Source organism: Natator depressus, chromosome 9 (assembly GCF_965152275.1).
Source record: "Natator depressus isolate rNatDep1 chromosome 9, rNatDep2.hap1, whole genome shotgun sequence".
NCBI classification, from domain to species: Eukaryota; Metazoa; Chordata; order Testudines; family Cheloniidae; genus Natator; species Natator depressus.
This window is the reverse complement of record NC_134242.1, coordinates 39650688-39794866: the sequence shown is the minus strand read 5'-3', so window position 1 is coordinate 39794866 and position 144179 is coordinate 39650688. Positions and strand designations below refer to the sequence as shown.

The 144179-nt window shown below is 41.3% G+C and overlaps 3 long non-coding RNA genes across 3 annotated transcripts; all 3 read right to left on the bottom strand.

The window, feature by feature from the left end:
- Positions 1-30378: 30378 nt before the first annotated feature.
- LOC141993435 (uncharacterized) lies at positions 30379-86318 on the bottom strand. Its single transcript, XR_012640861.1, has 3 exons — positions 86185-86318; positions 71595-71682; positions 30379-30439 (listed from the first exon to the last, which is right to left on the bottom strand). It is a non-coding gene; the product is annotated as an uncharacterized LOC141993435 (long non-coding RNA).
- A 13321-nt stretch (positions 86319-99639) lies between these two features.
- LOC141993434 (uncharacterized) lies at positions 99640-116423 on the bottom strand. Its single transcript, XR_012640860.1, has 3 exons — positions 116389-116423; positions 102116-102173; positions 99640-99697 (listed from the first exon to the last, which is right to left on the bottom strand). It is a non-coding gene; the product is annotated as an uncharacterized LOC141993434 (long non-coding RNA).
- Positions 116424-116428: 5 nt separating this feature from the next.
- LOC141993436 (uncharacterized) lies at positions 116429-141718 on the bottom strand. The gene is made up of 3 exons (XR_012640862.1): positions 141594-141718; positions 141033-141069; positions 116429-116592 (listed from the first exon to the last, which is right to left on the bottom strand). It is a non-coding gene; the product is annotated as an uncharacterized LOC141993436 (long non-coding RNA).
- Positions 141719-144179: the final 2461 nt, after the last annotated feature.

Genomic DNA, 144179 nt, shown 5'->3' with positions numbered 1-144179 from the left:
ACCATTTGTATTTTCCCTAAGTGAGGAATCCCAGGACTTGAAGGGGAAAAGGAGTAGAGTAGAGACAAGGTGTGGGTGAGGTGATATCTTTTATTGGACAATTTCTGTTGGTGAAAGAAGCTTTTCTTGTGGACCTGAAGAGCTGTGTGTAAGCTCGAAAGCTTGTCTTTCACAAGAAGAAGTTGCTCCAACAGATATTACTTCACCCACACCTCGTCTCTTCAATATCCTGGACCAATATGGCTACAACAACTCTGCAAGTGACATTTATACCCAAGGGTAGGCTGAAATCTTAATTCCTCCTATTTCAGCTGCTCTGTATTTATCCCTAGGCTTCGCATCTAATCTGTCATCTATCCATCTCATATTCATCAGCATAACCTCCAAGTGATTTACAGATGCTCAGTTTCTCATGTTCCATCCCACCCTTAGTGCAGTGCTACTCAAAAAAGATCACTTGCCATTGAACTTGAGCAGTAGATCTCTTCTCCCTGCTCTAAGACAGAGATACTGAGGTTGCAGGAATAAATCTTTCTGGCTCTGCTCACCATGAGCAATACTTCCTTCTCTAGCTGGTTTCTTACTATGCTGCACAGGGGTCTTTAGGAGCACAATGAGAGGGAAGGAAGAAGAGGGGACAGATAGTTATTGCTCAGGCACCATGAGAGCAGCCAATTAACGATTAGAAAGCACAACTGCAAGGGAAATAAAACCTCAGTGTCACCCTGTCCTAACCCTGTTTCTGAGCCAGAGAGTGAGATCAATGATGGCTTGTTTCATTGCCCATCCTCTCCTGTGGCTGCTCATTTCAGTATGCCTCACTTCTCTACTCCAGGAAGGCTTGGGGGCGGGTCTGATAGAGGTCAGGCCCAGGCCTGAGGAAGGCTAGTGCTACAAGTCTCCACTACTTGTAGCAGGACACTTTTAAAAAGCCAGGGGACAGGGAAACAAAGACAGTGGCTGTTGTGGGGAGGAGTAAGGAAGGTTTGCAAGAGGGTGAATCACTGCCTCACCAGGCAAGGGAATGGTCCACTAGTTGAGGTGTTAACTTGGGATACTGGGTTAAATTCCCTGCTCCAGCACATACTTAGGCCCAGATCCACAAAGGATACCTTTGTGGATCTGGGCCTTAGTCTGACTTGCTTCTATAACCCATCTGTAAAATGGGGATAATAGCACTTCTTTCCATTTATTCTTACAACACCCCTGTAAGGTAAGGAACAGGAGTGACAAACAGGGGAGTTCCAGAGGGTGCAGCTGCACATCCTACACTTGGAGGTAGAGGTACTGATATGATTAAACATTTTCATCAATGATCTGGAACTAAATATAAATTCCCTGCTGTTAAAGTTTGCATATGACAAAGATTGACAGAATGGTAAATGATGAGGAGGACAGGGCAGCGTAGGAGTAAAAGGGGTATTTCAAGTGGTTGAGCACCAAGCAATTTCATCCCCCAAATTACTAAAATTCATAGTCTAAGTAAAAAAGAAATGGTAGGGCCCAAATCTTAATAATTGTCTCACTGTCAATTCAGGGACATGACTCCCACTATTTTGGTTACATAGGTTCCCCCCCCCCCCGCCCATTTCTTAAGGAACACTATGATTATAAACAAGCAAAATAACCACAATTATTAACTATGACTATTTTATTAGCAAAGAAAGGAAGAGAAATTAAAAAAACAAAAACAGAATAGAACACAAATACTAAACAATGGTTACTTTAGTTTTTGTTCTGTATGCTACTGTGGAGAGCTTTTAACAAAGATTACACTTTGAGAGTAGGCCTGCCTCTGTTGGGGGTGGGGGGGGGGATGTTCTATAATCTTATTCTTAGAAATTTCCTCTTGTTTCATAGGACTTAGTTAAATTCGTTACTTAAAAGAAGCCATTCAAGGAGTTGTCAATAAATGAATCAATGAACATTAAGAATTCTAAATCTGAAATTAAATCCAACTATTTATCTTTATAGATCCAAGTCTCTTGTTCCAGAATACATGGTCTAAACTATTTCGTGTTTAATAGAAGAAGCCTTTAGTATTTTAAGTTACAATAGTATATCACTATCCCATAAAAATCATTACAAGAAAAAAATAAATCTAATTTATTTTCTTGGACCAACTTCTCTTGGTGGAAAAACCAAGCTTTATGTAGACAAGTTTGATGGAAGAGACAACTTGTCTGTTGGTCCAATAAAAGGTATTACCTCACCCACCTTGTCTCTCTTATCCTGGGACCCACAGTACACACATGTTATTTCTTGGCAGTGTTATTTCTTGCTTTAAGAAACTTCCATTTCACCAATCCATGTTGAAGTTGTGCTGATGCAGTCATCTGATTTGGAAGGTCACTGCTTCTTGAAGCTTCTATGTGGCTATGTGCTTAGAGGTCTTGCTGAGACAGAGGGTGTTGCATGGATTTGAGAGTGGCGCTGAGTTCAGAGTGTTTTTATAACCCTCTGTCATGGCATCCACTCACCAATTGTCACAGAATGCTGTACTCAGTGCTGGATGGCACCTCCTTCTGGCAGTTTTGGGGGATTAGTTTTGCAAGGTCTACAGCCCTTCCCGCAGTTGCACACCATCTCTACCTCTCTCGTTTGCTCCATGAGCTGCTGCCCAAGCCACTATATGTGTTTCTCCACTCTGGGGTACTAAAGTCTTTTGGGGCAACTGTCCCAGGCAGTCCACTCTCCTCTGCCTGATCTATGTCACTTCTCCAGTAGCTGGAAGGGGAACCTGCCTCCCCTCTACTCTAGGTTCCAGCTCAGGAGCCCTCTCATCAGCAGCCAAGATCTTCCCAATCCCATACCTTGCTGCTTTCCCCATAAGCCTTTCTTACCTTTCTGGCTCTCCTCTGTCGCTTGGTTTTCTAGCCCCAACTCCCTCCTCCCAGGGAGGAACTGCAGGCTGCCTATTGCTATAGCCCCAAACACACCTTCTTTCTCCTAAGGGAGAACTGCAGACTACTTCTGTGCTCAGCTCCTGGGCTTTATACAGGCCAGTCCTGTTCCTGCCCAGCTGAGTTTCATTTAGTCAATCCCAGCTCCCTGGCTCCTCCTGCAGGTGCAGCCTTGAGAATTAAATGGCCCACCTGGCCACCTTAACCCATTCATGACTTGTGCAGGGTGAACACTCCATCATATCCTCAATTTCCTCTAATTGCATAGAATGAAGGGGGAAAATTGCACCTTTTTCAGGTGTTTGTCTTGATTCAAATTTTAAGATCCTTTCACTGGCTTAATGTCTTTCTGGGTTGGCCTTAGTAATATTTTCAGCTCATGAATATTTAGTCTGTGAATGCATATGCAGCAGGGTTGTAATTTTCCCTTTAACTTAATTGGTATATTGGGTTTGTCACAGGAAATTCTCAGAACATTTTAAAGTGTTAAATTTTTAATTCTCTCTTTTATGTAGCCCATTTTCTGAGAGATTCCTTCACTTACATCAGTGTTTAATAGGAGTTCAAATTCTGTTTCAAGTAAGTTCAAACACTCCTACTTTCTATATAAAAGGGGTTTTGTTCTCAAAATAATCTTTTTAAAACTTAATTTTAAAGAGGGTCTTTAAATGCAAATAGCTGGGCACAGTGGCATTTTCTCTTCTTCCTAAGAGTCTTTGGAAAGATGGCTCTGGTTTTTTGAGTTTGGTAAGGAAGCCGCATAGGCATTATCAGATAACTAATTAATTCCTCATTATAAAATATCCTATGTTATGATTGCTTTTTGTGTTAGTAATCAGTCTAACAAAGTCATTGGAGTCCATGCGGGTACATGAAGCTACTTACCATTTACATAGCAATGATATTAGGAAGTTACTACATTAGAAGCTTTGCATTTAGATAAGATTTTTGAAATATATATTTCAAAAGACTCTGATGCCATATTCAAACATTTAAGGCTTGCACCATCAAGCAGAAACATGAGTTAGACAGAAGTAACCCACATCTCCCATAAATTATTTTCCAGCCATCAATGTTTTTCTTAAAGATGACTCTATGCTGCTTGCAAAAGAAATTACTTTCAGTAAGAAAATTTAGCACCTTTGGAGTAGGTTTAAATTAGAGGCTTTCTTGCAACAGGCAGAGATGGGTGGTAAAAGAAAGCTTACTTTTGTAATTTAGTTTTATGGCTTCTGATAAGGATGCCTACATTCCTCTTTGCTCCTAAAAGAGAACAACCTTGCATTTTTTTTAAATTCAGGATTTTCTAAACCATAATATTTTACAAAGTTTGTTTTTCAAGGTAAGATAATATCTACACGAACTGGTATCTTATACAAGATATACCTTTTGGGGTTTGGTTACCTTTGGTGTCCAGGGGTTTAAGACCTGTCATTTGCAGTGTATTTACAACTTGCAGCTAGAGATTTCTTATTAAATACTGTATACATAGCACAAAGCACCAATGCTTTTATACAGTTTTAAAACATAGCATAAAAGAAAATACTATAGAGTACACACTAAATAGAAGTTATGAAAACTGCATTTTTAAACCTATATATCACAGGGCACAACACTCACCGCTGGGCTGGTGCCTCCTCCTTGTCACTGGGGATGAGCTCGAGGCTAGTGTACCCCATCTGTGGTTTGGGTCACTCTGGCTCGGCATCCACTCTCACAGCCTCAAGAACTGCAACGTCTTCTTCATGGCTCAGCCCTCCAGCCATGTCATCATGTGTGTTTTCCCCTTCCGGGGATCAATATCCCAGTTCAATAATCATGCCCCTTCACCAGGCCCACCCACTACTCCAGGTCCTGAACAAGAGACCCTGTCAATGGCTCTTCTTGCAACTCTACTCTTCCATGCTGCTCTTCTTGCAACTGCTCACTACTTTTCCCTGGGCCTTTTCCCCATTGCCCCTGTACCGACTTCACCCTTAGCTCAGGGCCTTCAAGCATGGTGCTGGTGGCCCAGTGTTCACTCCCTGAGCCCCAGACAACTCCTGACCCTGCTCTGCCTTGCAGCTCCTCTTATCTGAGCCTGCCAGACCTGGATTGGTTGCTTTCTGCAACTCTCCCCCGGATTGGCTGAGCCTCACACAGCCTCTCCAGGCAGCTTGGAGGACTTATCTCCACTTCTCCCTGCTGAGGTTAACCCTTTCATCACCTGTGGGGACAGATACCCCATCACACTATACAACACATCTGTGTTTTATGACTAAGGGTGTCATCTTCTTTTACACTTTGGGAGCCTGTCACTAGTTGACAGAAAGCAGAAGCCTCCTGGAATTTCTTTAAATAAGCCTGATATTTAATTTAATAAAACGAGTAACCAAAAACAGAAGTATGTGATATTCTCCAAGTATCATGGGTATAAACATAATTGTAGTTATCGCTTAAAGATTCATATAAGTTTGCAATGACCTAAAATAAGACTAAAATAATACTAATTTAATTAAAAACTATTTTCCATCAATACTGTGGTTTCTCCCCTGCAGCTGTTATATAGAGCCTACTCAAACAAAATGTGCTTTAATAGTAATCCAAAGATATACATCTAGGAATAAGGAATGCAGGCCATACCTACAGCATGGGGGACTGTATCCTGGAAAAAAGTGACTCTGAAATAGACTTAGGGGTCATAGTGGACAAGCAACTCAACATGCACTCCTAATGCAATTATGTAGCATAATATATAAGGCAATAAGAAAATCACAGGCCATGATTTTGTTGCCGAAACTACAACTTCCAATGCTCATCTCAATTTCCAGCATGCACCTCAGCTTCCAAGGCTCATTGCAACATTTTCTCCAATACCTGATGGAGGGGTGGCTGGGCCAAATTTCAGAGAGTGGCCTGGCAACCTGGGGCAAATGCTGGAGGTGGCAGGGAGATGGACAGGGCTGGGCTCCCCTGGAGGCTTGCCCCGCTAGCTGTCTTGGCTCTGGGTCGAGTGCCACCACTTACACTCAGCACTGCTAGTGTTGACCTTGCACTTCATCCAGGTGCAGTTTAGCCTGTGCCAGGTGAGTGCCAGGCCTGCCGAACAGAAGCAACTCCTGCACAACCTCGAGGACTTCACCTTCCACAGCTACCAGTGAGTGGAGCTGGGTGAGGGCTGGGCTTGTGCCTCCCAGAGGGCATGGGGCTGAGACAGAGGAGCCCTGGTGGTGCCAGCCCTCCACACAGAGTCTCCAGGAGTTTCTGAGCTGGGATTGGCTCTAAGGTGCAGGGGCTTGGGCCCCACACCCCACTTGGGGATTGGTGGAATGGGAGGGTATTCAGCCCCCATTGCTGGGAAAAACCCTGCTGCCACCTTGACATCTAGTCAGTTGAAAAGTTTAGGTTCTACAGCTCCCAACACACCCATCCACACCTCCACCCCCATGCCTCTGCCCTGAGGGCAGAATATGGTACCTGAACTGACCGCACCAAAACTGCAATTTTAACAACTGTGGCTGCAACTTTTGAACCAACTATCACAACTTTCTTACATCCCAACCAATGCTGTCCTGGGTTGTATGAACAGGGGAATAGCAAGTAGGAGCACAGAAGTGATTTTACCTCTGTAGAGGGCACTGGAATCATAGAATCTCAGGGTTGGAAGGGACCTCAGGAGGTCATCTAGTCCAAGCCCCTGCTCAAAGCAGGACTAATCCCCAACTAAATCATCCCAGCCTGGGCTTTGTCAAACCTGACCTTAAAAACTTCTAAGGAAGGAGATTCTACCACCTCCCTAGGTAATCTATTCCAGTGCTTCATCACCCTCCTCGTGAAATAGTTTTTCCTAATATTCAAATTAATGCGCCATACAGTTCTGATATCCATATTTTAAAAAAGGAAGTTGAAAAAACTGAAGAGGGTTCAGAAAAGAGCCACAAAAATGGTTTGAGGGCTGGAGAAAATGCCTGAGTAGTTGATTACCTAAATTGTATTATGCTGAGGAATCTAGATGTTTTCTCTACCTAGTATGTAGCAGTTATGATCAAATCCTATAGATTTTGTGGCCTGGTGATGGAAACACTTAGCAGTGCAGGTTTCCAGTGTGGGAATGATGAAAGGTGCTTATTAAAATGGGTCATCAGTACTGTACATTATTTGTTTCCCTGACATATTGTACCTACACAGCATTTTCAAGATATCAAGTAGATTATCTGATTTATGCCACAGTGTGATTCTAATGTCATAGATCAAACTCCTGCTGAGAGGCTCTGAATAGTGTCCATTTTATGAATGTGTGATATATTACACATCCTTTGGATCCATTTCTAAATCATTGTGGTCTTGGCACTTTTATGTGGAGGGTTGAATAGTTTGCTTGCACAATGCTAGGTTACTAGCTAACGGGCACAGAGACTTAACTCACTAGCCATTCTTCTCTGCAGACCCAAATGACTTTAATTATCTTCTTCTCGTTTCCAGTGCACTGTGGGTAACATCACAGAACTATTTTAGTTTAGACTTTGGAAGTCTTTGTTTAAGTGAAGTTCTGGATTGGGATATTATTTACACAGCATTAGTACAGACAATATAGTAAAGGCCACATTTTCAAAGGTATGTAGATAGTCTTCTAGAGCAGTGGTTCCCAAACTTGTTCCACCTCTTGTGCAGGGAAAGCCCCTGGTGGGCTGGGCCGGTTTGTTTACCTGTCACATCCGCAGGTTCAGCCGATTGCGGCTCCCAGTGGCCGCGGTTCGCTGCTCCAGGCCAATGGGAGCTGCTGGAAGTGGTGGCCAGTATGTCCTTTGGCCCGTGCTGCTTCCTGCAGCCCCCATTGGCCTGGAGCGGTGAACCGCGGCCACTGGGAGCTGCAATTGGCTGAACCTGCGGACGTGGCAGGTAAACAAACTGGCCTGGCCTGGCAGGGGCTTTCCCTGTTGTCAGGGTTCCTCCCCCACTCTGAACTCTAGGGTACAGATGTGGGGACCTGCATGAAAACCTCCTAAGCTTACTTTTACCAGCTTAGGTTAAAACTTCCCCAAGGTACAAATTAATTTTACCCTTTGCCCTTGGAATTTCCACTGCCACCACAAAACTTTAACTGGGTTTACTGGGAAACGTAGTGTGGACACGTCTTTCCCCACAAAATCCTCCCAACCCTTGCACCCCACTTCCTGGGGAAGGTTTGGTAAAAATCCTCACCAATTTGCATAGGTGACCACAGACCCAAACCCTTGGATCTTAGAACAATGAAAAAACATTCAGTTTTCTTACAAGAAGACTTTTAATAGAAGTAAAGAAATCACCTCTGTAAAATCAGGATGGTAGATACCTTACAGAGTAATTAGATTCAAAACATAGAGAATCCCTCTAGGCAAAACCTTAAATTACAAAAAAGGTACACAGACAGGAATAGTCATTCTATTCAGCACAGTTCTTTTCTCAGCCATTTAAAGAAATCATAATCTAACACATACCTAGCTAGATTACTTACTAAAAGGTCTAAGACTCCATTCCTGTTCTGTCCCCGGCAACAACAGCATACAGACAGACACAGACCCTTTGTTTCTCTCCCTCCTCCCAGCTTTTGAAAGTATCTTGTCTCCTCATTGGTCATTTTGGTCAGGTGCCAGTGAGGTTACCTTTAGCTTCTTAACCCTTTACAGGTGAGAGGATTTTTCCTCTGGCCAGGAGGGATTTTAAAGGGGTTTACCCTTCCCTTTATATTTATGACACCTGCAGAAGCTGTGGAACAAGTTTGGGAACCACTGTTCTAGAGGGATCTAAAAGTGCCTAGAAACTAAACTCCCACTGAAATCAACTCAAAATGTTTATTTTCCAGTTACATTGTTCAGTCTGGGTTGTCAAAAAGCCCTCCCTCCCAAAAAAGTTTTGTTAAAAGTGGATATTTCCTATGGAAGTTTCTAGTTTTACAAAACAAAAACAAACAAACAAACAAAAAAGCTAATTTTCTGGGCAGGGGGAGCACACAACCTTGAGTAGTGCAAATGTATGATCCCCTATCCAGCACATTTCAATAGTACAAACTCAAGATAACAATAGCATGGATGACAGCAGCAAGGTCTGCCTCCAAAAGACAAGGTCACACTGTCTGTCAGATGCAGATGAGCATCCAGGAGCAGTCTAAGAACTAATAAAATCCTAATCTCAGAACATGCGTATTAAATGTCAGATTGACCATTTCAATCAGGAGTGAAGATTTAATATTAATAATTGATTCTAATAATTCAGATACTAGTGTGAGAATGGCACCTGGCACTGTGATTAACGTGCTTCTTTAAATTTGTCCACAAGGTTCACAATTTAGAAGTACACCTGGATCTCATCTTTTCGCTTAGTTTCAAGTTTGACAGAGGATGTGATTGACAGCGTAGGAGATAGAAGCATCTGGCCCCCAGTGACCATTTAGTAAAGGACCCAATCCTGTGATGTGAAGTCCAGAAGCATCCAGAATCGGCCTACATTTCTAATTAGCACTAAAATGGGGGGCTAGGGGAAACAATGCAGTGGAGCTAGGGAGATACTAAACTTCCACAGAGCCAATTTTAGTATTAAATGGGAAATTCTGAGTTGAGCCTGAAAATGACAAATGTAAAGACATAAAGAGGCCATAGAAAATGTTAAAAGATTCATTTTGTGTCGAGGATTATGTGAGACACTTAAAATAAAAAGCAATAGTGGAAAATAAAGGGTGTAGAAAAAGTTAGGAAGGTAAAGAAAGAGGCATATATGAGATATAAAGGATTTGCCTCCCCAAGAAGGAGCACACAGATGTACAATTATTTTCAGTTAAGAAAAACAGCCTTTAAATAAATCAAAGGTGGAAAATGGAAGGAATATTGCACAAGATAAACTAAGAAAAATGTCAAGCTCTAAGGAAGAAGAGGTCAATAATGGAGCCTCTTAAAGATAGTACATATATTTTTTTCTTCTTTTCTATATTTTATTGAGAGAGATAGACGGCAAAAAATTGTCTATTTCAGTTTTCACAATGGGGTATTACAAAGGACAAAAGAGATCACACATACCAAATACGAGGACCCTTAAAGTCCCTATTGTTTTTTTTTGTTTTTTCTTAGAATTTAAGATTTTCATCTCTAGAGATTTCCTGTTATTGTGAATATTTGAAGTATGGTCAGAGGTGAAAGTAAGCCAGTACGCCCCAGTGTGGCGTACCAGCAAGAGCCCGAGTGCCGTACTGGGGCAGATCGGCTTCCCCAGGCGGCAATTTAAAGGGCCTGGGGCTCCCAGCAGCGGCTGGAGCCCTGGGCCCTTTAAATTGCCGCCAGAGCCCTGCTGCCAGAGCCCTGGGGAAGTGGCGGCGGGGCTTGAGCGGCGATTTAAAGGGCCCGGGGCTCCTGCCGCAGCTACTGACCCGGGCCCTTTAAATAGCTGCCAGAGCGGCAGCAGGGCTCTGGGGATGATTTAAAGGGCCCTGGGCTCCGGCCGCCGTTACCACCCCGGGCCCTTTAAATAGCTGCCAGACCCCCCGCCGCCGCAGACCCTTTAAATCGCTGCCCGAGCCCCCAGGGGTCACAGCGGCGATTTAAAGGGCCCGGGGCTCCGCCGCAGTTACGGTGGCTGGGAGCCCCTGGCCCTTTAAATTGCCACCGGAGCCCCCGGCTGCCACTGCTACCCCAGGGGTAGATTTAAAGGGCCCGGGGCTCCCACTGTCACTACCCTCCGGAGCCCTTTAAGTCGCCACCCGAGCCCTGCTGCTGGAGCTCTGGGGTAGTGGCAGCGGGGCTCCGGCTGTGAAAAGGCCCCACCTCTTCCAGTTGAGGCCCCTCCCCCTCTTAACGACTCTGGAGTACCGGTAAGTCCTTTAAATTACTTTCACCCCTGAGTATGGTAGTGACTCCACCACAGCTAAAGGTGGGGCAGAATTTGTCTGGGCTTATCCAAAGAAGGGTAGCTCTGCTTTGTGGTTGGGCGGGGGGAGAGGCGGAAGGTCAGAAACTGCTGCAAAAGGTGCTTTGCAACAATGACCCCTCCCCCCTGCAGGAATGTACATAAAGGTACAAAACCTGGATGGGGCAAGTCTCTATGTCCATGCAGCGAGGAAGCCAGCACCCACCCTCCCTCCCCTAGCGGAGGTTAATGGCAGGCTGGGTTAGGACCTGCTGTGGGCATTACGCTAGTTGCCCCTTTTAAAGGGGGGGCTGGGAAGGAATTTTTCCCGCACCACCAGAATTGGCTTCGGCGGAGTGTGGGTTTTTTGGCCTTCCTCACAGCAGGTGTGAGGATGGACCTTTTCTGGTTAATAGAAAAGGTGGTAGGCCATATGTCGCAACTTATTTTGTAATATTGGGCGGATGTTCAGTGCAGGTATTCCTTAGGGAGGGCAGCCAGTGACCAGATAAATGGCCTGGTAAAGGATTTAAAAGGAGGTCCTGGATTAAGGAACAGAACAGGGGAGGAGGTTCGGGGACTCCTATGATTGATATGGCAGGGAGCCAACCCCTTCCATTCTCATAGACCTCCTTAACCCTCTTACGAGGCTGCTGGATGGTAAGGTCCAAGCCATGGCTCGACTAGGGGACCTGGATGGAAACAAAGGGGGGCTGGTGAAAGCCCCAGAAAACTGACTTGAATAAGCATGGATTAAACAAAGCGGGGCTGGTGAAAGCCCCAGAAAATTGATTTGAATAAGCATGGATTTGCCTGCACTGTTCACTTTATCTGCTGGGTAGTCCCAGACATCTATATAATAAAGTTGTGGCCTGATTAAAACCCATAACACGTCTCCTGTCCTTACGGTATACCCAGACAAGAGCCTTCCGGTTTTACTAGACTGTCTTTTTATGAGGTGGCCATGTAATCTGTGATAGTCTAGTTCTAGAAACTGGCAGAATGTATTATTTTTAAAAGACTTTATATTCTTTAAGAGCCATGCAAGTGTATAAATACTTATTTCACTTCCTCGGTTTTATAAAGTGTAACCTATTGAAAATGTCTCCACTTATGTGAACACAAGATAACAGACACACATTTTTTGCTCCTTTTATCAAAGTGAAAAGATACGATGATGTTCATCAAAAGCAAGCAATTCCCACTCAGGAAAATGTATGAGAAAGGAGGTGGGCCTCTCAGTTCTGGGCAGGAGTTTTGGGCTATGTTAGACCAGCAAAGAAAGTGAATTCCAGCATCCAAGGTCTTCCACTGAGGACTCTAAGCGTCCAGGTATATAAATTTAGATACTATTAGCTCAGCTGCTCTGTTCTATTCAGGTTCTTTGCAACACCGATTTCCATGGTATTCGACAATACCTAGGGAGGGTAGGAGTCACTGATATAAGTGACACAAAGAAAGGCCAGATTCTGGGCTTCATCTAAGCTGCGTTCAGGAACATGACTGGAGCCTACATACTTTTAGAAAGAGGTGTGTTGTAGGTGCAGATGAGGCATAACCAGATCTTACGAGTTCATGGTGATGATAGATGGGGATGAGATAGACATTCTAGAGATTATAGAGATTCAGCGATCAGCCTGCTAAATCAGGGTAGGCTGTGACCTGGGACTTCTAAATTGTGAAATGCAAGAGGGTGTGAATTCATGTAGCATGCATGCTACATTTTCCATGAGTGTGGTCTTTGAACGGTAGAGACACTGATACAGTGTTCTCTTTTGGAGTGGAGATTTTCCCTTTGTAGTGCCAGGCTATTTTACCAGTACTTTTTCCTTCCTCTCGGGGCTCAGCCTGAACTGTCTGGTACTCCCCTGGGCACTCCCTACTATAACTAACAGTTGTGTATGATTGTTTAACTCAGATCAGTCTGTGTAGGCATTTAGCCACTCATCAGTACAATGTCTGAGTGCCATAGGATTACAGTGTGCTTACTCACATGAAGTGTTTTACCTACCCTTCACAGGACAACTATGGCAAGCCTGCCAAGTGCTCTTATTTTCACTACTGGGTGCAAGATCTATAATATCCTGCATTTATCTCCACTTTCTCAGCAAACTGCCTGTGGAGTGGATGAATAATTTAATCATGCCTGTTTGATTCCATACATATTTAGCTTGTTCCACTCTGAACAAGATTTTTCTCAGAGGGCGAAAAAAAAAAAAAAGAGTCTGGCTCTTCTGAACATCATCCTCCTCCCAAATTTTAATTTCACAGACAATTAATTATAGTGGTGACATTTTTATGGTTACCTTGGAATATTAATATTGATCTCTATCTATAGATAATCATTCATAACATTTCTCCCTCTATGTGAATAATTAATTATTTACATTAGTGCTGGGGGTAGTGGATATTTTCTCCCTAAGGGTCAGTAGAATAACTGTTTCAGACTTATAATGCATTAATGTAAATTAACGTTAGCAACAGCTTTTGTCTTCAGTGATACAGGATGTTTAATTTGGTTATTGTAATATGAATGGTGTCCATCATTAAGGATCTTTTCTATTCAATATTATAGTTATAGATAATGTGTGAAAATTAGGATGGTCTGGTAGCTGGATAGTGTGGTCTGGTGACCTCTTGTCTCAGGAGGCTGTGCTCTGTACCAACTCTGCAAATGGGTTCATTGGTGCTCAGATATTATAGTTATGAGCACAATATAAATCTCTAAATCAATAAGCAGGGTATTCAGCCATTCCATGCCTTGTCTTACCCATCTGTAGAATGGCAATAATTTTACTTATCACCACTGTAAATTGAGAAATAAAAATACATAATATAATAATATTAATAATAATTAAAATAAAAAATGACTGAAGGGAAGATTATTACCATTTATTTATTGCATTGTTTGACACTGTACATTTAAGTCTTGATTGTGATTTTTATTGTAACTAGATATCCTCTGATGTCACTAGTCTGTTTATTGATCATTCAGCAATTTTTTGAAATTGTACTGGCAGCAATGGAATTAATCATTACATTTTGGCTGACCTGGAAGATTGCTCTTGGGGCCAAGTGATCGCATCATGCCGGCTGCTGTCTTGCTTGAGAAATAAACTGATTTTTTAAAATTTGAATACCCTGTAACAGTATTCTATTTTCTTTATTCTAGCAACTTAAGTTTGTTTGCTTAGACTGTTCTTTCCTAGAAAAAAATCCAGAAAATATTATTTTTACTGAAAATTGCCAATACTTTGCAATAACAGCACACACAAAATACAACCTGTATAGCATACAATATGTATGGCAAAAGAAATTCAGCAGTCTTCTGTAATAAGCAAAATGCTGCCTCCTTTCATTAAATTAGATATTAAAGACAAAAAAAGCCTGAGTTACTGAAATTATTGAAGATGTTCTACAGGAGAAAGTCTTTGGAAATCTCGGTATAACTAAGTAAAAATAATACAGGCCCAAAGGTCAAGAAAGGAAAGAATCTGTCCTACAGATTCCTGGTCCAAAGCCATTTAAAGTCAATGGGAGTCTATCCATGGACTTTAATGTGCTGTGAATCATGCCCTGAGTGAGTCTGGCTGATTATATTGTCAGATGGATAGAAATCACAAAGCAGTGAATTTAGGACTACTCATGACTCCCAAGCTGCTACCAGAGAAAATGGAGGTGGAGACACTATACCTGCAACACCACCACAAATTTTATTGATAAAACACTTTAAGAATCTGGCACAGTTTAAGACTCTAAAAAAGTTATTAAAAAGTTATTAAAGTTATTAATTCCAGTATGATTTTATGAACTTTGAATTATACTGGAATGGTTGTCTTTCACTATATCATTATACCATACCTCTTGTGTTCATGGGAGGGAAACTGGCATCTGGGGTGTCTGCCCAGACAGTTGTTAGGGCCATCAACGACTGAACAATGTCAGACAATGAGCTGACTAATGCCCAGGGGAAGTTGTTCTTCCAAGGAGACTGATAACCAAGCAATGGATCGTCTGATGAAGGACTTCAAGTCAATGAGGTAGTCACCTGACAACAGTGACTGCAACATTATATTAAAAGGACTTACCTCTGCAAGATGAGGTGTGGGGAACTGATGAGGCTGAACTGGAGGAGCAGAGGAATCCTAGACTGCCGATAAAGAGACTGACCACATCCCAAAGACCTCCTGCAGTGATAAGGAAACCAAGGCAGGGATTTGTGTGGAGATTTTGTTGTTTTTCCATAGATCTGTATATCTTTTCTGCTATCTTGCTGATCTTAAACACAAAAAAGAGGTTTACAAGAAGTGGAAGATTGGACAAATGACCAGGGATGAGTATAAAAATATTGCTCGGGCATGTAGGAATGAAATCAGGAAGGCTAAATCACACCTGGAGTTGCAGCTAGCGAGAGATGTTAAGAGTAACAAGAAGGGTTTCTTCAGGTATGTTGGCAACAAGAAGAAAGCCAAGAAAAGTGTGGGCCCCTTACTGAATGAGGGAGGCAACCTAGTGACAGAGGATGTGAAAAAGCTAATGTACTCAATGCTTTTTTTGCCTCTGTCTTCACGAACAAGTTCAGCTCCCAGACTACTGCACTGAGCAGCACAGCATGGGGAGGAGGTGACCAGCCCTCTGTGAAGAAAGAAGTGGTTCGGGACTATTTAGAAAAGCTGGATGAGCACAAGTCCATGGGGCTGGATGCGTTGCATCCGAGAGTGTTAAAGGAGTTGGCAGATGTGATTGCAGAGCCATTGGCCATTATCTTTGAAAACTCATGGCGATCGGGGGAAGTCCAGAAGACTGGAAAAAGGCTAATGTAGTGCCAATCTTTAAAAAAGGGAAGAAGGAGGATCCTGGGAACTACAGGCCAGTCAGCCTCACCTCAGACCCCGGAAAAATGATGGAGCATGTCCTCAAGGAATCAATTCTGAAGCACTTAGACGAGAGGAAAGTGATCAGGAACAGTCAGCATGGATTCACCAAGGGACAGTCATGCCTCACTAATCTAATTGCCTTCTATGATGAGATAACTGGTTCTGTGGATGAAGGGAAAGCAGTGGACGTGTTGTTCCTTGACTTTAGCAAAGCTTTTGACACGGTCTCCCACAGTATTCTTGCCAGTAAGTTAAAGAAGTATGGGCTGGATGGATGCACTACAAGGTGGGTAGAAAGTTGGCTAGATTGTCGGGCTCACCAGGTAGTGATCAATGGCTCCATGTCTAGTTGGCAGCCGGTATCTAGCGGAGTGCCCCAAGGGTCGGTCCTCGGGCCGGTTTTGTTCAATATCTTCATTAATGATCTGGAGGATGGTGTGGATTGCACCCTCAGCAAATTTGCGGATGACACTAAACTGGGAGGAGTGGTAGATATGCTGGAGGGTAGGGATAGGATACAGAGGGCCCTAGACAAATTGGAGGATTGGGCCAAAAGAAATCTGATGAGGTTCAGCAAGGACAAGTGCAGAGTCCTGAACTTAGGACGGAAGAATCCAATGCACCGCTACAGACTAGGGACCGAATGGCTAGGCAGCAGTTCTGCAGAGAAGGACCTACGGGTGACAGTGGACGAGAAGCTGGATATGAGTCAACAGTGTGCCCTTGTTGCCAAGAAGGCTAACGACATTTTGGGGTGTATAGGTAGGGGCATTGCCAGCAGATCGAGGGACGTGATCGTTCCCCTCTATTCGACGTTGGTGAGGCCTCATCTGGAGTACTGTGTCCAGTTTTGGGCCCCACACTACAAGAAGGATGTGGAAAAACTGGAAAGAGTCCAGCGGAGGGCAACAAAAATGCATTAGGGGACTGGAACACATGACTTATGAGGAGAGGCTGAGGGAACTGGGATTGTTTAGTTTGTGAAAGAGAAGAATGAGGGGGGATTTGATAGCTTCTTTTAACTACCTGAAAGGTGGATCCAAAAAGGATGGATCTAGACTATTCTCAGTGATAGCAGATGACAGGACAAGGAGTAATGGTCTCAAGTTGCAGTGGGGGAGATTTAGATTGGATATTAGGAAAAACTTTTTCACTAGGAGGGTGGTGAAACACTGGAATGCATTACCTAGGGAGGTGGTGGAATCCCCTTCCTTAGAAGTTTTTAAGGTCAGGCTTGAGAAAGCCCTGGCTGGGATGATTTAGTTGGGGATTGGTCCTGCTCTGGGCAGGGGGTTGGACTAGATGACCTCCAGAGGTCCCTTCCAACTCTGATATTCTATGATTCTATGATTCTATATAAGAGCAAAGTGAAGGAGTATTTGTGGCACCTTAGAGACTAACAAATTTATTTGAGCATAAGCTTTCATGAGCTACAGCTCATTTCATCGGATGCTGTAACTCACGAAAGCTTATGCTCAAATAAATTTGTTAGTCTCTAAGGTTCCACAAGTACTCCTTTTCTTTTTCCAGATACAGACTAACAAGACTGCTACTCTGAAACCTGTCATAAGAGCAAAGTGTGTGCGTGTTTAGAAATTCTTTTGCAGAGTCTGTGTGCAAATATGTGACAATAAAAGCATCTGTGTACTTGCTTTTATTGTCACATATTCTCCAAAGACAGAAGCAGTATATCAGGGGGTCCACAGCTTCGATGGAGCTCTGAGAGCATGCAATAGCTACCTGGGGAGGCTTGAAAGAGCTGACACTAATATCAGGGCCTAGGCAATTGGACCACAGCATCCTAAATGCCAAGATGGGTGTCAGGCATGGGGTTTGCACCTGGAGTGTAGTGGCATGTGTATGTATACATATGTATAGTGGTATTGGGGATAGTGCCTTTGAGGGCTGAGCTTCTAGACTGAGTCTGGGCAGGGTACTTTGAAACTCCTGTTATTTGCATATTATGGAATGAAACTCCAAATAAAACAGTGGTAAGCACTGAGTGATCACTGAACACCACATGAACCTAGAGGCCCAGAGTCAGAGTGATAGTGCTGAAAATCTGACCAGCCCCAGAAAGACCACAGCACATGGGACCCAAGATGTCAGTCCATTTCAGCATCCTGTTGAGTGTCCACTATGGATGTAACAGGCAAAAGGTCCACAAAAACACAACTCAAAATATAAAGAATCAAATGTGTGAAAAAGACAATACCCCACATCAACCTAGAATCCAGAACTTCCATTTCTTCATTAATTCCCTTCACAAAACACATACAACAATTCCGAGGCAAAAGTACATAGGAGTATCATCCAAGTGATGTTGTAAGGTACTCAAGAAACACGAGGCTGTGTTTCATCTAGGGTTAGATGAACTAGTTTACCTACAGTAAGACCATTTGCCAAAAACTCAATTCAGACCTGAACCCAAGCCTTTTCTGAGGTCAAAGAAGTTCATCTATGCTATTTTGTTTAAGTCACATCCTGGATTTGGAAGAGACTGAAAGCAGATTTACTAAAATATTCCTAAGAAGGCTGTTCTGGTGGTAGTTCTACCCTCACCAAAGGCAGAAAATGTTGTGACAAAATTTAAACTTGGAAGATATCCACTCTAAATTGCTAAGACACAGGAAGTTTGGTTAAGTATGATAACCTTCCAATGCCCTTTCAAAACTTTGGAAGCTTTTGTAAGTCTCTGAACTTTGATGTTCACTCACAGCTAAATTCAAACCCTGAAAATGTATGGCCCCAAAAGTTTCCCTCTCTTCACTAGGGTGTATAAATATTAACATTAGAAGCTCTAAGGAAACATTTCCAAATGATCTTTCAGCTTTTAAAAAAAATCATAGTACAGACAGCCAAAGTCGTGCAAGAAATAACAGTGTTTCTGTGAACATCTTGATCTTCAGTTTTCATAGTTGGAAGAGACATATTTGAGACAAACCTCAAAGGAAAACAAAAGGCTCTGCAATCCCAAAAAAACCACCACAGTCATGTTGAAATAATTCAGTTTGGTATGAGTTTATCAGAGGTCAAGAAATATTTTTCAGATGCTTTTGTAAAACACAGTCTTTTGATGTGTCTGATTTTGATGCCCATAAAAGGTATCAGACTGAAAACCCAGAACAAAGAAATCTTCTGTTTGTCCAAAGAAGAGATACAGTTTCCTCAAATTGCACTGCCAGTGCACCATGTTTATCCTGCATACTCATGCAAATCCTTAGTAATTCATACCCGGGTTTTCAATTTACAGCTGAGGCTAGATTTTTGAAGACCACTCAGCTCCCATTTAGGCACCAAATAAGGGGCCAGATTTTAAAAAGATGTGAACATGTTGGGTGCTCACATCTTTAAATTCTGACCAGAAATGTCACAACATGACCTACTGGATGCTGAGTTCTTTTGAGAATCCGGCTCCTAGCGAAGATAACTTTGCCCCCGCCAGCCCAGTGCTGGGTGCACTCCTGTATTTGTGACCTCAAACTCTCTTACAAATCCTAACATTTCATACACTTTCAACAAAATCACTACATTTTTTTTACAGTATGGTTTTCAGCTTTCTGCCTTTCTTGCAATAAATAAACTTACTTGGAGGCTGTGAAAGTATTCAAGAACAATACACCATATATTCAAATATTTCTGACTAGGTGGTTGCAAGTTTAACAATGTTTTGCATTTCTTTTGGTTTTATACCCATAGCGTGCATTGAACTGTAAACTAGTTAATCCTCTTGAATCTGAACATTAAACAAGCAATCAAATACCATCATTATACATGGATTTTACCACACTATTTTGAAAGGTCTCTAAATAATAAACTGACTGTTTGGTTTTGAGCATGTTAGGAATATCATTATGCAGAGACTTATTTTTCTATTTCTAATGCGTACATAGAAGCATGTGGATGCTCTCTTGCTAGTACCAAGAACAATCACATCCAAAGACCTGCCGCGGCCTCCAACCTTCATTTCCAGCTATCATCCAAAGCAGAGCCATTCCATCCCCATGGTTCCAACTTCCAGTGCCTGGAATAAGATGTAGTTCTTAAAGGTGTCAGGATCCTAAAAAGTTAATGACACAACCCTAATAAAAATATTTTGGAGAAAATAAGACCTTAACACACCAAGCAAGTGTGCTCACTCATTTTTTTTTAAAAAGTGCACCAAATAGTGAAGTGCATACAATCAGCTCTTTGCCAAGCTGCTTCTGCGCTGGTTCACACTGAGCAACTCTCTGCCTGTGCATCTTCTTTGTCCTGTATCATCGCCTGTGCAGCAACATCCATCTTCTCTCTTTTGAACTTCTTTAGGGTCTGGATCAATAGGGAGAAGGAAAGGAAGCTGGGAGGGAAAGGGATCTGACCTGCGCTGGGCCAAGCCATAGACAGGGCCAATGGAAAACACAAAGTCACCCCATGGCCATGAAGGAGATAAAGAAAAAGATCAAATGCAGTCTGGGGCTGTACTGACTTTCCTGCATAGGCCTCTCCCCCACCTTTCAATGAAGATCTGAAGGGAAGCTGTAGCCTGTAGAGGTTCTGGTAGCCACTCCACTGGAGCAGTTCTCCTTCTATGTTCAGAAGAGCTTCTCAATCCCAAATCACTGAACCAGCCAACAGACTCTTTTCTCACAACCCCCTGATCTGATTCCCATATGAAATTATTTTTATTATATTTATAGGAGGAAAGGGGAAAATGTCCCATATTATTCCCTGTTGTATCTTTTTGTCCTTCTCAGACATTAGTCCAGTGGCTGTTTACATTTTACAGTCTGAACACATTGCTGTCATTTAATGATAACTAAACATTCATAAACATTTCATATGGTGCTGGGCTCCTTCGGTAGCCATACTTCAGAGTTGCTATGTATTCTGATGTAAGTACATCTCCCTTACTAATTTGGGAAACTTTTATTGGCAAAACACTCCGCTACTTCAAGTTCTCTTGGGTTTGCATTAGCATTTCAGCTCAGAATATATATGTTTAGTGCAACTATTTTGTGCTTTTCCCTCTGTGATTTTATTTAAGAGATCTATTTTTAATTATACCAAGAAACTCCAGGGTGAGATTATACAGTGAGATCTCATCATTCTCTGTAGAGTCTTGTAACTTAATCAAATTCAAATCAATACAATGAGAAGTTTGATAAGGAAATTAAAATGCCACACATCTCTTCTTGACTCTCTCTTTCAAATAATTCCTGCTTCTCTGGCTTATCTGAAAGAGATTTATACAAATCTCACTACTAGTGGGAATTATAGTAGCTACTGTATGTCCACCACAACTTTATAATAATAAATGTATTACTTACATAGCAGTGTGCATGTTTTGAAGTGCTCAACAAATACTGCGCTAAATTTTGTTCTCCTTTGCAAAGGTTCAACTGCAAACATTATCTGATCAGGCCTCACCCTGCCATTATGATATAGGTATCCAGTGTAACCAATTGTATCCTTATTTTGCAGAAGCTGAGACAGAAGTTAAGAAATTTGTCCAAAGTCACAGAGGAAGCCAGTGTCAGATTTAAGATTAGGAATTAAGAGTTCTTTCCTGTCAGTCATGTGCTTATTCATACCTTTCTCAAAAGAAAAACCATGGGGAATTATATAGAGAAAGGTTGGCACTCTAATGTATCTGTACAACATCTAGGTGAAACATCCATAGGTGATTCACAGGTTGCCAGGCTCCAAAGATTTTTTAGTGGCCCTGAAAATTTATTGTAAAATAAATGAAGATAAACTTTTCTTTTGTGGAGCTCTCATGTTGACTTCCCTTGTCTAAACTAATTACATTAGTGTTTTGTTTTAAAGTATCTTTGCTTTTATTAAGAGAATTTCCATGAATTGTAGTGACACTTATTACTGCGATAAGAGATTTTCTGTAGTTGTATTTAGTCACCAGCCTGTTCCATCACTTCATGATTTTGTTTTTTTTCTTTTTTCACGCCAGCAGAGTACTTATACAACAAGCCACTATGGATCACAAACAAATTACTTACTTTCAAAGCCATGGGGAACCAAAACATACCAGTGGGTAGTCAGGTAAATCTGCCTGCTCCACAAACACAAAAAGTTATTGGTTGCGAGTTTAATACCTATGTTATTAACCCAGTGTACCCTTCCCAGGTTGGTGCCATGTTTTTATCGTTGTTATTCAACACCATTCTGGAAATACAGGCACTTGAACCTGGGTCTCCGATATCCCACAGGAGTGCCCTAACAACCAGACTATAGACTCAGTTTCTCTGTTGGGCCCAATGAATATTATTTATACAAAGTAGAACAGCTCCTGCAATGCCAGCTCATTCTAAGGCCCCTAGGCCTCAACTGAACAATGCATAATTGGAAACCAGTTTGGCTCACCTGTGTTAGCACAGTTAAAATAAATGTTAAGTTTATAAGAATGTGTTTAGTGTTTAGACATTAGGAAATGCTTGTAGGATGCTTTATGTAGTAATCTCACTTATAACATCTGTACCCCATGTTACAAGGTTATACTGAGAGTTTGCATGGTAAACCTCTGTAACTGTGTAACTCACCAAACAGGAAAGAAGCATTAACTAACGTAAAATGCTGGCTTCCTACAGAAGGAATTAGGTCCTGACCATAAGAAGGACTATGGAAACCAAATGAGCCATTGTGGAACATGAGAGGACAAAAGACTTTGTTGATTGCTCCTCCGCCCCACCTATGAAGAAAAGACATGCATAGGGACTTGACCCATAAGATTGAACTCTGGGGGAAGGGAATAAAAATCCTTGACAGGAAGAAACTGCATCTCCAAGCTGCTTGGATGTTGAGAGGGCAAGATGTCTAAGCATAAGCAAGGGATCCCCAGCTGCTTAGTCTGGGTTCGCCCTAAAGGAAATAAAGAGCTTGCATATTACAGCAGCTTCTATCACCTTTTGGAATCTAAGAGCGGTAACTCATTTGTTTGTGTATGTTTGTCTGCCTTAAACTTATAAATAACTCTTGTTTCCTTTTCTTAGTTAATAAATCTTTAAATAATCTATTATAGGACTGGCGCTAAGCATTGTTTTTGGTATGAGATCAAAGGTGCAATTGTCCTGGGGTAAGTGACTGGCCCTTTGGGACTGGGAGTAACCTGTATATTGTTGTGATTTTGGTGTAAGGGACCATCTATCACATAGGCAAGCTGACCTAAGTAGCAAGATAAACTAGTGTACCCAACGGGACTGTCTGTGACGCCATGTTAAGGGTTTTCTAGTGTTTGAGGAGTTCACACTTGGTGCTTGGTTGGTGAAATCTTAGTATGGAACTCACAACCTGTTTGGGGTTTGTGCCCTGGTTTGTAACAGTCTACCCTGAGGTTGGTATTCATGCTTTTGAGCCACTCCAGATAGCCTGACAGCTCCAACAGGAGAGAGAGAGAAAAACAGCGAGAGCGAGAGAGCACAACTCTATAGTGTAGCAGTTAGGGCACTCCCAAATGAGCATCTAACTAAGGATATGTCTGCACTGCATTGTAAACCCAGGTCTGTGGGACCCACATTTGTGGATTTGATATTTCTAAGCCTGCCCTTGAACATCCACATTGCATTGTAAACCCAGGTTTATGTTTGCTGGACCCGGGTCTCACAGCCATTCTAACACATTCACACTGCACCATGCAGACCTTCTGACTCGGGACTGCGGCATGAGCTGCATCCACACTGCAAGATAACAGGGCTTAGACCTGAGTCACAGCAGGTTCTGACCCACCTCCCAGCAAGGTCCTAGGGCCTGAGTGCTTGCTGACCCAAGTCAGACTGGTGTGTATATAGAGGGAAGGGGAGCTCGGGCTCAAACCTGAGTCAGAACTCAGGCTTAGTGTGAAGTGTAGACATACCCTAACAGGCTACTAGATATTTTGTGATCTCTCTCTCTCTCTCTCTCTCTCTCTCTCTCTTTTTGCAAAAAATTTCAAAGCACCTTGATTTCGTTCTGCCTCAGACTAAAACCAAATTTTGAAACAGTTTTGTAATATTTTGTTTGCTTGCTTTAACTGTAACCTGTAGGCAGCAACTACACTCTAATAATGAGCTGTCGAGTGATACACTAAAGAAGAGCAGATTTTACTAAAGAGATAATCAGCCATTAAGAAAAAACAAAACCAAACAAACCCTCCACACCAACCAACCACATCCCAGCCAACAATGAAGCATATCTTCAAGATCTAAGACAAACATTAAGGAAAATAAATCTTACAACATTATCTGTAATAACACCATCTGAGGAATCCCAAGAATATTACAGCTCTCTTCTTATATGGAAAAAAAAAAGGAATCAAGGTTTTTACTAACAGACTTAGATTCATAGATTCATAGATATTTAGGTTGGAAGGGACCATTATGATCATCTAGTCTGACCTCCTGCACAGCGCAGGCCACAGAATTTCACCCACCACTCCTGCAAAAAACCTCACACCTGTATCTGTGCTATTGAAGTCCTCAAATCATAGTTTAAAGACTTCAAGGAGCAGAGAATCCTCCAGCAAGTGACCCGTGCCCCATGCTACAGAGGAAGGCGAAAAACCTCCAGGGCCTCTTCCAATCTGCCCTGGAGGAAAATTCCTTCCCAACCCCAAATATGGCGATCAGCTAAACCCTGAGCATATGGGCAAGATTCATCAGCCAGATACTACAGAAAATTCTTTCCTGGGTAACTCAGATCCCTCCCCATCTAATATCCCATCACAGGCCATTGGGCCTATTTACCATGAATATTTAATTACCAAAACCATGTTATCCCATCATACCATCTCCTCCATAAACTTATCGAGTTTAATCTTAAAGCCAGATAGGCCTTTTGCCCCCATTGCTTCCCTTGGAAGGCTATTCCAAAACTTCACTCCTCTGATGGTTAGAAACCTTCATCTAATTTCTAGTCTAAATTTCCTGGTGGCCAGTTTATATCCATTTGTTCTTGTGTCCACATTGGTACTGAGCTTAAATAATTCCTCTCCCTCTCCGGTATTTATCCCTCTGATATATTTATAGAGAGCAATCATATCTCCCCTCAACCTTCTTTTAGTTAGGTTAAACAAGCCAAGCTCCTTGAGTCTCCTTTCATAAGACAAGTTTTCCATTCCTCGGATCATCCTAGTAGCCCTTCTCTGTACCTGTTCCAGCCTGAATCCATCCTTCTTAAACATGGGAGACCAGAACTGCACACAGCATTCCAGGTGAGGTCTCACCAGTGCCTTGTATAACAGTACTAAAACCTCCTTATCCCTACTGGAAATACTTCTCCTGATGCATCCCAAGACCGCATTAGCTTTTTTCACGGACATATCACATTGGGGGCTCAAAGTTATCCTATGATCAACCAATACTCCAAGGTCCTTTTCCTCCTCCGTTACTTCTAATTGATGCGTCCCTAGCTTATAACTAAATTTCTTGTTATTAATCCCTAAATGCATGACCTTACACTTCTCACTATTAAATTTCATCCTATTACTATTACTCCAGTTTACAAGGTCATCCAGATCCTCCTGTAGGATATCCCTGTCCTTCTCTAAATTGGCTATACCTCCCAGCTTTGTATCATCTGCAAACTTTATTAGCACACTCCCACTTTTTGAGCCAAGGTCAGTAATAAAAAGATTAAATAAGATTGGTCCCAAAACCGATCCTTGAGGAACTCCACTGGTAACCTCCCTCCAGCCTGACAGTTCACCTTTCAGTAGGACCCGTTGTAGTCTCCCCTTTAACCAATTCCTTATCCCCCTTTCAATTTTCCTATTGATCCCCATCTTATCCAATTTAACTAATAATTCCCCATGTGGCACAGTATCAAATGCCTTATTGAAATCTAGGTAAATTAGATCCACTGCGTTTCCTTTGTCTAAAAAATCTGTTACTTTCTCAAAGAAGGAGATCAGGTTGGTTTGGCACGATCTACCTTTTGTAAAACCATGTTGTATTTTGTCCCATTTACCATTGACCTCAATGTCCTTAACTACCTTCTCCTTCAAAATTTTTTCCAAGACCTTGCATACTACAGATGTCAAACTAACAGGCCTATAATTACCCGGATCACTTTTTTTCCCTTTCTTAAAAATAGGAACTATGTTATCAATTCTCCAATCATACGGTACAACCCCTGAGTTTACAGATTCATTAAAAATTCTTGCTAATGGGCTTGCAATTTCATGTGCCAATTCCTTTAATACTCTTGGATGAAGATTATCTGGGCCCCCCGATTTAGTCCCATTAAACTGTTTGAGTTTCGCTTCTACCTCAAATATGGTAATGTCTACCTCCATAGCCTCATTCCCATTTGTCATGCTACCATTATCCCTAAGATCCTCTTTAGTCTTATTAAAGACTGAGGCAAAGTATTTGTTTAGATATTGGGCCATGCCTAGATTATCCTTGACCTCCACTCCATCCTCAGTGTTTAGCGGTCCCACTTCTTCTTTCTTTGTTTTCTTCTTATTTATATGGCTATAGAACCTTTTACTATTGGTTTTAATTCCCTTTGCAAGGTCCAACTCTACTTGACTTTCAGCCTGTCTCACTTTATCCCTACATGTTCTGACCTCAATAAGGTAGCTTTCCTTGCTGATCCCTCCCTTCTTCCACTCCCTGTATGCTTTCTGCTTTTTCTTAATCTCCTCTCTGAGATGCTTGCTCATCCAGCTTGGTCTACAACTCCTGCCTATGAATTTTTTCCTCTTTCTTGGGATGCAGGCTTCCGATATTAGCTTGAAATTAGCTCTAAAGCAAGGGTTCACAAAACTTTCATAGCTTGAACACCACTTTACTAGAAAGATTGTCTTGTGGACCAACTGCAATCTCCATTTGTGATTGCAAGTACTTCTCTCCTCTACCCACCATGATTGCATAGCATTCTTGTAGCAACTACACAACTGTTTACCTGGGAAAGTAAAGGTTGGCTTTTAACATTTTTTTTAGCTTTAATACAATTTGATAGCTGTAAACAAGGAAGAGGGCCAGCAACATTTGACCAGCTGGATTTCCAAACTGTTCCAATATTAACTTCATCGTCAATTTTCATAAAATCAATCTGTCCACTGGCTTTACAATAAATTCAGACTGGGTAACATAGGGATTAGTAATGTCTTTTGATCCCTCAGCATATTATGGCAACAAAAATGTTGGTGTAGTTAAAGACCTGGATCTCCAAAGTCTAGGTTATTCAGACGCTAACAAGAAAAAAGGATCCCAATCTATTCTGAACTCCCCTACCTGATGAGGGGTTTGTCTTGTTTTGACACCATCTCTAATTACAATTTGTATTTTTGGTTGCAACAAGTTGTTATTTCTGTGAAAAATGACATTTCTGCCAGCTTCCATAAAGGAAAAATATCAGACAGTGAAGCTATTATTTTACAACAGTGTCATCATTAGTCTCCCTCATATCGGTCGCCCCATTTTTTTTTCACTACATTTGACTCGGGTTATTCTCTAACGTCAAAAGCCAGAGTTTAGCAAAGTTACTTTATTCACAATCATCACCTCTTATTTAAATGGAACTACACTAGCTCCTCCTCTTCCTGAGAATACCGATGGCTTTTTCTGTCCCGGGGCTGTTCCATTTCTGAGGGCCCTAAGCTGTTAACTGGGAATCATTTTAAGATTTGTGGCCTCAAATTCTGATCACACTTTCACATAAAATGCCTCTTCCTTGGCAGCTAATCTCAGAATGCTGAAGGTTTGGCAACAAAAGTGAGAATCGGTGGGTTGTAATTTTGAGATAACTGAAAAGACTAACAAGATCTCAAATCTGTCCACTTCTTGGATGTGGGTGCAGAATTAGTAGATTTGGTCACAGAGGAATTATTTTGTTTGATATCAACTGAGCTTACTGCAGTATTAAAAAGAATTCTGTGTAACACCAGCTCAGAGTTAGAAATACACAAGGCAGATATTACAGCAACACTCAGCTTCAATGATTTGTAAAGAAGAAAAGTAAATCAATGCACAGAGCACAAGGAATGAATGACAGAAAAAAATCACTTATTTTATAGATTAAATATTCTACTGATGAGTCTGTTTTAAGAAAATGTAGATTTGGTTTAAGGCAGGCAATTTATGGTATAATATCTCCTGATGGGGAACAGCTCTGTCAATTTCCCAGAGAAATACTGTTGAAAAAGTGATCACTAGTGAGAAAACAGAAGAAAAAATAAAAGAATGGAATTAAAAAGAAACAAGACAAGTATGATGTTTTATTAAATGATGGGAAATCAGCCGGCACTGCCATTTCCTCATGTTTCTGTTTCAGGAGCCAGTTGGGATTAAATATGTTCATTACCATTTTTATTTTTGCTGCAGCAAGTAGCCATTTTTGAGAAAAGTGAAATTACTGTCGGGTTCCATAGATCAAAGACAGCTTCTTTGTCATCTGTCTTTTTAAAAAGTGGCTCTTTCAGATCTGTCTCCTTGTTTCATTAGACTTGACACACATTCTTCACTAAAGTCAGAGGCTAAAATGCTTTCAGAATTTAGAAAAACCTCCTTTTCTGTCCTCCCTCCCCCACAAATGCCTCTTCCTCCCTGCCTCAGACTTCTGAAGGCTCTATGGAGATGCCTTCTTTCCATTCAGGCCCTTACTAGAAATGAACTGGAGCTAAGCTTCTGAATAATGCTGCTTTCAGGGGCTCAGATACCAATCGCTCATCTATAAACTCAAGTAAAATACATTTTGGCCCTTGTGTTATATAGCATCAGGGTTTTGGCAACAAACATAGTCTACTCTGCATTTCAACGTATTATGTATCTTACATAACATCTTTCATGCAGAACACCACATTGCTCTTCACAGAAGCAACCAACACGATTATAAACAGCTTTCAAAATCTGGCTTCAAACCGCCAAAGCCTAGAGGTTAAACACAGCTTTTAAAATATACTTTTAAAAAGTGATAATCCCCATATCCCTAGTGGGAAAGTACAAGATTTTACCCATGCAATGTATTTGGCACATAATTCGTGGCAAGCTAGGGTATAAATCTTCCGCACACTAACCAGCCGCGTATTAAGTGTCTGTGTGGACTCTGCTGCCACACAAGTTCTGTAGTGTGCTTTGATCTACTTATGTCTACATTGCAGCTAGAAGCAAGTCTCCCAGCCTGGCTAGACAGATTTGTGCTAGCTGGCCTCAATAGCTGTGTGGATATTGCAGCTCAGGCAGCCGCTCAGGCCTATAAATGCACCCAGCCCTGGGTCTGAGCTTAGGTGGCTAGCTCAAGTCTCTGCCAGAGCCACAACGTCCCCAGTGCTATTTTTAGTATGCTAGCTCAAACCCAGCTTACAGTAGTCTGGTTACCCAGGCTGGGACGTACTGTAAAAGTTCCCTAATGAACTGGTATCTATTCCTGTTTCAAAGCAGCATAGATCATAGTACACACAGTGCACAGCAGGCTACTGTGAGGTAGATTTACCCCACGCCCAACACACACCCACACCCAGCTTGCTGAGAACTAAATATTTATATAGACAAGTTTGTACAGAGATTTATTGCCTATCTGCAAGAGCCATGACATAAACTTTGAAAATTTGGGTACGTGACACAACATATTTGGGGCTGATTCACATTTACACCATTCTAGCAGTGCAAAGGACTTTAAAGTGGGCATAAATTACAATTATACCCATTTTAAGGGCTGTTTACACTGTCAGAGTGGTGCAAAGGAGGCTTAGTGTAAAGGTAAGCCCACTGTGTACATAGTTAGTTCTGGAACCATACAAAGACAGGTTATTAGATCTAATTATTAGCCTTCTTGAGTTACAATGTACATTCCCCTTATGCCCTAACATGTGTGTCTATGCTTTACAGAGCATTAGAATTTGCAACTTTTCAGGGGATTGTTAGGTTACTTTGCCATTTCCTACACCTGCATCTGGAGGATATGGTCTGTGCTCAATGCTGTGGCTAATCTTAACCCAGTATAGGCAGTATTCCAACCCACTTTGGCTCCTATATACATTCCATGTATAAGTCTTCCATGCACAGTACACCCGGTTTTCATTTCCATAGATCAATTTAGAATCAATGTCTAATCTGATTAAATGTATTGCCTTCCATTTCAGGAAGGTAGGAAACAGTGCAGTGTAAGTCTAAAACCATTCCACTGTAGGAAATGCATCATTTTGAGGATCTTTGAGCCACTTTCCTTTACCCATTCCAGCAGAGGTTGCAGCTGTTTGAGTTCATTGTACAGATGATTATTAGGGTGTAGGAAAAGTGGGTGGTTGCTTTTGAATGAATTTATCTCCCTGGCGGAGCAGAGGTTATGGTGTGTGCATTAGAGACTGACTGTTCAGTCTACTGTGGCACTCTGAAATTCTGCTTCCCATTTTGCCTTTCTGTGCTGAGTCTTGCACCTCCACCATGTCCCCAGGTGCTATTCAAACCTGCAGAGAGAATGGAAATTTTTCATTTTGATCTACCTCCTTGTAATTCATTTTCATACGTGGACATAGGTTGCTGCATGTCAGTCCACTCTGTTACAGAGGAGAACGGGTGACAGATATAAAAAATTGAATGGCATCTTCCTGGTCAAGTAATTCAAAGATTTCAAGTTTGAAATCTGAGTCAATCAAGATACATTTACCCTCCACCCCCATTATCAATTAACTATGGTGTCATGGAAGAATCAAGGGACAAAGTCTGGAGTGTTGGACTTACTGCTTAAGTGGGTGGAGCGGGAATCCAGCACAGGTCATTTTTTCTGCCAGCATTTGTGGGAGAGATAATCAGAGCTTTTGTTCTTCAGCCTTTTGATACGATCTGTTCTTAACATTTTACTGTCTGACATATCCTTGTAATAGCAGTGAGCAGCCTACACCAAAACAAAAGAAAGACAACTTCAGAAGTCTTCCCTGGCATGGGATGTAAGAGGCAGTCCAACAATGAAACAATACAGAATGTTTCCTTCCCATTTCCCATTCCTTCTATCTGAGCTCAATAAGAGTCTAGAAGGGCCCTAGAAAAGGCCTTCCCTGAGCACAACAATGCCCTTCAATGAGAAAGAGGAGGAGTCAGAGTAGACAGACAGGGAAGACTCTGTGGGATCAAATATCCAACAGAAGACTCCAGCAGGGGACACTAAGCAGACCACACCACATACACAGCCTCAGAATGTCTATATAAAATAGTCTTCCCTCTGTCGGATTTAGGCAACGTTTTTTAAAGTCCAGCAAGAGCCCAACATTCCCACATCTAGGCTCTCCTATCTGTCAGGCTTCTGCTGCTGCTTCTTGTTGTGCTTTATGGCTAAGCAGACTCATCTGCTGGTCTATGACTGCGAAGCACTGCACACCACAAATTAATTCTTGAATTAAAGTCTTTCACCTTTCCAAGTATTTTTAAAGATTTGCAATATTGTTTGTTGTGGTTGTTTTTTAAATAGGGCCACATTTTCTGGTGCTCTTACTATGTGTTACAGAAAAAAATGTGATACTCTAAGAACTCTACGTTTTTCTTATAAATACCCTCTTTCAACGGTACACTCTTTGCACTCCCACAGAAGATGATCAGCTGTTTCCCGGACCTTGCACATCCCACGTAATACATATTCATTTTTGTTTATTAGAAACAAATTACTATTTAAGCCACAATGACCAATTAAAATTCTAAACAGAGCCATTTCACTCTTTCCTTCAGGGCCTTGGAGTATACCATAATTTTTGACTCTTAGGCATGTATCATAGAATCTTTTCCCCTATGATTCTTTTGCCCATATTTCTTGTCATTCCTCTCAACTCATTTTTAACTAGATGTTTAAACTCCAGTTTACTTAAAGGGATCTGTAGATCAACTTGCTCCTGTTTGACAGTTTTTGCCAATTTGCCTGCCAGCTCATTTCCTACAACCCCTACATGCACGGAGATTCATGCTATTACTGTTAATATCCATACTATAGATGATATCCAATCCCATCAATTCTGTTGTTAACAGTAATATTTCATAACGTATATCATTTCTACTAATTGAAATGCCATTTCTGATCGCTAGTAGTCCTGATAAGCAATCAGTCATGGTGACCACTCTGGCTTGGTGCGCATTTAGGATCCAGTTTAATGGGAGCATAATCCCTCAATTTAATGGGAGCATAATCAAAATGGCTACAAAATTTGTTAGCCTTATAGCTTTCTTGTTTCCCAGTGAAGGAATGCAGAATGCTGTTCCCACTCTTCCTGTTCTTACATCTTTGGAGCTGTCAGTATACATTTGGCAGTAGGTTCCCCACTTATAGCAAATCAATATGTTTGTGATAACTTGCACTTTTAACACTCCTTTCCCCCTTAATTGCATTTTATGATTTCATACCTACCTCAGGAGGTATGATTGTCCGATTATAATGCATTTTCCCCAAACTATAGATTTTTAACCTTTTAGGTGACTCTTTTCAGTACTCCCTTTCTCTTTTCAGTAAGATTCTTTGACCATGCTTTAATCTTACTTACATGAGGCATTCTGAGTTTTTTCCTTACATGTTGACCACATAATTCCCAGCCTTCATCATATCTTAGCTTAGTGTTTCCAACTTCACTGTTTCCAATTACTTTAGCCCAAAAGGTTAAGTCTAAAAGCTTCATTTTAAAAATAATAGGCATTTCACCTGTAGCTATCTGCAGTACGCACAGTAGCATTATGATGAAGGCACCACATGCAATTCACAACATCTGTGCTTGGATTGAATCAAGCTTTCTCAAATTTGTTTTTGATGCTGAACTGAAAGCCCAGCATCATACGCAATGACTGGTCTTATTACAGGCTACTGCTGCTCACTTCCTTCTTCTTTTACAGCTTTTAGCTGTGCCTGATGGGATATCAAGACCAGCTGCATATACCCCACATACTTGACCCCTTCCTGTTTTTACATGCCTTCAGAGCAGAGGTCCTGATTCTGGCACAGGTCAAGTTGCATGAGACAGACAAGGTGTTGACAAAGGAGGTTTTCAATCATTTTTGCACCTACTAGTATTGGGCCTGGCCCCAGCACAATGTACAACAGCCCTGTGAAATCAGTAGCTTTCCACAGTCACCTAGGGACCACTCCACTAGCACACTTTGGCCACCATCCCTTCGGTGCTCCATCAGCCCTATGCCATCAGAGGATTCTCTTTATACAGGGGTATTTTTTCCTGGTGGCATCTCCACAGTGAGGCCATATTAGATAAACAATCAGGTGAGGGAGGTGAGCTGAGATTTCTCTGGTGGATCCAAGACCCAACTAAGGGGCTTTGGAGTCCCAGCAGGGTAATACTCATTGATACCAAGGAGTTATGTATATTAAAGGGTTTTTGAAACAGGTCCATTGGAAAAAAAAAACAGGTTGCTCGTATTCCAGGCATCAGTTACGACTGTATTATCCCTATCATCCCTAGATGCAATATTTCGAGGGACTGTGCACCTCTATATGACCCTTTGATAAAGAAGTGCCCATGACTGATTAACAGAAACAAAGGAAGAAAAGGAATAATTACAAAGTCTCTATGAGGAATCACAGTGTGAGAGACTAACTTTGTAACAGCCGTTTTCCCTCACTCATGGGGAAGATGGGCTAGGATATCTACTCTCACTGTATCTATCTTTATTATTTGTAACCTGTTACGCCTAGGCGCTGCAGTCATGGACTAGGATCCCATTGTGCTAGGTGCTGTACAAACACAGAACAAAAGATAGCTTTGGACATAGGGAGCAGGGATTACCTTAATTTACTGGAGCAAAGACAATTCTTCCAGGCTGCCAAGCACCCACGAAGGTTAGTTTACCATGTATGGTACTGTGTGCATCCCTAATGCACAGATTAGTCACGCTTCAGGACTGAGCCCTAGTTAGGGCTTGATCAGGCTCCCACTGCAGTCAATGTCAAAATTCCCACTGAATGAATATAAGCAGTTTTATTAGTGTATTCTCTCATCTGATAGTTAACCTCTACTGGAAGCCATTCACTTACTGCACCCAGCTGAGGAAAATTAGGCACACATTTACACCAGTGTAGCCCTCATTGACTTCAATGAGGCTGCAGGACTATAGATGAGAGAAAAAATATTCCCTCCCTATAACATTTGCACTGCCTTGTGATGGTGCTGAGTTACACCATAAAAAATAAATATAAAACAAAAATCAATGTGTATGCATATGAAAAAAAATCAACTTAGATGTGTAAACCTACTTGGCATTGGAAAAAAAAGATATTTTTGGCTTATCTACCTTCAACTAGATCCTAAGTAATATAATTAATTTTGGATGACTGATTACAGGAATCCTGCTCATATATCCCCCAAACATGACATTTTAAAAATTACATCTTCTTTTCATTTTTAAGGAAATGAAATGACTTTGATATCTTGACATGAGTTATCATTCTGAGGTTGAACCACTTATCTATATAGGGTACAACCTATAGCTCCTAGGACGGATTATATATTATTATACTCCATTAAAATTAGGATAGGTGTTCTGCAGCTATCAGAAAGAAAACAAATACTGGCACAAATATTTATTTTAAAAGTTGCTCATTTTAGCTGCGTGATCTATTTATTACTCCTGAGTTTAAAAAAAAATCTGCACCAAAAAATAAAATTTTTACACACAATATTTTAAAATTCTGCATAATTCAGCATATATTATTTGTCAATAAATACATGTGGAGGCTCTAGCATGGCAGTTGGGACCACAGGCCACTGGCTGCATGAAGGTGGGAGATCATCCTGCAGTGTCCCCTCCTATCCTCCTGGACATAGACTCGGCATTGAAGCTGTACATAACTCTGACAAAACGCAAGGGCCAGGCCTGCCCTAGAAACCTCCCCGGAGTCCTGACCCTTCATGCCATGTGCAGAAAGAAAGAAAGTGAGAAGGACAGAGTCTTACATACACACTCAGTCCTGGCCCCCAGATGTGGGGCTGGCAGGTTCAGCCAGGCAGGATCCAGGTGTGGAGGGGTTTAATGTGGAGGGATCCTGGTATGGGGTGACAGGATTCTGTTTGGGGCAATCTGGGTGCAGGCAGCTTGGTGGGGGGTAGAGGTGCTGGGGGAGGGGTGTTCATTGGGGGGTTCAGGGTGCAGGGGCAATTGGACTTTCCAGGAGAGTCTAGGTAAAGATGGTTGAGGCTCAGTGGGGGGGGTCTTGTGTGGGGGATGGGGCTCAGCGTGAGGGGAGTCTGGGTGTGGGGGGCTCGGCAGGGGTCTGGGTGCTAGAAGAGTGGGACTTGGTGGGGTGAGGGTCCAGGTGAAGCTGTCTGGGGCTCAGTGGGATGGGGATCCAAGTGAGGGGGCTCATCAGGGTGGTCCAGGTGCAGGGAGGGAGATGGGTCATTAGGGTTGGGGGCTGAGGGCAGGGGCTCAGTGAGAAATGGTCTGGGTGCAGAGCTGGTGGTCCGGATGCAGGGCAGAGGGGATCAGTGGGGGGTCCAGATGCAGGGAAGGTGGGGATTTGGCGTGGTCCAGGTGCAGGGGGCCCTGGATCCACAGGGGTTGGGTGAATGGGGGAGCAGCTCCCCATACAGTGACCCCTCCCCCTATGGCTGAGGAGCGATGGGGGGCAGGAAGCAGTGGGGGAATGCAGAAATTCCTGCAGCCGGGCGTGGGTCTGATCCAGCCCAATCACTCCTTGCTGGGAAAGAGGCAGTCCCATCCTCACCCATTTCCAGCCCAGCCAGGACTAGCAGATGAGCCTAGCACAGGGTAGGAGCCACTGGCCAGAGCATCCCCAGCCCCACGGTGATTTACCTCTCCGCTGGCTGCTCCGGGTACACAAAATGACACACCCACACTGCTGGAGAGGGGCATGTGTTGGCTCTTCCAGCTTCCTTTGTTTCTCTGTTAGAAGTCATTTTTCGGTGGGGAAGCAAAGACTCTGCAGGGGACATGAATTCTGCACATGCACGGTGGCACTGAATTCCCCCAGGAATAATTTATTTCAATAAGTTGCACAGGTCCTATGCTATCTGATGGGAGACTGAATGGCTAATGGGATTGATATAAGATACGGAGACTTTCATTTCTCAGTTACTAATTCAAACAAAGCTGAAGAAGGTAGTAACTAACGGTTATTGCCATCTGATGACTGTATGGTGGCGTGTGTGAAACTAGTTGATGACTTCTGTCCAAGTTCCTGGAGGGTGTACTAATCATGAAGCCGCCACCATGACTGGCATCCTTGTTGCTAGTCTCATGAAAGAGACTAACATTTGTATGGGTTTGGAGACTGCACTTGTTTATACAGACAGCAAATGCAATGTTACACCCTAGAGAGGCAATTGAACAAAATGAAAAAGCGGGTGGCCCAGGTTTCGTTGGACACATTTGAATTAATTAGAGAGGGGACCTCATCCAAACTCCCCTACAGCTGGGCCAAGTTTAGGTCTGGATCTGAACTTCACAGCTCTACACCTAATAGTTTTTGTCGACTGTAGCTGTGAGTTTCTGCTACCTACTGTAGAAAAGTCTTTAGTCAAAGCTTTATCAAAGTCACTTTCAGCTCAGTGATAATAATAAATCCTAGGATGTCCGGCGCAGAAAATGTTCCTCCAAGAAATGCTTTAAGAAACTTGGCATCTATGGTTCATCATGTTATTATATGGAAAATCAAAGTACAGTAGCACTAGTAGAATCCCTGAAGGTTGAATCAGCATTTTCATTAGAAAATCTATTTTCCACCGATTTATAATTTGGCCATAAAAAGTTCCTCCCGGCTGAATTTTAAAAATGGCTACTTAGCTCAGATGTAAATTCTTTCTGAAAATTTACAATGTGGTTCAGCTATTTTAGGATATGACAAGCCAAATAGCAGAAAGCCAAATGATTGGGTTTTAGATGCTTTTCTCTCTCTCCCTGCTGAAATTCCAAAACAGTATATATATAAAAATAATTACAAATTAAACTGGCAAGTGATTAATCTGCAATGTGCCAATTTTAAAAGTATCTATTCAGATTATATGTGCAAATCCCACATCTGCATACACAAATAGGCAGTTAGGTTTGGAAAACAGGTGTAGCAGTTACCTGCCTAAATATCTAGCTGCACTTCATATAGATTTATTCAAAGAAAGCAAGATCCAAAAAAGGATTGGTGTCACAGGGTGACACAGGCCCTGTAAGTGGGAGCAGGGCCACTGTACCCATGCCTCATCATTTCACTCCAGTTGGGGTTAAGAGTGCACCTGGGCCCAAGAGGCAAGAGAGATGTGGTGAGTGGAAGCTGCCTTAGAGCACAGGTTGACTCAGTTGGGGAAGGGTTGCTGGGAGAAGGATGAAAGCAAGAGAGCAGCGGAGAGGTTTGCTAGTTGGCATCCCAAAGCCGCAGAGCCAGGACTGAAGAGGGCTTAAGGCAAGAGAGCAGCAGAGGAAGGTGACTGCTGGCTCTAAACCAGAGAGGTAAAGTTGAGGGCCAGAGAGGACTGAAGGAGCCGTGGAGGAGCTTACCCACTGACATCTCCAGGGCCAAAGAACTGGACCCAGGGGAGGAGCAAGAGAGTCAGGGGAATGAGGGATCTGGTAAAGATGATCTCACAGCAGAGAGGCTGCGGGGCTTCCCACTGGGAAGAGATATTAGAATAGGAAAAGGTACAGAGAAGGGCAACAAAAATGATTAAAAGTATGGAACAGCTTCCATATGAGGAGAAATTAAAAAGACTGGGACTTTTCAGCTTGCAAAACAGGTGACTAAGAGGGAATATGATAGAGGTCTATAAAATCTTAACTGGTATGGAGAAAGTAAATATATAGGTGTTATTTACTCCTTCACATAACACAAGAATCAGGGGTCACCCAACGAAATTAATAGGCAGCGGGTATAAAACAAACAAAAGGAAGTACTTCTTCACACAGTGCATAGTCAACCTGCGGAACTCGTTGCCAGGGAATATTGTGAAGGCTAAATGATAACAAGATTCAAAAAAAGTACTAGATAAATTCATAGAGGATAGATCCATCAATGGCTATTAGCCAAAATGGCCAGGGATGGAACACCATCCTCTGAGTGTCCCTAGCCTCTGTTGCCTGAAGTTGGGAGTGGACAAGAGGAGATGAATTACTTGATAATTGCCCTATTCTGTTCATTCCCTCTGAAGTACCTGGCACTGTGATGAGACAGGATACTGGGCAAGATGGTCCATTGATCTGACTTTGTACGGCCATTCTTATGGTTCTTATGAAGAGCGGGATTACGCTCCACCTGGAAGCGCTCGGGGCGGTGGGGTGTGGGGGGCTGAGCTGGCAGAGGGACTCACAAAGAGACTGTGTGTGACCAAAGGTACTGGTGTGTGGTACATGAGGCACTGAGTGATGTGATACCTTTGGATTTTAATGACTGCTTGGACTAGGGTGATACAAAGACAATGTGTTTTAGGCTATTTGCACAATGTTTTTGTAATAAACCTCCCCCAAGGAGAGTTGTTATTTAACCAACAGAGCCTCAAGTGGCGTTACTGGGGACTTAAGAAGGGAAAACTGAGGTAGGCTCACCTATCATGGCATGGCCTTCAGTAAGAAGGAGCTCCAGCTGGGGCAGCCCTATGACAACTAGACACTTAGATGGATAACACAGCCAGAGCTATAACAGCAAGAATTAAAAACCAAACAAAAATAAATAAGCTTTCAAAACGATGTAGGTTTTCATGCTCCCAGGCATAGGCTAACCTCTAAGCAATCAAGGTTAGGATGGAAACTTTCCCTGTGAGTAGATTATTACACAACTGTCTACTACAGAGTTATGTGCATCTTCCCCTGAAGTACCTGATACTTGTCAATATCTGAGACAAGACCACAGGTCTGATCCTATGTTCCTATTGATTAATCCCCCTCTGAGACAGGAATTAAACCCAGGATTAGAAATCAGGTACTGACCATTTGACCATGCCTCTCTATAACACAGGGAGCCTTAACTTCTCAGGAAGCTAGCCTCCCTTCTGCAGTCACAAGCTGGGGCATTAAAACAAGCAGCTAAAAATTCAGTTGAGCATATAAAATATACCACAGTTAATTTGCAAGGACAAATCACATAGGTGGAAATTTTATACCAACAACATTTGTGAGCACAGACTTTACTGGCACTGACTAGACCACAAACAAGAAGGCCCAGGGCCTCACGCTGTGAGCAAATTTACTCCAGAATCTCTCCCTCAATAGGGCAAGAGCCCAGAAAGTGTCAATACCAATACTGTCCTGTTCTGAGTGTGAGATGAATGGGAGCCATGTATAAACCACAACCTTTAACATTCCAGCTCTCCTGTAAAGAGGTTCCTGTCCTATAAGGTGAATCCAATTCAATAACACTGAGCTCCTATAACAAAGAAAAATCCCTTCCTAAAAGACAAAAGGAATTAAAAATTCCAGGGGCTCAATTCTGCCTAACACTAGAGCTCCGCTCACAGCAATGGATTGGGGTGCTTGCCAACTGGAGCTCCTCATTCCTGTTTCACCTTGTCCCAACATTGAGTACTGCCCTAACTTATGTCTCTAATCTAATTAGAATCTAATTCCAGTGAAGAACTGGCATAGCTCTGCCACATCCTCAAACCACCCACCCTGCAGCTAGGGCAGATGGCCCAGGAGCCACCTCTGCTACCTTTACCAGACTTAGGCCTCTGAAGAGTTTCTTTGTGCAAGTCAGATTCTCCTCTGGCAACATGCAAACTGGAGAGTGCAGGCCCAAACAACAGTGATACAGAGTTAGAGAAGGGTTAGCCTTTTCTTCAAACTGCTGCAGATTTCCCAAGTCACATTTAAATAAAGCAAAAACCCATTTTTTAATTTCATTTTCACACAGCTTCTACCAATACAGCATTGATCTGTAAGAAGACCACAGTATATAACAGAAACAGAGCCATAGCTTTGTTGAATTTGAACTGGAGAGTTATTCAATCCATGTCAAATACTACACATAAGATTATTTTGATATACAACTGTCGGAGACCACTGTAGCACAATCAGGAAAGAAGGTTGGTGTCATTAGATAAAACCTGTGGCAACAGTTCAAACTAAGTGTTGTCATTATCTTTAGTGTCTGAAAGTCCAGCTGGCTTGTTCTTCCTTATGTTGTTCTCAGGAGTGTGACCCAGGAGAATCAGTGCTTCTGTTTGTGACCAATTCCCAATTTTGCTGTTCCTGGGATAAATGCCTTGAGACCTTTATCATCAAATTATTTCTCTAAACAGCAAGCTCCTCTCTCTGGGCAAGGTGCCTGGGGGGAAATGTTGCTTTAATCAATTGGCCAGTGTGCATTAGATCCTCGTGGCCTATTGGTCAGAAATGGCAATCAGGATCACACTTCCCACCCGATTGTCCTTAATATTTCTCTTCATAACACTCCAAGATGCCCTCTCAGTGTCAATGGGATTTTCTTTAACAATAAATTTAGCAATTGAGGCAACGAGACCAGGATAAGAGGCAGCAGGAGCTGCTACTGTGGTGGGAGGGAGAGGAACTTTGTGCAGTTGGATTCTGATCTCTTTGGACTTTGACATGCCCAGGACCCCAGCCTTCCAGAAGAAGACAATGATAGTGCTCAACAAGTTGTATTGGTCCTACAAAACCTTGGAACTATGTACATAATCTTATACTGGTACCTTTCCTATTTAACTAACTAGATATATACAGGCAACAGCAACTTAGCTAAGTAGCTGGAGACAGCTTATATTTAACAACAAAAATACCAGAATACATGAAACTAATGAGATGTGTCAACGGTTGCCCCAATCACTTTGTTTTGTACCCCACTTTGTCTCCCCCACTTTGTTTTCTAGCTGTCTTTCCGTGTGTTTATGTTCAGTGCCGGTACACTGGGTACGCTCCCAATCCTGATTGGCACTATTGGAATATATAGAAGTATTAATTATTTAAAGGGAATCAGGATGTTCTTTATTTACTGGGAGGGAGTTCATGAGTTTCCAGATATGTCAGGCAGTGATATGCTAGCAAGCCTGTTAAGTCATTTTCTGGTCAGAGTGGTATATTATCAAGCATGGCCTTCACTTTTTCTAAGTGATCATCCATTTTCTTTATTTTAGAACAGATTTCCTCCATTTTGGTTTCCAGGGATGTCAGAACAGTCCACATGCCATTCTGGGTTAATCTGTTCTACCATCTCAGCTACTGACCTACCGATAATATAGGAACCAGCAAATTAAGTAGGCCTGTGTGAAGAAGTTCTCTATTGCTTAGTTTTGAATCTGTCTGTGTGTATTCCTAAGGATTTAAAATAGAATTATACCCCATCTTCTGCACACAAGAATTGAAATTGCATTCCCAAAAGCAAATAATCAATAAGCTGAAACAGGACCTTTAGAAACACCCATCCACTTCCTCCCCATTCTTAAATAAGTAGTCATACCAGGGTTTTCTGCTTTTCTGAATTCCCCATCCTTTATTGATTTAAATCACCCCATGTGGCCCAAATTCTGTTCTCAGTTATACAGGTGTAAACCCAGAATAACTTCATTAACTTCAGTAGGGTCACCCTGTATCTATACAATTGTAACTGAGATCAGAAGTGAGCCCTCAGAGAAACTGAACACACTGTACCACATTCAACTGTCAGGTATTCCTGTGCAATCCTATTGATTTCTTTGGGCTTGTGCTGGTGTAATAGCACAATTTGGCCCACTATTTGTATCTCATAACACTAATGAACAGCCAAATAATAGTCGAGCAAGTTCACCTAATTCTAGCGGCTACAGTCTGTGTGTAATATGATCAAGTGTACAGGGCTACAATTATTATTTGCCACAGCCACTTCACAGCAAGTATATAATCACATTTATTTATCTGAAACGCCAAGCTGTTCCTGTGGTCAGCATATAAACAGTTTGTGCAGACTTGGGCCAAGCTACATGACAAATGCTAAAATACAGAGGATTAGTTTCTGAGAGATTAAAAAATTGTTAGATCATTGGGGACCACTTTGAAGAAAAAGCCTTGCCTAATTCAAATAGATTACATGTCCTCTGGAACTCTGAAAGATAGCAAATTATTATTACGTGATTATAACATATCAGTGTATAAACATTAGAGCTTAAAAACTAGGTTGAAATAGCTCATATTCAGACTAATCTCTATGAGACACATTTCCAGCTGCTCTAGCTCTGTTACTCCACTAGCACTACGGTGGCACCTTGTGGCCAGAAAGATATGCCTCAAACATTTATTTGTCTTTGTACTTCAGCTGTCTCCTCTGAGGCAAAGAGTCCAAATGGAAACAAATTCCTTCCTCTGCTAGAATAGTGAAAAGTGACCCTCTGCACTATCAAACTAAATAGAGAGATAATAAAATGCCGAGTTCCATTACAAGCTAGTGGGCCAAATATTTAATAAATCCTCTTTAATTCGCCCACACCTCGAAAAGACTCCTAAATACAAAACCAGTCATTTAAATACTGCAGTGAGAAGTACTCACCTCTTTACCCCTGTAAAAATTTTGAAAAAATCAACCACCAGATAATTTTCAAACCATTGTCAATTATTGGGCAGAGCCCTTCTTTTTGTTCTGTGTCTGTACAGCAACTAGCGCAGTGAAGTTCTGGTCCATGACTGAGGTGCCTAGCAGCTACTGCAACACAAATAATAAATAATCTCCTCATATGAACCGCATACCCACAACTCCTAGACCAGTGGTTCTCAAACTTATTTAATCACGCCCCGCTTCTTTGTGTCTGTAGTAGTTTACGTCCGTCCCCTCCCACCACGCAAGTACATATACCAATAAAAAAAAATCAACATGCAACTCTAATTAAATATTAAAAACAGTAAGGCGCTGATTCAAACAGAGCCAACCATCCATTGTAATAAAAGCAAAAGCAAAACTGTGATTAAGGTCAGTGCTTACAATTAAATGTGCAGATGGCATTGTAGCAAATGGATTAACATACAGATGACAACAACTTTGTATAAAGCTATGCAAGCTTAACAGAAAAGTCAAAATGCACAGCACCATATAGAGCCAAATGCACAGTGTCCGATATGTCTGGAGGAATCAGCTTTGCTTGTTATTATTTGCTGTGGGTAAAATGTGTGCAGTACGTTTCCCACCCCCCAAAACCTTCTCATGCCCTCCAAGAATACATTCTGTGTGTCCCTGGGGGCCCCCCAGTTTGAGAACCTCTGACCTGGACAATAAACAGATCTAGGTCTGGAAAGGGTTTCCCATCTCCTGAACATTTTCCAAGAGGAATTTTCTGAGGTGTGAATATAATTCTCCTTACTACCCCTCTAAAGCTGAAATGTCACAGGATCTTACTTTCCCACTCCCTCGATCAGACAATCAAATTGCAGGAAGCTGATTTATTGACAGACAGGCAAAAATCTCGGTGTCCACACCTAATGAGCTTCTTAAGAAAATTAATCCTGCAGTAGGTAGGACATAGCAACATGCTAGGAAACTAGAACAGAAGAAATGCTCTGACAAGAATGCTAATCAATCACTCCCTTTACAAGTGTAGAGAATAGCAGATTTTAAACAGAAAATGGCTGGCAGGCTTGTATATTAACAGCTAAACCATGCATTCCAAGATCTAGTGCCACGATCAGCCATATAATAGAAAGAAAACAAAAGAGAAACAAAATCGAAGAGGACACTGGCTCTCTGTTTCTTGAGGTCATTCAGGGTGGCACTAACAAAAACAACTGTCCACCAGCCAGTCCATAGCAATGCAAAACATCAAGAGCAGCATATACAGACCCTAGGTGGCAGATTCTTCTCAGCAGCTGGGCAGACAGCCGCAGAAAGGAATTGTCTGGGGAACAAGTAAATGTGATCAGAAAGCCAGTGGGGTTTCTAAGACAAAATAATCTTTTCACCTCTTAAGGGCATTCAGGTAACTTCCCCGGCACTCATCCGAGAAGTCACCATTTGTGAATTCTTATCATTTGGCTTTATTAGATTGTGATTGCTCTTGTTACATATAGTATGATTTGTTTTCATTTAATTTTTTTAAGGGCAAAGCTGTAACAGTAGCCACTGGAGTCAACAGCTTCATTATTCTGAAGTGACTTTCCTTCCTTTGTCATTTTTATTCTCTCACCACAAGTTTCTCAGTGACAGGCCCCATATCCACTTATGACAGAAGGTAACCAGTTGCACAGAATTCTGTTGAATTGCTGTCCACTAGTCAGTAATACAGACAGTTTTTCTTGTCTTGTAAGACAGAGATATAATCTTTTGTAAGGAATATAACATTTTGCCATATGACAGGATCATAGCCTTTTGCAACCCTGGCACATATCATGGGATATAACCTTTTGCTATGTGACAAGGGTATGAAACCTTGACACATACCATGTGACTGGGGCCAGGAAATAAAGAGCAGTCTGTGTCCAGTGCTCCTGTGTGTCCAACCTTTATTACATGTGAGGAGGGGGGGAGGACAGAGATGAAGACAGAATGATATAAGATGATATTCACAGAGGTAGTTGTTTGAATACAAGGGGGAAAACAGTGAATATTTCACATATACTAGGGCTTTGGTTCAATTTGACTGTATTAATGCCCTTTAGTATTCATAAATTTGCAAAGCTTAGTAACTGTTCTTCAAAACAAAAAGTCAAATAAATACAGTCTAACCAGTAGAATACTTGTGTGAGCAATTTTAAAGCCTGAATATGAAAAACAAAACTGGATATTTTGCAAATAATCAATAAAGTGACATTTATTCACTTGTTATATCTTCAAACATCAAAGGTATTTGCAAACTAATGAAACAAAGCCAAAAATAGCCAACTTTTTCTAAATTTTGTTTGTGGCAAATACTAATCAACCAACTCTAGTGGAAATGAAGACAGTTGTATAAAGTACAATATTTCATCTTACTGCATGCTGTTTTGTCATTTTTGTTTACCTCACTTGTAAAGGGACAATGTAGGTTTTAAAGGTGTACTTGGCATAATCAGAAGCAATGGAAAGCATATAAAGATTAAATGGAAAAATTCAGAACAGGCAACAAGTAAAAAAGAAAGCCTCAACATCAGACCTCATGAACAGGTGAAAGAGATATAGTGGTGGGTTTATATCAAGAATATATTTGTCCCAAAATCCTTCTGTTCCAGTTTGAGTAGCTTTGGAGACACTGAAGCAGATCCCCAAATATCTACTATATATTTAACCTGCCATTAACCTAGAAAAGTCAAAGCTCTGCAATAGCTTGGCAGGCTCAGTGGTGGTGATTAGAAATGGGTATGAACTGGAAACTTGGAACTGAACATCCTCAAACTTTTCAAGCATTCAGAACTGGGATTATAGATTGAAATCTATCTTCCTGGTTTTATATCCAAATTTTAAAGTGGCTAATTTCTATTTCCGTGGTTCAGAAGAAGCCATGGCCCCAGCCCTGGCCAGTTCTCACTCTACTCCCACTCCCCATGCAACCCCCTTTTTGGGGTCCCCACTTATCATTGCTTACTTCTGGGAAGAGATTCACAGGCATCCAGTCCTTGCTTAGTTCTTTAGAGGGTGCTAGCTGACCACCGCTCTAGTTTCTGCTTTGTGGCTACTACCCAGTCTGGCTTCCACACCTTCCTCTGGCCATTTCCTCATCTCACACACATGGGTAAGGGAGAGTGATATAGTTCACTTTCTACTGATAGTGGGGGCCACCAAAACTTCACAGAATCACATCACAGAAACGTTTGTGAGACAAGGTAGGTGAGCTAATATCTTTTATTGGACCAATTTCGTGTCTGCAGAGCTGTTCAGCATATTTGAAATTGTATGTAATGGTCTTATAGATAGTAAGACTCTGGGTCTTTGGGATGTTTTATTTCTTACAGTGACATCTACTTCCTGAGCAAATGTAAGATATTACCTCTCCCACCTTGTTTCTCTAATATCCTAGGACCAACATAGGTACACCACTACAGAAATGGTTGTGTGATTCCTTAGTAACTGAATTGAGAACAGCTTCTTTCTGGTTCAGATGCTAGAACTGAATTTGGATCTGGACACCACTGAGTTACCCCATCTCTAATGAGAATATGAAGCCACCACAAGTAAAGTGCTGAATATGTTAGGATGCATCTATATGGACTTTTCAAAAGTTAACACATTTCTCATTGTCCTTTTTCTGTTGGTTAAAACCAGCTGACCTATTAATTTTGGACTTGAACTACAATCTGCTCTCCTATGCTATGAAATATTTGGTTCGTATTTGTTGTGTATTTCTATAAATTCATTAATGAAGTGATTAAATACCCACTGAAGAGAATGAAAAGAACACCATTGACATTAATGGGTGTTGTACCGGGTCTGATGCTATCTTTGGCTATCCATCTGTCATATTTGTAGGTTACGCATCACTGTAAAATTAATGGAGAAATGGTGCTATTTGCAAGTTCACTAAGGGAACACAAAACGCAATTTGAGTGATTCTCAGTGGTGGGGATACAAGTACTGAGGAATCCAACTTGATACAAACCATAATAAATTGTTGACAGTTGTTATAATAATGGTTTTGCCCCAATCTCTGTCCTTTTTAGTCTCTCCCTACTATTTTCTCAGGAGATACCATGGATATTCCTATTTATGATAGACAGTTACCAGTTGCACATAGCAGAGCTCTGCTTCGTTGCTGTCCATTAGTCAGTGATACAGGCAGTTTTTCTTCCCTTGTAAGATCCCCCTCCTGGACAAATTGTTTGATCTGTGCAATCTTGAAAATTGACAGTGATAGAGTTTGTTATTCCAAAGGACAGTCTCGGGGACTTCAGTGGAACACAGAAGTTGTATGTGTGACTGCTTGCTTAGTTTAAAGGCATCATCCAAGTGGCCTAGTGGCTATTTCAGAAGAGTAGTTTTGGCAATGATAGTGTCTTTATTTGACTGTTGGGATCTTGTTTTAATTAACCTTTATAGTTTACACCTTAAAATTCCAAATTGATGAGTTATGCTGGGGGATGTAAATAAATTACTATTGCTTAATAATTAAGACCTGCATTTTTTATCATACATCTTATTTCTAGGATACTATTACTTGTGCTTTCTCCTTTCACTAGTATGTCCCAAGCAAATATGTTCCCTTTGTTTACATCACCTAGAGAGGCAAGGCACCTCCTTCACCTCATCAGGCTCAGTGTTTCCCCCTCTGGCGGGGGCTGGAATAAATCAGTCTCACTCAGGAGAGTTTTTATTCCTCACCTGGGTTTATTTTTCAATATTACAAGGTGGGCCTCAGGGAAAACTAAGTATTACTCTTCAGCCAAACAAAAGAAACAAATTCATAACACAAGAAGGGAATACCTTTCCCTGCCCCTCTATGGGGTGTTGCCTTGTTATGCTGGCTTTGGGGTGCCAATCCTTCTCCACACAGTCACTCAGCTTGGTTGCTTTCCCTGTAGGGAGGAGAGCAGCCTTCCACCCACAAGATGCCTTTTCTCCCCACTGCCACTAGCCCTACTACAGCTTGTCTCTCATCTCTCCTCCTTCTCCCTCACAAGAAGAGGGGGCTTTAAAGGGCTCAGGCAGCCATTAATTGGACTCAGGTGTCCCTAACTAACCTGAAGTAACCTCTTTTCAGCTCATAGGAAAAAGGGCCTTTACTAACCTAGGGCTGATATACCTCCCTTCCACCATGCTCTTATAGCTGTCCAATCTGACTTTGTCACACTAGGTCAGTGGTTCTCAAACTAGGGGCACCGCTTGTTCAGGGAAAGCCCCTGGATGGCCGGGACAGTTTGTTTACCTGCCGCGTCCACAGGTTCGGCTGATCGCGGCTCCCACTGGCTGTGATTCGCCACTCCAGGCCAATGGGGGCTGTGGGAAGTGGCGCGGGCTGAAGTATGTGCTGGCTGCCCTTCCCGCAGCCCCCATTGGCCTAGATTGGTGAACCGCAGCCGGTGGGAGCCGCGATTGGTCGAACCTGCTGACGTGGCAGGTAAACAAACCGGCCTGGCCAGCCAGGGGCTCTCCCTGAACAAGCAGCACCCCTAGTTTGAGAACCACTGCACTAGGTATTTTAATATGTCAAACCCATTTTTTATTCTGATGCTGCTGGTCGTAAAATCCAACCCAGTGCAGCGAGAGCATGCCTATCTTTGCATATCAATTTAAGCCCTTAGGATCAAAGCCTTGATCCCACTGAAAACTGTAGACATTTTGCCATTGATTTCAGTAGGATGAAGATTTAACAAAGTTTATGTGGGGCTTATATGGTGCATAGGGCTCTACGCGAGCCCTATGCACTACAGTGAATTTCACCTTTCATTTCCTCATTCACCTTTCAATACCAATACACTGATTCCAGCTTCAACATTAAAGTACACATTTTTGGTGGCATGACTGATCCAAGGTGATGCAGATCCAGAGGTTGCCACATGTTTAGTAAGCCTATGGTACACACTGTTCTCTGTAGATGCAATGTTTAACAGTTGAGGCAGATGTACTAAGTATACACTTAGTATTTTTAAAAGGCTAATTTTACAAAGCTGAGGAAAATTATGAGCAAAATTGATTGGGAGCAAAAATTTAGAAGGAAAAATTTGATTGAAAATAGGGACTTCTTTACGTGGAGTTTATTGGATGGCCAAAAAAGCACAATTTGACAATCAAGAAGAAAGACAATTCTGGTTAAAAGCTTAGCCTTGTTCTATAATGGTGAAGGCAATAATTAGAAATAAATAAGCAATATATTAACAAATGTTAAAAGAAGGAAATAGATAGAAATTGATATAAATTAGGAGTTATGAAGTATAGAACATTTATAAGGGAAGCTTATGGGAGAACTCCATGACAGGCTGGGCTAAGAAGTATATTAGAAACGAAGGAAATCCTAACAATGGTATAGGCCAATTACTAGATGAAGATGGTAAAACTGTTAATAATTATGTGAAAAGGCAAAAATGTTCAATAAATATTTCTTTTTTGTATTTGTAAAGAAGCAGGATGATGTAGTCATATCACACGAGGATAATGAAGTACTTTCTTGTTAATTAGTAACCAAGGAGGATATAAAACAACATCTACCAGCAATAAACATTTTTAAATCAATAGCCCTGGTTACCTGCACCCAAGAATCCTAAAAAAGTTGGCTGAGGAGGTCTCTGGATTGCTGATATTAATTTTTAAATAAATCTTTCAATACCAGAAAAATTCCCGAAGACTGGAAGAGTGCTAATCTTGTGCCAATGTTCAAAAAAAGACAAGACTCAGTAACCTTGGGCAAAGCAATGCAAAAGTTGGTACAGGATTCAACTGATAATGAAGTAAAGGTTACTAAAATAATTAATGTGAGGCAACATGGTTTTAGGGAAAATAGGTCTTGTCAAACACACCTGATTTCATTTTTTGATGAAATTTCAAGTTTGGTTGAAAAAAGGCAACTGTTTAGCTATAATAAATTTAGACTTTTGTAAGGTATTTGACTTAGTAGCACTCGATATTCTGATTTTTTAAAAAGTAGCACTATAGAACATCAATAAACCACATGTGAAGTGAATTAAGAACTGGCTAACTGACAAAGCACAAAAAGTAGTAGTCAAGGGAGACTCACAATTGAAGGGGGGTGTTTCTAGTGGGATTTCACAGGAATCAGTTCTGGGCATGAGACTATTCAATATTTTCATCAATGATCTGGGAGTAAATTCAGGCCATACTTGTAAAAAGGAGGACTGTATTCCAAAAAGTGATGTCTCTGGAAAGGATTTTGGGGATTATAGTGGACATGCAATTGAACAAGATCTCCCAGTGTGATGCTGTCGCAGAAAGGGCTAATGTGATCTCTGGATGTATAAAGAAGGGAGTAGCAGTTAGGGGTATGAAAGTGATACTTCTTCTACATAAGGCATTGTTGAGACTGATAGTGGAATATTGCATATAGTTCTGATATACGTATTTTTAAAGGAACATTGAAAAATTAGAGAGGGTACAAGAAAGAGCTGCAGAAATGATTCAAGGGCTGGAGAAATTGCACTGCAGTGAAAGACTTAAAGAGCTCAATCTATTTAGCTTATCAAAAGAAGATTGAGAGGGGCATGATTATAGCCTATAAGCACCTCTATAGGAAGAAAATACAAGGTTATAAAGGGTTCTTTAATCCAGTGGGGAAAGGCAGAATATGAACTAATGGTTGCAAGTTGACGCCACACAAATTCAAATTAGAAATAAGACACTTTTTTTAACAGTGAGCGTGATTAACCACTGGAACAAATTACGAAGGGAAGTGGAGGAGTCTCCATCTCTTGATGTCTTCAAATGGCAAAACTCCCATTGGTTACAGTGGGATCAGGATTTCACCCACAATGTACTCCTCCGTTAGTGACTAGCTGAAATCTACTCTATATTCAAACAGCAGACTATTACTCACTGGAATACTGAATTCCATTTGAAGCCTTCACGTAATTTAACAGTGCTGGCCCATTACAAAAATGAAATGTAGTTCACTTTGTCTTTCCATAACATACCTAGCTTAGTTTGGTCATTGGCTATCTTAACAAATACTTATTGGTTTCAAAAAAATGCCTATGACTGTAAATCTATAAATGTCTGATTGAGCCATGACAGTAAATCCTGTGACATTTTATCTTAATATAATAGTTTGTTTTTTGCCTTAAAAACATCTTCCATGAAAGCTTTTTGGTGTTTTATTTTTAACAGGTTATTTTTCTATTGGTGGGATAGAATAAAAGCACATTGTTTTTACTAAAATAATATGTTTTTTTTCATTCATAATAACCTCTCTAAGCATACTAAATTCACAAGAGTGCTATATTAACTACTTGCATATTCAAAAAAATCCCAAAGACAATCAATATATCTAGGTATTGAAACAAAAATTAAACATGTTAAATATAATTAGAAGTATTTTATGAATTAGTGACGTAATTACTTGTTTTCAAGCAGTCAACAATTATGAGTACAATAATTAACCTATCAAACATTCTCACATTAATCAAATATAGTCACATTTTGTCAGCATTTTACTAAAAACAAACATGTATGAACTGCCAATTTTTACCCCCCAAAATTAATATAGAGAAGAATTTATGAAAGGCTGATTCCAGTGCAGTTCTTTAGAAACAGATTTTGCAAGTGTCAGTCCAAAGGAAGTCATATTACACATATTCTTTCTCTAGCATTTCAGTAGCTTTTAATGCAAAACTATCTTGAAACACTTTATAGGCTTTCCAGGGTAAATTTCCATAAGCACTCCAATAAAAAGTGGCTAGTGGAATATATAGTGGCAATCCAATCTATTTGGTGAAATCTTAACTCTTTGGTCAATGTTTACAGCTGTGAAAGATTAACAAAAAGGAGGGAAATCTCTGACACTCTCCATCAAAATATCTCAGAATGACATAATTAAGTTCCGGTGATATAATTCAGATACTTTGTTGGAAGACACTATTAAAATGTATTCAATTAAAACATTAATACAAAGAAGAGATATTGATCTTCTTTAATACTTCTGGGATCCAAAGTTAGGGTTTAGAAGTCAATTGGAATGGACTGAAAAATAGATGCCAATATATTTTGGTTTTAGAGAGCAGACTGCAGTCCAGTACTCTTGGGAAGAATTTACTCTCCTTAGGACTCCTCATACTTCATCAAAAGCCATTCTTTTTCTTGCAGGGACTGGCAAAGGTTCAAATTTTGATAGTTCACATTTTTTTTTTAACTCATCTAGAAAAAGACTAGAGAAATTTGGCTGTCTTATAGACAAGACAGTATACACAACAGCCCTAGCTGCTTCCATTTTAGTTAGTGCATTAAATTAGATTCTCCTGTCTTGTTATATATAAGAATGTGATTGTTATTTATTAAAGTAGATACTTTCATTATTGCATATCCTTGGTAGTATACTACAGATGAGTTCACTGGCCTCAGTTTGGTCAAAATGGTGCAAGTTGCCTGTTCTAAACTATCACAGAACACTGTGTTTTAACTTTCCCTCCAGTGGTGTCTTGTAAGGCTTCAACATGTTTAGAAATTTTGATTATTGAATTTAGAATGGACTCTGAGACTTTGACCTTCTCACAACTTTGTGTTGTTTCTTCTCATTCCTTATAGCCCAGAATGGACTATAAGATCTTTAGCTGCTGGTTTGTTAGTCCTATTAGTTAGGATTGAGATACCTAGTTAAAAACCTTTGTTGCCCAGCATCAAAACCCCATCCTCTGTGTAGAACACCATCCCTCCAGATGTTCCTGCAACTGACCCATAATCTGTTTTCAAATCCATTCTCCACGTTCACATATTCACTCTGGCCTGTCTTTATTAGTTAGAGATGCTCTTCTATTTGTAAACAAAAACACTGGTAAGAAATGAATGGCTATATGAATTGTATTGTCCATGGTAATATCAAACTGATATTGGTGATGAATAATGCAATTCATTTACAAATATTTTCCATTATCTTGTAGCTTGGTTGGCATATGCAGACTCTATGTATTGAATCCCTAAATATAGGAGCTTGTGAGAAATTATTTAAGATGGATGTATATCACCATTCGTATAATCAGGCACTAAGCACCCAACAATTCTCTGGTATATTTTTTTAAATCATTATTATTCCCAGCTGTTCTTCTACCAGGAAACATCTTCTCCTCATTGAAGTGTTCTTGGTTCCGCATGTTAACATATGGGCACTTCTTTTCAGAAAGCCATCATTTTGTGCTAGCAAAAAGTATTCACACAGGTCATGCAGAGACACGACTATCATTTCCACAAATTAAACCTCCACAATTCTGAATTCAAGCTAGTTAAAAACATTTAATAAAAAATAAACAAAAAAAATAGCTTTTTATCAAAATGAAAAATTTCAGGAGAATTTGAATTTAAAAAATAAATAATTTGTTTCAACCAAACCTTACAAACAACAACAAAATTTCAGATTTTATATTTCTGTACTTTTCCCTCCATTTCCCTACCCTGCCTTCTTTTTACTATGGAAAAAAAAGGGTGGGGGGGGCGAGAGGAATGGTGAGAGGAAGAAAAAAAAGAACAGAAAACCTATGGGGAACAAATTTAATAATGGCTGCTTCAGTCTAGCAAAGAAAGGTATAACATGATCCAATAGCCAGAAGCTGAAGCGAGACAAATTCAGTCTGGAAATAAGGAATACATTTTTAACAGTGAAAGTAATTAACCATTGGAACAACTTTCCAAGGGTCATGGTGGATTCTCCGTCACTGACAACTTTTACATCAAGATTGGATGTTTTTCTAACAAATATCCTCTAGGAATTATTTTGGGGAAGTTCTATAACCTGTGTTATACAAGAGGTCAGACTAGATTATCACAATGGTCCCGTCTGACCTTGGAATCTAAGAAAAAAACAGAAAGGGATGAAAAACAAAAAAAGGCAAAAACTGAAAATTTTCAATAAAAATATTTATGAACAAATATGAACAAGCTATAACGCATTCCCCTTTTAAACTTGTGGAATGATCATCATTTTGACATAAAAATCGTTACCGTTTTGACCTAACTATAATCTGAAGTCAGGGTGAATGCCTGGGAGCTTGGAAAAGTTCACAGCTCATGGCGGCTCTACAATCCTGAGAGGACAGAGCAGACCGCAATGTTTGCAACTGCTGTTTGGTGGGTTGACAAGATCCAGCACTTGTCATTTCTACATCTGTTGGTTAAAAGACTACATTTTGTTGAAAAGGAGATTATCTCAGCATGGGTAAAAAGAAAATCATACCATCATATGGGATCCTGCTCCATGATTACGGTTCCTATGCATGATAGTAATACAAGTAAATAATAAAAATTATGCCAAAACCATAGTATGTATACTAATAGTAGTAATTAAATCTGTCAATTAATAGAAGTTAACTCATGTGATTAACCCAAAAATTAATTGCAATTACAAAAATTAATTGTGATTAACCACAGTTTTAATTGCATTGTTAAACAATAGAATATCATTTGAAATTTATTAAATATTTTGGATGTTTTCCTACATTTTCAAATATATTGATTTCAATTACAACACAGAATACAAAGTGTACACTGCTCACTTTATATTATTATTTTTTATTACAAATATTTGCACTGTAAAAACGATAAACAAAAGAAACAGTATTTTTCAATTCACATCACACAAGTACTGTAGTGCAGTCTGTTTATTGTGAAAGTGCAACTTACAAATGTAGATTTTTTTTTGTTACATAACTGCACTCAAAAACAAAATAATACAAAACTTTAGAGCCTACAAGTCCGCTCTGTCCTACTTCTCATTCAGCCAATCGCTAAGACAAACAAGTTTGTTAACATTTACGAGAGATACTGCTGCCCGCTTCTTATTTACAATGTCACCAGAAAGTGAGAACAGGCGTTCACATGGGACTTTTGTAGCTGGCATTGCAAAGTATTTATGTGCCAGATATGCTAAACATTCATACGCCCCTTCAAGCTTCAGCCACCCATTCCAGAGGACATGCTTCCATGGTGATGAAGCTTGTTAAAAAAATGTGTTAATTAAATTTGTGACAACTCCTTGGGGGGGAATTGTATGTCTCTGGCTCTATTTTACCCGCATTCTGCCATATATTTCATGTTATAGTCATCTCGGATGATGACTCAGCACATGTTGTTCATTTTAAGAACACTTTTGATGCAGATTTGACAAAATGCAAAGAACATACAAATGTGAGACTTCTAAAGATAGCTAAAGCACTCGACCCAAGGTTTAAGAATCTGAAGTGCTTTCCAAAATCTGAGAAGGACGAGGTACGGAGCATGCTTTCAGAAGTCTTAAAAGAGCAACACTCCGATGTGGAAACTACAGAACCCAAACCACCAAAAAAGAAAGTCAACCTTCTGCTGGTGGCATCTGACTCAGATGATGAAAATGAACATGCATCGGTCCACTCTGCTTTGGATTGTTATCGAGCAGAGCCTGTCATCATCATGGACGCATGTTCTCTGGAATGGTGGTTGAAGCATGAAAGGACATATGAATCTTTAGCTCATCTGGCACGTAAATATCTTGCGATGCCGGCTACAACAGTGCCACGAGAACACCTGTTCTTACTTTCAGCTGACCTTGTAAACAATAAGCGGACAGCATTATCTCCTGAAAATGTAATTCTATATCTGTGAGTTCAACTTTCATTATAAAGAGATTGCACTACAGTACTTGTATTAGGTGAATTGAAAAGTTCTGTTTCTTTTGTTTTTTACAGTGCAAATATTTGTAATCAAAAATAAATACAAGGTGAGCACTGTACACTTTGTAGTCTGTTATAACTGAAATAAATAATTTGAAAATGTAGAAAACATCCAAAAATATTTAAATAAATGGTATTCCATTATTGTTTAACAGTGTGATGAATTTTTAATTGCTTGACAGCCCTAGTAGTAATATTACAGTAGCGTCTAGAAGTCCCATTGTGTTAGACACTGTACAGACACACAGTGAAATATAGCCTTTGCTTTAGATCTTACAATCTAAATAGACAAGACAAAGTAATTTGCTCAAGGTCACATAGATGGCCAGTGACAGAGCTGGGAAGAGAACAACTTCTTATTAGCATATGCACAACATGCCTCAGGTGACAGGTAACCAGGATTCATCACTGAATTTTGGGTTGGGTACTGACGGGTAGTGCGACATATATGCTGATCCATGCTCCCCAGGGAAGAAAACTGTGGTATCCTGAATTCCAGTTCAGTGCCCTATTCAAAGAATCTCTGGCTCTTTTCATATAGTACTTCAAACCAAAGATCTTTAATTTTTCAAATATATATGTGATGTGCATAAATCTTCAAGGATCAGTGTGAGATATTTTGCAGAATCCAAGGTGAGTCACCGGGAGTTATTACTGTTGCCTACAGGAGGACAGTCCACTAGCAGGCACATGGACAACCCCAAAGATGGCCACACCACCAACTGAAGAGTTTATCAGGCAGCCTGTTGCTTCTTGTGCAAAATTGTCTCATGCAGCATGGCACCTCAGCTCAGTGCCTACCATCTGAACAGGAGATGTCTGATTCTGACCAGATTTGCAACTTTTTGACATGGTGTGACACCATTGGCTTCACTGGAGTTACTCATAAATGTTATACCAATAAAATAAAAACCAGCAGGATCTTATTAAAGGGAAAAGGCAAAATACCACATTTATTGTGAATACAGAAAGAATCATAGTAAGCAGTTATAGCTATAACATTCCATTCAATCTCATATTTATTCACACATTCATTCATACAAACACACACACAAAGGTTCTGCAAGGTTGTTATCATAGTTACCAGCCTTAGAGTTGCTCATGCCAAGCCACTGGCCAGGTGGTCTGGACATGAGGAGGGAGCAGGGCCTTGTCAGATGCTCATCTGATGCTCCTGGAAGTTGGTTTGCAGAATCAGACCTCAAAGTTCTCACTTTCCAAAGTCCATTTTTATTGGAATTTCTTCCTATGTCAGTCTATGGGAATTGCTTCATCATGCTGTTGCTGAATCAATCAGCAGATGTCACATTCCTGATGGCTCCGTGCTGCCAGATGTTATCTTGTTCTTTGGTTCTCCCATTCTTGAGGCTGTTGGGTGGATTCCAGTCTGCCCTCCAGGGGTCCTCTGGTTATTTCCACTTGACGCCTTCTTCAGCCGATGGACGCTGGATTCTTAGGCTGGCACCTCCCTGATCATTCAGTTATTATCCACACCAAGCATCCATCCACATACATCCTCTATCTCTATTTAAATCACAATTGTTAACAAAGCGAGATGAATACAACAAAAGGGCGGGGAGTCTCTGGGTGCTGTTTCTATTGATACAGACTATGGCTTTGAGTCTCTCTCTGTGTGAGTAGTTGTTACAAAGAATTGCTTTGAGAACAGACTCTGTCTTAGAATGTACTAACACAATTAGCAGCTTGCAAGTTTCACACATAGAGGGAGAGAAACAGTACCAAAAACCAAGAGACCTCTTAATTAGTAATACCCTGGGATTTAAACTATGGGGAATAAACTCATTTGTGATTTTAATACAGAACTTCTTTAATATGATCCAACATTTATACCAGTGTGGAGAGGAGGACGGGGGAGGGTGTCAGAAATATGCCCAAAGTGTAGGGGATAGTTAATGCTGTCAACATCTCTTTTCTGTCTTCTCCAGTATTTAAATTTAAGGCAAAAGTTTAAAGAAAAGGGTGCATCAACTGTACAAAACCACATGTATAGCAAGCAATACATAAACAGGGATGTGCTGGCCGCCACTTCCCACAGCTTCCATTGGCCAGGAACAGTGAACCGTGGCCACTGGGAGCTGCGGGCGGCTGTGCCATGGGCGGTCAATGTAAATAAACTGTCTCGTGGCCTGCCAGCGGATTACCCTGACAGGCCGCGTGCGGCCTGTGGGCCTCAGGTTGCCCACTACTGCTCTGTAGTGAAGGGTCGATAGAGTTTGTGTCAGTTTCCAATCTTGTTTCTCAAGCAAGGTAAAGAGCCCTGCTGAGAACAGTGTCAGGCTAATCTGTTGACATGTGACATTAAAAGAGCTGCCTAGGGGATGCAAATAACTCTACCTGTTCCCAGGAGATTGTATGCTTACATTTTGAGTCTTTTCTTTTATGTTGGGATAAACTTCTTTTATAGGCCAGGAACACTGGTTTGAAGGCAAACTGCATTGATATTTGTCTCCTAAGGAGCTTTTATGGGCTTGTATCAAGAATTACTAGGAGAAAGAGAGAAAAAAATACAGCTGACTTTAATTTACACTTCAAAAAAAGCATAACTTTGTATTTTTTTTAAATTAACGCAAATATTTGTGCAAGAATCCCTTGTTAGCCAAGTAGAATTAATTTTATTTAAAGTACATTTAAAGGAAGATTATTGATGCAGGAGATTAAAAAAACCACATCACAGATAATTTTCAAATGTCCATTGACTGCAGCAGATGAAATTAATGATTCTTTTCTGAATTAACCTGGTATTTTTCTATGTGATAAAGTATCTGATAAAATACTAACTTAATCTAACCAGGGATTACTTTGAGCCATTTTACAATTAAATGCCTTGCATATCTTACAAAAAATGAGAGCCAAAATATAGCCAGGGAAAAAAATAGGCAGTAATTATTTCTTTTATGAAAGATGGGATGTACTGTTAATAAATATACACAAGGCCCCATGTATTCACAGGCAAGCAAGACCAAATTTTCATACAAGGTCTCTGGATTCTGCAGAATGGAAAATGTGTAGGTTTCCAATTAAATATGAAAATCAACAGTACAACCGGCACAGTAGCCTTTGTAGTGAAAACTGGTGGTGGTAAAAAGACCAAAACAGACATAATCATTAATAGTATTTTCTCAGCATCAGAATTCTTTGCATCACTCCCTAAATTTTTGGTTTCACAGGCAAGCACCCATTTTCCTCCAGAACAATCACTCATTTTGTCAACTATATAGGCTCCAGAAATAAAATCTACCATTGCACTCGTAATGAATCAGCGCTGCCCTCTCTGATCTCCTCTAAGTCTGCGGGTGCCACCATGGCAAAGAGACCAGGCAAAGCCAAAAAGAAGAACAGTGGTTATTGATGATATGGTTAATGTATTTAGTAGACAGAAATTAGAGCGACAATTAGGATTCAGATTTGGCTGCCTTCATCAGATCACTCATTAGCAGAGTTTTGCCATGGGCAATGAGCCTGCTGTTAGCTTCAGTTTGATGCACATTTTATTTTGTTCAACTCAGGTTATTTCTTTCATTAAGTTAATTATTTTAAGCACTTTAAAGGGTTTTGATTTGACTTTTCATATTCTTTATTATTAATTCTTATTAAAAAGGAAAAGAACATAAAAGAGAGCAGATCTGATATACCACCTTCTATATAAAGATAGGAACTGTGTTCTATCCTCTTAAAAATCTGTCCCTGCAAACGCTTGTGCATGTGCTTAACTTTATCCATAAATTTAGGCACATTGGCATGTGTGTGTTTGAAGCTTTACAGTCATACAATTACATATCACAATGACATACATGGTATAAGAAGCTACAAAGAATAGGTTGAAATACTGGCCTTGATCTCATGACAAGTGGTGTCATGAAACAATGAGGATGCTCACTGTTCTACATAAAGGGTATGCCTACACTGCAATATAAACCCAGGATTAGTGGAACTCGAGTTAGCAGACCCTGGGTTTGTTAACCTTGTGCTTGAGAGTCTACACTCATTTGTACCCAGGTTAGGAATTGTTGAACCCTTGGTCCCAAACTGGGGGCCCAGCATCTATGCTGCATTATGCAGGCCCGAGTCCAACCATCTATATCCCAGATTTCCTAGGGTGTGTCTATATTGGAATAAAAGACCTGCAGCATGGCCAGGCCCAACCCAGGTCAGCTGACTCTGGCTGGTGGGGTTCAGCCTGCAGGGCTAAAAATTGCTGTGTAGATGGATGGGCTTCAGCCCAAGCCCAAACTCGACACCATAATTAAACAGCCCTGTAGCCCAAGTCCCGTGAGCCCAACTCAGCTGATATGGTCCAGTCGCAGGTGTTTGACAGCAATGTAAACATACGCCAAGTGCCCCTTCCCCCTCTAATGTGGTGCAATGTGGGAAAACTTGACTGTCCACCGAACTTGACTGTCTAGAGGACAAAAAGAGTCAACCTATGAGATTGTGGGATGCTTTTGGAGGACTACCAGAGCACAAGTCCAGTGGGCCAGCATCTACACTGCAAAGCAATAGGGCTTGAACCCCAAGTTCCAGCTTGACTCAGTCTCAGACCCTCGACTCTCATGCGGTCTTGGGACCCTGGATCCAAGCGCTTGGTTAGCACAATCTGTGTGTAGATAGAAGTAGCGGTAGGCTTGATCTTGAATTTGAATTCTGGGCTTACACTGCATTGCAGACATACCCAAAGAGCTCATATTGAGCTCTATATTGCTCTAGCTCTATATTGAGGGCCATTGTCAACCTTCAGGAGAAAGTGTGGGTAGAGCTCAAGAAAAAATAGAACATAATCACAAAATTAAAAGCTGTCATTCATACATTAAGGGGGCAGAGCTGAGGCTGTGCAGACAAACTTAATGTTGTCATTTATTGATATATGAATGGGTTTTTTTTAGTGTTCTGTCACTGTAGTTGTTTTGTATGGAATTTTTAATTTTTTAAAAATCCTACTTCTTTTTTCTTGCATCAACGTAAATGCATATGACTGCATTTTACACTTACCAGGCATGGATTTCACTCTTTATGGACCAACTTCTGCTTTCAATTCCATCTGTATAACTGAGAGTAGAGTTTGGCCCTAATTTCTTGCTTATGTTTTGACTTTAGCAGGTTTCAACACTGCATACTCTAAATCTTGTTACTTCTAGAGGATGCGTACACTGCAGTCAGAGGTGTGACCGCAGTATGTGTAGCCACACCTGAGCTAGCTTTGACTTAGATAGCCGGAAGAGCAATAGCCGTGAAGCTGCGAGAGCGCAGGTGGCAGCATGGGGCTAGCCATTCACGTATATAACCAGGGCTCTGGGTGGGCTCGTACAGCCTGTGCTGCTGCAGCTGCACTTAGGCCGGCCACGCATCCAGTTTTAAATCAGAGAGTCCTACTTGCTTGTCCCGCATCCTGACAAAATCAGACCGGTTTTGTCCAGTATCAGATGAGGGAATGGCACAATGGAGAGCATGCCTTTCCACCCCTCCCAGAGTGATAGGTCACACTGGGGGTTGGGAGACAGGTAAGGCAGTATACTTTTCAAAATGGTGCTCCCCACCCCATGCAGTGTGACCTTGCCTGTACTGTGCATGTGAGGTCATGCCTGTAGGGGCAGGCCCATGCCATTCCCAGAAGTACCAGAATGTCCCGTATTCCAGGAATGAGTGAGTGTTCACCGTAGCTTCATTATTATTGTTTTTTGAGCTAGCTAGCTTGGATATGTCTACACATGCTGCAGTCACACCTCTGACTGCAGTGCAGACATACCTTTCGAGTGACTTCATTCTTGTACGTTTGAAAGGATGAGTTAAGGGAGCATGAGTGTGGCAGCCAGTTGTCCATGTGGCTGAAATGACAGGTTTTTTTTAATTTGAGGACAGATTCTGCTATTCTTATTCACACTGAATAGAACCTTTCTCCATAAATAGTACCACACAGCTGGTTTCAAGTGGCACAGCTCTAATGAAGTCAATGGAGCTATAATGATTCACACCAGTTGAGGATCTGGCCCGTTGGAACAACTTGTTGAGTAAGATGCTAGTAAACATAATGTAATCATAACCTGACCTTCCTTTATTAGGGTCAGTCTGGAAATACTATGGTCTTGTCTACATGGGGACAGTCAGAAAAGTTAAGCTGAGTTAACTAAAAATGTGACGTTAATGTGCTTAAATTAAAGCGCATTAAATCCCTGTGTGGGTGATCTCATTCAGAAGTAAAGTGGCCTTCATTCACTGTAGCTTAAACCTCTTCCATTATAATTTTACTCAATTTTACTTCTGAATGAGAGCATCAACATAAGGGCTTAATGCACTATAATTTACATGCATTAACTTCACACCTTTAGTTTATTCATCTTAACTATTCTGAGTGTCCCCATGTAACCAAGCCCTTAGAGTAAGCAGCCTGGGGGAGGCAGGGCTAAGGTGGCTTTAAGTACCAACCTTATGATCCTGCTTGTCTGGAAACTCCCACTGTGCCTGTCTAAAAGTTACAACAGCCTCCCGGAGCTGCCCACTGGGTCTCATCACTTCTTGGTATTTCCAGTGCTGTGGCCCCTCCCCTGCCATGCTATAGCTTGCAAAGTGTATCTCTGGTAGACAGACTTATAACCATCTTCCACAGTGCCTGGGCTGGAGAAATCCTTCCATGGTCAGAAACAAGGCTTTGGGGATCTCTTTTAGCTGGCCCTTTTACCCAGCATAAAGAGGCTGGAGTGTGTGCAATATCTCACATTCCCTTCCTGGAATAGATGGTTTCTGACTTAATATTTTAGAAGCTCAACTTTTTGCTTCCTGATGCATTTTTTTATTTTATTTTCTTTTAACAGAGCAGTATGAAATCATCTCACTTGTCCCATGAATGCGCTTCACCTCTAACTTAGAGGGAACAGCTCAAAGGGTAAGATGGTAAGTTGGCTTCCATGCATTTTCATTCTTTGGTTTCTCTTGAAACTGCCAACAAAGGTGTCAGTTGGTAGAAGTGGATTTCAGGATGTGGACATCTGTCCAGAAGGAAATGGACCAATCCCAACAATTCATTTCATGCACACACCACTGAAGAGCCATCAGAGGATAATGCGCATTTCTTATAGATTTACACCAATAACCTAGAAGTGAAATATTCCATCTCCCATTAACAACTGGTAATTAACTCCTTGAGATGTCTAGCCACTCAACCCTTAGTCCCTGTCTTTGAAAAAAATATTCTGTTTTGCTTGTGAGTTGCTATGGGATACATTATGTAATGGCAAGCTATGGAAAATTTCACGATCCTAATAATGTTGTGGCACTTATTAATATTTGTAAACAATCAAAGCTTTTCATTTTCAGTCCCATATTTCACACAGCTCTATTTAGGATATAGAACAAATACAACAAACCACATTTCACAACTTCTTTGTAAGCAGAATTCTCTAGTGGATTCAACAGAGAAAAGGGATGGTCTTTTGATTAAGGCACCAGACTAGGCCCTAGGATATTTGGGTTCCATTCCTGACTATGCTACAGCCTTCCTGTGGAACCTTAGGCAAGTCATTTAAACTCTCTGGGCCAGGCTTTCAGCAGATGAAGATAAGCCCCCAGTGGGATTTTCAAAAATGGCTGCTCTGTCACTGAACACCCCATTAGGCCCCATCTAAATTTTTAGGCATCTAAGTACATTTTGAAAATCTGGACCTCCTGTGCCTCTGTCTTCCCCAATCTGTAAAATGAGGAGTTATTGTCTGTCTGTTCTGGTCAGACAGTAAACTCTTCACTTTCTATTACTATGGTTTGTACAGTGCCTTGGTGTCTAGCTGAAGGAGCTCCTGTAGCACATAATTATTACTACTAATAACAACTCTCTGCTTCAAAGGAAATACTTCTAAAAATTAGTGCACAATATGTCCCAAAGAAATTTGGCAACTCTGTAGTTAAGTGTATTTCACATTGACTAATTTTTTATTATACAAAACCTCATCCTAACTATAATTTTACTCAAGAATATTGGAAACATTTTATTATAAGAAAAATTATTATTCTACATACAGCACAATGTTTGTTAAAAATGGAAATATTGTCAACTTCTTCGGGCTACAAGCTATGAGTAAAGTTTCCAGCATTTTTTTCATTCTATTCACATTAATACATTGGATTTTTAGTGTGAAATTGGAACCGTATTATAATAATTGTACAATATATTCAGCTTTAAATCATTTGCCAACATGCTACAACTTTAAAATACTTATCACCCAAGTTTAAGTGAATATTTGTGTGTCTTTATTCATGAAACATCTTTCACATCCCATTTATGATTGTAGCTTGATGTTAAGTCTTCCCTGTCAGTGAAATAAAGATAATGCTGAGGTTCATTATCTTTCTTCATTTTCCATTTTCTCTCTCTAAAACTGCGTGAAATGCCTTTCAGTAGAACTACTGTAGTTAGAACTTTGGCATTTCAATAATGAATGCTCTTACTAACACAAAGATGTAGCTCTAATATATCATAAAGCAGAAATATGCCAAATTTCTACTACCTGAGCTAGAGGTGAGTACAAAGATATTCTTAAATTCAGGGGAGTTGATCTCCAGTTGAATCTCTGCAGGTGTAGAAGAAATTAAAGCAGATACTGCAGCACCTGGAGAGGAAAGGAAAGATGGCTTCCAGCCAGGTTTACCCCTCCTCCTAGTATCCCCTGGATCTAGAACTGTGCAGGGGAGACTCCATGTACTGGGGACATTACGACCTACATGGTGGCCCTACCAGCTATGTGGCCCTGGGGGAAAAAAAGAAAGAAGCTACAGGGAGGAACCAGCCAGAGACTGAAGTTGGAAACAGCAGTTACAGAAGCAGCTTAAGCAGGAGCTGTCAGACACAGATGGTGTCATCACACAGCTTCCTACATTTTTACGACTGGACATTCTCTCCACTGTGCCGATTGGCTGTTTGCACCATCCCTGCCTCACTCTCTCCCTTCACCTCTGTTTCATTCCACCTGCTCTCTATACTTCCTTTCATCGGCCTGTCCCCTTGCACACAATCCCTTCAATGACCCCGCTCTCTTCCTTTTTCTTTCCGTACAACTAATCACCTCCCAAAAATTAAAAAAACAAAAGCCAACCCCCCACCAATCAACTCCCCACTCCCACAAAAAAATAATAATATGGAACTATCATGACATTTACCAGCACTGTATGTTTGTAGTGAGGCGGTGTGGTTCCCTGCCACCCCAGAGAGATATGAGCCCCTCTGGACACCAGAGTGGGCAGAGCCAGAGAGTCAGGCATTGCCCCAGAAGTATAAAGGCCCGACCTCAGGGCTCACTGAGGAAGCAGCCGCTGGGGAGACCAGACTCCTCCTGCATAGCTCGCGATGGGAACGCCCAGCGGCCTGCGGAAGACCTGAGGACTGTTCTGACCTGCCCCGTGCCAGCTACCCAGAGGAGTTGCCGAGTCTACCCCGGCCAGCTATCCCGAGGAACACATGGTGCTGGATCCCCCTGAGGACACCACCCTGACCCAAGTACCTCAAGAGGGGAAGTCTGGAGCAGCCCGGGGGCAGCTGACCCTAGTCTGGCTGCAGCCCTGCCAGAACCCATGTCAGTGTGTTGCGGCCAGGATCCCCACTGACTCAGCAGCGGGCTGGGACGCAGTGGAGTGGGAGGGCCTGTGTCCCCCTTGCCACCCAACTCGCGGGTGGCAGTCTCCCCCTCTCCCGGGCCCTTTGGAACCTAGGGCCTGGACCTACTGTTACTCTATACTGTTACTGCTCAGCCCCTGCCTGAGGGCCTGAGCACCTGACTCACCAGTGCCCCGCCCTGACCTAGGCCGTAGAGGAAAACTCCCGTGGCCAGACAAATTCCCCACAAGAGCTATTCCCAAAGGTAGCGAGGCGGTGTGGTCCCCTGCTGCCCCGGAGAGAGACGAGCCCCAACTAGCCTTCCTATACGTGGTGGAGAACGTGGGCACGATCCCACAACACCTGTGTGAGAAGGGGTCTGGGGGGGGGAACGTACCCCAGAATGAGCCATGGATATGGACAAACTTATCAAGCTCCTGACTGAGATCCAGGAGCAGCAGCAGGCAGCCCAGCTCCAGCAGCAGCAGGCAGCCCAACTCCAACAGCAGCAGCAGCTCATCCAGCAGCTGGGAGCACAGTAACAGCAGCTGATTCGGGACCTGGGGGTTCAGAACCAGGAACAACAGCGGCAATGCCGGCAGCAGCTGGCGACAGCGCTGCCGCGCCCTACAGAGCCCCAGCCGGGAGACGCGGACAGGTCACCCCGCACCGCTGCGCCAGTGCAGCTGACCAAGATGGGACCCGATGATGACCCTGGTAACTTTTTGGTAACTTTTGAGAGAGTAGCACTGGTTGCAGGGTGGGCCCCTGACCAATGGGCCACTCTCTTGGCCCCATACTTAACCGGGACAGCCCAAACAGCATACAGAGGGCTGTCTATGGAGGATACACGGGACTATAACCAGGTAAAGGCAGCGATTCTGGATGCCTTGGACATCAGCCCAGAAACCTTTCAGCAGCGGTTCCGGAGCCAGACCTATCCGGCCGGCACCAGACCCCAGTTGGTGGCCCAAGAGCTGAAGGAAGCATGCAAGCGGTGGCAACAGCCAGAGAGGAAGACTGTGGATAAGGTCACGGAACAAATTATTTTAGAACAATTTGTACACATCCTCTTGGCGCAAGAAAAGCCCTGGGTGCTTTGCCATCAGCCAGCAACACTAGCCACAGCCGTAGCTTTGATAGAAGACTTCCCCGCAGCCAAAGCGCTGGTGGGGCCAGCTACCAGAGCCCACCCCCCCAGGACCAGAGCGTCTGAACCTCGAAAAGAAAGGGGGCGCTCAGACCAAAGTGCAGAGTCTCCCCCGCGGGCAAGAGGCTCGCTCGGGGCTTTGGGCTAGATGCCCTGAGCTCCCACCTTGATAAGGATCCGCACCCCCTGTGCTGAGTGTCCCGAGGACCTGTCGGAATCCTCTCAGGGGCCTGATGGGAGCCCCCACCGGAGTGGTCGCCTGGAACTCGGGGCCTGCTTTGTATGTGGGAAATATGGACACTTACAGTGTGACTGCACTGAGATGGACTGCAGCTTCGGCCACATCTGTGCAGGAGAGACCCGGGCCCGGCTGCCACAGGTCCCCAAGATCACAAGATCACGGTTCCGGTAATTGTCGGGGCCCATCCAACCCTGGCCCTGAGCGATTCGGGCTGTGGACAGATGCTAATCCATCAGACCTTGGGGCCCTGGGCCAAATCCCACCTGGGGACAATCTGGCTGCAATGTATCCACGGCAACATGCAGCCATACCCCAGTGCCCGGGTCCCACTAATGGTGGCCGAGGTCACACGATGGATGGTTGTTGGCCTGGCTCCTTGACTAGCCTACCTGGTGATTCTGGGGCGAGACTGACCAGTGTTCGAGGAGATCCTCCACTTGACCCCTGTGCTGGAAGGAGATTGCCCCGAGGCCCAACTGGAGGAGGCAGAGGAGACCCTAGACCCCGAGGGAGGGACCAAGGAACCCGAGGATGCCCCATCTGGGTCGGCTATCAAACCCTGACTTAACACTGACTTTTGCCACGATCAAAGAGCAGACCCCACCCTTAGTTGGGCCTATGGACAACTAGCCACTGTCGATGGGGCCGTGATCGATCCACATTGCGCAAATCAGTGGCCCCAGTTTGAGCTACACCGTGACTGTCTTTACCAGGTGGAACAGGATCCCAGCATGGGAGAACCACACATCTAGCTGCTGGTGCCTCAGTGCCACCGATGAGCAGTAATGAAGCTCGCACACGACATCCCTGCTGCAGGGCACTTGAAAAGACCCTCGCCCGGATTTTGATGCGGTTCTTCTGGCCCAGGGTTCACCAGGAGGTGAGGAGCTATTGTAGCTCCTGCCCGGAGTGCCAGTTAGCAGCTCCCCCATGGGTACCCAAGGCCCCTTTGGTTCCCATGCCCATAGTGGAGATGCCATTTGAGCGGGTGCCCATGGACTTCACAGAATCATAGTGGGTCCGCTTCCGAAAAGTGCTGCTGGATTCCAGTATGTGCTGGTCATCGCTGATTATGCCACCTGTTTCCTCAAAGCCTTACCATTGCAGAGCACCACCGCCCGGACCATCGCCGGCGAACTTCCCAGGGCAGGCCCACTCGAGTGAAATCTTAATGGACCAGGGCACCAACTTCACCGCCCGGCTGTTGCAGCAGGTATGCGAGCTCCTGGCAGTTAAACAGTTACGTACCTCTGTCTACTACCCACAGACAGATGGACTAGTGGAACGATTTAATCGAACCCTGAAGGAGATGCTGCGCAAGTTCCCCGCAGAGGAGCTACACCGGTGGGACCAGCTACTCCTGCCCTTATTGCTGGCGATCCATGAGGTACCCTAGTCATCAACAAAATTTTCCCCATTCGAGCTACTATATGGCCACCGCCCATGAGGCCTATTAACCTTAATGCGGGAGACATTGAGGCAGTCTCTATCTCCAAGCCAGGGCCTCCTGAAGTATGTTCTCCAGTTCCAGGAGCACCTCTCTGAGGCCGGAGCCCTAGCACGCAGGAAGCCCAGGCATGAACCTATAACCAAGAAGTGCAGGTCCGTGCCTTTGAACCGGGTGATTAGGTCCTGCTCCTCCTACCATCGAGTGAATCAAAGCTGCTGGCCCATTGGCAGGGACCCTATGAGGTGGCCCAGAAGATCAGGCCCATCACCTCTGAGGTCCACCAGCCCGACAAGAAGATGCAGCGATATCATGTGAATCTATTGAAACCATGACGGGAGCAGGAGGGCCTATTAATTAACCCCTACCCACTGGAACCAGAGTTGGGTCCCCGCACGCCCCTGACAGAGGACGCCGCAGGCCCCCATCTCGGCGACACGCTCATGGAGGAGCAGTGAAAACAGGCCCAATGTCTCCTGCAGGCTTTCAGGAGAACCTTTACGGTCTCACCTGGTAACATGACCCTGGTCCATCATGCCATCCAGACCTAGGGGAGGCTCATTTCATCACCAACGTCGACCTCAGTAAGGGGTACTGGCAGATCCCGCTCAACCTCATCTCTAAGGAGAAGATGGCATTCGCTTTATCAATTTACCTGGATGCTCTTCGGCCTCTATGGGGCCCCAGCGACGTTCCAACGACTAATGGATCACCTTCTACAGCCCTATCAAGACTATGCAGTGGCGTATTTGCATGACATCATAGTCTTCAGCTGCCAGTGGGAGGACCACCTGGAACGCGTAGCCGCGGTCCTGAGATCCCTGCGAAAGGCAGGACTAATGGCCAATCCAAAGAAGCGTCGCATTGGGTGGCAAGAGGCAACATACCTTGGATGCACCATAGGGGGAGGACAAGTGAAACCCATCATGGGGAAGGTTCAAGCACGGGCGGCCTGCCCGCCACCCACCACGAATCGCCAAGTGCGACAATTCCTGGGGTCGCCAGCTACTATCGGCGATTCATCCCCCAGTTCACTTCCATCGCAGCCCCCTTGATGGGACTTTTGACTACGGACAGCTCCCAGCGCATGCCGTGGACCCAAGAATATGAAGACGCCTTCTGGACACTCAAGGAGTGCCTCTGTCAGAAGCCAGTCCTATATAGCCTGGACTTTGACCGTGACTTTATCCTCCACATGGACACCTTGGAGGTAGGGCTCGGGGCCGTCCTGTCCCAAGAAATCGATGGAGAAGACCACCCGGTCTTATATCTTAGCCAGAAATTATTCCTTTGTGAGAAAAACTATGCAGTAATAGAGAAAGAAGCACTCGCGGTGAAATAGGCCTGTGATGCCCTGCGGTACTACCTCCTCTGGGCCCCATTTACACTAGTCACGGACCATGTCTCACTCCAGTGGTTAACAAGAATGAAAACCAACAATACTAGACTACTGCGTGGGTACCTGGCATTACAGCCCTCCGCTTTCACCATCCGGCATAGAGCCAGCAAAGACCATGCGAATGCTGACGTCCTGTCCCGCCTAGGAGGGATGGAAGAGCCTGGCCCTGATGAGCGGGAGCCAGACTTGAGGAGGGGTGTGTGTGTGTAGTGAGGCGGTGTGGTTCCCTGTCACCTTGGAGAGAGACGAGCCCCTCTGGACACCAGAGTGGGCGGAGCCAGGGAGCTCTGAGGACTGCCCCCCAGAGAGTCAGGTGCTGCCCCGGGAGTACAAAGGCCCGACCTCAGGGCTCACTGGGGAAGCAGCCGCCGGGGAGGCCAGACGCCTCCGGCATAGCTCGCAAGTGGGAAAGCCCAGTGGCCTGCGGAAGACCTGAGGACTGGCCCGACCTGCCCCGCGCCAGCTACCCGGAGGAGTTACCGAGTCTGTCCCTGGCCAGCTACCCCGAGGAACCCATGGTGCTGGATCCCCCTGAGGACACCACCCTGACCCAGGTACCTCAAGACGGGGAGTCCAAGTAGCCCAGGGGCAGCTGACCCTAATCTGGCTGCAGCCCTGCCCGAAGCCATGTCAGTGTGTTATGGCCAGGATCCCCACTGACTCAGCAACGGGTCTTCTGCTGCTGCTAGGGTCCCTGGCTGGGACGCAGTGGAGTGGGAGGGCCTGAGTCCCCCCCTGCCACCCAACTCACGGGTGGCAGTCTCCCCCTCTCCCGGGCCCTTTGGAACGTAGGGCCTGGACCTACTGTTACTCTATACTGTTACTGCTCAGCCCCTCCCTGAGGGCCTGAGCACCTGACTCACCCACCCTGACCCAGGGCCAGGGCTCACTGTGATTATTCGTACCTTCACTAAGGCCTAGAAGAAGACTCCTGTGGCCAGACTAATCCCCCGCAAGAGCTATTCTCAAAGGTTCCCTGCTGCCCCGGAGAGAGACGAGCCCTGGCTAGCCTCCCTACAATGTTATATCACTTTCTTCATCTTTCCTGCCTATGTTGATTGTAAGTGTTTCAGGGAGGGGACTATCTACTACTCTGTGTTTGTACAGCCCCAGCACAATGGGGCCTCATTTTTGGGTGGTCCTTTGGCACTGCTGAGAGAAGAAATCAAAGTGTGGTGGCACAGTTTTCCTATCAAATGAGGTGGAAGAGGAATTTCATACCAAATTCATACTTAAATCCTAATCCAGCCAAGCGCTTAAAGTTAAGCAAGTGCTTTGCTCTATTGAGATTTTAGGGCTCAAAGAGGGCAGAGTGAGGAAGGAAGTGTTGTTCAAATGCACAAACAGGAGCAAAACTTTAAAATGTTGGTGAAAAGCCAGATGCTTCGATGAGAAGGGCAACAGTTAGAAGTCAACAAATTTTGCATAGTCTGATTTCCCCAGTATTCTAAGTGCAAACATTTAACCTAGAGTTCAATTTGATGGCAGAATGAATTTAATATCAAAACTAATAACACAAGGGTAACACCACTTACTGTCCTGTGCTGTGGGAAGAGAGCATTTTAGAAGGGGCTCTACCAGATAATTCTGAAATCCCTTCCACAAAGATCTAATGTGCCGCCTATATAGAGCTCAAAACAAAGTGTGACAACTTTTATCTAGTAGTGGAGATGAATATTTTGTTACCTGCCCAGTGGCCCTGGTCTATATTACTGCGATCAGCCAAGTTCTAAATAATGGAACTCAGGCTCACTACTGCCATGTTATAGTGTGACTGGAAACCATTGTTCTTCTCCTTTATGTGCAAGTTTTACTAGGACATCACAGTTTGAAAAACCTTTGCTTAAAGAGTCAGGAACCAGAAACAACTCATTTTTATAATGTTCATCCTGTTGCTGAGAGTATTTGGAAAATGTTCCATCAGCTTCTGAATTTCCCCTTCTCTTGTGTCCCTTCTCTCTTATCTCCTTGTGCTTTCTCATTTTAGAAAGACCATCACTCATGAGTAGACTGCAATAAGAGATAACCTTCTACAACTGCTTAAGCTGCTATACTGATTATTTGTTTAACTGATTAAAGGATGAATAAACAATAGCATCTATTAACAAATATTGATTTTTTTCTTAACTTCAGTGCAGATTTGACCTTGTGGAAATATTATACCAGGTGATAATGTCTGCATTAGAAAAAAGCTTACCAGAAGGAATTAAACATGTTAAAGGGAAAACTTTTAAAAGATGCTGTTGGATTATATTGTTTTAAATTTGGTCATGTTTTGCTTTGAAAAGATTCAATCTGCATTCTTGTTTTTCTCAATACAGCCTATTATGCAGCCATACAATGATGTTCAGGTGATTTTACACGTCTGCTGCAACCTTGCAAAAGCAAGGAAATGAAAACTCCCTGGTGAAACAAATCAATTTTTCACGGAATATCCTGGAGGACATTTCTGCAAAACAGGCTTGAGAGCTGGGATTGAGAGAGATCAAGGAACATTTTGGCATTATTTAATTCTTCCCCAAAGCATTTTCCCATTTAAGGGCAGTACCATCACTTAAAAGTAAGCATTAGGCTTCATACTTCAAAGCCCTAGGCAATCAATGGGTGTGGCTCAGAATGGATGTGCCCACCTCCCTAGCTGTCACTAAAGGAAACGTCTCACAGGAATGCCTCAGTCTCAGCTATATATCCTATTAGCCTAGCAACATGATGGTGCAGTTCCAGGTCCTCACTGACCACCTGGAAGACCTCCCACAAACCATTCTCAAGTGGTCTAGGTACAAGACAACACAATGAAGGGCTAAGGCAGTAACCCAGTTCCTGGCACGAGTTCTGTACAAGCTAGACTTGCTCACAACAGGGGCTACAGTGCACAAACTCAACAGAGCCTTACAGAGCAGAAATAGATGCGACTCAGCTGTGTCCTAGGAAATGCAGGCTTGTCTCTGAGCCCTGCTTATAGTCGGATGGTCTCCTGACACAGTAACAGGGGAGATTTCCTAAGGCAGGGCTCCCTGAGAAGCTGTTCCCGGTGCTGTTGTACAGTGGTTGGTTTACCTGGTTGCAAGAGACTTTCTAAACCTTGCTTACAGTACGGTGCAATAGGACAATCCTGTAGCCGATTTTCCTTCTTCTTTAAATTCCACTGTAAAATAAAGAAAAAAAAGGTATATTTTAAATAAACTTCTGAACATTTCCAAATCACCTCTTTTCCCTGGACCAAAACAGTGCTGACCCTAGACCAGGCTCATTAGGGCATTAGGCATGACTCTGCCTTGCCAGCTCCTGGCATGTCCCTGCCCTGACATATGAATGGAGAGGTTAAGAGAGGAATCCTCGCCTGCCCCATAGGGCAATTTTCAATAGCACAAAGCAGCTGGGGCCAAGAATCTGGCCCATTGTGTTCAGTGGAAGATTTATTATGTCCTTAACTATTTATCTCCTTTCCTTGCTATTAAGTGCTTAGGTTTTTGCACATGATACGACCTGTAACGCCACTTACTACTCAGCAATCTTCACTAAAAAATAAACCTCTGGGTTTTCAGAATAGTAAGAAATGTCTGCATGGAAAAGGTCTGAAGGGTAGGAGGCAGTCAGGGGAGTAAAGTAAACCTCCAAGGAGTTTTCTAGTAGATATTTCAGTTGTATTTTTTGTTTGCTTGCTTTTGTTTTGTTTTGAAGTCAAGGTGAAGTGTATGATGGCTCTGAAAGGCCGTCTGTTTGTGGTGCTACAGAAAGAGAGTGAAATGGATTCCAAAGTCCTGAAAAATCCATTTACCATCTCCCTAGAGCATACCATGGCTGTGGTTTTCTTTTAGAAAAAATGTGAGCAAAGATATATACATAAAGATAGAACAGGCAGAGGTGGCTCAAGCAATCATGAGAACACTTTTCATAAAGGTTGGCAGAAATAAATTTAATGGTGTGATAACATTGTTCACCTAAGTGGGAGGTATCTCCCACAAGTGATAAAGTTGAATTTAATCTGAAATGATTTCTTAGTATTCTTCTGCACTCCTTTCGATTTTACTCCATAATAATGTTCCTGAGGCATTATCATACATAATGTATAAATGATCTTTGCTCAGCATTACATTTAATGCAATATGAAGTGTTCAAAAAGTTCATCATATGCTGTCTCATAGTCATATAGAGGCCTACGTTTGAAATGAGGATTCCCATGGTGCCCCAAAAGAAACTGTCCATACCTGTTGTGCATGCAAATGTACTGTCCATACCGGTTGTGCAAGATGTCTCAAATAAACCCCCAAACCATGCAAAACCTACCTGGCTTTGGGTTTCTTTTATTGTGGAAATGGGCTCAAATTACAAGACAGATATCTAATTTTCAACTATTCCAGACTTTGCACAGTGTTCAGATGTGAGGATGTGATTGTTTCTCGCCCCAAAATAACATTAAGGATCATTTACAAAATCCAGATCCTAAACTAGCTATCTGAGGTGGATTTGGATTTGGACATACAGTAACTCCTCACTTAAAGTCGTCCCAGTTAACGTTGTTTCGTTGCTGATCAATTAGGGAACATGCTCATTTCAAGTTGTGCAATACTCCCTTATAACTTGGCAGCCGCCTGCTTTGTCCACTGCTTGCAGAAAGAGCAGCTCGTTGCAGCTAGCTGGTGTGGGCTTGCAACCAGGGTGGACTGGCAGCCCCCTATCAGCTCCCCGCTCCCCTAAGTTCCCTGTGCAGCAGCCGCCCAGCAGGCTATCAATTGCCAGCAGGTCAGCTGTCCATCCCCACACTGCTATGTGCTTTTCTCCAGGGCCTCCTGCTTGCTGGGGGGGAGGGGAAAGAGGAGGGCTAATGGCAGGGTGTCCCCCTTCCCCCTGCTCCTGCACCCCGCTTACCTCCTCTCCATAGTGCAGGGGGGACACATAACAGGGCTCAGGACACAGAGGGAGCTTCCTGGCAGCAGTTGCTGCAGTCTCAGCTTGCTGACTAACTTAACAAAGCAGTATACTTAAGAGTGGGTCAGCTTACTTAAAGGGACAATGTGTCTCTCTCTCTCACACACAGAGTACGTCTCTGTCTCTGTCTGCCATGCTGTTTCCCCTCCCTCCATTTGTGCTACCTTGTAGAGTGTAAGGCTCAATTAACAACAATGAGTTTACCCTTGAGGGCTCAGCCAATTGCTAATTCATCATTTAGCAGTAAGGCATCCCCTGGGAAATATCCCACCCTCTGACTCCACCACCTCAACCACGCTTCACAATAATCATTGCTGTGTACAGTATTAAATTGTTTGTTTAAAACTTAGTGTGTGTGTATATAGTCTTTTGTCTGGCAAAAAAAAATTTCCCTGAAACCTAACCCCTCCTATTTACATGAATTCTTATGGGGAAATTGGGTTCGCTTAACATCGTTTTGCTTATAGTCGCATTTTTCAGGAACATAACTATAATGTTAAGTGAGGAGTTACTGTATTTCTTGGGGATATTCTCTAGTTTGTTACACACAAATTCCATGTTTGTAGAAAGAGAAGCTAAAGTTTGCAGAACTTTGGAGTAACCATGGGCCTGTTTTCAAAAGAACTTGCCTCAGTTCTGGTTTTGATATAAAACCAGGCAAGACCTGCTGGTTTCAGATAAGTGTCACTTTGATTTTGAGGGTTTGTTCAAAGATGAAATTCAAAAGAAAACTTGGAGGTAGCAGCAAACTGCTGCAATCAAATATTTGGCAATATCTGCATTACCTTCCTTCCTAAAGGATCCTTTCTCTAGCTAAGGTTTTGCTCAGACCTACTATTTAAAGGCAATAATAAACAATATAGCAAATACAAAATGTTTTCATATAAATAGAAATATTTCACATCAAAACTTTCATACAGAAAATATTTTTTCAGTACCAGCAGTGCTGAAAAAAAGTGTATATATTTTATATACAACACATGGGATTTTTGTTACTCACTAAGGAATTGATTGTGGAGTTACTCTATATCCTAGTCATCCCTATTGACTTTGTGTTTATATTTGTGCAGCGCTCTACACCGGTCCAGGGTAGAATATATCCCAGAGAGCTGAACCTGCTCCCCAGTTAAGTCAATGGAAAAACTTGCTAACTTCCATGTAGTTACTCCAGATTTACAGCTCAGTGAGCCTTGTTTTTAGAGCATGGCAAATGTTTTTTTCACCAAAACCTTTTTCAGCAAAAAAATGCCGATTCATCGATGCTGAAACATCCCACAAATTTTTGGCAATTTTGCAAAAACAAAAATATTTTTTATTGAAACAAGAGAAGTCCTAAAATAATTGCATTTGCAACATGTTCTAAATGGAGAATTTTGTTTGAAAAATGAGGGGTTGTTTTTAGTAATTTCCCTTGATTTTATTTTTTTTAACTTTTAAAAAAGTTTAAAAGGTTAAATCAAAACAAAACATCTGTTTGGCCTTTTGGTTTGACACAAAACAAAAACAAAAAATTCTGATTGATTTTTCTAAATTGTCAGCAAACCAAAAAAAACCTATTATTTACCCATCTCTTCTTGTTACCAGCAGGGGAGTGAGTTTGTGTGTGTGTGAGGGTGGGGGGGTGAGAAAACCTGGATTTGTGCTGGAAATGGCCCACCTTGATTATCATGCACATTGTAGGGAGAGTGGTCACTTTGGATAAGCTATTACCAGCAGGAGAGTGAGTTTGTGTGTGTGTGTTTTTTTGGAAAAAAAAAGGGGGGGGAGGTGAGAAAACCTGTATTTGTGCTGGAAATGGCCCGCCTTGATTTTCATGCATGTTGTAAGGAGAGTGGTCACTTTGGATAGGCTATTACCAGCAGGAGAGTGAGTTTGTGTGTGTGGTTTTTGGAGGGGGGTGAGGGGGTGAGAGAACCTGGATTTGTGCAGGAAAGGGCCCACCTTGATTATCATACACATTGTGAAGAGAGTGGTCACTTTGGATGGGCTATTACCAGCAGGAGAGTGAGTTTGTGGGGGGGGGGGGGGCGGAGGGTGAGAAAACCTGGATTTGTGCTGGAAATGGCCCACCTTGATGATCACTTTAGATAAGCTATTACCAGCAGGAGAGTGGGGTGGGAGGAGGTATTGTTTCATGGTCTCTGTGTGTATAATGTCTTCTGCAGTTTCCACAGTATGCATCCGATGAAGTGAGCTGTAGCTCACGAAAGCTCATGCTCAGATAAATTGGTTAGTCTCTAAGGTGCCACAAGTACTCCTTTTCTTTTTGCGAATACAGACTAACACGGCTGTTACTCTGAAACTTCTCTTCACTCTAGATGGCATAATTTCTAAGGGCTAGTGGTTCTTACTTGATCTAATTCCCACTGACTTTGCCTGAGAAAGGACAGAGTAGAAACTGAGTTAAGGCTCCTGGATTTGTCCCTAAATATAAACAGAAGACATGTCCTGTCCTGTCAGCTGAGATTCTTCCATTAAATATTTTTAAAATCATCCTTAAAATAAACTCTCTCCTAATAACCTACTCTGTGCAACACAACACTAGCTGATAGCATGCATGGGACCAAAATGCTATCGTGATTTCAGTCACAAAACATGTGCCTGACTCTTAAAGATCTAGACAGGAATGTGTCATTTGAGGAACTGCCTATGGACTATGATTTTACAAAACACCATTTTAGTGCTTCCATCTGTGTACAAGAAATAATATATCAAACATGCACAGAGAAATTACTGAGCACATCTGGTCGGGTGCTAAAAAAGGGATAATTTAATTTCTATGGAAAACTAATTATACCCCTTATGCATCTTACAGCCAATCATCTTCAAGTCCTACGGTCATTAAACTCTAGCAGCTGTCCATAATACATGATTGTTCACACCTGAAAAGGTATCACTCTATATTAATTTCAGGCAGCTTTAAAATCTGAATTACAAAGTAGGGGGGAAGGAAATTTAAATATATTTATTGCAAAGCCTGGACTAAATACTATTAACAATTAAAAAACCCTCTGTTAGACATGAGAGTGGAGCAAGATACTTAAGCCCATGCCCAACTCTGAGCATGAGTGGCCCCAATGAAGTCAATGGGACTCTTAACATGCATAAAGTTAGGCACATATTTAGTACCTTGATGAATCTGGGCTTAAGATAGAGAGGAAAAAGAAAACAAATTTTGTTTGATTCCAGTTTTCCTCTACTTTGAACTATACAATCTTTTTATCTAGATCTCTTCCTCGTGCCTTTCATTCTTTCTTCTTTCTCTCCTCCAGCCCCAACAGAACAATTCACCACAAAGTACAGAAATGTTCAAAGTCAATTCTTACTGTCCCTAGAGGACGGAAACAGATTGATGAGAGATTTCCCTTTCTTTAATTCAGAATGACAGCTGAAAGCATCCTCCTCCCACTGAAACAAAATAACAAATGCATCACAATGTTGTGAACTCCCAGTACAAAGCACAGAGCTATAATACCTCAACACTTGTATTAATGAGTCATGTGTATCTGACTCTATCCTCATCTACCCAAAAGAGTTTCTAATTTATATTCATGTACGCTGCACATTCAGTCACACAATGGCACGAGTTTATTACATGAACCAATCCAGATGTCCTAATTCAGGCACAAACTCCTTTTCAAGTGAGTAAGACATTTACCCAAATGAGAAGTAACAATGACATTATATTAAATGTTTAGGGATAGATTGTGCAAGCAGGCAAAAGGAAGGACATCCTCCCCCTCTGCTTCCCAGCTGCATTAGGGATACCCAGAACTTAGCTTCAGGTGCTGAGGGAAGCTCAAGAGCAAGTGGGTGGGTACTAGGCAGGCAGCCATGGCATTGTTCCAATGACTGGCTGCTCTGGGGAAGTATGTTACACATTGAAAAAAGGATTATAACTATGATATATATCCACTGATGAGCTGCCAAAATCTTAACAACGGGTTCCCTCCTCACCCCACGAGGAGGTCGTTGCCCACCCCCGCCCCCCGGGACTCCTGCCCCATCCAAACCCCCTGCGTTCCTTGAAGCCCCCCCCAGGACCCCTACCCCATCCACGCCCCTCCCCGTCCCCTGACTGCCCCCAGAACCGGGCAGGAGGGTCTCGTGGGCCACTGTAGTGGGTGCCCACCCCACCCCGCCCCTAAGAGCCAGAGGGACCTGCCGGGGGGCAAGGTGGGGAGTCCTGGAGGTGCTTACCTGGGGCAGCTCCCAGGAAGCATCCGGCAGGTCCCTCTGGCTCCTAGGGGCGAGGGAGCGTAGCTAGGGGGGGAGCAGGGGAAGCGGCCACTCCCCCACTGATCACATCAAAAGTGGCGCCGACTCCCTGGGTGCTCCGGGGCTGGAGCACCCATGGGGAAAATTTGGTGGGTGCAGAGCCCCCACCGGCAGCTCCCCACCCCACGCCTGGCCCCAGCTCACCTCACCTCCACTTCACCTCCTCTGCTGAACGCGCTGCCCCTCTCTGCTTCTCCGCCCCCTCCCCCGGCTTCCCGCAAATCAGCTGTTTGGCGGGAAGCCGGGGAGGGCTGAGAAGCAGGCGGAAGCTTCACACTCAGGCCGAGGGTGGCGGAGGTGAGCTGGGGTGGGGAGCGGTTCCCCTGCGTGTGTCCCCCACCCCGGGTTACCTGCTGCAGCGCGGGCGGCCCTCGCGCCCCCCGCCTTAGCTCACCTCCGCCTCCCTGGGCCTGAGTGGGAAGCCACGGCCTGCTTCTCAGCCTGCCCCAGCTTCCCGCATGAACAGCCGATTCGCAGGAAGCCTGGGGGGGCGGAGAAGCAGAGCGGGGTGGCGCGTTCAGGGAAGGAGGTGGAGCGGAGGTGAGCTGGGGCCAGGGGTGGGGCGGGGAGCTGCCAGTGGGTGCTCTGCACCCACCAAATTTTCCCCTTGGGTGCTCCAGGGCTGGAGCACCCATGGAGTCGGTGCCTAAAGCGCCACTTTTGGCTGGTTAAATTTAGAAGCCCTTTTAGAACTGGTTGTCCCTTGCGGAACAACCAGTTCTAAAAGGGCTTCTAAATTTAACAACCGGTTCTAGTGAACCGGTGCGAAGCGGCTCCAGCTCATCACTGCATTATATCTCTGAGGCATAAAGTCTCTTGAATTCCTCCTGGGCCAATGCACGACCTACTACTTGGGGCTGTGCCTGAAGACACAATCTTACCCTAACATAATGAAATAACTTTGCACAGCAGTGTGCAGATAATTTTAAAAGTCACACCCAACACCTTATAGTCAAAAACAGGCAAACATAGTATGTGCTAAACAAGGAAGTAGTCACACACTAAAAGAAACAGGAAAGAAAGGAAGGTCATGTTAAAATAAATAACTATCATGAGAATCTTCTTATGATGTTGCCAGCAAAGTTGACAAGTTCTGATAGTTTATAAAGGAGAATCAGGTAATGGAAGAGGGAAGGAGCAGGCACTGCAGGTGAGGAAACAAAAGTAGGAAGCCAGGCAAAAGGAGTGAAGTTTTGAGGAGGAATTTGAAATGGAGATTGAGGATGTTTGGTGCACAGAAAAAAGGCTGTCAAAACAATCCTAAGCAGTAGTATAGTAACATTCAAGTGTACGTGGCAGATGAATATGCATATGAGGCTAAGCTGTACAGAGCATTAAGAGTGAAGCTGAGTAACTTGAACTTTACCCAGAAAGTAAAAAGAGGTCAGCGAAGAAATTATATAGAAAATTCTGTTATAAGCTACATTATAAATCCTGGTGAACTCAGGAATTCACTTGTATCCACCAATGGACACCACTATTCCCCATTGAATAAAGAAGCAACACTTTGCTAGGAAAAAACATTTCTCAAGAGGCTAACCCACTTCTTTTATCTTACTTCACAGACTTTCTGAATCCATCTTGCAAAATGTCTGATACCTTAGAAACCTATGAATGACAGAGGGCCAATCAGTGGAGCCAGAATTTCACCCTACATGTCCAGGTCCAGTGTGTGTCTGTTCCACCAAAGTCTCTGAGCTTTATGGGGAAAGCTAACTCCTTTATCTTCCCCAAAGCACCTCCTCCTCCTGGCCTAAAGGTTCTGATGTTGACATATTATTTTATCATCATCTGCCCAAACCAGTTTGGAACTGCGTCATTCTTTGAATCGTCGCTTGCTTCCTTTCAGTCCTGCCTAATATCAAACAGTCTGCTATTTCCATGTTAAATGCTTCAGATTTTAGGGGTTGTTTGAGATGCCTTTAAAATCAAGAGTATTGACTCTGGCACCTTTTACCTGGACAAAGAACTCTGGTGTCTGAAGTGTGCTGTTTATTCCTAGAACAAGTGTAGCATGGGTAGTTTTCCTCTTCTTTAGAGAGCCCTGCAATGGGGCTCCAGGACAGGCTTGCTCTCCTTTAAAAATATATGAGACAACTAATTTTAAGCACCATACAACTTTGCCCATCTCCAGCTATTGATTACTCCATACTTTGTACTTTTTTTTCTCTGAAGCGATGAACTGAATAATGCATTTCTTTTAACTAAACTAGTGTTTGAATTTCTTTTTTGAAAGTGTGATGCACCAGTTGTGAAGAACATAATGTATAATTTATATTGTAAAAAAAAAAGGAATAATTTGTATGGTACACCATTACTTTTATATTACATTGTCACTATTAATTTTAGTAAAGATTTTGGTCCAGGCCCTTAGATTGTGTAAATTGGCATAGATCTTTGAATGGAATAATGCCAATTTATACCAGCTGAGATCTGATCATTTTTTATTCAGGCTAATGTCAAAAGGCAGTACTAGTTCAATCCCTAGCAATGAATGACTGGAAAATGGATGAGACTTTCCAATAAATTTGACAGCAACAACACAGTTGTTTAAGGAACATCTTATAAAAAGATACCCCTACAAACCATCATAACATTAAAAAGTGGACCCTATTTAGTGAATCCTTTGGGGAATTATGCCACTTAGTTGTAACACAAAGATATGTAGTTTGGAAGCAGAAATTGGATAGTAAAACAGAGAAAGGGCTTATGCGTAAATCAACTGGAAATAAAAACTCACCCACAAATTAGCAAATATAGATCTAACGCAGAGAGAGGAATTTATCTAGAAATCTCGACAGAAAGGTTTCAGCTTCCTAGCAATCTTGAAGTTTTATTAGAGGATGGATGGATACAAATTTTTTTATTAGGAAAAAAAACAACCTAGAACTGTTTCCTTGAAGAAGGCAGTATAATACCCCAACAGCAGCAATCAATGAAACATGCAAATCAATCCGAGTGCAAACTTTTAAAAATCAGGTCTTCAGGTGCTGAGCACAGTAAATATATCACCATCATGTACTAATATTTGGGTATGTTAAACCACACTTACCTGGGGTAGCACTTTACTCTGTGAGTAGCCCCAGTGAGAGGACTACTTACAAAATAAGTTCCTACTCATTGTGGATAAAGGTGGTAGAATATTACCCATTGTTATGTACATGCCATTACAGATCAATTAAAAATGATATCCCATTTGATTTTAAAATCATGGAACCCAATTATGGCTAGGTCTTCCAGGGTGCATTAGAGTGCAGGGAGCCCTATCCCCTTATAGTGCATTGCACAAAGAGAGCAATAATTTGCATACAAGTGCTGGAGCACAAGTGATTTCCAGTTAGTGCTGCTTACAACACTCCCGCACCTGTGTACTAGCCAACACATGGGGAGGGTTCTGGAGGGATCCCTGACTACATGCTTTAACAGTGTAGCAATTCCCATTGCCCAGAACTTCTTCCCTTCATCTCCATGTTGCCTCTGGAGGTCTTGTGCCCTATAAAGGCATAATGGCTCTTGACAGAACAATTCGGACAGTGATTTTCATCTCTCTCCCCATATTAATTTGCCCCTTGGTATTTTCCTGACCTTATCACTTCCTGTTCATATCTTTTGAGTGTCCTCACAAAGAAATGACATTTTCCACCTCATATGTTTTCACCAATCACTGAAGTGCAATCAGCTAAGGAAATTAATTTGGAAACATGAGATTAGCAGGCAAGTGTAGCCCACCGAAATGTCAGCATCATCTAGAATTGCAGCATTACTTTGTTCTGCTCCTAGACATCTGTTTCAGAGTAAACTTTTATTAAGTATTATATCACACATTAGGGCACTATAGAATAAAACAATAGTAAGACTGCTAACACTGAAGAGAATACAAATATAAATGGCAATTGTGTGGAGTGTTTGGTTGGTTCGTTTTGATTTTGTTTTTCTCAGCAATTCAAGTTTCACTTTTGAGGATGGTACAAAATGGTTTTTTTTTTTATCAGGAATGGGTGAAGTTTGAACTCTTTCCCATTCTTATGTCAATCACTAAGGATTCATTTTGTGTCATTTGCTGTGCTCTTTGCAATTTCTGTCACAAAAATGATGTATTCGAATTTGAACACCTCATGTGTTTTGTAAATTATTGTTGTGTGCTGTACTGCTTTGACCTTTTCAATATTCTGTAATTTCATTTGTTGCCAAGGCTATTTACGTTCTTTTCTCATGTTTCAGCCTTACTAAACTACAGCTAACAGATAGGAAAGGCCAAACAGTCAAAATATAAAATGTTTTTTAAAAAATCTCAAAGTATAATCAAAAATATTTCACAATGTGTGTTAGATATTGAAATTCTGATGTCTCATCCCCTCATCGAAGATTGTGATGAAAACTGCAGTTGGTACCAAGTGAATCTAATCTTCCAGCAAAGCTTTTAATAAGAATGGTAAATGAAACAAGACTCACTGATTCTAGTTACAGTTTAAATGTAGGTTTCAGAGTAACAGCCGTGTTAGTCTGTATTCGCAAAAAGAAAAGGAGTACTTGTGGCACCTTAGAGACTTTAATAAATTCAATAAATTTAATAAATTGGTTAGTCTCTAAGGTGCCACAAGTACTCCTTTTCTTTTTAGTTTATATGTACTCTCACAATCTTCTTTGGAATGCTCAATATGGCATCAGCAGGTATGGGTGCTTTTGTGTTTATGCTTAAATATCTTCTTTAGCACAAATTATCCACAAAGGAATCTATCTATATTACTCCTTGACTTTATTTTCCTAAGCCCTATTTTGCATGTCTTTACCTTTAACAGAGTCAGCCAAAGTGACTCAATAGAATCAAAACAAAACCTAAGGAATGACCCAAAACGCAAACCCAAAACTACTGAAATTTGGGCAAGTTTGAATATGGATCCAAACTGGTCCATCTCTAGTTTTCAATTGTGGAACCATTGTAGACACTTCATATTTAAGAGTTGTCATGCTAGAGTGTATATCCAAAAATATCTTTATGCCTTTTTACCATTAAAATATCAGTGGTATTCCCTATTCTATACAAAATATGCTGGCTCATACTATTAATCCTGTAACTGTAGCAGACTAGTTTAGTGTTTCAACTCAGCCCCATGCATCAGTGCATTTATAGATTCCATGAACTACAGCAGTTTTCCAGAGTTATTTAAAAATAGAAGCATGGTTTATTTAAAATTATGGGCCAAATTCTGGTGTAAATATAGAGTAACTGTTCTATCAACAGGGTCATTCTGGATTTGCAGCAGCATAACTGAGAGGAGACTTTGGCTGGCTGTTTTTATTTTAACTCTAAGGAAAGGGTGAATAGAACATAGCCACTTTACTAAGGAAGCCAGCAGTAACCATTTTAGATTGTACATACTATGTATTGAATAATACATGTTCAACTGAGTGCCTAACTTCCTCACGGAACTGATTTCAATGGAGTTATAGGTAAGGCTGTGATTCTTTCACAGACGTCACAGATTCTGTGACTTTCTGCAACCTCTGTGACATCCCCAGTGGCTAGTGCAGCTGACTTCACAACCAGCTTCTGCTGGAGCAACCCAGGGCCAGCTGTTCTGGCGCAATGTTTTGCATAGGTTCACCACCAATGACAATTAGTGGGAGAATGGGGGCAACTTGTACTGGGACAGGCTGGTGGAGCACTTTAGTCTTCCCAATGTTGAGGGGAAGTCCTAGGATATGATAGGCACCTGAGAAGAGATCTAGGGTGGACTGCAAATCAGCTTCAGTGTGTGCAAGAATAGCACAGTCATCAGCATACTGGAGGTCGGTAATAACAGTCCTGGTGACTTTAGTTTTAGAATGAAGATGTTGCAGATTGAAGAGCTGGCCGTCCACGAGATACTCAATCTCAATTCCAGAAGAAAGGCGGTCATGAATAAGAAATCAAGATTACAGCATGAGAGATGGAAAAAAGCATTGGGGCAATAACACAGCCCTGCTTAACACCAGTACAGATGGTGAACGGGTCCTGTCGTCTCTCTAGTGGTAGGAAGACTTTTTACAACAATGAAATTTGATGAACTTATTACTCTTGCGCTACAGTCACTCCACTGACTCCCTGAATGTCAATGAGTTTATTTTGCAGTGAAGGCGTTTCCTCTATGTATATAGTCCAGCAGGGAATGGTATAAGATTGTTTGCCTAAGATTCTAGAATGTCTCCATTCTGGATCAGACTTTCTTGCAGTTCTCCCAAGACCATTGTATACAAGAATACCATAAACTAATAAGTAATAAATAATAATAACCATAAACTAATCAGAGAGAGTGTGAAAATATGGGGTTAGTAGAGGGAATAGAGCAATTTAAATGTAGAACCCAGCCTAAATAATATATATAATATATATATATATAATATTATAATAATATATATATATTATTTAGGCTGGGTTCTACATTTAAATTGCTCTATTCCCTCTACTAACCCCAAATTTTCACACTCTCTCCGATTAGTTTATGGTTACATGCTTTCCATTTATAACATTGGCATCAAGTGGCTGCAATTTCAGCTATTCCATCCATTATAACCAGGATTTGATTTGTTTGGGCCAGTAGTGGAGCCCTATCTCACATTAGTGAGCAATTACACATGTTGACCTATTAGCTTCAATGAGACCACTTGTGTGAGTAAATGCTCAGCCATGTAAGTAAAGGCTCCGCAGTCTGGCCTTTAGCTCCCTCTTTCAGATGCCCAAGGAACTCTTATAAACCTTCTAATGGCAATGTTAAAAGATTTTAGCCTGATTTTCAGAGTGCCTGTAGCTGCCATGGATGTCAACTGAAGTTGTGAGTGCTCAGCACTTCTGAAAATCAGGTTCACTTTCTTATTAACTTTAGCTAATGAATGAGATTAGCTCATTTTCCTTTTAATTTTATCAATTTTACTGGAAGGAATTTTGGTTTTCCACTTGATAAGACAATTTACTAATTGCATTGCCTTGACAACCAACCACCAACATTCCAAACTGTTCTCATGTACACCATTTTCACTGGTACAGTAAATGGAGATGGCTTATCACAATATACAAAACTAATGAAAAATCATGTTTCATATGTTGATTTGCTGAATTTGGGGGAAAAAATCACAACTATTGACCATCCATGTAAGATGCTGAAAACAAACCTTGAAAATCTCTCTCTCAAAAGATAAGAAATACTGAAAAGACTGTCCTTGAAGCCCTACCCAAGAAATCTAATTATCTCATGGAACCTACTGACAAAGTGCTTCCTTTTTCTGCCATATGGGCACTATGAATGTGCTATTTTATGAAAGAAGGTATTTTAGCAAGTGAGGAATCACCTTTGTTTGCTGCACCAGTTCCAGGTTCTGCAGTATCTAATGATGCAAGGATTCAAGTTGCCAAGTGTACTGGTCCCCAGAGCAACATTTGAAAACTGCTAAGCTAATTTCCATCTTAGGCAATCTTGACTGTGAAATGAAGCATCAGCTGGCAAATAGACTTGGAAAACAATGATACTTGGAAAACAAAAAATGTAATACTACGTATTTTCAAAATATACCAACTCTTAGAAACAAATATTTTCCACAGTCATTGATGAAACTTACATTGGTGAATGAGTAAAATGCTCCTTTAAAGGATGACTAACATCTATCAAGTCTTAAAAGAGCTGGATTGCGTGACAGTCCAATAAATGATGGCAAGTATCTTTGAAATAGAACAGGTTCTCTCCTAATGAATTAACGACTATAAGGTGCACACCGTAGAGTGTGCAGTGAAGCGCAGGCTGAAGGCATGATTGGCTCAGACTAATTCTTGGTTGTTCAGCACTAATTATATAATCATCTCTCTATCCTATTTATAGGAGACCAATTGCCAAAATATCTATGCAACAACATGCCTAGTAGCAGAAAAATAAAATCAGAACTACTCTATTCTCTTGCCACCCTATGACTCCACTACACATATTGGAATCTGAGTAGCTTTGATCGTTATCCCTAGGTAGAGGGAATTAGAGTAATCCAGTCTTGGTGTGATAAACATATGGATTACGGCTGTGAGGTTCTCATTAGAGAGGAATGGACCTCAACTCCTGGCAAGCTTTTTTGCCACTACCTTGTTTTCAAGGTAAAAGCAGGAAAGGTCCAGATATAACTAGGGTGACCAGATGTCCCGATTTCATCGGGACATTCCCGATATTTGGGGCTTTTTCTTATGTAGGCTCCTATTACCCCCAACCCCCTGTCCCGATTTTTCACACTTGCTGTCTGGTCACTCTAGGTATAGCAGTTGCCCTCAAAATAATAAACTACCTTTAGGAGCAGGGGCATGTGCAGGAATTTAAATTTGACCTCTTTTGGAGGGCCAAGTTCAACACACACATATTATACACATTAAACCATATCAAAAATGCACATTCATCATATGCATAGAAATAGACAGCAGTACACTCACCATTTCAACAAAAATCCATGCACCATGGAGCCATCTAAATAAAGATATCCACAGCCTCTTCTGTGTTAACAGTGTTGGTTAACATAACATAATGTTGTTAACATAACATAATGTTGGTTAACATTAAGTCAGTGTCTACTGCAAGAAATAACAGTTGCTGAAAACAAGCTTCTGTCAGGCTGCTGTGAAGTCTACTAAGGATATGCTTTTTAGCACTAAAACATTTTTCTGCAATTGCAACTGTAACAAGCAGCATTGCCAAAAGCACCAAAAGGTCAATACATCAGGATACAAAAGTTCAGTGTCATGTTCTTTACAGACCTTCATGAGTTCCAGAAAAGATATTGCACTGTCCAGTCCCTGAGCATTTTAAATAGGCTCAATATGGTATACAAATAAATTGTACTACATTTCAGGAACTCAACACCAAAAGTATCAGAAATGCTTCTTTTCCTTTTGGTATATTAACAGTTTTCAGGTTTTTTGCAGCAAGTTTTTTTTGCAGCTTTGAGTATTTGTGTACTTTTCTGATTAAATCCTCTGTTGATTTCTCTTATTGAAGCATCCAGTACAGAGTAAAAGAAATTGACTTTATATTTCTCTTCTAAAGATTCAGAAAGGTAGGATTCTCTGCAACTCCTGTAAAAATGATCCTGAGTTTTGCCGGTTGCCTTTTCCTGTAAGTTGGCATTTGCAGATCCAATTCAGTAGTAGCCCTGTCATAAATATAAAGGGAAGGATAAACACCTTTAAAATCTCTCCTGGCCAGAGGAAAAACCCTTTCACCTGTAAAGGGTTAAGAAACTAGGATAACCTCGCTGGCACCTGACCAAAATGACCAATGAGGAGACAAGATACTTTCAAAGCTGGAGGGGGGGAGAAACAAAGGCTCTCTCTGTCTGTGTGATGCTTTTGCTGGGAACAGAAAGGAATGGAGTCTTAGAATTTAGTAAATAATCTAGCTAGATATGCGTTAGATTCTGTTTTGTTTAAATGGCTGAGAAAATAAGTTGTGCTGAATGGAATGTATATTCCTGTTTTTGTGTCTTTTTGTAACTTAAGGTTTTGCCTAGAGGGATTCTCTATGTTTTGAATCTGATTACCCTGTGAGGTATTTACCATCCTGATTTTACAGAGGTGATTCTTTTACTTTTTCTTTAATTAAAATTCTTCTTTTAAGAACCTGATTGCTTTTTTCATTGTTCTTAAGATCCAAGGGTTTGGGACTGTGTTCACCTATGCAAATTGGTGAGGATTTTTATCAAGCCTTCCCCAGGAAAGGGGGTGTAGGATTTGGGAGGATTTTGGGGGGGAAAGACATTTCCAAGCGGGCTCTTTCCCTGTTATATATTTGTTAGATGCTTGGTAGTGGCAGCAATAAAGTCCAAGGGATAAAGGTAACATAGTTTGTACCTTTGGGAAATTTTAACCTAAGCTGGTAAAAGTAAGCTTGGAGGTTTTCATGCAGGTTCCCACATCTGTACCCTAGAGTTCAGAGTGGGGAAGGAACCTTGACACATGCTCTTTAATTTGTTAAGGTCCCTTTTTCCAGTTGCAGCGGCCAGATATCAATATCTGAACTGGGTCATTTTTGCTCGTTAAATTGCATGAAAACAATCTACATGAAAAACAAAACATTCTGTCATTTTTTTTGGAATATTCAAACCAAAAGGATGCTTCTGGTATTTTAGACCACGCTGCATTAAATGACTGTACTTTATTTCTAAACATTTGCTGGAGATACCTCTTCAGCGCTAGTTGATGTGGCCCTTGCTTTAGAATGCATAAGAATTCTATTTTGTTATATGAAAAGGGCAGCCCATGATGAGAATTACTCAAATACTCACTTTCAGAGAAGCCTTCAGTCCCTGTAATTAATGTCATTTCAGTTGCTACACATTCGGTTCTCTCACTGAAGCTGCTAGTTGAAGCACTGCCTTCCGCTGAAACATGTGTGCAAAGCTCTTGGTTTTCTTCAGTGGAAGTTGAGGAAGGTCCAGACTCTTGATAATCAGATGGCTGAAACTCAGATGTTGGTGAAGAATTAAAGAATTTCTTATGTCCATTGTGGTGATTTTTAAAGAATTTCTTATGTCCATTGTGGTGATTTTTTCTTTTATTTTTCTTCACATTCTAGCCCTACAACTGATTTCTATCATGAAATAGACCATGAATGCACACATCCTTAACATTATGGAGAGAATGTGTGGAAACCAAGTGTGCGCACGTCCATAAGCTCACATGTATAACCTAACTGAGTTTGCACGTGCTCATAGCTGCATGTTATTGAGGAAATACATTTACTTCAGTTTGTGAGCGCCAATGATAGAAAGCACAAAAGGCAGTGACTTGATATGCAGAAATACATATTTTAGATGAATATTGGAGCAGTCATGCCCCTACTTGAGTATGCCCCAGTTTAGGAGGAAGAGCTATAAACCGGGAGAGGCAAATCAGTTAGTGTATCTTTCTATACACATCAATGCACATTTTAATGCAAAATGAAAGAGAAAATATAGGCAAGAGCCAACAGGAGGTCAGCATTTTATAATGGTGTGTCTCTTTAAAGTCACCAAGCTACAGCTGAGAACCCCAGTAATTCTGGTAGAATCAGTTAATAGTGTACAGCCTGCTGCTGAATGTAGCCTAGGCTACTGGGACTCTGCCAGTGAAACTGTGTTGGATCTGTTCCTGCACATGTGCCTGAATTTACTTCCAACAAGACAGTACAACTGATTACAGATGGGGACAGAAATGTGTCCTACAGTGAGGTGGGATTTAAAAAAAGGGTAAGAAAACTACACATTCTGGCAACCTGTAAAATGTGTGAAGAAATTGACAACAAATTTACATACTAAAACTAAAACCAGAGAAAGAAGATGGAGCCCTGCAACTCGCCGAGCCATCTGTAATTTAATAATCCAAATAAGCAAGAAAAAATTTGACAGCTGGCATTTCACAGCAGATGCTGTTCATGTACCAGGTATGAAGCCCTCTTCCTCCTCCCCCTCCCAAATTTTTTTTTATTTTTTTCCTCAGTTCTGCACTAAGGTTCTGTAGACAAAAACTTAGGCACATGCAGAGTTATCAGCAGAAGAATTTAGCTGACCCATGGGTCTCAGGAGATCTTGCAAGAAAAAAAATCACATTACGGCTACTCACTTTCTTGTCTCTAGGCCTCATTTGACATTCTATGAGTTTGGGCTGTATTTCCAAGTGGCCTTCGATTTGTGTACAGAAAAGCTACATGACCAACTGGGTAACAGCACACTGAGTAATCAAATATGCACATGCAATTGGTGAACATTCAAAATTTGCATGCTCCTGCTGAAAGTACGCCCTATTGCATTTATTTGGAAAAATCACTTGGAAAACTAGACAATGTTCTGAGAAGCTTTTACAAGCTAGAACACAGCTTCAAAAACTTTATCTGAGTTCTACCTTCTTTGGTGGAGAGTGGGTATCCATACTGGTAGAGAGGATTGGCAAATTCCTGGACAACCATGTAGTTTGCTTTGTGAGTCACTCTCATGTTCAGGTCCTGATGCTATAGAATTAGCATCATAACCATTTTAAAAAACTGTCTGAAAAATAACGTGCTTATTTTTATATTGTGCATGAATATAGTTCTTATTAAATGGAGGGATAAATAGCATTTATCTGAGCCAGTTATAGTATAAGTAGATGCTGTTCAAGCTTCACTACACAGCTCTGCCAGGGCAGCTCAATCATGACCTACATCATCCTAATTATTGCACTCCTTGCCCTCACTTGAGCAGAGAAACTGCCAATGGGAAAAAAAAAAGGAACAAGGCATAAGCCAGAAGTAACAGCAAAAGGCAATGCAATGCCCATTGCTATTATTAAACCAGCAGTGCCTAAGGCTCAGCTCTGTCATGCCTTCTACAAAAAAAACAAAACAGTAGTCATCAACTTCAGTCAGGTCATTTTACCTCTACTGCTGCTACAGTAAAAGAAAAGGAGGACTTGTGGCACCTTAGAGACTAACCAATTTATTTGAGCATAAGATTTTGTGAGCTTATTCATCCTCCCACTGAATGCATCTGATGAAGTGAGCTGTAGCTCACGAAAGCTTATGCTCAAATAAATTGGTTAGTCTCTAAGGTGCCACAAGTCCTCCTTTTTTTTTGGCGAATACAGACTAACACGGCTGCTACTCTGAAACCTGTCATTATGCAAGGCACTGAATTTATCTGTGTGGAGTGGAAATCTATCAACTTCATGAAAAAACTCATACAGATACAGACAGACATCATCTTCCTTTCCAAATGCAAACAGACGGACATCATACCAAAAGGACTGAAGGTAAAAAATCCATTACAATCTACATACCACACGGACTATGCTGACAACTTGTGCCACACACTCTCAAAGAGACTGCGGAACCACCTGATCAACATCCTCTACAGCAAACAGGGAAAGGTTAAGAATGAGCTCTCAAAAATGGATACTCTCATAAAAAACCAACCTTCCACACAAACTTCCTTGTGGCTGGACTTTACAAAAACTAGACAAGCCATTTACAACACACACTTTGCTTCTCTACAAAAGAAAAAGGACTCTAAACTACTACATTCCACAAGGGGCCACAACAGTGGTTCCCTTAACCCACCCAGCAATATTGTTAATCTATCCAACTATACTCTTAGCTCAGCAGAAGAATCTGTCCTATCTCGGGATTTTCCACTGAATGCATCCAATGAAGTGAGCTGTAGCTCACGAAAGCTTATGCTCAAATAAATTTGTTAGTCTCTAAGGTGCCACAAGTACTCCTTTTCTTTTTGCAAATATGCAAGAAAAACATGAATAAGCCTTCAGCATAGACTCTGTCCTTCGCTGCATTATGCCCATGACTCAGAATGCTCATATTAAGACCCAGGCATCCCATACCTCACAATCTTAGTGCTCTAGCTGGATATGGATGTAATTTAATATCCATGTAATGTCAAAAATATATTAAAATAGTGTTAAGGTTCAGACTTCACCCACCAGAGCAAGGAAATTCAGAATGAAAGTCGCCACTTCACGCTTAGTTTATTCAGTTGTGTCTAGATGGTGCTGTTCAAATATTATGAAAAATGACCCCTGCTCTGCACCAGCTGAGCACAATGGGATCAATTAAGTTGTGTTGCACTGTCTCAATTTTTTCCAGTTTTTGGTTGCACAGCTTTAAAACAGGTGGTTGAGACATAGGGGGTTCTTTTGTGTTCAGTAGCACAGCTTTTAAAGTCCTTACTTTTATGAGTTTTCAGCACCTTTAAAACTTCCCTTACTCTTATAATTGCTCAGAGGTAGAGAATGTCATCACTTATTTAATAAAAATATCTATTTTTCCATTAGGAAAAAATAAAGAGCATAATAAAACTAACCTCTGACATTCAAGTCTACCATGATCAATAATTGTTCTAAAAGGAATAATAAACGTGTGACAATATTTATCTCAACTATTATTTCCTAGTTGTAACCCTCAACATTAGGTGCCAGAGCCACAGAGTTCAGAACTGGACCCCAAGTTCCCTGAAGTCTGGAACAGTTTGGAACTAGCTTTTTGGTTCTGACTCATCCCTATTCAATATATACATAGGTATAGCTAGCCAAAATGATGACAATCAATGGGACATGGTAATACAGGGTACAAAATATATAGGAATGACAGAGTAGGTCATGCTGGTGGGGGAATGGCACTATATGTGAAAGAAAGCATAGCCAAACACAGTAAAAATCTTAAATGAATCAAACTGTACCATAGAATCTCTAGGGATAGACATTCCCTGCTTGCATAGAGTGTAGCAGTACGAACACACTACCGACCACATGACCAGGATTGTGATGATGATTGTGAAATGCACAGAGAGATTAGAGAGGGTATAAAAATAGACAACCCAATAATGCTGGAGGAACTATCCCCATATTGACTGGGTACATGTCACGTCAGGATGGGATGCAGAGATAACGTTTCTAGACACCATTAATGACTGCTTCTTGGAACAGCTACACCTGGAACCCACAAGGGGAGAGGCTATTCTTGATTTAGTCTTAGGTGGAGCACAGTATCTGGTCTAAGAGATGAACATACCTGAACTGCTCAGAAATAGCAACCATAATATAATTAAATGTAACATCGAGGGGAAAGGGGGAATGCCAAAGTTCTTATCCGTTTTCCTTCGAGTGACTCAGTCACCATGTTAAAATTGCACCAAATTGTTAGGATGTGTTTTTTCTCCCCTCTTTTCTGATAACTCTACATTTTCTGCAATATCATTTTAACACCTACTAGTTCCAGCACTTCCAGTTTGTGAGTCATTCTAAATGTGGTGCTTTCCATTAAAAATCATTTTATCAATTGCTCATAGATCACAGATTTTGTATTAAAATATTCAGGGATCCTAATCCTCAAAGTTGTGCAGCAACACATGGCTTCTTAAATTACTGACACATGGTGCATGTTCAGCTCCATTATGCTTTATAATCACCCAAGGGAATAGCTTTTGATGGCACTATATAAAATGTATCCATCATAATTAAATATGAAAACATACTGGTTAGTTCCATAGTGACATGGCAGTAGTTATAAGCAAAAATACATGGTTAGAGAATAGCTCAAGATGCAGAACTTCTAGCCAACTATAAAACAAACTGCTGTATCACCCTTGATTTTCCAGGAGTATGTGCTTCACAGAATGATGCCTGCAAGCTACATGGAAACTTTTAAAAAAAATACCATAATAGAGGCTCAAGTTATATATATAACTTGCAGAACTACTAACTGTGGTATGTTACCTATTATTTAAATCAGCTTCTGTACCAGATGACTGGAGGATAGCTAATGTGATGCCTCTAGAAAATGCTGTAAATCAGCATGTTTTATTTATTCTACCAATTATGTGCAAGTAAGCACCAACATCTTCCTAGTTTCCACTTCAAATTATTCCTCTCATCACTCAACTTTTTGCTGTGGTGTTTTCATAAACGGGACCTGGATCCAAACTGCGCAACAGGTTTAGTAAAAACCAAACTACTGTTCGTTTTCTCCTTCTGTAACTGAGCCAAAAATCAGGAGGCACTTGGGGGAAAGGGAGCTAGGCAGAAATATATAAAACCCAATACATTTAAGGTTGCGCATTTTTTCTTTTTCGTCTCCCATTGAAGTCCATAGGATCTTGTGCCACATTTTTTGGCCTGCTAAACCCAGGGTTGTGAGTTCAATCCTTGAGGGGGCCATTTAGGGATCTGGGGCAAAAATTGGGGATTGGCCCTACTTTGAGCAGGGGGTTGGACTAGATGACCTCCTGAGGTCCCTTCCAACTCTGATATTCTATGATTTAGCTTACAAAGTTGGATCTCCAACCCAAAACAACACAAATATAACCAAAACAATGCAAAATAAGTGAATTACTTCCCAGTGAGGTACCAGCAATGTAATTTGCACCAGGCCTTATTAATGATATAGTAGTGTACAGAGGTGACAAAATATTGTCAAATGGGTCAGGTTGAGCAGATCTGTTTCCTCTCTTTCCCATAGAGAACAGTTTTGGGAATAAGGCAAGGCTCCTGTGTGATACAAGCATGTGGCAGGGAATGCAAGGCCTTAGGGGTTTAGCTCAGACCCAAGTGAGGTCCCATAGAGGGCCAGAAGAGAAAGAAAGAGGTGGGGGGGGGCAAACTACCCCCTCCGCCCCCCCAAAAAACAAAAAAAACCCATCACACACTTTCCAGTCTGGGAAGCAGTGGTTGGGCTGGACTGGGGAATAGGAAGTGGATAGGGGGCTACAAGCCATTCCCTGTTTCAGTTGAGGAGGGAAAAGGGGCAGGAGCTGGTAAGCAGTCTCAGCATGGCTCCGGGGGGACACAAAAATGGGAAAGGAAGGGATGCAAAAAAGGGAAGGCTTAAGTCTCCTTTTCCTGTGGCACCAGTGGAACGGGGTAGCAATAGAGTCACAAAGAGCAATAGCAGAGTCACAAAGGGAGGTGGAGTTGATTAGAGGGGGTATATGTACAAGAAGGAAAAGGAGGGGGGGAAGGCGGGCCCCTCCCATAGCACTTGCAGTGTACATGGATGTTTAGGGAATCACTTTGCAGCTTTTCCCTGCTGTCGCCAGAACACAACAGGGTGCGGGGAATTTGATCACCGCCCTGCCCCCCCAGTTAGTTTCATTATCACAGGAACCCAGAAAGCAAGCAAATCACACACAGGGCGGACCGAGTGCAGTTGGTTGGCCCCAGGGCAAGCCAGGGGCAGAGTTCATACAGCAAGGACAAGTGGCTGGGGGAGCTTGGGGTAGTGCAGGGGAGTCTCAAAGTCAGCCTATCAGGCTTGGGGAAATGGGGGCACCAGGTGCAGCATTTGCTCACCCGAGTGCATTGAATTGTCACAGACGGCCTGTCCGGCTTGGGGAAGAGCAGTCTCCAGATGCAGCTCTTGCTCACCCAACTGAGCTAGCGGCGTCTGATGGGGGGGCCAGTTAGCATGGAGCTGATATGATCAATTAATGTGTTGCATATGAGGTTGTTTCCACAGCACTACAGCCTGTACAAAGCGGAACAGGTCACGCAGATCCAGGACATCCCGATCAGGTGATTTCAGGAGCAACAGTAGACCCACGGGGCAGGGATTGCCATCGACAAATACCATCGACGAATCAACAAAAACGAACCCAGACAAATGCTGTTGACAGTAAGGAACCTTGACGTAGGACAGTTGTCAGAATGGTCCAGAGATCAGTGGCACAAGGCATGTGGCACAGCTATGAGAAAAGTTTTAATGAATTCATATAATTTCAGGAGCAGGAAGACCAATTGGCAATGTGGCCCATTACAGAGGAACAGGAGCTGTGATACTTGCTGTCATTGGCAACCTGTCAACTGGCATTGTCATAAATATAAAGGGAAGGGTAAACCCCTTTAAAATCCCTCCTGGCCAGAGGAAATCTCCTCTCACCTGTAAAGGGTTAAGAAGCTAAAGGTAACCTCGCTGGCACCTGACCAAAATGACCAATGAGGAGACAAGATACTTTCAAAAGCTGGGAGGAGGGAGAGAAACAAAGGGTTTGTGGGTCTGTCTATATTTTGTCTTTGCCGGGGATAGACCAGGAATGAAGCCTTAGAACTTTTAGTAAGTAATCTAGCTAGGTATGTGTTAGATTATGATTTCTTTAAATGGCTGAGAAAAGAATTGTGCTGAATAGAATAACTATTTCTGTCTGTGTATCTTTTTTGTAACTTAAGGTTTTTGCCTAGAGGGGTTCTCTATGTTTTGAATCTAATTACCCTGTAAGGTATTTACCATCCTGATTTTACAGGGGGGATTTCTTATTTCTAATTCTATTTTTATTAAAAGTCTTCTTGTAAGAAAACTGAATGCTTTTTCATTGTTCTCAGATCCAGGGGTTTGGGTCTGTGGTCACCTATGCAAATTGGTGAGGCTTTTTATCCAACATTTCCCAGGAAAGGGAGGGTGCAAGTGTTGGGAGGATTGTTCATTGTTCTTAAGATCCAAGGGTCTGGGTCTGTAGTCACCTAGGCAGATTGGTGAGGCTTTTTACCAAACCTTGTCCAGGAAGTAGGGTGCAAGGTTTTTGGGAAGTATTTTGGGGGGAAAGATGTGTCCAAACAGCTCTTCCCCAGTAACCAGTATTTGTTTGGTGGTGGTAGCGGCCAATCCAAGGACAAAAGGGTGGAATATTTTGTACCTTGGGGAAGTTTTGACCTAAGCTGGTAAAGATAAGCTTAGGAGGTTTTTCATGCAGGTCCCCACATCTGTACCCTAGAGTTCAGAGTGGGGGAGGAACCTTGACAGGCATCCTCCACAATTTCGAATCACCTTTCGGCCATTACATTTGTCAGTAGGCTAAATGGCTACCCAGATCCTTGCAGAGGTTTCTTAGTTTGAAGGTTTTTGGTGGGATGGTCACATAGCGGTGGACCCAGGGAGGATTCCCATCATCCCACCAGGATTTCCACGCTCAGGGACCTCCTTCACATCCTCGGTGTCATATGTCATAGCGCACAGAAGGTGTCCCTATTCAGGGCAGCGTTCTTAACAGCATTTTTTGGTGCTTTCAGGATCGGTGAGCTAGTGCCTGGGTCCAACAGGGATTCTAGGGGAAGGACTTCGGAATTTCATGGCACAAGCATGCAGTGATATTACACTTGTGAAGGTCAAAGACTGATCAAGTCAGTAGGGTCCTATGGGAGAGTGGCAAGCCTGGGGTCTGCCCCGTTTGGGCACTGAGAGCCTACATGGGAATACAGTGGAAGGGAGAAGGCCCTCTTTTTTGTACATGGAGATGGGAGTCCCCTCATGGCATATCAATTGATTACCATGTTGAGATGGGGCTAACGAGGTTGGGGCTGCCAGCCCATGAATTTGGTTCCCACTCATTCAGAATGGAGGAGGCTATGGGAGCAGCACAGATAGGTATGGAAGCAGAGGCTATTCAGGCAATCGGGCGCTGACAGTCTAATGCATACCGAACATATGTAAGACCACAGGTGGAAAATCAACATTAATCGGATGTGTTCTCATTTCAGATATGGGACAGCCAGCTATATACATGGGGGCGTGGCTCTGTGGGCACAGTATTGTGCTTTGGGTCCATAGGCATGCATCCAGGTTGCCCGAGGGATTCGAATCCCAGCTGGGATTCGGTGGCAAAGCATTACTCAGTTGGCACGCACGGAGGGGCATGTTATGGGATCAACTGATACCGCTATTGTATGCTGTGTGGGCGCGTCAGCGGTCACCAGATATATTGGTGATACACCTGGGAGAAAATGATCTGGGAACACTTAAAGGGGTGGAGTTAATACTTCGAACTAGGAGGGACCTGAAGCACAGCCTGGCAATTTTTCCAGGCGTTAACATTGTCTGGTCAAATATGCTTCAGTGCAGGGTCTGGCAGGGAGCCATGAACCCCGCCTGGGTGGACGGAACCAGGAAGTATGTGAACAGGGAAGTGGCCAAATTATTTTTCCCCTTGGGGGAGACAGTAATTTCACATCCTGACATATTCTATGGGGCACCAGAGTTATTTCGGGAGGATGGGGTGCACCTGTCAGACTCAGGTGCTACCATATTTTTGGCTGATATAAAAGAGGGCATTGGGAGATGTCTGGGAACCCAGCTGGGTGTGGGGAAGAGGCAGCCAAGCTGATGGCTGGCACCTCCTTGTGGCGGATGTTCAGTGCAGGTACTCCATAAATTAAGGCACAAAAGAACGAATAAATTGTTTGGAAAAGGAATTAAGGAGAGGTGCTTGGTAATTGAGCAAGCTGGGGGCAGTTGGGGACTCCTCTGATTGGTACAGCAGGGAGCCAACCCCCCATCATTATAGTCCACCTTAACCCCTCCTACAAGTGGGGGTGGTCGGTAAGGTCCAGGCAAGGGAATTGCTGTAGGCACCTGGATGGAAAGGTGGGGAGCTGCTTGAAGCCCCCTGCCTCCCCGGAATTGGAGGTTCCCGGCAATGGATCTGCTGGAGGGACATGAACTGAAGGGGGGGGGCTGAAAAAAGCACTCACCCCCCCTTCTCCAGTGAATTGTGGGGGTTTTCACCTGCACTGCACATTTTATCCACCGGGTTAGTCCCAGACATCTAATAATAAAGTTGTGACCTGATTAAATCCATTTCTAATGTCTCCTGTCATTCTTTCGGCATAGCCAGACAAACCAAGCTATGGTTCTCTCGTGACACCTATGTCACTATACCAAGTATAGCCCTCCCAAACAGGTGCCTATGCAGGTGTTGTAGGGATGTGATTGGTCTTTTGGAACATTTTGGAGTGTTCCAGGTGCAATGATCTCTGTACTACTCTGCAGTGCTGTATTTGTGGCTCCATTGAAAATCAGTGATTGGGTCAAACATGAAATTGTATTGAGTTTTATATAATAGAGTACTCTATTCCTATAGGTTAAACCATTTTTAGCTGGAGATGTATTAATTGATCCTTGGTAGCATATTGCTCATCAAGGTATGCAATTTATTAACAAATAAGTATTTAATCTATCCAGGTGGTATTAAGATGCCTATTACCATACTAACAAATAAAATAATGAGGAAACATCTGTGGAATATGTTACATTCTGCTAATTTGAGTGTTATGAAACTTCTCAGTGTGATAACTCAAGCAATGACAGGCCTCACATCACTAAGGACAATACAAGTATCTTCCCTTGGAGTGCTGAAGTGCTGTTCCACAGATATTCAAGAAGCATTTCAGTAGCACAAAGAAGTAAATAATTTTTATTTGCTTGGCTGCTGTTTCCAATGTTCTGTAACTCATTTGAATGGCATAGCCACTGATGCTGAATTACAATGAAGAGCTATGGAAATACCAAAGACATTTTCATGAATACCAAAGTGAATTCATTTAAAAAAAAATCTGCTGTTCAGAAAACTACAGGGCTAAAGAGCTCATATTAGCTTGAACACTCACGCCAGTCCATGATGATGAAACATTTTAGTTCTTCTTGTTCATTTAAAGAAATCACAGTGTTTCACTTTTTGATTCCAACAAATGAAATTTACGAGGGAAAAGTTCAGAGTAAAAAGACAGGAGCTGGCACTTTGCTGGAAGGAATTTTCTCCTGGTGTTTTGCAACTAATTAGGAGAAAAAGTCAGTGTAATATATTTCCACTTCCCTTATGCTCACACTTAATTAAGAGAAATATCCCTACTGTAAAACTTCAGATCTTAGTGCAGGACATCTCACCAAGTGTATTGGAATTTAAAGAGAGAGACTGATTAAATATCCCAGTTCATTTGCAATATCCCAACCTGAACTCTGAAGGTCAACTCAATCCCAGAGAAAAGATTAGTTTCTCTTCACAGTGCTGTCAGTTAACATCTGAGCTTTTGATTTACTTGAAGTACTTCAAGCGTAGAAGTAATTTTTATATATTCTCAGTCATCTAACTTTAGAACTCTTCCCCTCCACCCCCCAAATACCCGTTGGCTAATTTTAGTCTATGAGTGAAGTTCAGTGTTCCAACTTTTCAGCTGTTGCCTTCTTTAGGGAACCCATCCACTCAATTGGATTACAGAAAAAAGGATAAGTGTTTTAAAATGAAACCTATCTTGACAAGTGACAAACTTTGCAAAGAAAACAACAGTCAAGGACTATAAAGAATGAGTTTCCATGGAAACTATTGCAGGTATAAAGACCACGGATTTCCCGCTCTCCCTCCCTGCCTCCCCCTCACCCCCAAAAAAGTTTTCACTGTAAAAGGAGGACAGAATGGGATTAGTATAGCACATAAAAATATTGTTCCCTCCTGATCTTGGTCTTAGCTCATTACACATATAAATTCATCAGCTAATTCTTATGGAGAGCCTCTTTCCATTCCATTAGTTCAGATTTATCAGTCTACAACAGATGAACTGTACTTTCAGTGGCCATAAGCCAAATGCCGTACAAATGAAGTTATCGACCTCCAGAAATATCATTGCTATTTATTTTTTCCTATGTGGTATCTCCTCTTCTCTTCTTCCCCTGCAAGAGAATATTGCTCTGAGTGTATTACTGAAAAATGCCCCCTTTTAAATACCATAGTACATAAATGGCATTTAGCATATTACTAACTGATACTGATCACCCCTTATCTAATTATAGACTTTGTCTGACCTTATAATGCTTGACCACAAAAAAGATATGCAAAAATGATAACATTGCAGTAGTATAATGGAAGCCATCACTGTGGTGGCTAATCCATATTAAAGCAAATTATGTACTGATTTAAAATGACTAAGTAAGAAGACTTATAGTTGAGACTGCCACTCATCCTTAATTCTTCTTGGGTGACATGCCCTATGCAAAGCCCTTTGCACAAAGAAACAATAGAGGAAGACTGCATATATCCTGCAGAGGTACCTGTGCACTTTTTGCATGCTACAGAAGGTGTCTCAATGCACGTGACCTGTAGGTGAGGACCACTGTAGCCATGTTTATAGCTCCAATAGCACACAAAACCTATGCAACAGGTGTAGAGAAGCAGCAGACACTATTCTAGCTTGCATCATGGGACAGCCCTGCAACCATGTGCTTTGGGCCCAGATTGGCGGGTGGTTTTCTTTTTCTAAGCCTCGCTGCACTCAGCTGCATAATACCAGATTACCTGAGGTTTATAGGGGTGAAATCCATTCCACCTCTTGTGAGACTATAATGCAGTTCCTATGATCTTCTGTAAAGGACTTCCAAATGATGAATGATCTGCATATTCATCCAGTACCTCGCTTTTGTCTATTTAATTTGTAACCTTAATGTCATTTTCAGGGCATTTTTGTATTTAATGCTTTTCTAAGATGATATGGGATATTAAACTATATGTAGTATAAAGTATAGGGGATATTGCCAATGATGTTACAATGAAGCACTTTAAGAAATACTCTAATTTACCTTGTAATGGCTCAGTTGCAGCATTGCAGCCATTACAATGTTATTGAAAGTATATAGGACACTGAAATTGACTTTATCAATGAAACTGTATATCATTTCAATTACTTCAGACACATTTGTGGATACTGTAATGCCTCCACAGTTAGAAGGCCTTGATGTCTTGGATTTCATATTGTCAACACCACAAAATATTAAGAAGACTACTGTTGCTCCTATGCTAGGCATTTGCAGTAGATGAGTTTTATAAATCTCAACAACTTAGTCTTTCTGCAAAATGCAAAAATAAAAGAATTAAAAATCTTTATCTACACTAAGGTGCAACCCCTAAATATTAGTTTTCTTTTAAATTAAAAGGCATATCATCATACTTGTTAGGACCAAAATATGAACTTCTTTTGAATGGTTTTCTTTCTTCAGACCATTTCTCATGGATTAGATATTGCCAAGATACCAATGATGGTGAAAATGACCAGTGCAACACCATCTCATTTCAAGAGCAATGGGAAGTCATTACCAAGTGATAGCTGATAGCTGTTCAATACACTATATGAAAGCTGGTAATTGCATTCCATTTCCCAACTGGGCAGGTGTTCTCATCTAAAACTCACCATCATAATTCACTCTAAGTTAAACACTCAGCAGAGTGGCTAAGAATGGGCATGGATAGAGAATGAACTGGCCGCTGTGCATTTTAGAATACATTTACATTTCGAGCTGGGCGGTCTGATTTCCAGCTTGCATAGACATACCAATGCTAGCTAAGATCAAGATAGCACCTAAAAACAGCAGTGTGTCAGTGGTGGCATAGGCAGCAGCTCGAGCTAGCCACCCAAGTAGTCACCCGGGGGGGTTGAGCAGGATTATCCTCAGGGTGGCTAGCATATGGGGCTGCCAGTGTCACTGCAGACACACTGTTATTTCTAGGTGCTAGCTCAAGCGGAGCTAGCATGGATACCTCTACACCAGCTGGGATTCGCACCTCCCAGCTCAAATGTAGAGATACTCCCAAAGATAGTGCCTTCACTAGGCCAGACAAGACAACTGAGGGGATAATGATGTAAGTAAACTTGCACTAACTGCTGCAATAAGGTCCTCTGTTTAATCACAATAGAAGTTCTTTGTCAAATCACAATGTATATATAGTCTATGTGGCTAGCAAGTGGGGCAACTTTCAGAAGCATTAAATTAGTTTACAATAAAATAAATTTTGAGGCCAGGTTTTGCTACCTTTACTTGTGTTGGATAAGTATTTTACTCCAAAACTGTCTCAGTTACTTCAGTGGAACTGTTTGTGGAGGGAGATAGTAATCAGCATTAATAAGGTTATCAGTATTTGATCCTAAGAGACCAGTACAGTCATTTTTAAACATACAATACTATCTCCAACCTATATGCTTATACAAACCCGTCTGCACTCTGACACATCAACCCCACATCAGTACTATACTTCTGACTTTTGCTAGTACTGTTTCTCAGATAAATTATGAAGACAGGCACCACCTTTGATAGCTCAACCTTACTGTCTGGACAGCAAAGAAGCACGTCACATCGTCTTCAAAGTTGAAGAATGTTACTGGATTTGACAGACATGGAAGAACAAAAATACATAAGCAATTTAAGAATGACCATGATATCAAATGAATTATAATAAATAGTAACAAAAATTCCTCAAATATATGTAATAAGTTATAAAGACATTTATGAAGAAAGCACCTCGTTCTCATTACACAAAACAGATACCACTTAGAAAGCTATGCTGTGGTCATATACTAACTTTATTTCTATTCTCCACCCTAGGAGTTTTCAGTATTAATTCAACTTTCAATACCCACAGAATTTAATGTCTCTACAATTAGATCAGTAAATAGTTAGTACTGTGATAGAGTGGATAAACAGATCTTAGACAGAGAGATTGAGAATGCAGTACAAATAATACAATTACCAACTGCAAGTTATCAATTACATATCCCAATTTCTCACAAAAATGTATATAAAATATTGTATAGAAACCCTCCTTTTTATTGAAGTTTTATTAATTACTTTCTCTTGATACAACAAAGGTAAATATTATACTGTTTGCCATACAAATTTATTGCCATTTTTCTAGACACCAGAAAAAGGATCACAGACATGTTCATTAATTTAATCATTGAACTCCATGGCTGAATGGTGCTGGTAAAATGGGAGAATATTCCACCATGATTAAACATGTTTATACAAGTAAACTATGTTTCAAGAATGTTTTATTCTAACAAGAAATTGATTTGGATGTACAAGGGTACCCTTATTCAAATAATTTTCAAAAGTAACTTAGCTCAAAGAAAAATGCCATTTTCTACACCAGCAAAGCATGTAATGGTTTGTCATTACAAGTAAAGTTTAATTTATACAAAAGGCTCACTTAGTAGCTTTATTTTGTTCCAGAAACAATGGATCAGCCTGCACAGTGACATACTGTATTGACATGTTATCTACTTGTTCATGTGCATTTGACTGCTAATGTTTTAGAAGGACAATGCTTTTTTTAAAAAACAAGAAAGGTTTCTTTTATTTAATGGAATCCTTTCCCTATATATTTTGTGTTTATTTTAAAGACTAAAAATGTAATTGTAATCACATACACACCTGGCAGAGTTAAAAGAAAAAATGTGAAATGCATTGTGATGTGCAGTTGGCAACATGTACTTACTTCAAAATATAATTGCTGCTTAACATTCACTTTGATCAATTGGATATGATTTGTGATCATTTTTAATTTAATTCAGTAGAAAGAAATCCTTTGAAACAAGGCTCATTTTATATCCATTTGATAGGATTTCTACTGAGTGTTATTTAAATGTCTATGGGTTATTAGAAACATATTTTAGATTAACTACATAGTACATATTTAAAAGTCTGTTGTCCCATCAATGTGAAATGTATTTACATGGGTAACTCCCATTATTTGAATGAATGTTCCTCCAGGCACAGAAGTGGAATAGATCTCTCATGACCCAGTATAAAATTATTAGCTCCCAGGCTTTTATATGGGAAAGGTTCTGAATGTTTGGTACATAAGGAAGTACAGACTATTAGCAGACGAAAGTCATACTGTAGGCTCCTCTTTGACTGCACACTCTTTTTGGTGTGCTGTGTTGGTCCCAGAATATTAGAGAGGCAAGGTGGATGAGGTAATATCTTTTATTGGACCAACTTTTGTTGGAGAGAGAGACAAGCTTTCAGGCTTTACACAGAGCTCTTCTTTAGACCTGCAGAAGTTCGAAAGCTTGTCTCTCTCCACAATAGAAGTCGGTCCAATAAAATATTTTACCCCCTCCATCTTGTCTCACTATTTTGGGGGGCAGTTTGGTTGCAGGTAATCTCATCCCTGTAAAGTGTGCCAAGATACTATAATTATGATATACTTATAATATAATTATAAAATAATGTAACAATAAACAACAATAATGCCATTGCCAATAAAGGCAATTTCCCAAAGACTCAAATTTTATTGATGGACTCATTTCAGAGTAACAGCCGTGTTAGTCTGTATTCGTAAAAAGAAAAAAGAAAAGGAGTACTTGTGGCACCTTAGAGACTAACCAGTTTATTTGAGCATGAGCTTTCGTGAGCTACAGCTCACTTCATCGGATGCATAGCATATTGTGGAAACTACAGAAGACATTATATACACACAGAGACCATGAAACAAAACTTCCTCCCACCCCACTGTCCTGCTCGTAACAGCTTATCTAAAGTGATCATCAAGGAGGGCCATTTCCAGCACAAATCCAGGTTTTCTCACCCTTCCCCCCCCCCACAGACACACATACAAACTCACTCTCCTGCTGGTATTGGTTTTCTCACCACCACCACCCCCCACACACACACACACCCCTCCAAAAACCACACACACAAACTCACTCTCCTGCTGGCAATAGCTCATCTTACAATGTGCACAGCAATAATCCAATAACCCTCATGTCTGTGATTGCGTGACCAGTCGGAGAACACTTCAATCTCTCTGGTCACGCAATCACAGACATGAGGGTCGCTATCTTAAAGCAAAAAAACTTCAAATCCAGACTCCAGCGAGAAACTGCTGAATTGGAATTCATTTGCAAATTGGATACTATTAATTTGGGCTTGAATAGAGACTGGGAGTGGCTAAGTCATTATGCAAGGTAGCCTATCTCCCCTTGTTTTTTTCCTACAAACCCCCCCCCAAGACGTTCTGGTTAAACTTGGATTATTGCTGTGCACATTGTAAGATGAGCTATTGCCAGCAGGAGAGTGAGTTTGTGTGTGTGGTTTTTGGAGGGGGGTGTGTGTGTGTGGGGGGGGATGGTGGGGGTGAGAAAACCTGGATTAGTGCTGGAAATGACCCACCTTGATCATCATGCGCATTATAAAGAGAGGTTTCAAAGAGGGATGGGCTATTACCAGCAGGAGAGTGAGTTTGTATGTGTGTCTGGGGGGGGGGGGGAAGGGTGAGAAAACCTGGATTTGTGCTGGAAATGGCCCTCCTTGATGATCACTTTAGATAAGCTGTTACGAGCAGGACAGTGGGGTGGGAGGAAGTTTTGTTTCATGGTCTCTGTGTGTATATAATGTCTTCTGCAGTTTCCACAATATGCTATGCATCCGATGAAGTGAGCTGTAGCTCACGAAAGCTCATGCTCAAATAAACTGGTTAGTCTCTAAGGTGCCACAAGTACTCCTTTTCTTTTTATTGATGGACTCAGAATCATGATTTATATATACACTGTTTAATTCAGGCAGTCTGACTGTATAATAGTTGAACGTAAACTCTTTCTACACCAATCATTCAGAAGTTAATTTCCCCTTGTAACAAAATTTTAGATTTCATCTATGACCTTGATCTCTTGATAATGAATGCTACCAGTTTTTGAATAAGCAATCTCCATTTTACTGTGAGTCTTGTAAATGGTGCTTTGAACAACACAAGAAAACAGCACTCATTTGGCTCAGTCCAGCATGAATGAACTATGAAATGTATTTCACAATAAAGTTTTTAATTACATATGCATTTCTGAGCATACTACTGATAGCTGTCACTTAATAACTGCCAGTAAACAATACATGTCAATACCCATCATCATCTAGATATAATTGGCTACTGCTGTCTTAGATGATGGGATTCTTTACAGTGCACAGGTATTATTTCTGTTTCTTCCTCTTTCTTTGGTTGGGCAGGTTTTTCCATTAACTGTATTATGGGGGGGTGGACATCTTCCTTGAAAGCATCTGATATTGATTACTGCTAGAGACAGAAGACTTCACTGGATGGACCATTTTTAACCTCTTCTCTGACCAGAATGGAAATTTGGTTGTTCCCCTTACCTCCCCCCATGCCTTTGTTTAATAGTTTAGCAATGCCTTGCTTCTTCCTATCTTGAGATGGTTGTCAGAAGATCCACCTTGAATCAATCTAATATTGTCTACCGCCTGATCCTGGAGCTCTGTGAAGCACATGCTCCTGGAAATTCAAGGGTGATACAGCAATTTGTTTTATAGTTGGCTAGAAGTTCTGCATCTTGAGCTACTCTCTAACCATGTATTTTTGCTTATAATTACTGTCATGCCACTATGGTACTAACCGGTAAGTTTTCATATTTAATTATGATGGTTACACTTTATATAGTGCCATCAAAAGCTATTCCCTTGGGTGATTATAAAGCATAATGGAGCTTAGCATGCACCATGTGTCAGTAATTTAAGAAGCCATGTGTTGCTGCACAACTTTGAGGATTAGGATCACTGAATATCTTAATATAAAATCTGCAATCTATGAGCAATTGATAAAATGATTTTTAATGGAAAGCACCACATTTAGAATGACTCACAAACTGGAAATGCTGGAACTAGTAGGGTGTTAAAATGATATTGCAGAAAATGTAGAGTTACCAGAAAAGAGGGGATAAAAAACACATCCTAACAATTTGGTACAGTTATAACTATGGTGACTGGCTAATCTGAGTCACTGGAAGAAAAACAGATAAGAACTGTAAGTTAGTTGCACTAGATATATAAATTCTACTCCAGCTAATATCCTATATCCTGTCAATGCAGGTTGATAAAAGTCAAAATGCTCATGAATAATTTGTTTTACGGAATCCAGTAGCATATTTTGTCTCATCATTTGTATGTCTCTGACCTCAATGATTAGCTGCCATTCTTTTCCATAGTCTGCCACGTATTGAATATCTACAAGTAAGGGCAGGTAGTGATTGATATTTGATGCTTTCCTCTTTACGATGTGGTCCAGTTTATCATACCCTGATTTATAAATCAGAACTTTTAAATGTCTACCACACATATAAGTTTTTGATTTATATAATATACAGCTGATTTATAAATTATAGGAATAATTTATAGGTCAGATAACTAATTTATCGGTCATGCACAAAATATATGTTACCCAACAGCTTTGTAAAGCATGCCACTGATTTATAAATCATTTAAGTAATTTATAAAGAATAAAACTAAATTGATGGCAGGCGAGTTTGGAAAGTAAGGTGGAACGGTAAGGTTGCTTTCTGAAAAGCTTACATAGCACTTTTGTTCCCCATCTTCAGTGGGATGGTATTAAACTTAAAAAGTAGTTCCCTCCAACACTTAAAAACAGTTTGTTTATTCTAGTACCTCAACCAGTGATCATTAACTATGGAGAAAATATAGCCTTTATCTCTTTGTTCCTTCCATGTTAGCAAGTGTGTCATCATTAGAGCAAGATTATTATTTTTCAATGTTACCATTTTCTGTTATTTTGAATTTTAAGAATTCGAGTCTTTTTCCACTGTAGGATCAAGGTATCAACAAACAGCTGAATATTCTCTCATCTCTATTTGTGTAAATTGTGGGGGAGTTGCTAGTGGTTCCCAAAGCATTCCACAGCTGCTGAAAGCCTAGACTTCAATGGGAGTACTCACAGGAGTGAAAAGTAATCATACGAGCACAATCAGACTTCTAAGAAGCAGGATTCCTAAGGACACTAGTATTCCAAACTCGGCCAGTGTGTGGTTGTTGGTTTTCCCCTGTACCACCAGGCTTACACTTTCCATTGGGTAATTTTAATAGCTATTTTCAGATCAAAGCTGTTGTTGTCAGTTAGTAAAACAATAAAGGTACTTTAGAAATCTGTCATGCAGCTTCAAAGCAGTAGTGCCAGATGTCTAGAAACTTGCCCAAATGGGGTGCTGAAAACTAGCAAAGAAAGACAGGACTTTGACTGGATTCTTTAACTAGTCAGTGTATTTGAGAGCCAATCACTTAGGGAAAGTGAGCACTCTTGTTGGTTAGGTACTAAGGGGGCATGTATCTTAGAAATATATGTAAGGTAGAGAGATAAGAGGAAGCTAAGTAAGAGCTAGAAAGCTAGAAAAGTAGGAAGATTAACAGAGTAGAAAAAGCCTGCGGCAGTCCTGTCCCAATCTGATTTTGTTAGCTATCAGAGCTGTAACTTAGTTCCATTCTTATCACAAACAGCCCAGGGTTTCAGCCTTCATTCACTGCCAGCAGCGATATTGAAAAAGCCATGGATAACTCTAAAAATAATCTAGTTTACGCCCTATTTTTGTTGGGGTGAGAAAAATACTTAGACTCTGGATGAGCAAGCTGCCCAAGAACATGGGAAACCTGCACAGAGGACAGCAAATTGGGTTCAGAAAATGGAGAGAGGAGAGTTTGATCAAACTTACTGTAGTTCTATCCATATTGTGTGGAAAATTAAATTATGTGGAGCCCCACACTTGGGGAAATGTGTCATGTGCCCCCATTTAGGAAGGAACTGTGTATGTTTCTCTCCATGGAAAATTGCTGACCACTGTAGAGGGATGGCAGGGTAATCATCCTTCCTTATTCTGACCCCCCTTTTGGGTCACAATTCAACAAGGTGGTATTAGCACAGAGTAGTCTTTGCATTCACGGGAACAGAAGGATTGCAAATGTGGCTAACTCCTGTAAGGGATGGGGGAGCATGTAGAGGGCGAAGGCTCTCCACTGAAGTAAGTTTCAGAGTAACAGCCGTGTTAGTCTGTATTCGCAAAAAGAAAAGGAGTACTTGTGGCACCTTAGAGACTAAACAATTTATTTGAGCATAAGCTTTCGTGAGCTACATCCTGCCCATCCACCATCCATCCATCTTCTCGCTGGTCATCTCCTACTATTATAAACCTCCACTATTCCTTCCAAAATAACTTTCTTAAGGTTACTTCTATTTCTACACTAATGTGACCAAAGTACATATGTTTACATCTGTTGATTTCTGACATCGGGGTTTGCTTCTCTTTAATAATATTTCAAACATAGGCATTTGGGTTTTTTTCTGTCCAGGAGATATGAAAGAGTCTTTGCCAGCACCGCATTTCAAAAGATTCAATTTTCTTCCGATCAGCAACATTGACTTCCCACAATTCACATCCAAAAATCACCATGGGGAAAAAATTAGGCTTTCCAGCAGTTGCAGCATCGTATATTTTGACATGCCACTGTTTTTCCACACTTTAAGGAAGGCCATAACTGAGCAAGGAATCCCTAGCCTTTTTTCCAATTTCTTTTGAACAGCCTCCTTTGTTGGATATATATAATCCCAGATAATTAAATTCATCTACTGACTCTACAGCTTGTCTGTTATTTGTGATGTCCACTTGAATCCTGTTTTTGTTTCCCATGTCAATCTACATACATTTTGTTTTCATCGTATTTAGGAACAGTACATATTCCTCACTAACTGTTTTTACAGACTCCAACATTTGGAAAGCTGTTTCAGAACCTCCCACCTCTGACAGTTAGAAACCTTCTTCTCATTTCCAACAAGAATTTGTTCCTGGCCATATTTTTAAAGGATGTGTAGTGAGCACTCACTATAGTGCTGTCCTCATCCCCAATCCCCGAGCCAGTCTGTCCATTTCTTACTGCATAAGAAGATTGCCTTAAACCACCAGCTTTCAGGCATTTCTGCAATCCTCCCTCTCTCCCTCTCACAGCTGCTCCTACACACACACACACACACACACACACACACCCCCCACAACTATTGTGCTCAAAGACATAATTTTGTCCTAATACTTTAAGACATGTTTTTATAATTGGAATGCCTCAGGTTAGGCTCCTAGATGCCTGCCACCCAAAAGGTAGTCTTATTTAAAGGTACTAAGAGTCTACAGGTTGCATTGACATTGAGGTTCTCCACGATTTAAAAAAAATTAGGTCACTTGTATTCAAAGTCCTAAAAATGGATGAAGAACCTTACATTTAGTTCCTGCCCTTGCACCTTATGCAGTCAATTACACCTGAGTAAAGGGAATGCAAATGGGGGTAAAATGCTATCACAGTCTAATTTGGTACAAGTTTGCACATGTGTAAATAATTATACAAGGTGCAAAAGAAATCAAGCCCAATGCATCTTCTTCCATTCCATTTTCCAATACATATGCAATAAACTATATTCAAATAAGGCTAGGTCTGCAATATCAGGCAAAACAATGTCATAGCTCTAGTTATCCAGAATTAATTTAAAATTGCAGCATATTTTGACTATTTCTCTCACAAATTGGGATTTCTGTCCCATGGGAAATTCCAACATTTCACCTCCCCTGCCCCCCAGATCTCACTGGATTGAAAAGCTGAAAGTTTGAAATTTTTAGAGGAATGTATATGCTGACAAAATTAATTCAGAAATGTCAAAATGTTTTCTTTTTACTTTTTTGATCAAATCAAAGCAATATATTTCAACATAGATGAACACAAAATGTAAAGAGACAGCACAGGGAAATCATGTCTCAACAATCTATTAAAATTCTTTGATGGGGTCAACAAACATATAGACAAGAGAGTGGATATAGTGTACTCGGACTTTCAGAAAGCCTTTGACAAGGACCGAAGGCTGTTAAGCAAAGTAAAGAGTCCTGGGATAAGAGAGGAGGTCTTCTCATGGATCAGTAACTGGTTAAAAGATAGGAAACAAAGCAAAGGAATAAATGGTCAGTTTTCTCAGTGGAGAGAGGACCCCGAAGGATCTGTACTAGGACCTGTGCCGTCCAACAGATTCAAAAACTATCTGTTAAAAAGGGTAAACAATGAGATGGCAAAATTTGCAGATGATACAAAATTACTCAAAATAGTTAAGCCTAAAGCAGACTATGAAGAGTAACAAAGGGATCTCACAAAACTGGGTAACTGGCCAACAAAATGGCAGATGAAATTCAATGTTGATAAATGCAAAGTAATGCACATTGGAAAACATAATCCCAACTATACATACAAAATGATGGGGTCTAAATTAGCTGTTACAACTCAAGATCTTGGAGACATTGTGGATAGTTCTCTGAAAACAGCTGCTCAGTGTGCAGCTGCAGTCAAAAAAGCTAACAATGTTAGGAGCCATTAGGAAAGAGAGAGATAATAAAACAGAAATGATCATAATGCCAGTATGTAAACCACCAGTACACCCGCACCTTGAATATTGTGTGCAGTTCTGCTTGCCCCATCTCTAAAAAGATATATTAAAACTGGAAAAAGTACAGAGATGGGCAACAAAATAATTAGAAAAAAGAAAAGGAGTACTTGTGGCACCTTAGAGACTAACAAATTTATTTGAGCATAAGCTTTCGTGAGCTACAGCTCACTTCATCCTGTAGCTCATGAAATTTTATGCTCAAATAAATTTGTTAGTCTCTAAGGTGCCACAAGTACTCCTTTTCTTTTTGCGAATACAGTCTAACACGGCTGCTACTCTGAAAATAACTTGAGGTATGGAACAGCATCCATATGAGGAGAGATTAAAAATATGGGGACTGTTCAGTTTAAACAAGAAGAGTACATAGAGGTCTACAAGATCATGACTGGTGTGGAGAAAGTAAGTGTTATTTACACCTGCATATAAGGCAAAATCAGGGGTTACCAATGAATTAGTAGGCAGTAGGTTTAAAACAAACAAAAGGAAGTATTTCTTCACACAATGCACAGTCAACCTTTGCCAGAGGGATGTTGTGAAGGCCAAGACTATAACTGGGTTCAAAAATGAATTAGATGAGTTCATGGAAAATAGGTCCATCAATGACTAGTAGCCAAGATAGTCAGAAACACAATCCCATATTCTGGGGGTTGTTAATCCTCTGACTGCCAGAAGCTGGGACTGGATGACATGGAATGGATCACTCAATAATTGCCCTGTTCTGGTCATTCCCTCTGCAGCATCTGGCCCTGACCACTGTCAGAAGATAGGATACTGGGCTAGATGGACTTTTGGCATGGCCATTCCTATGTTCTTAGGTACATTTCTGAAATCAGAATGTTACCATTCAGTTTGTTGAACTGACCCGAAAAGCTTCATTTTGAATCAGTTGCACATTAAACATCTTTTTTGCATGGTGATGAATTGCCTCACACGAATAGTAATTCAGGAGCCCGATGCCTCAGACTATCTGTCCAGACTCCATCGCTCATGAAACACCCAGTGTCACATGAAGAAAAAGGAAAAGGAGTACTTGTGGCACCTTAGAGACTAACCAGTTTATTTGAGCATGAGCTTTCGTGAGCTACAGCTCACTTCATCGGATGCATGTCACATGACTACCATGATGCAGCACACCACGTGGTCAGATGAAAAACACATTGCATTATGTGAGATAATAGTCTTCGAAGGAGCCCGGACACAGGAGAGAATGGGAGCCCAACTGCAACTCCTATAAAACAATACACTGATAGGGAAATGTTGGTCAATATTTTGTTGAATTAATTTGAAATAAAAGGTTTCGGGCCACTTCAATAAAATGAAATGTTGCGATTCAGGTTGAACAGACTCATAACAAAATATTTCATTGATATTTCCCAATGGAAAATTGAAATTTTACAGCAAAATCCCAAACTGGATTTTGTATTGGAAAATCATTCCACTTGAAAATTTCAAACCAGCTCTATTTAGTGCTATACACAGTTTATTGGATTTGATGTGGATTTGGTAAAATTATGGATTTTGTAGAGCAAGGTGAATATTGCAAAACAAGAATCTGTGAACATTCTAATAAAGACTGCAAGTCCATATCAAAGGATATAATCCAGACCAATACCCAAAAAGCCCTCTACCTCAAGCTTCTGCCATCCAGAAAAATCAAATTACTTGACAATCTATTACTCTGTTTCTTCCTTTTGAAGAAGATAGCTGAAGGACAAGGATGTTCACCATCACTAAAATTTATTAAGAAAACATGGCACATCATGCTAATTGCTAGAGGGAATTATATGTTTTTAATTGATGAAAGTTGGTCATCATTAATTATTTGTGATATAAATTCATGCCAAATCCTGAAGCTAATATTGAGGCCAAACACTCTTGGAAACATGTGGAGCATTAATCTTACTGCAGGCACTATACAATGGGCCAGATTACCTGCTAGTGTAAGATGGTACAGATTCTTCATTCAGTGGAACTCTGCTAATTTACACCAAGAAGAAAATCCACTCTATATGTTCATCCTTTTGTTACTATTTTGTGTAACCATCTCCTTGTAGTGGTGGAAATCGTGGCTGCACATATTTTATGGGACAATTTATGCACAACTATATGAGCTAGGAAATAGCCCTATGAAAACAGAACTGTACTACTTTTAACTATGCTATTTGGCTTTAGTTTATTTTCTGGATCATATTGCCTTCCTTCCCACTTCAATATCTGGGATGTTAAACATGCTTGGAAATAACTCTTTTAATCTATCTTCGGAAATCAATATCTCCTCCCCCCATGACCTCTTCCCTTCCCCCCAGTACATCTGACTGACTGTAAGAATGCTTCTGCTTGTTATTTGAATTTTATACCAGTATTGGGAAAGTATGCAAAGACATTCTGAGAGCAAACAGTACCATCTCTTCCCTTTGTGACAGTCTATCTTCCTTGGCATTCTGAGCAACTCATTAGTTTCCCTGCAAACAATATAAAACAAATTTATCTGCAAAACTACACACAAATGACTGTCATGCCGTATATGTCAAGAACAGACTGTACGCAGAGCAACACCCTCAAAGGCGGCCCAATTGCATGACATTATTAAGCAGCTTTTAAAATACTGCTTCATTTATACCTACACATTATTTAATGTCTGCAAAGGAGGTTGTGTATTAATCAGAATATTTCCAAAAATAAACAAACAAACCAACAATGTTTAATTAGAGATAGATTGCTGAGAACAAGAAAGAGGAAAGAAGAAAAAACACTGCAGGATTAGTTATAGTACACAGGGAAGTTATTTGCAGAACAAATCGGTTATAAAATACAAGATATATGTTTAAATAATTGCATGGGTAAGATTTATAATCCCAATGCACTAGTCTGTGATCCCAGAATCAATTAGGAGCAGTAGCCACTTGTGTAGAACTCATTACTTCATTATCTGGCAGGCTGCTAGTTACATCTACAGCCTGCACTAGACAAGAGTACATCATAAAGGACAAAGTACATTAAAGGAGAGGCTGGTATCATGGTCTACTATTATTAAGGCTGCTGAACACTTCTCAGTTGTTTATAACTTTGCCAAACTACGTTTGCATATAGTTAATAAATGCAGTTATTTGGAACCCACCTGTGTCAATGTGTTTCCTCTTATTCATAATATGAAGAATAATAGGGATAATGATACTGACCATTTTGTAAAGCACTTTGAGATCTATGGATGAAAAGCACTATATAAAAGAGATAGGTATTATTATTATTAAAGTTGTATAAAGATCAAAGAAACAACAAGGAAATTGAGGAGGAAACTAGAAACCCACCATAAACCAAAATAAAATATACTAGACAGTTTTTGTTGTGACAGATCATTAAAATGGTAGAGAAACACGAGAATTATTTTAAATGAGATTTTTTTTTACAGTGCTTTCCCTTTTAATATCACAACTGCCCAGTCCTGGAGCCCTTACACAGATGAGTATTCGCATTAATGTGAATAGAGTTGCTTGCATGACTAAGTGACCACAAGTGTGTTTAAGCCAGCCCAACTGATTCCAAGGAAGCATGCCTTTTTAAAATATATGGTTACTGGTCTGATAGAGATAATAACTCTGAAGTTCCTTTCATAAACTTAAATTATAACCATAATGTGATTTAAACATAGGTCAAGATCTCATACATGACTGCCTAATACTAAGTATTTAAATCCACTAAATAAGTGGTCTAATATAAGTCCCAATTCAGTAAGATACTTAAGCACAGTAGTCCTATTGACTAGAACAGGACCTTAAGTCCATGGGATTGCTCCTGCTTAAAGATAGATGAGTGCTTAAATATCTTACTGAATACGAGACCTAGTGCAGAGCACTCTTAGCACCTCTGAAAGGGACTACTTATTTAAGTGCCTAAATATGGGTTTAGGTGTCCAACTTAGGCACCCACATTTGCAAATTTTGGCCAGAGGTTTTCATATTAAGATGCCCCCAGTTTAGTAATCATAATATTGAATTGCGTGTTTCCTTGACAATGTAATAACTCCTTCAGAGCGGATTCACTTTTGTTTCAATAACTATGATTTAAATTCTACTGTAACATGAAATTGGTGGGTTTTGTGCGATTGATTAAACACCATTCTGAAAAATAGCTAATATGTATGTGCGGTAGTGTCCATACTTATAAAAAGTCATCCTGCCATCTTGTCTTGGTTTATTTTTTAAAAGCTGTTGTCCCTCTTTTGCAAAACTCTTCAAGCTTATGCCCAAATAAATTTGTTAATCTCTAAGGTGCCACAAGTACTCCTTGGTTTTTTTGCTGATACAGACTAACACGGCTACCATTCTGAAACCTGTCTTCTGTCTTTGTGCAATCAACAGAACAGATGCTTTTCCTAGCCACTGACTTCTCTATATACATTTAGCTGAATTCATTTGGTGAAAGCAGCACTTTCAATCAGTCAGTGGGAGAAAGCACAAAAGTACCTTCAGCTGTACTAAGTCAGTACAACACCATGTGACAGTGGGCTGATGGGCAGACTCTACTGGGCTACAGACAAGCAGCACAGTGCAGCACAGTGCAATCTGGGTTAGTAGCACTGATTGTAATATTTTGGCCAGAGGTAAATCCCTGAAGATTACCAGATACCTGTGGGTTGAGAAGTAGAAAATGAGAGACAATGAGGGACCCAGAATGAAACGATGGGGAAAATCCTTCAATCTTTGGGACAGATTCAGGTCTCAGTTACATCAGCAGAGCTAAAGATTCCCTGATGTAAATCAAATCAGGACCTAGCAATCTGTCTGGACCACTTGTTCAGTAGTTTAAAAAAGCACATTTTGATGACTCAACTCCCCAATAAAAAAAGCACAAAAAGAAAGAATAGTAAGATGGATGAGGAGAAAGAAAAGCGTTGAAATAAAGGATGGGAAATTATGGGTAAGAGAAAATAAGAGAGCTCAGAAATAAGTGAAGGATTAAGGAATTTTTTCCATTTGCTATAGCAATTTCTCTCTCTATATACCAGTCAAGTGTTTTATAGAATGACACTCCATATTTGCTCAACATACAATGTTGAGCATTTTACAAGGTTCCTCATCCAGTGTATAATCAAGATAAAGAACAACAGATATGAATGAATGGACTTTATTTTATTCCTGTCTGGTTACTGGTGACTTATTGGCAGAATTTTTAGAAGCCTTCTAGATCCATTGCTAACTTTGCACAGCTAACCTCCCACGAATCTGCTGCAGTCCATCTATCCATTACCTTTCTGGTTGTCCACTACTACAGTGACCCACAACTATTCCTACTATGATAAACTTTGTCAAAGGTATATCCATTACTACACCTGATGTGACTGAAGTACATAAGTTTGAGCCTGTTGATTTCCGAGAGCAGAGTCCATTTCTCTCCAATAATATTTCTAACGTAATGTTAGTCTTCTTTTCCATCCAGGCGATAAACAGGAGTCTTCACCAGCACCACATCTCAATGCCTTTAATTTTCTCCTTGTCACAAGCATTAGTTTTCCAGGAGTCACATGAATAAGTTGCTATGGAAAAAAAATATGCTTTTCACCAGTCGAATAAAAGAGTCCAGTAAATTAATACATCACAGCCAGAGCAAAGCTGTGCAGTTCAGATCCAGATCCAAACTTCCACAAAGTTCAGGAATGTTCAAACCATAAATGTTCATTTGACTGTTATATGTACACTGTAGTGAAATGTAGAGTTTGCCTATAGATTCAGACCTGAACTTTGCTAACTCTGCAAATGTTCAGATCCAGAGTATCGGTTTGGGTTCATCTCTTCAATAAAGTCACCCATGTACAAGCAGGGTGGAGTCTTCCTAATCATAACATTTTAAAGAAAAAATTAGGTTGGCTACATTGAGTAGTAGCCAAAAAAATACTTTTGGGGGTGGGGTAGGTAATACATATATATATGTATATATATATATAGACATATATATATATATATATATATATATATACACACACACACACACACACACACACCAGTATCAATAGTTCATTATAAAACCTTTGTTGTAAAAAATTTTCTAATGCACAAAAACTGTTCAACTGAACTAGAAAGGATTGTGTGTCCAGTAAGTCTATGGTAATAGTTTTGTTTGTTTGTTTTTTTAATTTAAACAATACTTTCTGATCTGTCTGACAAATCAGGCTCTGCTTAATTATGTCAAACTGCAGACAAGAGCAAAAGGGATTGTGGTTATGTTAACAGCTGCCAACTTCACTGTTCATAATTGGTTACCATCTGGGATATTTTCAAAAAAAATCTAAAGGGTTAGTAAACTTTACAGAGTGAATTTTGACAAGATAGCAGAGAGAGCGAGAGAAATACCAGAAGGAGGTAATGGAAAACAACAGAAAGACGTACAGAGAATCTAATCAGGAAACAAATGATGCAGTAAGTAAAATATAAAATAAAAAAAGTATAATAAATAAGTGATCAAAAGATTACTGGGGCACTTGGAATAGGAGCTGTGGGGATTAATGTGAATGGCATAGAAGAAGAAAAAGAATTATTATAATAAAATATGGTCGTTTCTAGCAGTGATAAGTAAAACTACAAAGTGAAACATGGAGTGAAAATAAATTAAATATGAAAAGAAATACTTTAAGTCAAAGAAAGGAAAGAGAGCAAAAGGAACAGAAAAAGAAACTGTAGAAGAATGTGTGCAAGCGTAGAAAGCAGTGGTGATAAATGGCAAGAAGAACGGAAAAAAACTCACAGGGGAAATGGCTAAAGGCAGCGAGCTATTCATTTATGAGGCAAGCCAACAGAAAGCTTGCAGTAAGTTTTAGAAAAATTCATAAAAGGGTGGGGGCTGGTGATCAGTTCTGAAGAGCATTTTCCTGACATATTCTTCACTGTTAACCTATTTGCCTACAGAGTGAAAGAAAAGAAAAATTACCACATTTTGTCTGATTAAGAATGTGATATGATTAGACAATAGGATGCCACAATACAAAGTGGTCAAGAGAAAATTATGAAACATATAAAACAGGGCGAACATTTTGGATTTTACCTCAGAAGCTTGCAGACCCTAACCCAAGTCATTTGACCTTAGCAAAACCGTTTGTTATCTTGACATGTATTAACTGGAGCCATTGAATTAAAAAGCAGGCTCTTGCCAGCCTTTCTATGGGTTTCACCCTTGTGATAAAACTCACACAAAATGAACAGCTAAACAGGTAGATAATTTAAAGACTGAATTATTTGTGGTAAAACTGATAACCAAAGCAAAACAAGAAATTTATTTGATTTTGCAAAGAACAGTAGATAGTTGTGTGCTAGGTTAAAGAGAAGCCTGCAGATGCAGATGATCAAAAGGTGTATAATTTATCAGAGGAATAGAATGCAGAAGATATTTTTAAGGAATTTGAAATGGTTTTGAGCTTCAAAACAAATCTTATTCATTTTCTCTACTCTGTTCTTTTGCTTGTAGTATGTTTCCAAAAAGAAACCAAAAAAGAAAAAAAAATAGATGTAGAAAATATATTTTCAGATTCTGTGACATTCTACAGTGAAAAAGAAACCTGAAGGGATTCCCTTTTTCTCATCACTGTATTGGCCTCTGACCACACGATTCTCTTGCCTTCTAATACAATCACTCAATATAGTTTTATCTGCCTTTCAAACACTAGAACACATTTTGATCAAATTGAGAGAAGTAGTCTCTAAATCTACCTTTTTAAAGAAGAGAATTTTAACAGAAAGCTGAAGGAGAAAAGCTGTCTGACAGCACTAAGATGCTAGTAAGTGTTTTGATTAAGGATAATGCAATTCTTCATAGAAAACATGGAGTTTTGTGAAAATAATATGAAATCAGAAAGGTTTGGGTCTGTCTGAGCATTTAGATGGCTCAGATCTTTGTGATAACCTTACTTTGTGGTTTGAAACTATATTGTGAAGCAAATTTGAGCCACCTCTGAAGATTGTTAAAGCATTTTATATTTCATTTAATTTTCATGTTCGGCTTCTCTGTCTTTATGTGAAACATTGATAGTTACTTCCACTTCAATAAGTCAGAAAGAAAGGGTCATGTCTGAAGTATGGAGAAATATGGAAAATGTATCATCAACCAGGAAAAATTGCATTCTTTCTGATGTAGTAAGAGTTAAATAGATAGGCAGAAAGAAGTTGGTGATGTTTAAATCTGAGTGTTTACTTACTGGTATAACAGCATCAGTTCTTTTTACAGTAAAGTGTACATTGTATATACATGGAAGATTCCTTTTCCTGAAGCTTTTTGTAAGTCATCTTTGAATAATGTGACTGATGGCCAGAGTGACACAGGTCTAAGTGGTTCGCAGGACAATCCTATGCCATAGTTTATCCTTTCTGGTTTTTGTGGTCTTCTTGTAGCCTCTCTATATTGCAATCTGTTTCTTCTTCCAGAAGGCTATCAGATGCTCCCTCTGGGAATCACAAATCCCAGAACCCTGGTTCCATAAAAGGCCCAAATTTTGAACAGGGATATGATGGGCTTAAGCCTGCCTTTAAATGGCAGTGCATTCTATGGCACTATTTCATAGATTTCAAGGCCAGAAGGACCCGTTATGATCATCTAGTCTGACCAGTATTTAAAAGGAGAGAGAGAGAAAAAAAACTACAAAGTGTTAAATTCTGCTCTTTTACATTGATACAACCCTGCTGGCTTCAAACGAATTGCATCAGTAACGAAGAGCAGTCCTTGGCCCAATATATGAAAGATATAGGGCCAAAATCAGCTGTGGCATAAGCAAACTGAACTTACATTAAATTCAATTGGAGTTTGCAGCTATTTACACCACAGCTCATTTGGCCCACAGTCTCAAGGTGACAAAAAGTGTGTATACAGGCTGCTACATCACCATTGCTCCGTGGTTTTTTTCATCATTCCTGCAAGTTGCGCTTTTTCAAGGAGTTATATACACTGCCACAAAGAAACTTATTGCATACCACAGAGTACTAAGTATTTTTGCACTCTTCTTATGACAATGGGCCAGATTTTCAGAGGTGCTAAATAGCTATCGCTCCCATTGACATCAGAGCTTGCAGGAGGTGCTCAACAACTCACAGGATTCAACACTTTGTTAAGAAACATCCAGGACTCAGAGTTCCAGGACCATCCTATCTGGAGCCTTTGGAGCTGGAAATAAAGGCATGCGGGGGCACTGTAAATGATGCTTTGCATATGATGAGCTGATTACTTGATGTTAGTCAACAGCCATCTTCTCATGCAGTGGACTGCTGATCTTAACAATACTACTGATCAGCTGTGGAGCCTGAAAGGAGGTAAATTAGTTGCCAAGGTCTCTGCTCTCATAAGCAATTTTATTGCACTAACTTCAATAACATTTTTACTCCTTCAGATGTGTTCTGCTATTTTTAAAATTTTTATGTTAGGTTTTGCTCATTTTCCTTAAGCATTTTTCCTAATTTTTTGTTTTGTCCCCTTTTCTCAGGCGGAAGTAATGGGAAAGGCACAAGAGCTGTAGATCGTGTCATTGGAACTACATTTTTGCAGCAATCACTGATTTTGTTAAGACGGTACTAGTCCGAACCAGTCAGGTGGGCTTTTTTTAAGGGCAAATCCTGCACTTTCCACCTGCAGTAGTAGATGTCCACCTATGCATCAGAACTGGTGTGGTCACACAGTGCACAGAGGACATGATTTGGGGAGGCTGTGTGGAGGATCCCAGAGTGCTGTCACACTTGGGGGCAGGATCAGAGGATCCACTGCTAGATGGATCCTCTTTTCCTTCCGCTTGCTCAAGGGCAGGGGCACTAAGGCCAAAGAGCCTACCCAAGGTCTTACACAGGAGTTACAGCTGTGGAGCAGGTCTGCTCACACTCTGTGGCATAGGGTCTCTTCTGCTTTCCTCCACAGGGATCCCAGGGCTAAGCCAAATTAGTTGGGTTCGGCTTTGGTCCACACTAAGAAAATAAAGACACTCAATAAATAAAACAGTGAAAAACCATGTATACTCCCCACTCCCTGCACCTTCCTCCCATATGGGCTGTCAAACTTTTCCATAGTGTGGACCATATATGAACAGGCAGATTGTCTCATGGAACTTCTCTCCTCTCATTTGTGAACAGAACTTCAGCAACTGCCCATATGGACAACTGGTAGGAAGAAAACAGTTCATGTATTTTAAGCTGTCTTTCATAGCAATTTAGCAGCTACATACAAGAAGAGAGATGGCACCAGGTTAACAAGCCAGCTGTCTGTGGACCATCAGCAAGTGCACTGTACACTCCCTATGATCCATAGGCCACTGACATAGAAGGTCTGGCTACCTTTTTACAGGAAATGCAGTACATTTGAAAACTCAGGTTGTGCAGAGGGAAACCAACACATTTTTTATTTTAAGGGGGAATGGAGATAACGAACTATGATATGGACACAAGATTTGTTACATTTGGACTAGAGTTTACAGATGTTTACAAGCTTCTACAGTTATGTGGAATATAATACGATCCATGACAAACACACCACACCTTACAGGAACAAATCAACATACACATACAATAGCAATAATAAACCTATTAAAACAGTTATTATATAAGCAGTTAAAAACATTTCCGTGCAACACCAAAGCCAGTGGAATTAAACTGCATTCACCCTGGTTTAATTGTGATTACAATATGGTCCTACTCTGCCTTAAAGACCATTCCAAAGCACAGAAGCATAAACTCAAATATAGTACCCATCATATTCAGGCAGAATTGCACATCAATGAAAATTCTGGAGGCAAAGAAGAGAATAAAATGTGACCGAAAGGTTAGGATGGTATGGCAAATCATGCAAATATACCCATGGTCCCACAGGGTCTTATTTGTAAGTCAAGTGAAAAATCTTAAAAATCAATAAAAAGCATGAACTAGAAGTCAATGTGAGAGACTTCAAAATAACAGAAATTTGACTTGAGCTTTTCAAGCAAGTAATAACCATACCAGTGGCATTTTGCATTAATTGAACTCTTTTGATTGAGGTGTCTGGCAGATCAGTTAGAAGAGTACTGCATTATTCAAGCTTAGAAGTAATAAAGATATAAATGTCAATATATCTTAAAGGCACAGAGCACAGACTAACTATTCCATTTGTGATTAAAAAGAAGGCTTTCAGCTATGCAAAAGAAAATATTGCATATTTTCTCATGAGGGAGTTAGAATAAGCAAAGAAAAGAAAAATAATACTTAGAAATTGGGTATAAAGGCTGATGAGGTGTGCTAGAGGTGGGCTAAAGTGTAGCTCCACAAAGAAAGACTAGAACTCTCACATTTAGGAAAATTAGGTTCAGAAATTATTGCTCTTTACAAACAGACAACACTGATTGTTGTATAAAAAGCAAAAGACACTGCAGATATAAAGTTGGATGCACAATTTACAGTAAACAAGTTACTCAGTGATTACAGACCAGTTTTATTGACCTCAAAATTGTACACAGGCTATGGGACAGATATTAAACTTCTGTTCCCATCTCCTTGCATTGATCCCACTACTACCTCCCACCCCCACATCACTCCAGTGGAAGGGACATATTGTGATAGGAAGGGATATGGGTGTGGCCAGCAAATTTTGAATGCTGGCCATTCTAGGCCAGCATAACTGTCCTTTAAGAGCCATTGAAGTTTTCATATTTTGAATTCAAAATTCAGTTTTCAAATTTTGAATGCTGTCCATTCTAGGCCAGCATAACTGTCCTTTTAAGAGCCATTGAAGTTAGAGCACCCTTGATGTTGATCTAAATTACCTCAGGGGTTAAACCAGTGTCCAACTGATCCAGGACTGTGGGGAGCTTAGCCACCTTTGCCCATCCTCCTCCCCAGGCCCTAAACCAAGCACAACTCTGATGGATCTGAGAATCTAGCCCCATCATTTCATAAATTAAAGGATTCAACAAATGTTTCATGTAAACACATTTCAACTCATGTGCTGCTCATGAATTGTTGGCTGGGAGTATTAATCTGAGCAGTCAACTTTCACAATTACAAATTGGAGGACTTTACCTTTGTGCTGTAAACCACTTCACCTCAAAAAAAATAATCCTAAAATTATTTTGTTTATTTGTACAAGTAAAACTTTGCACAAACAAACATTAATAAAGAACAAAAAAAGAATGCAAAGGTTTAAGCAAAGGTTGCTGAAATGTTCATGAATAATTTTATTGCTATTTCTCACTAATTTCAGCCAGTTATTTTTAGTTAGAATATCCCCACCATCCTTTCAACTACAAGTAGCACTGAAGCAAAGCAAGACTAAAACTGAGTTAAAAACATAAATATGAGCTAAATGGCCTATGTGCATCCTGTTATCATTCTCTCCCTAATCCTGACTTTTTCGGTTCAAAATGTGCAGATCTTTAAAAACAGAATCACAAAAAAGCCTAAGCAATAAAAAGTTACATAGAGCTGGGAGAGAAAGAGATACTGTGAAGTGGAGAGGAAACTTTATTAGCTCTTTGTCATCCTTTGTTGTCTCCAACTGCTGACTCAGCTTTTTGAGTAACTGATAAGGATATATATTGGAAAAATATATGTATACCTGCATATTTTCAAGAGCTAGAACAATTCAGGGAGAGGGAAGCACCCATACAGTGACTCATCAACTGGCTGAGGCAATTATGTAAGAATTGATTGAACCAAAATTGAGCCAGGGGATGTTCTGGCATTATTTGTATGGAGAAGAGGAATTTCACAGTATTTTTTGCCTAATCAAAATAAAATAAAATTGATTGCCTGCTCTGTAGAAACAGATTAGCTCTGACTAGATCCCTCAGAAAGCCCATAATCTTGTCAGTCTATAATAAGAACAAAGCTGAAGCATTGTCATGAAAATGGGTAAAAACCTCACCTGGTTCTTCCTGACATTGCAAAAGGGAATGTATGTGAAAGCAAAATATTGTATCAGATAGTGAAAGGTATTTAGTAAGGGTTATTGCTGACATTTCTGCAAAATCGATGGTCAGCCTGAAGCAATGAGAGACAACGAGGACTTGAGTTACCCCTGTTGGCATAGGGCTTGCAAACACCATCACCTTGTTCTTGCAGGGATAGTTGCGAGCTTGGGGAGATTGCGGGAAGAGCTGCTCTGCCGGAGGGCAAACTGTGTGTTCCTATCCAGAATAGACTTCTGGGAAGCTTTAATTGTAGCACCTATAGATCCCTGCAGGTAAGGGCTGCCTGAGAATGGAATGAATCACACCAGCCTAGCCAAGCCCCCTCTGAACCAGCAACACCCACTTTATGAGTTTGAGCTACTTGGTTGCAAGCCGGGTTGTGGTGTGGTGTTTGCAGACACTTGTGCTGCTACAACCCTTCTCCAGGTGGAATTGGGGCCTTGGGATAGGCTGGCAGAGACTATAAGAGGTTGTAATATGGGTTAACACATTCACCCAATTTCCTTACTTAAAAAAAAAAATGTTCAAAATGACTAAACAAAATGTCAACATATTTGCGACGGGTTTGGTCAGAGATCCCCTTGGGATTGTTACCTGACATGCTGAAGTTACCTCTAAGCCTGTTTTCCCTGCCAGCTTGGGACTCCAGAATCCTGCCTTGTTGAGCCAGACATGCTAGCACGCTGAAACACAGACTCAGGGTCTGGACCACGCCTCCAAAGCTGCAAGCTTTAAGTGAAAACAGCTCACCAGGTTACTTGCCTCCAGCACCCAGACACCCAGCTCCCAATGGGATCCAAACCACAAATAAATCCATTTTCTCTGAATAAAGCTTATACAGGGTAAACTCATAAATTGTCCACCCTTTATAATACAGCTGTTTGCTCCCCCAGGTATTAATCACTTACTGTGGGTTCATTAATAAACAAAAGTGATTTTATTAAGTATGAAACTAGTGGTTTCAAGTAATAACAGGTGGAACAAAGTAAGTCACCAAGAAAAATAAAGCAAAAACATGCAAGTCTAAGCCTTATACATTAAGAAACTAATTACAGATAATATTTCACCCTCAGAGATGTTCCTATAAGCTTCTTTCACAGACTAGACGCCTTCCTAATCTGGGCCCAATCCTTTCCCCAGTACAGTCCTTCTTAGTTCCAGCAGACATCTTATGTGGAAAGTCGAGGTTTTCTCATGACTGGCCGCCCTCTCTGTCCTGCTCCACCCCCCTTTATAGCTTTGGCACAAGGCAGGAATCTTTTGTCTCTCTGGGTCACCACCCATATTTCTAAATGGAAAAGTACCAGATTTAAGATGGATTTCATTATCAGGTGACATGGTCACATGTCCCTGTGAGACCTCATTCTTCATTACCCACAGGGTGGCCCACAGGTACACTAAGGCTTGCAGGTAAATAAACCATTTAGAACCAATTGTCCTAGTCAATGGGAGCCATCAAGATTCTAAACCACCATTAATGGCCCACACTTTGCATAATTACAATAGGACCTCAGAGTTATACTTCATATTTCTAGCTTCAGATAAAAGAATGATACATGTATACAAATAGGATGAACACAGTGGATTATACGCTTTTATAATGATACCTTACAAGAGACCTTTTGCATAAAGCATATTTCAGTTACGTCAGTCACATTCATAAGCATATTTTCATAAAGCATATCAAGTACAACGTCACACCCTCCTCCTGAACTTACTGCCAGAGACTTGGACACTGTCTATGGCAGAGGCAATACATTTAAAATTCTGGTTCAGCTCTGGTCATACCCCCATCCAGCGTTATTAAACACTATAATGCTATTCACAGGGCAAAGTTCTGGGTTCCTGGTCCCCAGGTGCCTGAAAACATATTGGGGTGTAGTATTGCTAACAGAATGCAGATAGCAATATCTGTTAAAGTGTAGGTGTCTTGGCATTTAGCTACCAATGCCATGAGATGGTGTGCCTCAGTTTCCCCTTCCACACAGCAGTGTAGGCCTCTTATGCTTTTGCTGCTGTGCCAAGCTTCCAGCCTGTTTACAGGTATAAGCTGAAAAGCAACCTGCCTGTGGGACTGTCTTGTCACCATCCCTAGCATGTACAAAAGTTTTTTCCAAAAATCAGATATGTCACAAATCTTCAAAGCATTTAACAATAGTATTAACTCCTTTGGCTTGACCCATAGGTGAAGTAGCCAAAGACACAAGATAACCAGCAAATCTACGGCAGACAGGCTCTGTTCACACAGTTTAGCTTGTTCCACGTCTATTGCGTTTCCCAATCCCTTTGTGTCCCATGGTAGGGGTTTGGACACAGTCTCTTTTCTCTTTGGTGAAGGCTCTCAATTCAAGTACGTGTTTGGGATTTTGGCATGAAAGGGTGCACTGCAACCATGCCTGCCTTTGGCCCCTCCCTCTGGAATCTCTTTGTGTTGGGCCCCACCCACTTGTGAAGCTTCCCAAATGCAAAGTTTTTTCTTCTCCTTCCTTGAAGAGACAGTTTTATCTCTTACAAGTGTAGCAGGAACAACATGTTTTAATGGAGTGCTTTAGATTGGTAAGATCCCCTTGGTCACCCCACTCTCTGTTCCCAAAAGGTCAGCTGGGTGGACTCTCCCCTTCAGGAGATTTGACCCCCCCAGTCATCCCTTAAAACCTGATCCACAGGTTAGGGGGTCTGGCATTTCAGATGCAGATCCTTCACCCTCCTCCTGGGGAAATGTCCTCCTAAAAAAGGTGGGCAGACCCTCCTGTCCTCCCTCACCTTCCATCTGGACTTCCCTCTCTGTGTTCCCCCCTGAGGTACACACTCCTGTGTCCTCCAAAAGAGAAGGTGACCCTGATCCAGCTATGGGCTCACAGCTACTAGCTATGACAGACCCTTCACTGGCCAGCAAAATCCCACCCCGTTCACTCAGGTTGGGCTTGCTTCCAGCTACAGAGCCCTTGGGGTCTGTTCCCACCACAGCGGTTGTCAGGACCCCAACTTCCTTCTCCAGGATACATGTCCCTGTGCAGCCTAGGGCAGGGCCTGTCCCCTGATGACCTGCAACTTCCTGGCAGTCAGCAGCTGGGAAGGCCCCCTTTACCAGGTGAAACATCCCCCTGATGCAGGGAGATGATCACAGGACAGGAGCTAGCTCTATCCACCCCATCCCGCAGGGACCTGCCTTGAGCCCCGGGGCTACAAGAGCTGGTCACAATATTCACCAAGTTTTCTCTTAAAGTGGAACATTCGTGGACCTGACTGACTGGGTGACTGCATGGCTTATTGGCTGGGTGATGGATGGTAGTTAGTTATTAGAGCTGGTTGAATGTTAATTCTATAACTGAATACCTGGAAAACAACTTATTCACTGAATACTGACCAGCTTCCTGAATAATTTGACAGTATTGTTTCAGGCATTTCACTAGTTGTACTGGTTATGGAGTCATTCAGAAGTAGATTAGTTCTCTGAATCTGAACCAGATTGTTAGGGATTGAATGTTGTTAGCATCTGCTTGCCATAGGAAGGTCTTTGTGAATTATTGTGAAAATTCAGACCAAAAAAAACCCCATCAACATTCTGAATATTTATGAGAAAACACCTTAGAAAAAATGAAATTTGAAAAATTTCATATGGTTCTTATTAATATCCTTTAATGTATTGTAGGAAAATGCATAGTGCAACACATCCATTAATGGTGTTCTCACTTCAGTCAGGTGAATGCTTTATAAAATGCTAATAAAAATACCCAATCTTTTGCAAAACAAAAACAAAATAAACTGAATTTTCATTTGAACCAGTTCTAAGAGTTGGTTAAAAACACAAAGGCAAAAATTTTCAACCAGTTCTATTTATAAGTAATTTCCTGGTTGTACTTGATATATACTCTAAGTTGTCTGGACACCTGAATCTACAAACTTATTGCTAGAGTAGTATTCAAAGTATTTTTTCTGCTTCCATACAGACAGACAGTATGATTACACTATGAAAAGCAGCTTATGAAAGTAGTGCATTTTAATTCAATACATCTATTTCCCATGTGGAATCAGTCACCATTTACTTTAATGACAAAAATAAGTCTTTACTGTTTTCCATCTGTTGTTAACCCTGGAGAGCCAATGCAGCTGATAAGCCCTGATTCAAGAAAGCATCCCTATTCAGGAAAGCATGAATCGTAAGACTACATGCTTAAGTCTCATTGAAGTCCATGAAACTTCTGCACATGCTTGAAGTTAAGTACATGCTTAAGTGCTAGGGAAAGCAAGCTAGATACTATTCCTTCTTGTGTATCATAATCTGAATTTACCTTAGGGCTTGTATACACTACCAGTTATGTCAGTATAATTTATGTCGCTCAGGGGTGTGAATAAGCCACCCTCCTGAGTGACATAAAAGTTACACTGACCTAAGCGCAGGCGTGGACAGGTGCAGCTGCTCCGCTGTAGCATTTCTAATGTAGACTAGCCCTAAGGTCAAATCAGATGCACCTGTAAAAGTTCAGTTAAGACAATGGGGTCACACAGGTGACACTGATGGCATAATTTGGAGACAATGAGGTGCAAATGGGGGCATCACCTGACTTTCAGAGCCTGTATTACAGATGATAATATACGAGACAAGATGAATTGAGTTTGAAAAAAGCTGGTCAGGTAAACAGCTTTTTCCTGTAAACTGGGCCATTTGTTATGGAAATCATTGAGTGGCAACACAGACCTCACAATGCCATTTTTACAGTCACATTTCAGAGCAGAGCCATACTTTAAAGCCCAGTGAGCAGATATTGATTTTCGTTTTCTTGTCTTTTACTTCCTCCTCTTTTAATAATGAAATCAGACCCCCTTTTATGAAGGCTTAGAGTTATTACTCATTTTATTCAAACAGCCCCAGAAAGGTGACTCGCCATATCTTGAGCAATATTTCCACCAGATGTTTTCACACAAGGTTGGAATTTAAAACTCTCTCCCCTCCTATCTGAAAAGTGGGACCAATTTCCTCACACAGCTGTGGAATATTTCACCTACAAGTGTTACATAAATGATGGTACTGTAGGTAGCCTATGAGTCCCCCAGGTGATCATAACCAAAAACTGTGCCCTTCTGGTACATCAAGGTCCTGCTGTTTTTTTTATAACTACCCTTGTGCTGATGATCAGAGCTGAAAGCTTGCCGGGGGAAAGAAGAAACTTTATGATCATCTTTCCAAAAAAGAAAATGAGACGAGTGTATTCTTGGTCCATCATTACAGTAAATGTCAATATGCTGTTTACTCAATGGGATATAATGTAACTGGTTATAAGTGCGATAGTCACTATTTCCTTTATTACCTTAAAAGGAATATGTAATCGTTCCCCAGACTAGCTAATGCTTCATCACATGTGCATACATGCAAAGAAATTACATATTCATAATGGGCCCAATCATGTACTCCTTATTTAGTCAAAACTCCCTTTGAAGCAAAGAGTAAACAGACCCAATATCTAGAAGGAGAAGTGCTTTCTCTGATCCATAGTTAAGATCCAAATCCATAATGTATGTTCATTAGAGAGAGCGAGCATGTGTGTGCACACGCATGCATGCGAAACAAATCAATCTTTCTATTTACAGGATCCTTTCATTTAACTGATCTATAAAACACTAGCTCATTTTATGATAGGGACATGGACCTTAAAATTCCTTTATCTTTATGTTATTTTCTTATTCAGAATGTTTGGTCACTGAGGAAATCTTCCAGCATAGAGGACTGCCACAGCACATAGCTGGCATAATGGCTGTGAGCCTCCTGCCTCCTCCCCACAACCCTTGGAATATGGGATGTAGCCAGGGAAAAAGCATTTGTTGCCAAAGAGTTGCCACATTCAATTTATTCATGGCTGCTGGAACAGTCTCTTGGGGTCTAGGTAGCCAACCACCAGTTGAGGCAGCCCTAAGGTTGCAGTACCCCCCTTCTCACGTGTTGGCCCAAACATAAGACAGGCCCAAAGTGGTGTAAATCCTATCTTTTGGGTGGTATGCAACTGAGTTCAGATGAACTGTTAAATCAGCCCTGATGTAGTTAGGATGTATACAGCACCAAAGCGCTCCCCAAACTCTAGTTAATCAACCCCCCAAACTCTGAGCTAGGTAAACACTTGTCTTTGTTTTACAGACTGGGAAAATGACAACCACACCGAGAGGCTAAGGCCAGAATTTCCAAAGACCAAAAATCTAGACATTTTAGCCTAAGTGGTTAGTAAAAGACAATTCAAAGAGTCAGAGCCAAGTTTAGAATTCAGAAGCCCCTGGTTCCCAGTCTGATGCTTATGACTAGATCACACAGGGTGAAATCCTGAATGTTGCCATTGATTTGAATGTGGTCAGGATTTCACCTATAATCATTTAGAGCCAGCCTTTTTATTCCGTGTTTTCTGAGATGGTTCCCAGCCACCAAACAGGACAGCCTGGTGAATACCTAATCAAGTGCTATGACAAGAGCTCACTCACCTGAGTTGCTGGTCAGCATTTTTCTTCCTAAATGGCCTCAAAGTGTTAGTTGTGATACTTAAATGCAATCTGATTTATCAGCCTCACCTGCTTATTTGAGAGAAGTAATTTATATTTCCCCCTCTTCCATCCCATTTGACTACAGTAAATACTGTCTTTGTTTGCTTGAACTTTTTGCATTTATTGCATGGGAAAAGATATCTTGATTTCTCCTCTGATGTAATCTTCTAAATACAGATGAGCCCTCTTTCTATTCTACCAGTAAGTATGAGGATTTCATATGTAAGTGTTTGCTTAGACCCCTTTTTCAAGCACATCTTTCAATTTCCCCAAGTGTTCTCTCTCTTCTGTTTTAAGAACTACCTCAGGTGCTTTCATTTTTAAACTTTCACCATCTGCAGTGTTCACAGATGTAGAGTTTTTGATGGAGTATCATATGTACTGATAGTCTCTTTAGAATGGTGGTGGGAGTCTGCTATAGACCACCGCACCAGGGGGATGAGGTGGACGAGGCTTTCTTCCGGCAACTCACAGAAGTTACTAGATCGCAGGCCCTGGTTCTCATGGGAGACTTCAATCACCCTGATATCTGCTAGGAGAGCAATAAAGCAGTGCACAGACAATCCAGGAAGTTTTTGGAAAGGGTAGGGGACAATTTCCTGGTGCAAGTGCTGGAGGAACCAACTAGGGGCAGAGCTCTTCTTGACCTGCTGCTCACAAACCGGGAAGAATTAGTAGGGAAGCTAAAGTGGATGGGAACCTGGGAGGCAGTGACCATGAGATGGTCGAGTTCAGGATCCTGACACAAGGAAGAAAGGAGAGCAGCAGAATACGGACCCTGGACTTTAGACAAGCAGACTATGACTCCGTCAGGGAACTGATGGGCAGGATCCCCTGGGAGAATAACAGGAGGGGGAAAGGAGTCCAGGAGAGCTGGCTGTATTTTAAAGAATCCTTATTGAGGTTACAGGGACAAACCATCCTGATGTGTAGAAAGAATAGAATAAATATGGCAGGCGACCAGCTTGGCTTAACAGTGAAATCCTTGCTGATCTTAAACACAAAAAAGAAGCTTACAAGAAGTGGAAGATTGGAGAAATGACCAGGGAAGAGTATAAAAATATTGCTCAGGGATGCAGGAGTGTAATCAGGAAGGCCAAATCCCACCTGGAGTTGCAGCTAGCAAGAGATGTTAAGAGTAACAAGAAGGGTTTCTTCAGGTATGTTAGCGACAAGAAGAAAGTCAAGGAAAGCATGGGCCCCTTACTGAATGAGGGAGGCAACCTAGTGACAGAGGATGTGGAAAAAGCTAATGTACTCAATGCTTTTTTTGCCTTTGTCTTCATGAATAAGGTCAGCTCCCAGACTACTGCACTGGGCAGCACAGCATGGGGAGGAGGTGACCAGCCCTCTGTGGAGAAAGAAGTGGTTCGGGACTATTTAGAAAAGCTGGATGAGCACAAGTCCATGGGGCCGGATGCGCTGCATCCGAGAGTGCTAAAGGAGTTGGCGGATATGATTGCAGAGCCATTGGCCATTATCTTTGAAAACTCATGGCGATCGGGGGAGGTCCTGGACGACTGGAAAAAGGCTAATGTAGTGCCCATCTTTAAAAAAGGGAAGGAGGAGGATCCGGGGAACTACAGGCCAGTCAGCCTCACCTCAGTCCCCGGAAAAATCATGGAGCAGGTCCTCAAGGAATAAATTCTGAAGCACTTAGAGGAGAGGAAAGTGATCAGGAACAGTCAGCATGGATTCACCAAGGGCAAGTCATGCCTGACTAATCTAATTGCCTTCTATGATGAGATAACTGGCTCTGTGGATGAGGGGAAAGCGGTGGATGTGTTGTTCCTTGACTTTAGCAAAGCTTTTGACACAGTCTCCCACAGTATTCTTGCCAGCAAGTTAAAGAAGTATGGGCTGGAGGAATGGACTATAAGGTGGATAAAAAGTTGGCTAGATTGTCGGGCTCAACGGGTAGTGATCAATGGCTCCATGTCTAGTTGGCAGACGATATCAAGTGGAGTGCCCCAAGGGTCGGTCCTCGGGCCGGTTTTGTTCAATATCTTCATAAATGATCTGGAGGATGGTGTGGACTGCACTCTAGCAAGTTTGCAGATGACACTAAACTGGGAGGAGAGGTAGATACGCTGGAGGGTAGGGATAGGATACAGAGGGCCCTAGACAAATTAGAGGATTGGGCCAAAAGAAATCTGATGAGGTTCAACAAGGACAAGTGCAGAGTCCTGCACTTAGGACCGAAGAATCCAATGCACCGCTACAGACTAGGGATCGAATGGCTCGGCAGCAGTTCTGCAGAAAAGAACCTAGGGGGGTTACAGTGGACGAGAAGCTGGAAATGAGTCAACAGTGTGCCCTTGTTGCCAAGAAGGCGAATGGCATTTTGGGATGTATATGTAGGGGCATTGCCAACAGATTGAGGGACGTGATCGTTCCCCTCTATTCGACATTGGTGAGGCCTCATCTAGAGTACTGTGTCCAGTTTTGGGCCCCACACTACAAGAAGGATGTGGAAAAATTGGAAAGAGTCCAGCGGAGGGCAACAAAAATGATTAGGGGACTGGAACACATGACTTATGAGGAGAGGCTGAGGGAACTGGGATTGTTTAGTCTGCGGAAGAGAAGAATGAGGGGGGATTTTATAGCTGCTTTCAACTACCTGAAAGGGGGTTCCAAAGAGGATGGCTCTAGACTGTTCTCAGTGGTAGCAGATGACAGAACAAGGAGTAATGGTCTCAAGTTACAGTGGGGGAGGTTTAGGTTGGATATTAGGAAAAACGTTTTCACTAGTAGGGTGGTGAAACACTGGAATGCGTTACCTAGGGAGATGGTGGAATCTCCTTCCTTAGAAGTTTTTAAGGTCAGGCTTGAGAAAGCCCTGGCTGGGATGATTTAGTTGGGGATTGGTCCTGCTTTGAGCAGGGGGTTGGACTAGATGACCTCCTGAGTTCCCTTCCAACCCTGATATTCTATGATTCTATGAATAGTCCTGTGTGGATGTGATTATAACTGAATATAGTTTGGTCATAATAAGTCTATAAATAGGTGTTGTAGACAGTAAAATGACTACATGGGTTTTATTTCAGCACGAAATATGCACCAAAATAATTTTAGTCCCATTATTGACAGCAAAAGAGTGAAACTGATATTGATTTTAGCAAGGTAACTTCTTTTACAGTTTGTTTTTCCCTAATTAGTCTCCAATTTCTGAAGCGTATTTGACCAGTTCCAAGGGTACTGGTTATGATATTTAATGAAAATATTGAGTGGGGCGAGGGAAGGGGAATGACAGAATTTAATATGATGAATGGCAGCTATGGCATACAAGGAGATGCCATAGCTTCAACACACTGTCAGCAAAGGCTCCTCAAAGGACTACATGAGAGGAACACCTCAGGATGAGTTCTGCCTCAGTTCTTTGTCCTTCCCCCTTTATGAAATGCTTTGCACCTTGTAATAGAGCTGGTTGATTTTGGGGGGAGGGCGGGAAGGGAGTGATTAATGAAAAATTCAAAGAGAAAAACAGTTTTGTTTGTTCAAAATGTGTCACTTTTCATTTTTTGTGGAAAAAACTAACATTTTGGGAAATTACGATGTTTGTTTCATTTTGAAAAATGTCACTTCCTTGCAGTGAAAGAAGGCAGAAAAGCTATTTTAAAGGGGGGGGTGAGAAAAACCAACTTACTATCACTTTTTTCACACTTTAACACAGAGCGAGAGAGAGAGAGAGAGAGAGAGAGAGAGAGGTGTTTCCCCCATTCTGTTTCTCTTTAAAAAATTCTTCCACCTCTTTCCAATGATAAAAGGTAAATAAATGAGAGAAAAAGTGCATGCGCACAGGGGATTCCTTCCAGTTTTGCTAACTTAAAACCCCCCTTTTTTTTCTAGTGAGAAAAAAGGCGGGGAAAGTGTAAACTGTAGAAAAAGTGAGAATTTTCCCACAATTTCTAAAAGAAAAAAAATTTGAAAAAAAGCATTTGAAAAGTCAGCAGCTGCAAGAAGAGCAAACTACTCCTTCCTTCTCTTCCTGAGCTCCAGCTGGGTCCTAGAGACTCAGAAATTTTGCTGCTCTTCTACTAGGCACCTCCTTGCAATGGGGACCAGGGAGTCCATCTAGAATAAATCATGTCCTTCTGAATGGGAACTTTTTTCAAATCCTGTCATCCAGATCAAAGATTTTTTTTTAAATTCTCTCCACACATATACTATGTTCTTTAAACTTTCTGAAGTCATGAGAAACTTGGAAAGCTGAATCCCAAACACACAATAATAGCCCAATGTTGAATTGAGAACAAATCTTCGTACACAGCCAATTTAAATGCTCTGTTGCCGCTTTCAACCCAGACCACAATGAGGCTGACAAAGGTCATCCCTTTTAACAATGAGCGCTTCATGACAATAACTTATAAGTGCAGCAATCTCCTTGGAAGTGAAGAAATAAATGACATCCTTGTAGCATCCACCATGTTCTACAACAGGAAGCTTATACAACAGTTTTTCCTGTCTGTTGTGTCACTTATCTATACAATTCCCTAGATATCCTTTTGTGCAACCACATGTTCTTATTTGTGCAAACAAAATGCATGTGCATGCTGTCCTGCTATGGGTAATACACCAGAACATGAGAACAGCCATACTGGGTCAGACCAAAGGTCCATCTAGCCAGTATCCTGGTGTAGCCCAAGATCCAGTGTGCTTCAACAGCAGCCTGGGAACTACAAGTTGTGGACTACAAAACTGCAACTTGTGGGGAGAAATTCCTGGTTCCTACCAGGATGTACCCTCTGCCCCTCTCCCCCCAGCAGGAGGTCTCAGCACTGACGGAGCTAGGAGCACTTAGCAGGCAAGCAGAGAAGAGGCTGCTGGACTGTAATCCTGTTCTATGTTCTTTACAGGAAGAACCAAAAAGAGCTTAAAGAGCATCCTGAGAGGAGTTTAAATGACACAAAAGGATAGGGTGACCGGATGTCCTGATTTTATAGGGACAGTCCCAATATTCAGGGCTTTTTCTTATATCGGCACCTATTCCCCCCCCCATCCTGATTTTTCACACTTGCTGTCTAGTCAACCTACAAAAGGAGAACATGGGCTTGTTTGGGGTTTAGTTATTGTGGGAGTTAGAAGTTTGTAAGGGGGGGGTTGTGTTGTACAATGTACCCCGTGCTCACGCAGCAGGAGGTCTCATTACTGATGGAGCTGGGAGCCTGTAGCAGGCAAGCAGAGAGGAGGCTGCTGGACTGTGACCCTGTTCTATGTTCTTTACAGTCTTATTACTCATACACATAGTCATCGTTTTAATTGAAAACGTATTGAGACTCATCTGCCAACATTTAAAACCCGTAATAGGGGACATTTGGGAAGAAAAATAAATTTCAAGGCCCAAAGAGACCATTTTGATCTCCTGGTTTGACCTCTTGCATAGCACAGTCCATTAAGGACGTGTACTTTAATTCCATTAAAATACATTAGACTCAGAGCTTTTCTGGAGGAAATAGAGGGGAAAAAATGATAAGATAGGTTGTAAATTTGGTTAAAGTATTTTGCATGTTTTGAATAAATTCTATGTATGGCACAGGGACTCTTTGCTGCTTTTATGTATGACAAGAATTTTTCACCACAATTTTTTACAGATTTGACTATTTTGCTAAAACTAAATAGGGACTGAAAGTAGGAACAGTTGGTACAGAAATTAAGGAATGAACCTGTTGAAAGAATAGTACACAGTGACGTGTGAAAACAAATACCTGGAACATTAAGGGGGTTCATCGACTCCTCTCCATAGGATCTCTCAAAATACTAAAGACATTCTGGATGAAATCCTGGCTCCAGTGCAGTCAGTGCTTTGCCATTGACCTCAATGAAGTCAGGATTTCACCCCATATCACTGTATTCAAGCTATGGTTCTCTAACTACATAGAGAACAGTGATGGGAAAAGCAACTGGAAAGCCAAAAAAGCAAGGCCATCGGCCACACCATACCTTCACATTTCTAGAGCTGAACTCCAACCAAACTTTCTATAACGGTCTGGAAATATATATACTTCACTTCCCCTTTCAGGCCAGGATTAGAAGCAGAAGTGTGGGAAATTGAGCAAAAGAGCTTATTCCAATTCAGTTTTGCAGATTCAGGAAATTCAAATATGCTTTGTATAAGCATCCAAGTGCTTACCCTGACCTGAAGTCTAACCTCATCTTTGATGCAATAACAACATAATACTTTTCACTTCTAAAGTCCTTCCATCCAATGATCTCGAAGTGTTTTACACACAATAATCAAACACACCTAAGAACCTCATGAGCTAGGTGGGTATAATTATTATTTCCATGTTAAAGATGGGAGAAAATGTGGCACAGAAGAATTAAGGGAATTGCCAAAGTTCAGCCCAACATCTGCAGCTGTACCAGGATATTTCATTGATGCCAGCATATGTCCTTTACAAACAGTGGGAAGCAGGTTAATGGGAAAAATCTCCCACATCAGGGGGCTAAAAAAGTGACAGAGTGAATTCACTTGTAGACTCAGATGGGACTTCAATAGGCCTACTCACCAGAGTGAACAAGGAGTTCGCAGTCTAGCCTTTTATTTGCAGCATAAAGATGTAAGTACATTGTAAAGATTCATAGTTTCCAAGGCCAGAAGAGACCATTGTGATTACCCAGTCTGGCATCCTGTATAACACAGGCCATAGAACTTCCCAAAAATAATTCCTTTTGAACTAGACCATATCTTTAGAAACATTCCAAAATGGGGTTATCCTGAATCAGTTCTACTAAAGACGAACATAAGAATGAAACCTTCTTCCTTGCAAAAAATATTGGAGTATTTCAGACAGATTCCTTCCAGATCATTTTTGGAGATTATTTAATGAAAGTTATCCAGATGACCAGTACAAGAACAAACCTATTTAAAGATTAAACTTCCTGCACATCAGTTAAAGTCTAAACTTACTCAATTAAAACCTTGCTAACAACTAATGACAATTGAATTATTCATGATTTGTCTAGTTAAAAGAATAAGTCTGTTAAATGAATACATGTGATTTTCACCAATTCATTACAACCTGCTAAAGTAATAGATTTGCCCTCCCAGGATCTGTATAGCAATGGTCTCCTAATATTGGAGCATTTTCAATGTATCATATTTCTCCGCATTATTCATGAACTTGATAATCAGATGCAATTGCTAATTTATGAAATATTTAAGTGTATTGTTTTATTAATCTCTCATGAAATGTTAATAGTGAACTTTTGCTAATTCAATACAAAGGTCTTATTGCATCTAATGGCTTTTGTTCCTGACAGATCTTAATGTTGCCTATTTAGCTGTGGTCATGGAATATCAGAAGCATAAAGGTGACAGAGAATGAGAATTAGGATGCACACTTCTGCTTAGCAGCTCCAGAGAAACAAAGTACAGCTCACAGCGTGAACAACAGATCAAGGAGGAATATTCCTTGTATCATGAGGCAGAGAAGCCAAGATGATTAACTTTCTACAACAAACTCTCCAGCATTTACTCTAGCTTAATGACCTGACATGCAAGATTCAGTAGGCACACAGGGCTGAACTGCAAGATGGCAAAATTGCAACTAACAAGAGCAACATTAAGGAAATGTGCAGGAGTCTATTGAATTACAATGGGATTACAACAAAATTAGTAAAGTGTGTCAGAACAAAAGTGCAGGGCCTTAGTTTGAATTAGTTCTGAAAGGTTTGCATGTCTCTCTAAACATTTTGCACTTTCTCATCACCCTTCATCATATTCTTTCTCCCAATCCTCCTTACTTTTTTTAAATCTAAACCCAGCCAAGTTGCTCTTCATTCCCCTGATACAACCATTCCATTCTGTATTTTTGCATTCTCTCTCTGCATCACCTGCTTACTAGTGGCCTCACTTAAAAAGTAATAGATTTACTATTTACTAGATAGGTCTATAGTCCCCCAAATGTCTTTAAACATAACAGACTCCTGACTCGGATGTATCCTGTATCCTTGTTCATATTCTATGCTGGAATCTTAGGTGTGACTCACACACACACACACACACACACTTCTGCATTCAGATCAATGCCTCTATTCACATTTAATGGATTGTAGGACTTTCATGGGTTAAAGGTTCCATCCTCTCAGTGTCACTCACCCACCACTGTAATGTAGGATAAGGTTCAGGCCCAGTGTTGTAGTACCAAGAACAGCCCTGACAGGGCCATTACTTCTCCTGATACATTAATTCCTAGTACAACCACAAGGAAAGGATCGTTTAATAGTTGTAATGATTGGTAAGTCTGCCACCTTGCTGAATTAGTCCTAAACTCTATGAAGTAGACACTACATAACGATGCAAACCAGTCAAGGGTATAGCCCAGCTAAAACCATTGTCCATGATAATCCTCATGCCAGTGTATAGATGAGATTAGTAATATTACTGAGCAGGCAGACAGCGGTGGTTCTAGTCAGAATGAGGGTGGTTGTCCTGTTTAAGAGTTTACTTACAAGCCATTGTCACAGGGTGGCCTGCACTGTGACTGGTCAGCTGACACTCAGGCTTAAGAGAAGGCATCTGGCCCCTAAAGGAGGGGAAAGAGAGAGACAGGCAGACACACACACACAGACTCACTGGCTGGGTAAGTTGGATACGAGTCAATTAGGAAAGGGGCCGAGAGAGCAAGCATGGGGCTCTTGCTGCCTGAGAGAGAGAGAGAGAGAGATTGCAGAGAGCAGAGAATCCTGCAGGCACTCCCTGGGAGTAGGGAGGCAGAACAGAAGCTTGGAGGTCAGGCTACTGGGAGGGTGACACTCTAGAGCAAGTTGACAACCCAAGGGAGCACCCCTATGACCACTGTCCTGGTCAAGGGGCAGGGAGCTGAGAGAGAACCCAGGAGGGATGTGAGACATTTATTGTGTTATTGCTTTTTTGAGTTTTTGAACTCTGTTAGGGGATTCCAGGGGTGTGCCCGAGAGCCCTCCAGTCTGAAGGATGATTGAGGCTGATGAGGAGACTGCAGTCACAGAGGACGGCCTTTTGAGTTACAATACTAAAATTTATTTTGTGATCTGAGGTGTCCTTATGAATAAATTGCCCCATGACATGGGTGTTTTTTGCCTAAGAGAGTGTTGAAGAAGTATTCCCGGGGGAGCCGTGAGAATGGGAAACCAAAAATGGGGTACCACAGTGTCACCCTGTGCAATGAGAGGGAAATCCTAGATGGCAATTCTAGGACACCCATGAGCCAAGACTTGAGACAATTGCCTCTTTACAGCGTCGGCTGCTCATGCTGCCATAGAGAGAGGAAGTGCTACAGACAGAAATGTTCAGCAAGCCAGTTGGCAAGAAGGTTAAACCGGTATATGTGAGTAATCTCATACAAGGACAAAGACAGCATGTACTAGGGAGTATGAAGAGAGCTCAAACAGTGGACATCACCCCCAAAGTGAGGTGAAAAAGCCAAAGGAGGGTCCCTGAAGAGAGATGAAGTAGCTGAAGGTGGGCCTCCAAGGAGAAGTGAAACAACAAGTGTCAAGGTTCCTTCCCCACTCTGAACTCCAGGGTACAGATGTGGGGACCTGCATGAAAACCTCCTAAGCTTACTTTTACCAGCTTAGGTTAAAACTTCCCCAAGGTACAAACTATTTTACCCTTTGCCTTGGACTTCCACTGCCACCACCAAACTTTATCTGGGTTCCTGAGAAAACGTTGTTTGGAAACGTCTTTCCCCCCAAAAATCCTCCCAACCCTTGCACCCCACTTCCTGGGGAAGGTTTGGTAAAAATCCTCACCAATTTGCATAGGTGACCACAGACCCAAACCCTTGGATCTTAGAACAATGAAAAAGTATTCAGTTTCCTTACAAGAAGATTTTTAATAGAAGAAGAAAAAGAATCACCTCTGTAAAATCAGGATGGCGAATACCTTACAGGGTAATTAGATTCAAAACATAGAGAATCCCTCTAGGCAAAACCTTAAGTTACAAAAAAGACACAAAAACAGGAATATACATTCCATTCAGCACAGCTATTTTCTCAGTCATTTAAAGAAATCATAATCTAACACATATCTAGCTAGATTACTTACTAAGTTCTAACACTCCATTCCTGTTCTGTCCCTGGCAAAAGCATCACACAGACAGACACAGACCCTTTGTTTTTCTCCCTCCTCCCAGCTTTTGAAAGTATCTTGTCTCCTCATTGGTCATTTTGGTCAGGTACCAGCGAGGTTACCTTTAGCTTCTTAACCCTTTACAGGTGAAAGGATTTTTCCTCTGGCCAGGAGGGATTTTAAAGGTGATTACCCTTCCCTTTATATTTATGACAACAAGGATTAAGGGCCAGCCTGAATACAAATCTATGTGGCATTTGTTAAAGTCAAAAGGTAGCAAACTCAGACTATATAATGAGGGAAGCTGCTTTTTTGTCACATTGAACTATTGTTTTAAACTGAGTTCAGAGCACCAGGCTTGTTTCATGCAAGACTTGAACCAGAACATGACAGAAAAGTACTTTATCTCCTTCAAGCCACAGGATTCCCACTAGAATCATTACATCTATAATTTAAGATAAAATTTCCCAGGGTATAAGAACATTAAGCTTACCTTCAAAAGTCATTGACAGGACTGCAGCCATGGAAAACTGTTGAAAATAAATTTCAGGTTAAAAAAAAAAAAAGGCCCAGCTAGAATTATCCTAACCCCTCACATTCCTCCTCCCCCTTTGAAGGTGTCCCTGGGACTGTCAGTGTACTGTAATTACCTATAAGGCAGCTAAAACTGTATCTCTTCATGGGCAACTCTACATCTGAAGCAGTTAGATATTTGTACCACTCTGTACATTTTGTATACATACTCCAATATGTAGTAATACAATCAGGAAGCAGGTTGTTGGAGAAAAGGCACAATTCTTTTACTAATTGTATTCCCATTCCATTATTCTTCTGTGGTTTGAGTATACCGGAAATGGTGCCAGGCCCAGTACAGCATCCCATACAAACATCAAAAAGCACACGGGATGTGAATGATCAACTGCTGCACATTATCAGTAATTGATGTTGATAGGTCTTTGGGATGATGCCCTGGGTCCCAAATCACTTCCAGTCATCACTCCTGTTTACCATTTCCTAAATGTTGGCAAATTATTACACAGTAAATGTAACTGACCTGTATTTATCGCATCATCATAAACACTTGTAACAGGAGATTTTGAGCTGAACAAAAAATACGAGTCTTCTTCCTCGTTCTAATCGGTACTTTATCAGGCACAAACTTCCACTCCATTCTGGGCCTATCTGCAAGAAATGCCAAAGAAGGTGAATACTGGGCACAATAATTGCATGAAAAACAAGGTATATTAGTTCTACTCTTTTGTCTCCTTCTTTTATTATTCCATAGAACCTCTGGAATATCCCATTTGCCAGCGCTCCTTAGAATATATGTGTATACACACATGCTTATACCTTCACCATTGTTTTGCTCATCTTTGTGTCATAAATTTATATTGTAGCTATTTATATGTTCTACTTTTTTGAACATTTCTTATGGGACAGATAAATCCAATAGTAATTTCCACCTCTTTCTCAGATCTATGAAGTTTTCATTTGTCACACCATTCTTTTTGTCAACTTGCCAAAAAAATAAAGCAAAGTTTTCCCTCCACCTTTTCCTTAAATTATGACCTTTGTTAAACTGGTGCAAGCCCACTTCTATACAGGTTCTTTTAACAAGTCCTTCACTCTGGTATCTGACTATGTTGAAATCAATGAGTTTAAAGGGGGGAAATCAACATCAGAATTTGGCTTCTGGTTGGTAACAACAACCTAAATCCTATTTCATCTAGCAAATCCTATTGCAATAATTCATTGTTCCTGATAATGTAATTTTTGGCATACTAACTGTATTTGGGGAAAGAACTTGTTGCCTGCCCATTAAACATCAAAGCAAAGATTGATATTCGCATCATTGTTTCAAAAGCTAATTTCCAGTATACTGAAAAAGATTAATACAATTTTCCCAATGACTTCACAATAAATTATGTTTTAGTTAAGGTTTACAGAAATGTTGTTCTCTACCCTGCATCTTTCTGAGAAACACTTCAGTTAATCCAAGAATCAGGCATTTCGGGATAGAAGACCATCTTATGCTGAGTTAGAGGTTATCAAGTGTATTGCATCCACTCTCCAGATTGATGGGATATGCTTCTATGATTTATAATACACTAATCTCACTAGAGAGAGTGAAACCCAATTAATCTTAAAATCTTGCCGCATGCACTTAACAACTTTAGAACCTTTGTTGTGTACTTCCCCTGCATTTCAAATACAAACTGTACTCCCCAAATGCCAAAACAATCCTTTCCACACAGAAATTCTACATGCTGCAATTCAACAGGAAAATATTTTAATAATTTCTCAAGAGAACAATGGATTTTAAATTAAACACATATTAGAAAATAAGCACCACAACATTCACTTGCTAGAAGGACAGGTTATAAATATAAATACCCAGTAGGAGGCAGCCGTGTAACCCTTAGTTTCTGAAGACTGAAGTCTGACTGAGAGCAGTCCAGGAGCACCGCAAGTATGAATTAAGGTGTATTGCTCCAGAGTTGTTCACAAAAGTTTGCAACATAGAATCATAGACTATCAGGGTTGGAAGGGACCTCAGGAGGTCATCTAGTCCAACCCCCTGCTCAAAGCAGGACCTATCCCCAACTAAATCATCCCAACCAGGGCTTTGTCAAGCCTGACCTTAAAAACTTCTAAGGAAGGAGATTCTAAAACCTCCCTAGGTAATGCATTCCAGTGTTTCACCACCCTCCTAGTGAAAAAGTTTCTCCTAATATCCAACCTAAACCTCCCCCACTGCAACTTGAGACCATTACTCCTCGTTCTGTCATCTGCTACCACTGAGAACAGTCTAGATCCATCCTCTTTGGAACCCCCTTTCAGGTAGTTGAAAGCAGCTATCAAATCCCCTCTCATTCTTCTCTTTCACAAACTAAACCATCCCAGTTCCCTCAGCCTCTCCTCATAAGTCACGTGTTCCAGTCCCCTAATCATTTTTGTTGCCCTCTGCTGAACGTTCTCCAATTTTTCCACTTCCTTCTTTTAGTGTGGGGGCCAAAACTGGACACAGTACTCCAGATGAGGCCTCATCAATGTTGAATAGAGGGGAACGATCACATCCCTCGATCTTCTGGCAATGCCCCTACTTATACAGCCCAAAATGCCATTGGCCTTCTTGGCAACAAGAACAAACTGTTGACTCATATCCAACTTCTCGTCCACTGTAACCCCCCTAGGTTCTTTTCTGCAGAACTTCTGCCTAGCCATTCGGTCCCTGGTCTGTAGCGGTGCATGGGATTCTTCCGTCCTAAGTGCAGGACTCTGCACTTGTCCTTGTTGAACCTCATCAGATTTCTTTTGGCCCAATCCTCTAATTTGTCTAGGCCCTCTGTATCCTATCGCTATCCTCCAGCGTACCTACCTCTCCTCCCAGTTTAGTGTCATCTGCAAACTTGCTGAGGGTGCAGTCCACACCATCCTCCAGATCATTTATGAAGATATTGAACAAAACCGGCCCGAGGACCGACCCTTGGGGCACTCCACTTGATACCGGCTGCCAACTAGACATGAAGCCATTGATCACTGCTCATTGAGCCCGACAATCTAGCCAGCTTTCTATCCACCTTATAGTCCATTCCTCCAGCCCATACTTCTTTAACTTACTGGCAAGAATACTGTGGGA